Consider the following 138,098-nt stretch of genomic DNA (forward strand, 5'->3'; position numbering starts at 1 on the left):
TATACTATTTTCCCTAATGTCTGCACCAGTCTGCATTCCCACCACCAGTGTGCTAGGTTTGCCCTTTCTCCACATCCTCACCAGCTCTTGTTGTTTGTTGATTCATTGATGGTAGCCATTCTGGCAGGTGTGAGGTGATACTTTATTGTAGTTCTAATTTGCATCTCACTGATGATTAGTGACTATGAGCATTTTTCATATGTCTCTTGGCCATCTGTATGTCCTCTTTGGAGAAGTGTCTATTCAGGTCCTTTGCCCACTTTTTAACTTCCTTTTGTTGAATTGTATGAATTCTTTATACATTTTGGAAATTAACACTTATCAGATGTATCCTTGCCAAATATGCTCTCCCCTACAGTAGGTTCCCTTTTCATTTTGAGGATGGTTTCTTTTGATGTGCAGGAGCTTTTCAGTTGGATGTAGTCCCATTTGATTATATTTTCCTTTGTTTCTCTTGCCCTAGGAGATGTATTGGCAAAAATTCTGCTATATGAGATGTCTGAGATTTTACTGCCTATGTTTTCTTCTAGGGTTTTTATGGTTTCATGACTTACATTTAAGTCTTTTTGTCCATTTTGAGTTTATTCTTGTGTATGGTGTAAGTTGGTGGTCTAGTTTCAATTTATTTCATGTACCAGGATAGAGTTCCTTTTAGACTTGCTCCTTGGCCCTATTACAATTTACTTATGTCATCACTTGGATTTGCCTATCAAGGGGTCTCAGGTCAGCTCAGGCCTTACTATCCACAAACAGAAGGTCCTATTACCTCTTGTTTCCCACCACAGTGGTGCTCTCTGGCCTACTGTTAGCACAACACAAGGGGCTCCTTCCATGATTCCACCCCAAATTAAGGTAAAATGAGGTCTTATGGGTGGGCCCTCATTCATATGCCTGGTGTCCTTTTATGAAGAGGAAATTTGGATACAGACATGGGCTGTGCACAGAGGAAAGGTTATGTAAGGACTTGGCAGAGGACGGCCATCTGCAAACCAAGGAGAGAGGCCTTGGAGAAATCAACCCACTGACACCTTGATCTCAGACTTTCAGCCTCCAGAACTGTGAGAAAATAAATTCCGGTGTTTACGCCGCCCAACCTGTGGTATTTGTTATGACAGCCTGACTTCCTGAGCAGATCAACCATAGCAGATTGAGAAATAATAGTTCTTCACCACAGAGAGTTTGAGAAGCACTGCTCTGGGCAGTTTGATCGCCGCCTCTTCAGCCCTCGTTCACAGTTACGGTCACTGCATGTTTTTGCTTGCGTGGGACAGTCTTGGCTAATTCCTGTCCCGGTGTAATTGCTAATTCTCTCATAGGGGTCCAAAAAGCTGAACGATGTTAGTGCCCCCAGTAATGACTTAACTAACCGAAGAGCCCCAGTCCCCGAAGCCCCATGGGTTTTAATCTCTTGCCTCCTTGAATGGTCACATGGCCACCAGCTGGCCATGTTAGACCTTCATCTCCCAGCTCCGGCCAGCAGTGAATCCACCACCTCCTACCGTCCCTTCTGGTGACACAAGGGCCCTGGGAACAGTTACCAACCTGGTGGCCCCCTCCCTCTGGCTGTGTCTTAGAAGCGGGGACAAAGCCAGGCCTGTCAGAGCCTGTTCAGCACTTTCTTGAGGAGAGACACGTTGGGAACGCCTCACAATGAACTCCACAGCCTCCGAGAGACAAGGCGGTCCTGCTTTTAGTCCAGTTAGCCTACGAGGTCTGGGGGGGGGGCGGGCACCCATATGGGGCTGCCCGGTGCCCCCATCCCTTCTCCTCCCTGGAGGCGGCTGTCTGGAACATTTCACTGAGGAGGGCCACAGGCCTGTCCAGATTCAAAGCCACGAGCTCAGGACTGACTGGAATTGTCAGCCCCAGACAGAGGGAGAGGGTGGTGGGTGGGCAGTGGACTTGTCAACTCTGCAGCCTCTGCCCCTCCAGGGGCCAGACAAGCCCAGGCAGCCTCTGAGTTAACTTGAGGACTGAGGCCAGCCTGCTACCCAGAAGGCTTGCTCTCCCTTAGCCACACACTCAGGATGTTCTGAAATGGCCGTTCCTTGTCCCCGTGGAGTTGCTTTCAGAGCTCTGTCCTCTGCTCTCCCTCCCAACCCCCCTCACCCTTCATCCTCCCTGCCCCTCTGCCTTTGTGGGCAGGGCTGTCTCCTGGATGGGCCTCACTAGACCCTAAGGAACTCCACTTCTGTGCCCAGGTGGAGGTTTCCGAACTTTCTGATTGTCAGATAACTTCCTCTCACTGATAACTTCCCTGTGTTTATTTAGTAACGAATTCTCTGACTCTTCTTCATAATAACTCCATTCCAGAAAACAGTGAGGAGGGGGCAGTGATAGAGTAAAACAAAACCCTCAATGTTGTTTGCATTTGTGCCTAACATTTTATTTGGCAAGTCTCCCTTGCATGAGCCTGAACCACCTCAGAAATCTCAACTCCCCCATCTCCCCAAATGACCAGCTGACCAGGGCCTTCACACCACGTAGCCCTTCGCCAGGACCCACTTTCGCCCAGATGCCCCTGCCTAGGCTGTGCGTGTCTGTGTGTATACTGGTAGATGTGTATCTGTGTGTATAGATGTGTGTGTGTGTGTGTGCGCGCGCGCGCGTGTTCCCAGAGCCCACCACGTTTTCCAGCTGTAGACAGCCCAAACCACTCCACTCACCCCCAGGGGATGCCTCCCTAACTGGGTTCTCTTGGCGCCTGGGAGGGGGCAGTAGGTGTGGGTCCTGGCACTTGGGAAGTGGGGTTGGGGTAGGTGTGGAGGGGGCACTGCACCACCCTCAGCGGCTCCTCTCCCCCTTCCTCATGCATCCCACTGCTGCCAACAGTGAGTTAGAAGGAAGGAGCCTGAACCAACAGAGACTCACAGAAAGGGTATTTCAGCCTGACCTTGACTGCAATACAAACACAAGCCCCCTTTGTCTTCTCTTTCCCTGGTTCCATCCGCAGGTGGTATTTGTAGAGGATTTAGAAGACTGACAGTTCTGCTTATAAAACTCCACCCCCAGCCCCGGCTGATTGCAACAGACAAAGAGGGTTCTCTTGGTGCCTGGGAGTGGGGAGTAGGTGTGGGTCCTGGCACTTGGGAAGCGGGGTGGGGGTAGGTGTGGAGGGGGCACTGCACCACCCCCAGCAGCTCCTCTCAGTATCTGGCTGCCTGGCCCATCCTGACTGCCCAGTGGGATGTCTTTCATGGGCACCCCCAATGGCTGGCACCCCCAATGGCTGGCAGTCCATGCACCCTGGTGAGCCTCTGGCAGGCCCTTTGATCAGTGACATAACTCAGGGACAGGTTAGTGGCCAGGAGCTGCACAGTTGGGAGGTGCACGGTTCAGTGTTGCATTTAAAGAAACCATTCATGGTCGACACACAAACGTCCCTTGTAGGGTTGAGCCAGAACATGGATAAGGAAGTGATTATAATTTACTCAGATGTTCCGGGAGGCTGACAGCCTGCCTTCTACCCAAAGGCCGGACTGTTTGGCCAAGGATGAGAGCAGGAACCAAGTACAGGATGAACTGTCCCTTCCTCAGCTCGAACTGGGGGCTCAGGTCCTGCCCAGTCCTTATCTCTGAACTTTTGGTTGAGTCACTGAGAAAGAATTCACGGGGACTCAGTTCGGCCAAAGGCACTGAGTGAGCCAGGCCCCTAGTCCCCTAGTCTCCAGCAGAGGGAAGAAACCTGTAGGAAACCCCTGTGTTGTGGGGGTGCTAGAGTGACTGAGCACTTGGGGTGCAGGGACGCTCAGGAAAGAACATCTTTTCCCTGTGAGGGTGAACACTGGGCTGGTTCCTGAGCAGGGGGTGGCGGAGGGATGGTGAGATTTGAGTTTAAATTCCACAACTCACTGGGTTAATTACTTTAACTCTCTCATCCTGGTTTTCTTCTCTGTAAAAACAAAAGGGTAAGCCCCACACCACAGGCGTTCGCGAGGGCTGAGGTAACAATTGTGAAGCCACCTAGCATCAAGCCTGGCCCCAAACAGGCGCACGATGAATGCTGGAGTTCCATCCATCCATCCATCCATCCATCCATCCATCCATCCATCCACCCATCCATCCATCCATCCATCCATCCATCCATCCACCCACCCACCCACCCATCCACCCATCCACCCATCCACCCGTCCGTCCGTCCATCCATCCATCCATCCATCCATCCATCCATCCACCCATCCATCCACCCATCCGTCCACCCGTCCATCCGTCCATCCACCCATCCATCCGTCCATCCATCCGTCCATCCATCCATCCATCCATCCATCCATCCATACATCCATCCGTCCACCTGTCCACCCGTCCATCCACCCATCCATCCATCCATCCATCCATCCATCCATCCATCCATCCATCCGTCCATCCATCCGTCCCCTCATTCCAGAAAAAAGATCCAAATCCCAGAGACCTGGCAGTACACACGTCACAAAACACTTCAGCAGGAACTAGTTTTCAAAAGCAGCCCTTGGGAACCAGGCCCTCTCATCACAGAATGTTTCATTATTGTCTAAACCTGCCTGCTCCTCAGCTCTCCCAGCCCTCTCAATCCTCCGCCTCAACGGGAGCCACCTGAAAACACCAAGATCTGGATTCTCTTGTCTCTTCTTCCCTGTGCAAGTCCCCCTGGGCACCTTTTCCTTCTGGACACCTTCTCTTGTCCTCAGAGAAATTCTCTCTTCCCTAATGCCAACTTCAATGGCTAGGCATTCTATTGGTCAAACTTAAACACTTTTGTATGTCTAAATGCATTCTGAAAATACGGGAACTGTTATGGGAGAAAAGCATGGGTGGTCTTTCTCCATTGCTAATGGAAGTGCGATTCTTGGGGTACCGTTGGAATAAGCATTTCCAGAGGCCCCCACAGGAGGATGAGATATAGTAGAAGCGTTATTTCCGTGGGATTCACCCCTGGGTTTCCAAAGTTCCAATTCCCTTAGTCCAGTCATGGAAGTGTAGGAAAATACGGGGTTCCAATAAAGCTAGAGGCAGAGCCAATGTCCAGAGTTTCCTTTCCATGTTGGAGCCGGGTCCAGTTCAGTATTAGGCTAGTTGTAGTCCATTAGTCCATTGAAGGAGCAGGGGGGGGTGGGTTCACATGGCCGTGGACCATGTGGGCGAAGGCCAGGAAGTCAAGTGTGAGCCACGAGCGAAGCATGCCAACAGGAACCAAGAAAGCGAACTCCTTTGTTCAGGGGATTAAATATCCCAAATTTTGTGTCCTTGCGGTGGTAACGCCCATTCTGGCCAATGACCTTTGTTCTCAAGTGTGAAGGACAACAATATGTCACCCCAACTTTACTGGGTTTGTGTCCATTCTCCTCCCTGTCCACTCCTTTACCCAAGGGATCTGCAGGGAATAGCCCGTGGCTCCCTGGGGAATGTAAAGCTTTAGCTTCCGGGTGAAGCGCTCAATGACATGTCCATAGTATCTGGCCTTCCCTTTGCTTCTTTTCTGTGTTCAATAACTAGGTTACAGCGGTATCAGAATGAGAAACATTAAAATGTCAACAGTTGAGTACCTCTAGGTACCTCACAGGTTTGAATGTTTCTTACATTGAATGTTAACACATGCTGCAACTCCCCCCGGCCCCCCATATGTGAAATATAGTGAAGGCCTGTAAGACTGTGAGACCTTGGAAAGCTGGCCAAGGAGAAACTGCTTCCAGACGTGAGCCTGGATTGTAAAAGGCTAGTGTACCGTCTCACACAGCTTGTTCACGGCCCCTCCCCCTCCCCTATATGCCCTGTTGTCTGATGTTTCCCGTACTCTGTCAAACCTTGTGTTGGGAAAGTCTGGGTGGTGATAAGACAATAGCACCGGCCAGCATGCCCCCTGGCGGCTGGTGTGGCCGTACCCCTCATGGGCCAGCCGCCACCAGTGCACAAGTGGTCCTCTGGAATATTTCTTTGGAATCCACACACAACATGCTGAGGTTTCCTGGGACCTTCGCACTTCGCATAGCAATTGATATATTTGGGCAGATGGATTCCAGAGAAATTCCCGTAGAGTTGATGGCTGGGGAAGCGGGATGGGAGGCAGTGTGTAGGTGGTGCCGGGAACCCCACTTTGGAAAAGGAGCTCCATGTGGTAGGAGGTGGCAACCCAGGGAACCACGGTGCGAGTGCTCCAGGGACGCCTGGCAAGTGCAAGCAGGGCTTCTTTCAGTCCAGTATCAGTGGCATGGAAGTGCTGCTGGCAACATAGAAGGAAAATTTAAAAATGAGTCTTTTGAGCACCTTCTGGAGGCTCAGAGGCTGCTGTGGTCCTGAGGACAGTGGGGAATTGGTGCTGCTCCCAGCCCTGGGCAGGCTGCGGTAGCAGCATATCAGGGGTGGAAAGCCTGGCACTTTTACATTAGAATTTTTATCTTAGAATCTTACCTCTTCCAGAAAAGCAAAGTTCTATGTCAATTTTATTATAATCAAGTATATAACCATACCATTTTAAGTTTGTCATTCATAGGTAGTCACTATTTTACTCCGATGCATTTGCAAAGAGATTTCATCTTAAAGATCCATGTAAAGAACTGTGACTTATTCTAAAATAAAGTTTTCTGAGAACAAAATTTCAGATTACAACTTCAAACTGGATTTGTAGAAATATGATAGATCTGAATTTAAAAAAATCTATTCATATGGGCCTGAATAAACTGAAAATAATTATTGCTTTTATGAGTTTGCTCAAAATATTACTAACTTTTTTCACCCATTGATTTTAGGGAGAGTGGGCAAGAGAGGGAGAGACAGAGAGAAATATCGATGTGAGAGAAACATTGATTGGTTGCCTCCTGCATGAGCCCCGACCAGGACCTGGGTTGGGGGAGGAGCCTGCAACCAAGGTACATGCCCTTGATCAGAATCCAACCTGGGACCCTTCATCTTCAAGCTGATGCTCTATCCACTGAGCCAAACTGCTAGGGCTAAATATTGCTAATTTTTTTTTTAAAAAAATGTTTTGTATTCTAGATATAAGAACTTATTTTTCCCTAGGAGCAGTGTGGTACATTATACCTTTGTGAGCAATACCAAAGCATTTATATTTTTCTCCCTACCTGCTCCCTTTAGAATTTGGAAACTCTTAATGAATATTATTTAATTTTCATGGCAATATAGTTGTTTGCATGAATTCAATGAGAATCTGTTCTCTTTATAACAGGACACAATTGAAAACTGATTTTATTAACCAAGACTTTGAATGGCATGTCATGTTTGAGAGAGACATGCATAGACTCTGAATGTCACTAGAAAACTTTAAGGAATTAAAATGAACTTTGACTGAGTCCAAATCTTGACTCTTGTAAATGAAAAACTCACAAACACATTCAACAATATGATAAGTCCCAGGGAAAAAAAATAAAGAATGAGGGATGTGGAAAATATATAGGGGTAATACATAATAATAAAAGGAGACTTGACTTGGAATGGTAAACACACAATACAGACTACAGACAATTTATTATAGAATTGTGCACCTAAAACCTTTGTATGCTCTTTTGAGGAAAAGACAACAGTGGGATTGGCCAAAGAAGCACCAGCGGGCTTTTGAGGGGGCAAAAAGAACAGTTAAACAGGTACAGGTGCTCGGTATCTATGATCCAGCCCTACCTGGGGATTTGGATGTACATGTAACCTGGAGGGGATGTCGTGGGGCCTCTGGCAGCGACAGGGGAGGCTCTGCATTGCAATAGGGTTTTGGTCCCTGGTATGAAAGGGCCTGGAGAAAGATACAGCCTAACAAAGAAACAGCTCTATGCCACCTACCATGCCCCGCAAGCAACAGAGCCTATAACTGGAAGCTCTGCTGTAAGGGTGCAGATCGCGGGGTGGCTGCAGGACATGTCTCACACCCTGAAATCTGGTGCAGCAGAGACACAAACTGTAGTAAGATCGAGTGTTTACCTGCAGCAGAAACATGTTGATTCAACATCCCCTCTTAGCCAGGAATTGCGGACACTGTTGGGGCCAGTCACCTTTGTGTCAGGAGATGCTGAAAAGGCACTCAAGGAAGAACTTATTGGCCCTTCACCAGTGAAAGCAGGTACTGTTCCAGCGCCAACTGAAGCATGGTACATGGATGGCCCACGCAAAGGACAGCCCCCTAAATGGCATACTCAGGACTGGACTATCAACAGCAGACCCCTGTGGGGACAAACCATGTGGGCTGACATGTGGACTGTTGTACAGAGTACGGAGGTGACCCTAGATCAGCTGTGGGCAAACTACGGCCCGCGGACCGCCCGTTTGAAATGAATAAAACTATTGGGAAAAAAAAGACCGTACGCTTGTATGTAATGATGTTCACTTTGGATTTATATTAGTTCACACAAACACTCCATCCATGCTTTTGTTCCGGCCCTCCGGTCCAGTTTAAGATCGGGGGAGGTGTCTTGCCCAGGGCTTGCTTATCCAATCTACCATAATGGGTAGGTGGCCAACTAATATTGCGTCTGGCAGATTTGTATTCCTCCTCTCACAGCTAGTGTTCTAGGCGGAGAGGACATCACTGGTCAAAAGGTATAGCATAGAAGACCAGGGAGACCACCCAAGGAAGCCATTATCCTTACACAGGATAGAGCAATGGCCTGTATACTCCCCACTGGTGCTGATTCGCCTGTGTTGGTGCCTACTAAACATGTGTCTTATTCTCCTAAGTTCAGTGCAGGCTAGCAGCTTTGATAAATGGGTTGATGAAGTGACTCCCCGGCCCAATGTTTCAGATGTTGGGTATGTTTGGAAATGCCTCTCTCTGCTACTGCTGGGCTGCCTTGGAAAACAAATCCAGTCAATCTGACAGAATAATCCTATCTCAACATGATTTGGAAAGTTTTCTAGGGACTGTTGATCAACTTTATATACTCTGATAGAATATATACTAGAGGCCCGGTGCATGAAATGAATGCATGGAGGGGGGTGCCCCTCAGCCCAGCCTGCACCTTCTCCAATCCGGGACCCCTTGGGGGATGTCTGACTGCCGGTTCAGATCCTATCCCCAGGATTGGGCCTAAACTGGCAGTCGGACATCCCTCTCACAATCCTGGACTGCTGGCTCCTAACTGCTCGCCTGCCTGCCTGGTTGCCCCTAATTGCCCCCCACCCCCCGCTGGCCTGATAGCCCCTCACTGCCTCTGCATGCAGGCCTGGTCACTGCCAACTGCCCCCTGCTGCCGGCCTAGTCACCCCTCACTGCCCCACCTCCCAGCCTAATCACCCCCAATGGCCCCCCTGCTGGCCTGGTTACCCCCAACTGCCCCCCCCTGCTGGCCTGATTGCCCCCAACTACCCCCCCTGCCAGCCTGGTTGTCCCACGCAGCCTGCTTTTCAGTTGTTTGGTCATCCCTCACTAACCCCCCTGCCAGCCTGGTCATAGGCAGCCATCTTGAGGGTGTGGGGGTCAATTTGCATAGTATCTCTTTATTAAATAGGATTAGTATCAGAGTATATTAGTATCAGAGTATATATATATATACTGTTATTCCTTTACTGTTCATTATATTATTGCTGTAAAATATAAATGCAATATCTCACTTATCCTCCTCCCTCCCCAGAATATATATGAAAATATAACAGGCAAATTATACAGAAATGGAAAGGGAGGTACCCATGTTGGGGTGAAATATATGATAAGTAGGAACATGAGCCCCTTCCCATGCTCCGACTCCCATTCCCACACTGCCCTGGCTGGGACTATAGTGAAGGTCACCTGGAAGCGGACTTTGAGATTTTGGGATGCTGGCCAGCAAGAAAGGCCAAAGAGAAACTGCTTCTAGATGTGAGCCTGGATTGTAAACAGTTATGTTTTGATCTCACACAGCTTGGGCACAGGTTCTGTCTCCCTTGGAGTCAAAGTGGGAAGGAGTCCAGCGTTGTGTTGTCAGTGACTCACTAGATCCTCTCTTCACCTGATGCTCCAAAATAACAGCCAGAAGGAAAGAGTTCAATATAAAAAGTCAGACAGCTAGGCAGGTTGGGGGTGAGATTTCAGGAAGGGAGATATGTGAGTGGGCAGTATGCACACAGAAAGATGCTCAAATACAGGATGGCCAAATACAACAGCTTGACAATGCCAAGTGCTGACAAGGATGTGGAGCCACTGGAACGCTCATACATTGTTAGTGGGAATGCAACATGGCACTTCGGAAAGCAGTTTGGCAGTTTCTTATCAACTTAAATGGACACTTACCCTATGAGTTATCAGTTCCACCCCTAGATATTTACCAAAGAGGAATGAAAACTTATGTCTACACAAAGGTTCATGCACAAATGTTCATAGAAGCTTTATTCATAGTGGCCCAAAACAAACAACCCAAATGTTCATCAGCTGGTAAAGGGGTAGATTAAATAAAGTATAAATTAAATTAAATGCTACTTAGTAATACAAAAGGAACTGCCCTGGCTGGTTTTCTCAGTGGTTAGAGCATCCACCTGCAGACTGAAGGGTCTTGGGTTCAATTCCTGGTCAAAGGCACGTACCTTGGTTGCAGGTTCCCCAGCCCCAGTAGGTGCGCATGCAGGAGGCAACCAATCAATGTGTCTCACTATCTCTCTCTCCCCTCCTCCTTCTCTCTAGAAATCAATGGGGAAAATACCTTTGGGTGAGGATTGAAAAAAAAAGAAAGAAACACACTACTGAAATAGAAATAACATAGGTGAATCTCAAAATCATAACATTGAATTTAAAAAGCCAGACACAAAAGAGTATATATCATATAATTTCCTTAATATGAAATTTTCAAAAAGGCAAAATGAATTCATAGTAGCAAAAAGCAGATAGATGACCTGGAACTGAATTTGGGAGGGAACTGAGTACCAATGGACACCAGGGGACGTTTTTGGAGTGACAGAAACTTTCTGCATTTGTGTGTGGTGATAATTACATAGGTGTATACATTTGTCAGAACTCATTAAACTATACTGTTAACATAGATGCATTTTTCTTATATATAAATTATGCTTCAATAAAGCTGATTAAAATGCAGGAAAATCCTGAGAGAATACAGTTGAATATCAAAACTCTATAGAGGATCACATGATCTAAGTTTAGAAGAAGGAGACAAAACCATAAAGGCTGGGAGTCTGGTCTGGGTGAGTACTCCATCAGTGGGCATTGTTGAAAGTCCTTGGACACGGCAGCAGAAGAGATCTTTTAAGGAGGGAATCTAAAGAGCTTAAGCAAATTCACCCAAAGGAGGAAAGGACAAGGGGCTTGTCTCAAACATTCTCTGCAGCTGGCCTTCTACTCTGGGCAGTTGCTTCTGTGTCTCCAATCCCTTGGGGGTCATCTCAGGCAGGACCTGTCTGCTCTCTTCCTCCTCATGTTACCAGGGCTCTGCAGACATCCCTTTGCCTTGGTTGGTCAATGTGACTGTTCTCCTTAACCCTGATTGGCTCTTCCTATGTCCTATGGGCTTCATCTTTGCAGTGGGGCTTACTTTAGGGAGGGGGGGCCATGGATAGGAACATAAACTCTGAGCACCCCTCCAGGACACCCCAAATGGAATCCTGCTAAGGGCAGAGCATTTGAGGGCCCACTGGTAGTGCATGTGGCTGGGTGGTGCCTGGGCATAAATGCAATGACTGAAAGACTCTGAACAAGGAGCAGGTAGGAGAGGGCCTGGGGGCTGGAAGGGAAGGGGAGGCGAAGTTGGCCCGCCTGGAGACTGAATCGGGTAGCAGGGGTGAGCAGGGTCCTTGGGAAACAGAGTCTCTCTTCCAGGGCTGTTTGCATATTTTGGGGGGCCCTGGTGTAAAATGAAAATGTGAGGCCCTGCCGAGGTCAGGTGCACCCGGATTGCGGGTTCAATCATTTTGAAGTAGGGATGAGTGTATATTTCAAGATACCTGGACAACGGTAATTAATATGACAACGTCGCAGGCCCTGTTGATGAGGTGGACAAGGTCACATTAATAATGGAAGGAAAAACAAAATTTCCAGTAGAAGACGATGGAAACAAGGAGGTGATTTTTTCCTCACCCAAGTTCATGGGCTCTCTGCATTTCCCCCACAGACTCCAACTTAAGAACCACAAGTGGCTCTCAACCAGAACTTCAAATTAAAGTACAGAAAAACAAATACGTCAGCCGCACCTCACCCAGGAAGATGAGAATCGGTTGGGAAACCTTTGCCTTGGTCTGTGGTTCTGAGTCCAGGCTCTGCAGCCAGACCACGTCAGGTTGAACCTCCTTTTCTGCCGCGCGCGGCTGTGGGGCCGAGGCCAAGCCACCGTGCTCGCTGTGCCTTCGTTTTCTCCTTTTGTAGACGGTGATGTGGAAGTCCTGTCCTTCGAGGGCCGCCGTGAGCAGGCAGTTCAGGTGGATGGGCACTGGGCACCATGACTGTTTGGCTGTTGCAGTTTGACAGATGTGTGCGTGCTCCGTGTCACAGCATAGAATGTGCCTCTTCCTGTGGCCATGGTCCGCAATGTTTGGAAGCCTTGTCCCGGAGGATTCTGGGACTCGGGCCTTGGCGAGAGATCGTGTGGGAGTCCCGGCTTGTGAAAGGAGAGACGAAGAGTGTGCCAGGCCTGGGTCTGCCCTAGTTCTCCGTTGCCGCCATAATCACTTACCACACTTCAGGGAGCAGTGTCCTTGGCTGTCTCTGGCTCTCACCTTTGCCCGTGTTGCCCCCTCTGCCTGGAATGACCTCTTCCCCTCGACCCATCTGGCCCGTTCTCACTCGGCCTCTAGGACTTAGCTCTTCCAGGAAGGCTTCCCTGAAGCACATCCCAGCCACCGCACCTCGGGGAAGGTGCCCATGTCCGATGCCCTGCATGTGTCCCCATCAACACAGATGCCACAACCAGCCGCCACCACCTGCGTCAGTGACGGACTCTTCCCCCAGGAGGTGCCCTTCGGCGGAACATCTGGTCTCTTCTTCCTCACACCCCTGCTTCCCAGGAGAGCCTGGCATGGGTGAGGTCTTGGCAAATATGTGCTGAGTGAGTGAATGAATGAGTGGCTTCCCTGAGGCCACTGACACACTCAGAGAGGCTAGGACGGAGCGGGGGCCAGCAGAGGCCCGCCGGCTGGGCTTGGGATGGCGAGCAGGGCTGGGGGCATCGTTGGAGCCCAGAATCCTCAAAAACTGTGGAATCAGCCCAGGTCGGTCCTGCATCCTCAGCAGACTCGCCGGGGCCTGGGGTGTCAGACCCACCTCCTGTCTCATCCTGCAGCTCCGTTCCCTGAGCTCTAACCCAGAGGCCAGGTTCCCCACACGCTCAGAGGGCTTTGGTTGTACACAGACCCAAGGACCACACCCGGACACCCTGTTCCTGCAGCAGAAGCTTTATTTGGGGGGGATTCTGATTCCGCGCCCCGACTTGGCTATCCCAGGGCTACCACCAGCCCAACGGCCTCCAGCCCTGGGGACCCAGGAAGACTCATTTATTGTGGCGTTATTTCGTTCTTTTTAATTGTTTTATTAATTCATTTGAGAGAGAGAGAGGGAGAGAGAGAGAGAGATCGATTTGTTGTTCACTGATTTATGCATTCATTGGCTGATTCTTGTATGTGCCCAGACCAGGGACCAAGCCGAGACCTTGGCGTATCAGAAAGACGCTTTAGTATTCTGGGTTGTGCTTGGTGGTGCATTCTCCGGCCCTGGTAGAGGATAATCCCACTTAAAACCGATGCCTGTGATGCCGAGGAGCTGAGCCTGGCCGAACAGTCCTGTGAGAACCTTGCCGGACACGTCGGGGTAGACGATGAAGCTGCGGCCACTGTCCTGCCCGAATATGGCCTGGCGCCCCAAGTTGGTATATACAACCAGATAGCGGAGGTAGACCCTGTGTGAGCCAACCAGCCCGATAATGTATTCATCTGGCTGCAGGATGAATTCCTGGGCATGCCCACCTGAGACACCATATATTTGGCTCCAGGCAGATCCATATCTCAGCTGGATACTGGAAGAAAGGGGAGCTTTGAACACTCTGGATTCAGGCTGACGCATCACCCCCAGGTCCTCTATCCCTCACACACTCCTCCCCGCAGCCACCAGCAAGGAGAACAGCCCTGTCACTGCGGCGTAAGTCCCTGAGCACATGACTTGGGGATCCTGAGACAGACAGGCCGCTCTGTGGCTTTCGGGCTCTGTGGTCCTGGGCTTGTTTCTCAGCCTTTCGGGCCTCAGTGTCTTCATCTGCATGTGGGGGTGATTGTGGGGAGCAGGCACTGAGATCATCCGGAAGGAGAGCTCTGCTAAATGCCAGGTCACCATCCCTCAGGCGGTGCCAGCTGTCATCCTTGCTCAGAGCAGGGAGCTCTTCCCCAGCCAAGCTTGGGTTTTCTGAGCCCAAATCGCTCCAACCAGATCAGGTTGTAGGCCTGAGAAGCAAGAGACTTCTCACACTCGCCTGGGGGATCCCACTAGCTTTGCTCATCTGAGTTTATCTGTGTCCTTCTTCACACCTTGATGCCTAGCCAAGAGCCTCCTCCTCCACTGCTCCCTACCCCACACTCTGTCCCCTTTGCTACTGGCTGCTCTCCCCTGTTCTCTCTCCCAGATCCCCGGGACCCCTAAGTGTAGAGCAAAGATTTCCCCCAGGCTTCAAGCAAGACAACCTCCCTTGCATTAGGGGAATGGCCCTTGGCTTTCTGCCTCTACAGGGTCTGGCGAATTGTGCTCAAGTAGTGGTCCACTCTGACCCTCACTTCCTTCCACATTGACCCTAACCTCCCCCCAATTTTCCCAACAGGCATTATCAGATTGAAAGGCTGTTTTTGGTTGAGTAGGGTTGAAAGGAGCAAGTAGGGAGAAGCATTATTTATCCCTTTTTTAGATCAACCCAAGGAGCAATGTCTGCACTTGCAGGTGGAGACAGAGAGAAGTGGGACTCCTGTGTGGGAGAGGAGGTGGCTGAGGAAAAGGGACAAACCGAAAGGTGACGGCTGGTGGCTGCATGACTCCAAGACTGGCCTCAAGGAGTCATCAGGAGCCAGTGAAGATGTTAGAGAAGAGGCGCTAAGCCCCCCTCCCCAAGTTCCCAAGACTGACGCATGAATTGGGACAGAGATAGGACTTAGTGCCCAGCCCCTACTCACCTCCTAAATATGCCTATAGGACTTATAGACACCCGGATCCCAGATATGTCATTTTTATTGTCGATAGAGGAACTGAAATACGTGCCTCCTCCATTCCCATACATCTCTAGATGGACGAAAGCACCAGGTGAGGAAGAGAGAAAAAAATTAAACAGTAATATATCGGTTCTCTTTTTGCAGAACTGGATGAAGCCCCTCCAGGCAGATGGGACGGTCCTGAGACTAGAGTTAGTCAAGGGCCAAGCCCAGACCCAGGGGATGGGCTGGAGGGAGGGAGACCCAGCCGGACTCACGGTCTGCCCAGCAGGTGGTGCTCCACAGGATGGTAAGGGTCAGCCACAGCAGCATGGTTTCTGGCTCCCGTGTCCCAAGGCTCCTGGAAAGAAGGGACAGGCCACCAGGCTCTCAGAGAAGGGCCCTGCCTGACCTGGTCCATCCCATCCATGAGAGGGGAGCACCGCCCTACCTGGCCAGGAAAAGTCTTGTCGCCCAATCCTGGCACTGGGGAGACTTGCGCCTAGGCACCCGCCACCTGGCCTTTTATACCCCAGGCCTTGTGGGCCCCCATCCAGAAGGAAGGAGAAGGGACACCCTGAAGACAGATCGGTGGGGGCTCTTCCTGGGGGAGGCTCCCGGATGGACATGCTGTGTTTGTTGTCCTGGCCCCAGAGCTTAGGCAAACAAAACAGGACTGGGACATGGGATTTTGCTGTCAACTCTGAGCACCTGAACTAGACCTTGACTTCAGAGGTGTGGGGAGTTTGCTGACAGCCCTTTCCGGGTTGGCCAGACAGGTTTGAACCCCATTAGGGGCCATAGGTGGAATGTCCACAGACGATTCGTGGGGTCCTTTGTGCACAATTGGATTGAGGACCTCATGCAGGTCTGGGCAGAGCCCATGGTCCCTTGGGCTCTCAGGAGTCCAAGTCAAGCTCCCCTCTCTGAGAGCCGGGGAGGACAATCAAGTTCTGTGTGTCTGGTGCGAGGTGTTGGCCTCCCAGGGTCTGTCACGTGGAAGATGCCTGTGATCTTTCCTCTGTGCCAGGCCTGAGAGTAGCTGGGAATGAAACAGCCTCATTGGGGTATGGGGTGCCAGGTCTGAGAGTAGCTGGGGATGAAACAGCCTCAATGGGGTGTGGGGTGACCAACAGCAAAGGTGACATGACAGAGGCACAGAGGATTGGGAAGAGGTGAACCTCCTGGCCAGCCCTTCTGAGAGGGTCTGGGGCCAGGCCAAGGGGTCAGACTTTATCTGGAGGTAATAGGGTACTTCCCGGTGTTCAGGGGACCCTGCTGGTGCAGCAAGTCTAGGCTTTGTGTGAGGGCTGGAACTAAGGCTGTCCACAGGGCATCCCCAAACTTTTGGAAGAGCCATAGCGTCGTAGTCATTAAGATAGGGGCTGATGCCCTGGCCAGTGTAGCTCGTTGGTGATGCTTCAATAAAGCTGATTAAAATGCAGGAAAATCCTGAGAGAATACAGTTGAATATCAAAACTCTATAGAGGATCACATGATCTAAGTTTAGAAGAAGGAGACAAAACCATAAAGGCTGGGAGTCTGGTCTGGGTGAGTGCTCCATCAGTGAGTATTGTTGAAAGCCCTTGGACACGGCAGCAGAATAGATCTTTTAAGGAGGGAATCTAAGAGAGCTTAAGCAAATTCACCCAAAGGAGGAAAGGACAGGGGGCTTGTCTCAAACATTCTCTGCAGCTGGCCTTCTACTCTGGGCAGTTGCTTCTGTGTCTCCAATCCCTTTGGGGTCATCTCAGGCAGGACCTGTCTGCTCTCTTCCTCCTCACGTGCCCAGGGCTCTGCAGACATCCCTTTGCCTTGGTTGGTCAATGTGACTGTTCTCCTTAACCCTGATTGGCTCTTCCTATGTCCTATGTGCTTCATCTCTGCTGTGGGGCTCACTCTTTTGAGGCACCTGTGGATAGGAACACAAACACTGAGTCCCCCTCCAGGATACCCCAAATAGATCCTACTAAGGGCAGAGCATTTGAGGCCCCGCTGGTAGTGCATGTGGCTGGGTGGTGCCTGGGCATGAATGCAATGACTGAAAGACTAAGACCACACAGAGCAGGTAGGAGAGGGCCTGGGGGCTGGAAGGGAAGGGGAGGTGAAGTTGGCCTGCCTGCAGACTGAATCGGGGAGCAGGGTGAGCAGGATCCTTGGGAAACAGAGTCTCTCTTCCAGGGCTGGCTGCATACTTTGGGGGGCCTGGTGTAAAATGAAAATGTGAGGCCCTTCCCAGCCAGGTAATCAGTTGGTTGGAGCATCATCCAGGTGCACCCAGATTGCGGGTTCGATCTCTGGTCGGGGCACATGGAGGAGTCAATGGGTGGAACAGCAGGTTGATGTTTCTCTCTCTTTCTCTCGCTCTCTCTCTCTAAAAAGCAATCAGTAAATAAAAATTAGAAAGACAATGTGAAGCCCCTTGATCAAAACTTATTATGGGGCCTGCCTGAGCGACTGAGCAGGTGGCACAGCCGTGAGACAGCCCTGGACTCTGTCTCCTCATTAAGCCCTGAAACCTGTAGGAAAAGGTTCTCCTCAGTTCCCTTTCCTCTACCTCCAGGAGCCCAGGAGCCTTCACACCTGACCTCTCCTCCCCAGAGCCTCCCCTGAAGTGTTCTCGAAGTCTGTCACCCTGACCCCCTGGTCCAGGTCCTGGGGTGCTACCTCGGAGCCAGGCTGTTGTTCCCGGTCCTCTCACTCCGCTCAGTCCTGCCTTCAGCGCTCAGGGTAAGACCCTGCCCTCTCCGTCCTTACCCCCCAGCATGAAACCTGGCCTCCCCCTGCTGAATGCAGAGCTGAGCCAGATATTTGAAGATGGGGCCCCTGAACCCAGGACCTGCCCTGCCCCCTCACTTTCTGCCCCACTCTCTGATATACTGCTGCCTGCAGAGATGCAGGGCCAAGGGGAGCACCCAGGGGGATTGGATTTTCCTGGGGGTGATGGGCCTCATCAAGGGGCGAGTAAGACTCAGGGCCTATGCTGGCTCCCCAAATGTGTCAACTCTGTGCTGCCTCTCCGAGGAGGGTTTCAAACCACTGGAGCCCCTAGAGCAGGCCCTGCCCTCCCCGCTCAGGCTTCCTGGTGATGCCACCCAGCACACCCGCGGTCCCACCTAGGCTCTGGGTGCTAGAGAGAGGGAATGATTCGGCCTTGAGTGGGGGAGAGGCAATCCTAAATGAAGCTGGAGAAAGTGCTCAAAGCTTGGAAAGGCTCGGCACACGTGTGTCAAAATGGCAGCGTGTGAAGGATCCCTTCTCTGGGGTTTTTCTGGTGCCTCAGTGCCTTGGTCGTCAGCAGCAGAGACCCGCTTCATCACGTGCGGTTCTGTCTCCCTGATCTGCCCTTTCCTCTGGCTAGAGTGGCGGTCCTCCCTGACAGACCCAGTCCTGACCACTCCCCTCACCCCCCAGCGCCCTCTCCTCCCACTGCTCCCAAGTGTTGTGTTAGGGCTGCCAAATTCAGCAAATAAAAATACAGTGCACCCCATTACAGTTTGTTTCAGATATACACAAATAATTTTTTAGTATAACTATGCCCCATGCAGTATTTGGGATATGCTTTCACTAAAAAAAAAAAAAATTAAAAAAATCAATATTTGGGACATAGTTATACTTTTTAAAAATGCAAGGTTTGATATACATATATTTAGACTAGAAAATTATTCATTGTATACCTGAAATTCGAATTTAACTGGGTGTCCTGCATTTTTTCTGGCATTCCTCCTTGGGATGTATCTTGGAATGTACGAGCAGGAATAGCTGGCTGAGCTGGGAGGAGGGATGGAGCGGGGCCCCGCCAGGGAGCCCCATTCCTTCCAAGAATCCTGCTGAGGTTTGGGGGCGTTGTAGCCCGTGGTACCCAGGCCCAGGAACTCCTGCATTGGGCTGGGGAGTGCATCCCCAAGGCCAGCAGCTCGCGCCTGCTCCCAAACACCAGCAGGGGGCGGCAGGCCGCCTTCCGGAACTCCGAGGCCCGCCCCTGGACGCCCCCCCCACCCCCCCACCCCCCTCAGCTCCTGTCAGCCAGCGGCCAGCAGGGAGGGGCTCTTCTGCCGTCTAGGATAGGCCTCAGGTAGCGATCTCCCCAGAGAAGCTGTCCGCCCGCTCAGGACCCGATGCAGTGACCAGAGAGTCAATGGCCGGCGTGCGCGGGGAAGGGGCCCCAGGGACGTCGCTGAGGGTCCTGGGTCCCACCTGGTGCTCGCTCACCTGGCAGAGCCGGGCATCCAGGTGACTCGGGCGAGTACCAATGGGCATGGCCAGAGAGACCTTGAATGCCTGTGTTGAGTCTTAAAGGTCCTGCACATACCAGAGCTGCGTGGTCCTTGTCACCACAGGGGGAGCAGCTGGGCACCCCCAAGCTCACTCGCCCACGGGTCTGGCCCTAGACCCGGACCCTATGCGAGGGTTGCACCCTGATGACCCCGGAGTCCTGAGAACAGGTGGGGCGTCTGAACCAGCGCCTGGCTAGGAGGTGCCAGCCAGAGCTTGGCAGGGGGACGCGCTGGGCATGCTGCGGGAAGGATGGAGGATTCCTGAGAACTCCTCCACAAATAAGGATCCAAGGTGCCGCCCACTGTGCTGCACTATTTGTCTGCACAACAACCTGAGCTGGTGCCATTGTCTGTCCTCCTTCCCCTCCCCTTCCTCTCCCCTCTCTCCTCTCCCTCCTCTCATCCTACCTGATCCCTGTCACAGGCAGTGACTGTTAGTGCTCTCCCATCTCTGACCATCCTGTGGCCACACCAGGAGGCTTTGGGAAGCAGGGACCCCCTTTGCACTGGTCAGTCCCAAGAAAGGTGAGCACCCGTGAAAGGGGTCAAGAATCCCTTAATAACTGAAAACAGGTTTCCCTTTTAGCAAATCAAGGGCAAGAAACCAATTATGCAGCAGCAGGGCCCTCCAGCCTGGAGGAGCAGGAAGAAGGAGGGGGGCAAGGTGTGCCTCCCCCACGTTGGAGGACAAGGGCGTCCTGCACAGCTACCTCCGATGCACCTGTCAGAATGTCGCTGATACGTGTTCTGTGTATTTCTGTGCTGTTACTACTGACACCTAGAAAGACACGTCTAAAACACCCATCATTTTGAAGTAGGGATGAGTGTATATTTCAAGATACCTGGACAACTGTACTTAATATGACAACGTCCCAGGCCCTGTTGATGAGGTGGACAAGGTCACATTAATAATGGAAGGAGAAAAGAAATTTCCAGTAGAAGAGGATGGAAACAAGGAGGTGGTTTTTTCCTCACCCGAGTTCATGGGCTCTCTGCATTTCCCCCACAGACTCCAACTTAAGAACCACAGGTGGCTCTCAACCAGAACTTCAAATTAAAGGACAGAAAAACAAATACGTCAGCCGCACCTCACCCAGGAAGATGAGAATCGGTTGGGAAACCTTTGCCTTGGTCTGTGGTTCTGAGCCCAGACTCTGCAGCCAGACCACGTCAGGTTGAACCTCCTTTTCTGCCGCGCGCGGCTGTGGGGCCGAGGCCAAGCCACCGTGCTCGCTGTGCCTTCGTTTTCTCCTTTTGTAGACGGTGATGTGGAAGTCCTGTCCTTCGAGGGCCGCCGTGAGCAGGCAGTTCAGGTGGATGGGCACTGGGCACCATGACTGTTTGGCTGTTGCAGTTTGACAGATGTGTGCGTGCTCCGTGTCACAGCATAGAATGTGCTTCTTCCTGTGGCCACGGTCCGCAATGTTTGGAAGCCTTGTCCCGGAGGATTCTGGGACTCGGGCCTTGGCGAGAGATCGTGTGGGAGTCCCGGCTTGTGAAAGGAGAGACGAAGAGTGTGCCAGGCCTGGGTCTGCCCTAGTTCTCCGTTGCCGCCATAATCACTTACCACACTTCAGGGAGCAGTGTCCTTGGCTGTCTCTGGCTCTCACCTTTGCCCGTGTTGCCCCCTCTGCCTGGAATGACCTCTTCCCCTCGTCCCCATCTGGCCCGTTCTCACTCGGCCTCTAGGACTTAGCTCTTCCAGGAAGGCTTCCCTGAAGCACATCCCGGCCACCGCACCTCGGGGAAGGTGCCCATGTCCGATGCCCTGCATGTGTCCCCATCAACACAGATGCCACAACCAGCCGCCACCATCTGCGTCAGTGACGGACTCTTCCCCCAGGAGGTGCCCTTCAGCGGAACATCTGGTCTCTTCTTCCTCACACCCCTGCTTCCCAGGAGAGCCTGGCATGGGTGAGGTCTTGGCAAATATGTGCTGAGTGAGTGAATGAATGAGTGGCTTCCCTGAGGCCACTGACACACTCAGAGAGGCTAGGACGGAGCGGGGGCCAGCAGAGGCCGCCGGCTGGGCTTGGGATGGCGAGCAGGGCTGGGGGGCATCGTTGGAGCCCAGAATCCTCAAGAATTGTGCAGTCAGCCCCAGGTCGGTCCTGCATCCTCAGCAGACTCGCCGGGGCCTGGGGTGTCAGACCCACCTCCTGTCTCATCCTGCAGCTCCGTTCCCTGAGCTCTAACCCAGAGGCCAGGTTCCCCACACGCTCAGAGGGCTTTGGTTGTACACAGACCCAAGGACCACACCCGGACACCCTGTTCCTGCAGCAGAAGCTTTATTTGGGGGATTCTGATTCCGCGCCCCAACTTGGCTATCCCAGGGCTACCACCAGCCCAACGGCCTCCACAGGGTGACCCATGCCCCCAGCCCTGGGGACCCGGGAGTACTCATTTATTGTGGCGTTATTTAGTTGTTCTTTTTAAAATTTTTTATTAATTAATTTGAGACAGAGGGAGACATTGATTTGTTGTTCCACTGATTTGTGCATTCATTAGCTGATTTTTGTATGTGCCCTGACCAGGGACCAAGCCGAGACCTTGGCGTCTCAGGGAGTCCCTGCAATATTCTAGTTTGTGCTTTGTTGTATAGACTCCAGCTCTGCTAGAGGATAATCCCACTTAAAACCGATGCCTGTGATGCCAAGGAGCTGAGCCTGGCCGAAGAGTCCTGTGAGCACCTTTTCGGGCTCATCGGGGTAGTCGATGAAACTGCGGCCACTGTCCTGCCCGAATGTGGCCTGGCGCCCCAAGTTGGTATATACAACCAGGTAGCGGAGGTAGACCCTGTGTGAGCCGGCTACCCCTGTAATGTATTCATCTGGCTGCAGGATGAACTCCTGGGCACTCCCACCTGAGATGCCATATATTTCGCTCCAGGCGGATCCATATTTCAGCTGGATACTGGAAGAAAGGGGAGCTTTGAACACTCTGGATTCAGGCTGATTCCTCACCCCCAGGTCCTCTATCCCTCACAACCCCTCCCCGCAGCCACCAAAAGGGAGAACAGCCCTGTCACTGCTACGTAAGTCCCTGAGCACATGACTTGGGGATCCTGAGAGAGACAGGCCGCTCTGCGGCTTTCGGGCTCTGTGGTCTTGGGCTTGTGGCCCAGCCTTCCAGGCCTCAGTGTCTTCATCTGCATGTGGGGGTGATTGTGGGGAGCAGGCACTGAGATCATCCAGAAGGAGAGCTCTGCTAAATGCCAGATCACCATGGCCCTCAGGCAGCGCCAGCTGTCATCCTTGCTCAGAGCAGGAAGCTGTTCCCCAGCCAAGCTTGGGTTTTCTGAGCCCAAATAGCTCCAACCAAATCAGGTTGCAGGCCTGAGAAGCAAGTGACTTCTCACACTCGCCTGGGGAATCCCACTAGCTTTGCTCATCTGAGTTTATCTGTGTCCTTCTTCACACCTTGATGCCTAGCCAAGAGCCTCCTCCTCCACTGCTCCCTACCCCACACTCTGTCCCCTTTGCTACTGGCTGCTCTCCCCTGTTCTCTCTCCCATGTCCCCGGGAACCCCTAAGTGTAGAGCAAAGATTTCCCCCAGGCTTCTAGCAAGGACACCTCCCTAACATTAGGGGAATGGCCCTTGGCTTTCTGCCTCTACAGGGTCTGGCGAATTGTGCTCAAGCAGTGTTCCACTCTGACCCTCACTTCCTTCCTCATTGACCCTAACCTCCACCCTGAATTTCCCATCAGGCATTCTCAGACTGAAAGGCTGTTTTTTATTGAGTTGAGTTTGGGTTGAAAGGAGCAAGTAGGGAGAAACATTATTTATCCCTTTTTTAGATCAACCCAAGAAGCAATGTCTGCACTTGCAGGTGGAGACAGAAAGAAGTGGGACTGGTGTGCAGGAGAGGAGGTGGCTGAGGAAAAGGGACAAACCGAAAGGTGACGGCTGGTGGCTGCATGACTCCAAGACTGGCCTCAAGGAGTCATCAGGAGCCCAGTGAAGATGTTGCAGAAGAAGCGCTGAGCCCCCCTCCCCAAGTTCCCAAGACTGAGGCATGAATTGGGACAGAGATAGGACTTAGTGCCCAGCCCCTACTCACCTCCTAATTATGCCTATAGGACTTATAGACACCCGGATCCCAGATATGTCATTTTTATTGTCGATAGAGGAACTGAAATACGTGCCTCCTCCATTCCCATACATCTCTAGATGGACGAAAGCACCAGGTGAGGAAGAGAGAAAAAATTATACAGTAATACATCGGTTCTCTTTTTGCAGAACTGGATGAAGCCCCTCCAGGCAGATGAGTCGGTCCTGAGACTAGAGTTAGTCAAGGGCCAAGCCCAGACCCAGGGGATGGGCTGGAGGGAGGGAGACCCAGCCGGACTCACGGTCTGCCCAGCAGGTGGTCCTCCACAGGATGGTAAGGGTCAGCCACAGCAGCATGGTTTCTGGCTCCTGTGTCCCAAGGCTCCTGGAAAGAAGGGACAGGCCACCAGGCTCTCAGAGAAGGGCCCTGCCTGACCTGGTCCGTCCCATCCATGGGAGGGGAGCACCGCCCTACCTGGCCAGGAAAAGTCTTGTCGCCCAATCCTGGCACTGGGGAGACTTGCGCCTAGGCACCCGCCACCTGGCCTTTTATACCCCAGGCCTTGTGGGCCCCCATCCAGAAGGAAGGAGAAGGGACACCCTGAAGACAGATCGGTGGAGGCTCTTCCTTGGGGAGGCTCCCACATGGACATGCTGTGTTTGTTGTCCTGGCCCCAGAGCTTAGGCAAACAAAACAGGACTGGGACATGGGATTTTGCTGTCAACTCTGAGCACCTGAACTAGACCTTGACTTCAGAGGTGTGGGGAGTTTGCTGACAGCCCTTTCCGGGTTGGCCAGACAGGTTTGAACCCCATGAGGGGCCATAGGTGGAATGTCCATGGACGGTTCGTTAGGTCCAGGGCTCCTGCCTTGTGCACAATTGGATTGAGGACCTCATGCAGGTCTGGGCAGAGCCCATGGTTCCTTTGGCTTTCAGGAGTCCAGGTCAAGCACCCCTCTCTGAGAGCCCAGGAGGACAATCAAGTTCTCTGTGTCTGGTGTGAGGTGGTGGCCTCCCAGGGTCTGTCACATGGAAGATGTCTGTGATCTTTCCTCTGTGCCAGGCCTGAGAGTAGCTGGGAATGATACAGCCTTATTGGGGTGTGGGGTGACCAACAGCAAAGGTGACATGACAGAGGCACAGAGGATTGGGAAGAGGTGAACCTCCTGGCCAGCCCTTCTGAGAGGGTCTGGGGCCAGACCAAGGGGTCAGACTTTATCTGGAGGTAATAGGGTACTTCCCAGGATTCAGAGGACCCTGCTGGTGCAGCAAGTCTAGGCTTTGTGTGAGGGCTGGAACTAAGGCTGTCCACAGGGCCTCCCCAAACTTTTGGAAGAGTCATAGGGTCATAGTCATCAAGATAGGCCTGATGCCCTGGCCAGTGTAGCTCGGTTTGTTATGTTTCAGTAAAGCTGATTAAAATGCAGGAAAATCCTGAGAGAATACAGTTGAATATCAAAACTCTATAGAGGATCACATGATCTAAGTTTAGAAGAAGGAGACAAAACCATAAAGGCTGGGAGTCTGGTCTGGGTGAGTGCTCCATCAGTGGGCATTGTTGAAAGTCCTTGGACACGGCAGCAGAAGAGATCTTTTAAGGAGGGAATCTAAAGAGAGCTTAAGCAAATTCACCCAAAGGAGGAAAGGACAGGGGGCTTGTCTTGAACATTCTCTGCGGCTGGCCTTCTACTCTGGGTAGTTGCTTCTGTGTCTCCAATCCCTTGGGGGTCATCTCAGGCAGGACCTGTCTGCTCTCTTCCTCCTCAGCCCTGGACTCTGTCTCCTCATTAAGCCCTGAAACCTGTAGGAAAAGGTTCTCCTCAGTTCCCTTTCCTCTACCTCCAGGAGCCCCAGGAGCCTTCACACCTGATCTCTCCTCCCCAGATCCTCCCCTGAAGTGTTCTCGAAGTCTGTCACCCCGACCCCCTGGTCCAGGACCTGGAGTGCCACCTCGGAGCCAGGCTGTTGTTCCCGGTCCTCTCCCTCCTCTCAGTCCTGCCTTCAGCGCTCAGGGTAAGACCCTGCCCTCTCTGTCCTTACCCCCCAGCATGAAGCCTGGCCTCCCCCTGCTGAATGCAGAGCTGAGCCAGACATTTGAAGATGGGGCCCTGAACCCAGGACCTGTCTTGCCCCCTCACTTTCTGCCCCACTCTCTGATATACTGCTGCCTGCAGAGATGCAGGGCCAAGGGGAGCACCCAGGGGGATTGGATCTTCCTGGGGGTGGTGGGCCTCATGAAGGGGCGAGTAAGACTCAGGGCCTAGGGCTGGCTCCCCAAATGTGTCAACTCTGTGCTGCTTCTCCGAGGAGGGTTTCAAACCACTGGAGCCCCTAGAGCAGGCCCTGCCCTCCCCGCTCAGGCTTCCTGGTGATGCCACCCAGCACACCCTCGGTCCCACCTAGGCTCTGGGTGCTAGAGAGAGGGAACGATTCGGCCTTGAGTGGGGGAGAGGCAATCCTAAATGAAGCTGGAGAAAGTGCTCAAAGCTTGGAAAGGCTCGGCACACGTGTGTCAAAATGGGAGCGTGTGAAGGATCCCTTCTCTGGGGTTTTCCTGGTGCCTCAGTGCCTTGGTCGTCAGCAGCAGAGACCCACTTCATCACGTGCGGTTCTGTCTCCCTGATCTGCCCTTTCCTCTGGCTAGAGTGGCGGTCCTCCCTGACAGACCCAGTCCTGACCACTCCGCCCACCCCCAGCGCCCTCTCCTCCCACAGCTCCCAAGTGTCTTGGGTTAGGGCTGCCAAATTCAGCAAATAAACATACAGTGCACCCCATTACAGTTTGTTTCAGATATACACAAATAATTTTTTAGGATAACTATGCCCCATGCAGTATTTGGGATATGCTTACACACACACACACACGCACACACACACACACAAATCAATATTTGGGACATAGTTATTCTTTTTGAAAATGCAAGGTTTGATATACATATACATAGACTAAGAAAATTATTCATTGTATAACTAAATTCGAATTTAACAGGGTGTCCTGCATTTTTTCTGGCATTCCTCCTTGGGATGTATCTTGGAATGTAAGAGCAGGAATAGCTGATCTACACAGAGCCTGGCTGGAAGGCCTTTCAGACTCTCTCTCTGTCTCTCTGCTGTTCTTTGTTCATCACTTTTCAGCCCTTTGGTGGACAGGCTGCCCCAAGGCCTGTATTCACACGTGACCCCACCAGGCACACGCAGAACCCGCCCACCTGAGGCCCTGAGAACGGCTGGCTCAGCGTGGATCAAGCTCCACCTGTGGCCATGGGCTTAGGCGAAGGCGTGGGCCAACGGGCCAGTGCGGCAGCCTCAGCCTCACTCTGGGTGGACGGCAGGAGCCGCCACAGAAGGCCGACCGGACAGCTGCCCACACTCTTAGAGAGTCCTTCCCGCCAGGGCAGCAGGAGGTGACTGCCCACAACACCCGTGGCTGTGGGCCCTGCCCCGCTGGCTGGCAGCTGTCCACCGGCCCCGCAAGGCACGCAGGAATAGACTTAGGGGCAGCGGGCGACCAAGAGGACAGCTGTGGGTGTCCTGCTCACACCTGGAGACCGAGGAGGAGGCATGTGTCTAAAGAGGCCTCCTTGGAGGGAGGGCCGTGGTCATTGGTTGGAGGACGGGGGGCACAGCACCTGCCCGGTAGGGAGGCCCCAGGAGTAGCCCGGGGCGGAGGGCGGTCACAGAAGGGAAAGAACTGGCCACTTCTAGGGGTGAAGCGGACTGCAGTACAGCTCAGAGCTGGGCAGATGCAGGAAGGCCTCCTAGACGCTGGGAAATTGGGGCGGGGGTGATGGGGTTGGGGGGTGGGGGGCTGCAAGGGGGGGGCTGGCTGAGCTGGGAGGAGGTATGGAGTCCCACTCCTTCCCAGAATCCAGCTGAGGTTTGGGGGCGTTGTAGCCCCTGTACGGAGGCCCTTGGCCACGGGGCCCAGGAACTCCTGCAGTGAGCTGGGGAGCGCATCCCCGCGGGGCCCAGAGCGCGCGCCATCATCCAGAGCCTGCTCCGGAGCACCAGCAGGGGGCGACAGGCCGCCTTCAGGTGCCCTTCCTTGAGCCGCCGCCCCCAGCTCCTGTCAGCCAGCGGTCAGCAGCAGGCACTCTTCTGCCATCTAGGAGTCTAGGATCGGCTTCAGGTGGCAATCTGCCCCGAGAAGCTCTCTGCCCGCCCAGGACCCGGCGCGGGGAAGGGGTCCCAGGGAGGTCGCCTGAGGGTCCTGGATCCCACCTGGCGCTCGCTCACCTGGCAGAGCCGGCGTCCAGGTGACTCGCGCGAGTACCAATGGGCATGGCCAGAGAGACCCTGAATGCCCGTGTTGAGTTAAAGATCCTGCACATACCAGAGCCCGCGTGGTCCTTGTCACCACAGGGGGTGGGCCTGGACCCGGGCCGTATGCGAAGGTTGCACCCTGATGACCCCCAAGTCCTGAGCACAGGTGGGGCATCTGAACCAACGCCTGCCTCCGAGGTGCCAGGCAGAGCTTGGCAGGGGGGCGCGCTGGGCGTGCTGCGGGAAGGATGGAGGATTCCTGAGAACTCCTCCACAAATAAGGATCCACGGTGCCGCCCACTGTGCTGCACTGTTTGTCTATACAACAACCTGAGCAGGTGCCATTGTCTGTCCTCCTCCCCCTCCCCTTCTTCTCCCACTCTCCTCTCCCTCCTCTCATCCTGCCTGATCCCTGTCACAGGCAATGACTTTAGTGCTCTCCCATCTCTGACCATCCTGTGGCCACACCAGGAGGTTTTGGGAAGCAGGGAAAGGTGAGCACCCATGAAAGGGGTCAAGAATCCCTTAATAACTGAAAACAGGTTTCCCTTTTAGCAAATCAAGGGCAAGAAACCAATTATGCAGCAGCAGTGCCCTCCAGCCTGGAGGATCAGGAAGGAGGAGGGGGCAAGGTGGGCCTCCCCCACGTCGGAGGACAAGGGCGTCCTGCACAGCTACCTCCGATGCACCTGTCAGAATGTCGCTGATACGTGTTCTCTGTATTTCTGTGCTGTTACTACTGACACCTTGAAAGACACGTCTAAAACACCCATCATTTTGAAGTAGGGATGAGTGTATATTTCAAGATACCTGGACAACTGTACTTAATATGACAACGTCCCAGGCCCTGTTGATGAGGTGAACAAGGTCACATTAATAATGGAAGGAAGCCCTAACCGGTTTGGCTCAGTGTATAGAGCGTCGGCCTGCAGACTGAAAGGTCCCAGGTTCAATTCCGGTCAAGGGCATGTACCTTGGTTGCGGGCACATTCCCAGTGGGAGGTGCGCAGGAGGCAGGTGATCGATGTTTCTAACTCTCTATCCCTCTTCCTTCCTCTCTGCAAAAAATCAATAAAATATATTTTTTAAAAAATAGAAGGAGAAACAAAATTTCCAGTAGAAAACGATGGAAACAAGGAGGTGGTTTTTTCCTCACCCAAGGTCATGGGCTCTCTGCATTTCCCCCACAGACTCCAACTTAAGAACCACAGGTGGCTCTCAACCAGAACTTCAAATTAAAGTACAGAAAAACAAATACGTCAGCCGCACCTCACCCGGAAGATGAGAATCGGTTGGGAAACCTTTGCCTTGGTCTGTGGTTCTGAGCCCAGGCTCTGCAGCCAGACCACGTCAGGTTGAACCTCCTTTTCTGCCGCGCGCGGCTGTGGGGCCGAGGCCAAGCCACCGTGCTCGCTGTGCCTTCGTTTTCTCCTTTTGTAGACGGTGATGTGGAAGTCCTGTCCTTCGAGGGCCGCCATGAGCAGGGAGTTCAGGTGGATGGGCACTGGGCACCATGACTGCTTGGCTGTTGCAGTTTGACAGATGTGTGCGTGCTCCGTGTCACAGCATAGAATGTGCTTCTTCCTGTGGCCATGGTCCGCAATGTTTGGAAGCCTTGTCCCGGAGGATTCTGGGACTCGGGCCTTGGCGAGAGATCGTGTGGGAGTCCCGGCTTGTGAAAGGAGAGACGAAGAGTGTGCCAGGCCTGGGTCTGCCCTAGTTCTCCGTTGCCGCCATAATCACTTACCACACTTCAGGGAGCAGTGTCCTTGGCTGTCTCTGGCTCTCACCTTTGCCCGTGTTGCTCCCTCTGCCTGGAATGAGCTCTTCCCCTCGACCCCATCTGGCCGTTCTCACTCGGCCTCTAGGACTTAGCTCTTCCAGGAAGGCTTCCCTGAAGCACATCCCGGTCACCGCACCTCGGGGAAGGTGCCCATGTCCGATGCCCTGCATGTGTCCCCATCAACACAGATGCCACAACCAACCGTCACCACCTGCGTCAGTGACGGACTCTTCCCCCAGGAGGTGCCCTTCAGCGGAACATCTGGTCTCTTCTTCCTCACACCCCTGCTTCCCAGGAGAGCCTGGCATGGGTGAGGTCTTGGCAAATATGTGCTGAGTGAGTGAATGAATGAGTGGCTTCCCTGAGGCCACTGACACACTCAGAGAGGCTAGGACTGAGCCGGGGCCAGCAGAGGCCCGCAGGCTGGGCTTGGGATGGCGAGCAGGGCTGGGGGGCATCGTTGGAGCCCAGAATCCTCAAAAACTGTGGAATTAGCCCAGCGTGGGTCCTGCATCCTCAGCAGACTCGCCGGGGCCTGGGGTGTCAGACCCACCTCCTGTCTCATCCTGCAGCTCCGTTCCCTGAGCTCTAACCCAGAGGCCAGGTTCCCCACACGCTCAGAGGCTTTGGTTGTACACAGACCCAAGGACCATACCCGGACACCCTGTTCCTGCAGCAGAAGCTTTATTTGGGGGATTCTGATTCCGCGCCCCGACTTGGCTATCCCAGGGCTACCACCAGCCCAACGGCCTCCAGCCCTGGGGACCCAGGAAGACTCATTTATTGTGGCGTTATTTAGTTGTTCTTTTTAATTTTTTTATTAATTAATTTGAGAGAGAGGGAGACATCGATTTGTTGTTCCACTGATTTATGCATTTATTGGCTGATTCTTGTATGTGCCCTGACCAGGGACCAAGCCAAGACCTTGGTGTATCAGGGAGTCGCTTCAGTATTCTGGGTTGTGCTTGGTGGTGTAGTCTCCGGCTCTGCTAGAGGATAATCCCATTTAAAACCAATGCCTGTGATGCCAAGGAGCTGAGTCTGGCCGAACAGTCCTGTGAGCACCATACCGGGCTCGTCGGGGTAGACGATGAAGCTGCGGCCACTGTCCTGCCCGAATGTGGCCTGGCGCCCCAAGTTGGTATATACAACCAGGTAGCGGAGGTAGATCCTGTGTGAGCCGACCAGCCCGATAATGTATTCATCTGGCTGCAGGATGAACTCCTGGGCACTCCCACCTGACACGCCATATATTCTGCTCCAAGCGGATCCATATCTCAGCTGGATACTGGAAGAAAGGGGAGCTTTGAACACTCTGGATTCAGGCTGACGCATCACCCCCAGGTTCTCTATCCCTCACACACTCCTCCCCACAGCCACCAGCAAGAATAGCCCTGTCACTGCTACGTAAGTCCCTGAGCACATGACTTGGAGATCCTGAGACAGACAGGCCGCTCTGCAGCTTTCGGGCTCTGTGGTCCTCGGCTTGTGGCCCAGCCTTCCGGGCCTCAGTGTCTTCATCTGCATGTGGGGGTGATTGTGGGGAGCAGGCACTGAGATCATCCGGAAGGAGAGCTCTGCTAAATGCCAGGTCACCATCCCTCAGGCGGTGCCAGCTGTCATCCTTGCTCAGAGCAGGAAGCTGTTCCCCAGCCAAGCTTGGGTTTTCTGAGCCCAAATCGCTCCAACCAAATCAGGTTGCAGGCCTGAGAAGCAAGTGACTTCTCACACTCGCCTGGGGAATCCCACTAGCTTTGCTCATCTGAGTTTATCTGTGTCCTTCTTCACACCTTGATGCCTAGCCAAGAGCCTCCTCCTCCACTGCTCCCTACCCCACACTCTGTCCCCTTTGCTACTGGCTGCTCTCCCCTGTTCTCTCTCCCAGGTCCCGGGGACCCCTAAGTGTAGAGCAAAGATTCCCCCCAGGCTTCTAGCAAGGACACCACCCTAACATTAGGGGAATGGCCCTTGGCTTTCTGTCTCTACAGGGTCTGGCGAATTGTGCTCAAGCAGTGTTCCACTCTGACCCTCACTTCCTTCCTCATTGACCCTAACCTCCCCCCTGAATTTCCCATCAGGCATTCTCAGACTGAAAGGCTGTTTTTTATTGAGTTGAGCTTGGGTTGAAAGGAGCAAGTAGGGAGAAGCATTATTTATCCCTTTTTTAGATCAACCCAAGGAGCAATGTCTGCACTTGCAGGTGGAGACAGAAAGAAGTGGGACTCGTGTGCGGGAGAGGAGGTGGCTGAGGAAAAGGGACAAACCGAAAGGTGACGGCTGGTGGCTGCATGACTCCAAGACTGGCCTCAAGGAGTCATCAGGAGCCCAGTGAAGATGTTAGAGAAGAGGCGCTGAGCCCCCCTCCCCAAGTTCCTAGGACTGAGGCATGAATTGGGACAGAGATAGGACTTAGTGCCCAGCCCCTACTCACCTCCTAAATATGCCTATAGGACTTACAGACACCCGGATCCCAGATATGTCATTTTGATTGTCGATAGAGGAACTGAAATACCTGCCGCTTCCTCCATTCCCATACATCTCTAGATGGACGAAAGAACCAGGTGAGTGAGAGAGAAAAAATTACACAGTAATATATCGGTTATCTTTTTGCAGAACTGGATGAAGCCCCTCCAGGCAGATGGGACGGTCCTGAGACTAGAGTTAGTCAAGGGCCAAGCCCAGACCCAGGGGATGGGCTGGAGAGAGGGAGACCCAAGCCGGACTTACGGTCTGCCCAGCAGTTGGTGCTCCACAGGATGGTAAGGGTCAGCCACAGCAGCATGGTTTCTGGCTCCCGTGTCCCAAGGCTCCTGGAAAGAAGGGACAGGCCACCAGGCTCTCAGAGAAGGGCCTTGCCTGACCTGGTCTGTGTCCTTGGGCACATATTGTAGCCTGCAGCCAGACCTGGTCCCATCCATGGGAGGGGAGCACCGCCCTACCTGGCCAGGAAAAGTCTTGTCGCCCAATCCTGGCACTTGGGAGACTTGCACCTAGGCACCCGCCACCTGGCCTTTTATACCCCAGGCCTTGTGGGCCCCCATCCAGAAGGAAGGAGAAGGGACACCCTGAAGACAGATCGGTGGGGGCTCTTCCTGGGGGAGGCTCCCACATGGACATGCTGTGTTTGTTGTCCTGGCCTCAGAGCTTAGGCAAACAAAACAGGACTGGGACATGGTATTTTGCTGTCAACGCTGAGCACCTGAACTAGACCTTGACTTCAGAGGTGTGGGGAGTTTGCTGACAGCCCTTTCTGGGTTGGCCAGACAGGTTTGAACCCCATGAGGGGCCATAGGTGGATGTCCACGGACGGTTCGTGGGGTCCAGGGCTCCTGCCTTGTGCACAATTGGATTGAGGACCTCATGCAGGTCTGGGCAGAGCCCATGGTCCCTTGGGCTCTCAGGAGTCCAGGTCAAGCTCTCCTCTCTGAGAGCTGGGGAGGACAATCAAGTTCTGTGTGTCTGGTGCGAGGTGTTGGCCTCCCAGGGTCTGTCATGTGGAAGATGTCTGTGATCTTTCCTCTGTGCCAGGCCTGAGAGTAGCTGGGTATGAAACAGCCTCAATGGGGTGTGGGGTGACCAACAGCAAAGGTAACATGACAGGAGGCACAGAGGATTGGGAAGAGGTGAGGCTCCTGGCCAGCCCTTCTGAGAGGGCCTGGGGCCCGGCCAAGGGTCAGACTTTATCTGGAGGTAATAGGGTACTTCCCAGGGTTGACGGGACCTTGCTGGTGCAGCAAGTCTAGGCTTTGTGTGAGGGCTGGAACTAAGGCTGTCCACAGGGCCTCCCCAACCTTTTGGCAGAGTCATAAGGTCATAGTCATCAAGATAGGGGCTGATGCCCTGGCCAGTGTAGCTCAGTTGGTTGGGCATTGCCCTATGCACCCGAAGAGTTTTCCAATTTGATTCCTCGTCAGGGCACAGGCCCAGGTTGCGGGCTTAATTCCCATTCGGGGGGATACAAGAGACAGCCGATCAATGTTTCCCTCTCAAATCGATGTTTCTCTCTCTCTCTCAAAATCAATAAAAAATCTTTACAAAAAAAGATAGGGGCTAATTGTGGGCATGGGTGCTGGAGCCAGACCATGTCCAAATCCTGTCTTTTGTACTTACTAGTCATGGGATTTGGGGCATGTACATCACCTCTGTGTGCCTTGATTCATCTGATATGTACGGATAACAGTAGAACTGACTCACAGGATGTTGTGACAATTCAGCAAGATGCTTCTCCAGCTAAGAGCCTGAACACCGAAGACTTATGCCATGCAGGCAGGTGTACGAGGTTTTGCTTTGCAGCATCCTTTGCAATCACAGATTTGAAACAGCGGACTTACACGTCTAGAGGCAAACCCATTAAATAAATGATTGTGTCCTCTATGCAGGGAAATACAGTGGGGCCTTGACTTACGAGTTTAATTCGTTCCGTGACGGAGCTCGTAACTCAAATTGCTCGTATGTCAAATCTTAAAGTGAACGAGTGAGACACGTGATGCTGGGCTGATGTTCTGGTGTTCACTGTGACGTTCGCTGCGCCAACTAGGGGTGGGGTATCTGAAGCTGGCTCGTCACCCGAATTTTAGCTCGCAACTCAAAGCAAAAAATCGGCCGAGAGACGGCTTGTATCTCGAAAAACTCGTTAGTCGGGACACTCGTAAGTCAAGGCCCCACTGTAGTACACGATGTGAAGAGGAATAGAACACTTCTGCTGCACCGGCACATTGCCCAAGGACACAGGCCAGTGGAAGCTCGAGGGTTTAGGATGTCCCCATTTGGCTAAAAGAGAATGGCCTCGCGTGTGCACAGACAGACTTGCTCCGGGAGTGCTGGTTCGCCAGGAACGGAACAGTCTGGTTTCATTGAGATGGCAATGCTGTGAGGCCTGAGAGATGGAGTGGAGGCCCTGTTTAGCTGGCAACTTCATTACCTACGTTCCTAGGCCCGGGGCAGCTACTGTAGCCTGCAGCCAGACCAGGCCCTCTTCCTGTTTCTGCACAGCCCGTGAGCTAAGAACACTTTTCACATGTTTAAATGGTTAGAAAAAAATTCCAAAGAATAGCATTTTGTGCCACATGAACATTCCATGAAATCCCAGTGCCATCACCCATCAATGAAGTGTTATCCGCATTCAGCCCCACCCGCCAATTTGCATGTAGTCTGGGGCTGCTTTCCACTACGGGCAGAGCTGAATCCTCGTGACAGAGACTTTAAGACTTAGGAACCCTAGGGAGATGCAGCAGAAGGGAGTCAGAGAGACTTGAAACAGGAGAAGGACTCCATGCGCCATTCCTGGCTTTGAAGATGAGCAGGGCCAGGGGGGCAGAGGTAGGGGTTCTACAACTGCAAGAAACTGAATTCTGCTGACAACTGGCATGAACATGGAAGTGGGTTCCTCCCTACTTCACCTGAGACACCTTGACTGCAGCCATGTGAGACCTTAAGCAGAAGCCCAGTCACCGAAACTGCGAGATAATAAACGTGTATGGTTTTAAGCTGGGGAGAGAGAGAGAGAGAGAGAGAGAGAGAGAGAGAGAGAGAGAGAGAGAGAGACCTAGATGCCTGGCTGGCATGGCTCAGTGGTTGAGCTCTGACCTATGAACCAGGAGATCCCAGGTTAGATTGCCAGTCTGGGCACATGCCTGGGTTGGGGGCTCAATCCCCAGTAGGGGACATGCAGGAGGCAGCCAATCAATGATTCTCTTTCATCATTGATGTTCTCTCTCTCTCTCTCTCTCTCTCTCTCTCTCTCTCTCTCTCTCTCTCTCTCTCTCTCTCTCCCTTCCTTCCTTTCTGAAGTCAATTTAAAAAAAAAAAGACTTATAAAACCTAAACATAACCTTTCACCCATAAAGGCAGCGGAACTCGGGTGAGCCCTGTTTCCCTGCTCTGGAACAGCCACAGCCCCGTCCACGGTACTGGCCACACGGGGCCTGGGGGGCTGTAGAAGGGTTTCATTTAACAGCCACCCTTTGGGGAGACCAGAGCAGAGAGGCCCTCTAACTTGAAAACTGCACCCTTTCCTCTGGCCCTGAACTGGCCTCCCAGGCCCTCCCACCCAGGTCCCGGGAACCTCCTGCCAGAAGGAGGCAGAAGAGGCCCCGGGGCTCCGGGTGGCAGGAGCCAGGAGGCTGCACAAAGGGCCTTGTGTTCCAGCCCCAGCCCAGCCTGAGGGAATTTTGGGGCGTTTTGCGGCCAATTCAGGTGCCTTCTTCCCAGCTCCAGGCTGGCAGGGTTTGGAGCCCAGAGGAGGGTCTGTCTGGGCCCAGACTCCAGGAAGCACTACCTGGGGTGGGAGTTGGAGGAAGGGACAGTTTCTGGCCTGAACAAAGAGGGGATGGCACAAGTTGCCCGAAAGTACCCATGAGGTGTATTTTCGTAGAGCCACGGGTTATAACGGAGGCACATGCACACACATGCGCTCACACACGGATGTGCCCTAAACACACACACTCGCCCACGAACGCTATGCATAGGAGCTTACACATGCCTCCCACACACATGCCTACACTCGTGCACACCTGTGTAGGAGGCCCCCATCCTGGAGGAGACCCACCCCCTGTTCCACCTTGGCCCAGAGCTGGCCCTGCGGCTGAGGGAGACTCAACACAGGCCCTTTGTCCCTCGGGACCAGGGCTCCCCTCGAGGGGATTTACTGGGCATTTACAAGGCCATAATCCCCTCCGTGGGCGTGCCCCAGAACTCACTCTGTCAGGAGCCCAGAACAATGGGGCCTTCTCCACACAGCAGGCCCTGGCCTGGCTGCCTGGTTTGTTGAGGGATGGGTCAGGGCTGGCTGCCCTGGTTTCCCTGCCATCTAGGTGTGGAGCTTGGGCATCATGAGGCACAACAGACAAGAAGGCCTTCATCCCCTGTCCTCTCGGCTGGTCCAGGCTCCCTGCGGCCCTAGGCAGGGAGCCCCCACCTGCCCTTGGGGGCTGGAACCTGTGTCCTTGGCTTGGATCTTCAGCTTCAGGGGTGAGCCTGGCCTGGGCAAAGGTAGGGGAGCTGGACCCTCCATGTGACCTCCTCTGATCCCTGGGGACCAGGAGTCAGAGGAAAGAGCCTGCTGGCGAGGGGAAAGGGGATGACTTTTATGGTTTTTGTTTTTGTTTGTGGGTTTTTAAAAAATATATTTTTATTGATTTCAGAGAGGAAGGGAAAGGGAAAGAGAGATAGAAACATCAATGATGAGAGAGAATCATTGATCGGCTGCCTCCTGCACGCCCCCTATTGGGGATTGAGCCCGCAACCTGGGCATGTGTCCTGACAGGGAATCGAACCGTGACCTCCTGGTTCGTAGGTTGATGCTCAACCACTGAGCCACGCTGGATGGGCAACCTTTGCGGTCTTTGTAGCTTGCCCTTGAGCGGCTGCTGCCAAGCGGGAAGGCCCACCCTAAGGGGAGCAATTCAGCTTTACGTTTCTGAACCTCTCAATGCTCACCGACTTGTTTACTCACTAATGCAAATTCTTTGTTGGATGCAGAGCAATAAACTACAAATTTATCTGCACTTCCCCCAGAGAAATTAAATAATTTTCTTGGAAAACCAGGACACCCAACCACACATTATGCCTAATCGTTTATGTAATTAAAATTCCATTAGTGTAAGCGTTGGAAATAAAATGAAACTACCCAAGTATCAAGCTGAAGAGGTCCAGGTTCCGATTCCCCAAGGCCACCCTGGCACGTGGTTTTTTTAACCTTGTGTATTATTAGCTTGTGCTGCTGTAACAAATCTATAAACTGAGGGCTTAAGCCACAGGCTGTATCCTCCCTGAAGTCCCCAGAACCCCCACCGCCAGCTCCACTGAGGCCCCCACCCCAATCTGCCTCCCTCCTTTGGGAGGCTCCACACATCCCTAGGCCCAGCACGCTTAGAGAATTATTCCCTTTGTTAATATCTCCTTGTTGTTTTCTAGAGTTTGGAGGTGTCTTAGAAAAACAAGCATGTGGGTCCAAGCCTCTGTCCTGACCCCATACCCTAGCCATCCTTCCATCTGCCTGTCCTTGAATCTGTCTTTCCAAACAGATTTCTGGAACAATGTTCAAACAAAACTATGGTTATTTCCAGATAGGATTTCAGACATTTTTCTCTATTCTTTTTCTGTATTGCTTCAATCTCTATATATAAAAGGCTAATATGCAAAGTGTCCCCTTGGGAGTTCCACTGGGAGACTGGGGGTTGGATTGCTCACTATGACATGCGCTGACCACCAGGGGGCGGCGAGGAACAAAGGAAGGCCAGCATCTGGCAGCCGGGGGAAGGGAGGCCCTGATGGGCCCTGGTCGCCAGCCAGGCCTAGAGTTTCGAGCCAGGCACAAATTTCGTGCACTGGGCCTCTAGTTTTTTAATAATACTGTACCAATCTTACAAAAACAAAGTAGTCTTTTGAAAACTGAGATGCATTTTCCCACACATGCTGAGCCTGCAACCAGGTACACGCCTTTGCCGGGAAATTGAACTCAAAACCTTACAGTCCACAGGCCAACACTCTAACCACAGAGCAAACCAGCCAGGGCTCATGGAGGTGTCGTTTTTAATGACATTTGTCAACAACTCAAATGCCCAACACCAAAAGGGTTAGCAGTTTGGTTCTGGTGATTTTCAAAAGTTTTTTTCTTATGCTTCTTTCTAAACAGAATGCATTAATATTATAATCATCATACAGCTATTTTTATTTTGCAAAGAGGCCTGCTTCTGAAATGACGGAACCATTTCTCCCATTATCTTAAACAGTTGTCCAGGGCAGCACTGTGATCAGACTGTGAAAGACAGGCTGTGTGCAAATTCTTCTTCAAGCCATGATCCACTTTTCACCTGCAAAGGAGGCTTGATTAAAAGGGGAAAAAACAACTCCTTTGCAGGTAGATAATCTGGATACGTAGCTTTGCACCTGGTCATAGACGCAAACAGGGAAAGACCTGGAGGTGGAGAGAAAGGGAGAGACCATTGAAGAAAGACTCTACAGAGTGAGGCTGCTCAGCTGGAGCCTGAGAGTGGGGGTGATGGGGAACAGGGGGACAGGGGGTGGGGTCATCGCGACATAGACTGGAAATAAGCACTGATTCAGTCACCTTAAGTTACCCCCATGTTTACACACCTGCTTTATTGAGCAAATTTCAATGAGGACCGAGACCTGGGTGCCATTTCCTAACCTGGAAATGAGCTCTTGGGCAGCGATGTCTCAGCTCACCAGCGCCCCCTCCTGTTGGATGAGCCACAGGACAGGGACAGGTCCAGAAAGGAATGTCATTTTAGGGAAGAATCCACCCGAGAAGACGGAGGATGTCTGATCAGGAGAGCCTACAAGAGGGAGGGACCAACAGAATCTTGAAGATCCAGTCTGGCCCTAGAGACCATGGGGCAGCATCTCACAAGTCCCTTATGAAACTCCTCCAAAACCAGGGCTCCAAGTTTGCAGAATTCTGCCTACTGTATGTCCTCTTACAGTTTCCTGATGCATTTTAGCAGATCAAAGTCATCAAGAAGTCCTGCAACAAAGAAACTAATTTAGCTTTCCCAAAAATCTGTGACCACACAGTCCTTTCACAAAGAAAGCCCATTAGCATCTCTTGGAAATAACGTTGCATGGGAACCACGGCAGAAGATGACCCATACGTGAGGAGGAGGGCTGGGCTGCCCCAGGATCAGTCTGGAGAAGCGGGGAGTACGATGGTCCTCTTGGCTCGGTTTCCATGTTGGGGCCTCAGCAGTTTGGAGCTCTCTCCCTCTCAGAGTCCTGCTGGCTGAGCTAAGATGATGATAATGATGGCAGTAGCTTAGCGCTTACTCTCTGCCATTAGATATAAAAAACTAAGCTGTCGCCGAAACCGGTTTGGCTCAGTGGATAGAGCGTTGGCCTGCGGACTGAAAGGTCCCAGGTTTGATTCCGGTCAAGGGCATGTACCTGGGTTGCGGGCACCTCCCCAGTAGGAGATGTGCAGGAGGCAGCTGATCGATGTTTCTCTCTCATCGATGTTTCTAACTCTCTATCTCTCTGCCTTCCTCTCTGTAAAAAATCAATAAAATATATTAAAAAAAACTAAGTTGAGCCCGGCCAGCGTGGCTCAGTGGTTGAGCGTCAACCTATGAACCAGGAGGTCACAGTTCAATTCCCAGTAGGGACACATGCCTGGGTTGCGGGCTTGATCCCAATGGGGGGCGTGCGGGAGACGGCTGATCAGATTCTTTCTCATCATTGATGTTTCTGTCTCTTTCTCTCTCCCTTTCCCTTCCTCTCTGAGATCAATAAAAATATATCTATATGTTTTTTAAAAAACACAGTAAGTTGAACTCTCATTCATTGCTGGTGGAAACACAAAATTGGTACAGACACTTTGGAAGACTGCTGTACAGTTTGGGACATGTCTAAATCCAAATAATGCCCACAGGCCCACCCACCAGGTCTCCTGATAGCCTGAGGGAGCTGTTTCTTCAGATAAGAGAGGGTCTCCCTAGAGCAGTGGTTCTCAACCTTCCTCATGCCGCGACCCTTTGATACAGTTCCTCATGTTGTGGTGACCCCCCAATGTCATTGTTACAAATTGAACATAATTAAAGCATAGTGATTAATCACAAAAACAATATGTAATTATATATGTGTTTTCCGATGGTCTTAGGCGACCCCTGTGAAAGGGTCGTTCGACCCCCAAAGGGGTCGCGACCCACAGGTTGAGAACCGCTGCCCTAGAGAAAAAAGGGAAGGACTCGCTTGTTTCTGAGGTTCTCCAGAGGCAGGCGCTGATGGGGATCAGATGTGAGGGAGGGAGGGCCAGTGTGGGGTAGGGACGGAGAGATGGCTGGCTGCCCGCTGCTCCTACAAGGGGGGTGGGGGGCACAATAGAAGGGTCCAAGGAATTCCTCCTGGAGCAGGAGGCAGCCAGGTTAAGGGCAGCACCGTCCTCATTCTCTTCGCATCTGCTGGCATCTCTTATTCTGACTGTCCCCAGGAGCCCATCAGTGTCGAAGTGGGGACTCCCTCCCAGGGCCAGGAGGGAGCGCTGTCCAAAACTGTACAGCGGCCTGTCAGGGGCGGAGGCCTGTGCCCCAGGTGTGTGGGGAACCACCCCCTCCACCAGGAGCGTCAGGGAAGACGAGACCTTCAGAGGCCATCCAGGACTTTGTCCAGGGGGCACCCCAGGAATCTCTGTAGGGCCAGAACCAGCCCCCACACTGCTCAGTAGAGAGGACCCACCCACCCAGGTCATCTCCCCGTTCCCAGTCCGGCCCAGCTGTGCAGCCAGCCTCCCCCAGGAACCTGGAGGAAAGGTGAGGCATGAATATTCTTGGTTTGGTTCATTTATTTGTTGACTGGCCATCGCCCCAATGAGGAGGTGGTATTCTTGAGGGCAGGCCAACAGGCCCCGGTGTGTCCGGGGTCCAGGAAAAGGGAACTGCACTCCCCACCCCCACTTCACCCCCCACTTCACCCGCACCTCCACTGCAAGGCCAGCATTGAGCCTGGGGCCCCTAGTCTGGGTCTCATATGGGCCTTTGGGCCCTGGGTGGCCTGGTCAGCTGCCCTGTTTTCCCCCAGCCATACCTTGGGTGCCCTCACCCAATGCCGCCACTGGGCTGGGCTGGGCTTATCTGTCTTCCTGGTGTTGATGCAGATGCTCCTGGGCCCAGCCCTGCTGGCCCCACAGGCTCCCGGCCAGGCCAGGGCACAGGTCCCACTGCTGTCCTCCAGGAAGGGATCAATCAGGGCTCTCATGCCCTCCTGGGCAGCGGTGTGCCCGAGGGCTGGGCCTGAGCCAACAGGGCTGGTTACGTGACTGGGTCCTGCTGCCCACGCCCAGGACCTTCCTGTTCTCTCCTGCTCCCTCCTGCTCCCTCACCCAGGGGCTTATTCTGGCCCAGGGGGAGCTTCTTGTCTCCCCGGACACTGAGGATCCCCAACCTTAACCTCTCCAGCCACTGGGAGCGAGTGCGGTCGCCTGGAACCTCAACCTGCGTCAAAATGCCTATTCGGACCCACCAGGGGGTTGTGCGTTGTCACGTGGCTGCCACTAGGGGGCGGCCTCTCCCCGCCCTTCTTCTGTCCTCCAGGCCCCTCTGAACCGCAAGCCCTCTCCCACTTCCACCGCATGGAAGGTGCCTGGTGCCTGGTGGGTCGGATGGGAACTTGCTTTCCCAGGCCGGGCTGGGTCAGCCTGGCCGGGTCAGCCTGGCCGTTTCCTGGCTAGAAGCTGGAGGACATGCTGTTTCGTTGTGGACCTTGAGTCCTGACTCCTTCCCTCCCCGCGTTTCTGATAGTCGTGCTTCTTGCAATTTGTTTATTCTCTTTCTCTGACCCGGGCGGCTTCACAGCCCGAAGCCTGTGGCTTACTCTTCTGATTGCTTTCAGGCCCCGCCACACGGTCACCTTGAATCTCGTTTCAGGACCCACTGGACGGGTTTCGCCGTTTTTGAACCTGAATCTTCAGTTTTCTGAGTTTTCACCCTGGACTTGCAGGAGTGCAGGCTTACGTAATGTGTGGCTTTTCTATTGCTGCGGTAACTCTCTTTGTGGCCTAAAACAGCACAGGTTTATTGCCTTAAAGTTTGTAGGCTAGAATTCCGACAAGCATCTCACTAAAACCATGGCATCAGCCTGGCTGGTTTGGCTCAGTGGGTAGAGTGTCGGCCTGCGGACTGAAGGGTCCCAGGTTCGATTCCAGTCAAGGGCACGTGCCTGGGTTGTGGGCTCGATCCCCAGTGGGGGACTTGCAGGAGCCAGCTGATCCACCATGATTCTCACTCATGGTGGATGGATGTTTCTATCTCTCTCCCTCTTCCTTCCTCTCTGAAATCAATAAAAATGTATTTTTTTAAGAATTTATTTACCCCCCCCCCCAAAAAAAAACCCCCACGGCATCAGCACGGCTGCATTCCTATCTGGAGAAACCATTACCTCACCTTTTCCAGCTCCTGGGCCTGCCCTCAGTCCTTGGCTTCTGCCCCTTCTCCGTCTTCAAAGCCAGCAATAGTGGGTTGTGTCCTTTTCCTATCACATCGTTCGGCATTCCTCTTCTGACTCCTTCCGGCTTTAAGGACACTTTTACACGGGGCTCACCCGGATCATCCAGGAAAATCTCCCATCTCACGCCCTTCATTTAATCACATCCGCAGAATCCCATGGCGGCCAAGAGAGAAGTGCCCACACCCAGCATCCTTGTCTCCCAGGGGCCCAAGCTGGGCACATTCCCCGTGGCTTCTCAGAGGGCTCCAGCGGGACTATGCCTCAGCTGCTCACACAGCAACTTCTTCTTTCGGGCAAATGTCATTGGGTGCCTCTCTCTCTGCCTTGGTTCCCCCACTGCCCGCTATAGCAGTGGTTCTCAACCTTCCTCATGCCGCGACCCTTTAATACAGTTCCTCATGTTGCGGTGACCCCCAATTTCATTGTTACAAATTGAACATAATTAAAGCACAGTGATTAATCACAAAAACAATATGTAATTATATATGTGTTTTCCGATGGTCTTAGGCGACCCCTGTGAAAGGGTCGTTCTACCCCCAAAGGGGCCGCGACCCACAGGTTGAGAACCGCTTCACTCGAGCTTTTTGGTATCACCTCCCAAATAAATTACCTGTACCCCAGCCCGGATCCCAAGTCAGCATTTGGGGGGCCGCATTAAGACCAGGAGCACCTGACATCTGTGTGATGGGGCCACCAACATGAGCACTGGGGTGTTTGGGGGTGTTTCCTCCACAATACCCCACTCCAGTCTTCCTGGCGCCCAGCTACCCTGGTGCTACTAATGTCCTTCCATAAATTATCTTTCTGATTGAACTAACCTGAGCGGGTTCTGCTGTTTGCAACCCAAACCTGTAATAGCACAGGTGGGTGGAGAGAGATTTAAGAGTTAGGGAGTGGTCTTGGGGTGGACAGAACACGAGTGACCATGAGGGTGTCCAGGAAGCCACCTGGAGTCCACAGAATGTTTGGCAGCCACTAGAACATGCAAATGTTTTTATTAGAAACAGGACGGGAGCCTGGGCCTGAGGCAGCAGATGGCCCTGCCTCTCAGGGCTCCGTCGGGCTCAGGCTGGCTGCAGGAACGGGGCAGTCCGGAGAAGGAGGAGGAGCAGCAGCAGCAGCCAGGGGGATGGCTTGTGAATGCTGCTGCTGGCTATCAGCATCTGCATCCATTTGAAGTGAGTACTGACGTTGGTGTAGACACCGGGTCGGTTGGGCCGACCACAGCCCACTCCCCAGCTCACGACTCCAACCTGATACCACAGCCCTTTCTTTTCACAGGCCAAGGGTCCGCCTGAGTCACCCTGGGGAGCAGAATGCGTGAGCAGGGCCTGGGGCGGGGCAGGAGGGGTTGGCAGAGGTAGGGAGAGCAGGAGGGGCTGTAGAGCGGGGAAAACTGGGTACGAATCCTACTCCTCCCCCAGGAAGCGCCCAAGTTTCTGCATCTGCCCAAGGGGGCCATAGTCTCAACTCCTCAGGTTGCCACGAGGACCAAATGATACAGGTGCCTCTCGGGCCTGGGGCTGGGTGGGTGAGAGACTAGGACCCAGGAGGCTCTGGTTGGGGTGGGGAGGGACACTCACGAAGCAGGCGTCCCTGCCGCCTTGAGCATGGCCAGCGCAAATCATGTCTCCCCAGATATTGTAGCGGTAAGAAGGCTGTGTGTACATGAAGTCGCACATGGTGGTGTTGATGATGCCGACCTCCACTTCCTGGAGGCTGTAGGGAGCCGGCAGGTCTACAGAGGAGTTGAAAGACAGAAAGAGAGAGCATCCTGAGACTCCCCTCTGCCACCTGGTTGGGAGGGACGGTGTAGGTTACCGGGCAGGGGCAGGGTCCCTGGGGCATCCATGGTGCCTTGACGAGTCCTCTACTCAGGCCTGGCATCCAGCACCTCATGGGTGATGAGCAATATCACAGGACCCAATAACTGGACAAGCCGTTACAGCTGCTCCCGGGTTCCCTACGTGCAACATGCAGATGACAGCAGTGAAGAGCGACCTTAGCATCCACGGGGGAGGTGGGTAACGCAGCTGAAATGTTTTAGGATTAACACATGTCGGGGCCTGAGCTAAGAGCTCCCACAGCCCCCCCAGGCTGCAGCACAGGCCTGACCCACTTTCAGGAAAGATGCACCCAGAAATGGCAGAGCCTGACATGAAGCCAGGCCTATCCAATTCCTAAGTCTGGGCTGAGATTACCTTTTCCTGCAGGGGATGGTGACCACAATAACACCAAAAGCTGATGTGTCAGCAGAGCCTCCCATCTGCCGGCCAACGTGGATAGATAAAAAAGGCAGGGAGGAGACAGAGTGGGGAGGTTGGATGGATGGGGGAGGGGTGAGCACCAGGGTGGGGCCTTTTTGTCAGGCCCTCCCACCAACACCCCTGCATGCCGGGAGGATAGCCTGGGCCAAGCTGGCCTCCCTCTCACCACTACCTTCTGGCTCAGTCTCTGGGGGAAAGAGGAACCTGAGTGTGGGCACAGCAAGTCCTGCCCTTTCAGGGGGAGCAGGAGTGCACAGCGGGTGAGGAGAGAATGCTGACCAGGCCCACAGAGGGGCCCAGCTGGGGCAGCTAGAACAGGGGGTGAAGGATCATGCCCCTGCTCCCCTGCCCTAAACCCCCCCCCCCACCTGTCCCCCACCTCACCCTCATTTTCTTGGATGTCTCCCCAGCCGGTCACCCAGCAGTCACTCCGGTTCTGGAACTCATCAGAAGAGGCGAGGACACAGATGGGCTGGATGTACTTAGTGTAGGTGACAGGCGAGGCCAGCCTCAGCATGGCAATGTCAAAGGCTGACGCCCCCAAATACCTGGGGCTCATAACAATCTCCTCCACCTGGTAACGGTTGCGGTAGGCCTGCAGGTTCCAGATAGATGGCGCGGCAGACAGCTCACCGAACTGGACTGTCCACATGCCGGGGCTAGTGTTCCTGGCAGAGGGGAGAGAGCAGTCAGGAGGCCTTACCAGAGGGTCAGCCACCTGAGCACACCTGGGGCCTGCTCCCAAGAGTGGTGAGCTCAGCCGCTGTGGCTCCGGGTTACAGGCTTGATCCCCAGTGGGAGGGTGTACAGGAGGCAGCCGATCAATGATGCACTCTAATAAGTGATGTTTCTATCCCTCTCCCTTCCTCTCTCTGAAATCAATAGAAACATTAAAATAAAAACGAGTGGTGAGAGGTTGTCCAGAGAGGTTGCAACCCAAATCCCAAAAACTGGGAACTTGGGGGTGGTGATGGGGCAGGAGTGATCTGGCCAGTCACTCAACCAGCCTGTCACCTCTCACAGCCTCGAAGGAGAGCGAGCAGACGCACAGATGCCCAAGCGGGACACTCAGCAGAGTGCGGTCAGAACGGCCTCCAGGGCCCTAGCCGGTTTGGCTCAGTGGATAGAGCATTGGTCCCGGGTTCGATTCCCGTCAAGGGCCCGTACCTTGGTTGCAGGCTTCTCCCCGGCTGGGCCCTGGTCGGGGCTCGTGCAGGAGGTAACCTATCAATGTGTTTCTCTCACATCAATGTTTCTCTGTCTTTCTCTCTCTCTCTCCCTAGAAATCAATGGGAAATGTCCTCAGATGAGGATTACAACAAAACAAAACAGCCTCTGGGGCCCCTGTTGCCCCAGGCCAGGTTCTGTGCCCAGCACTCACCCACCTCGCTCATTCCTCCCCCCTGTGGCGCACCTCCACTGGGAGGTGGGAGGAGGAAGGTGAAGGCTAGCGATGCCATTTGGGGAGAAGAGAACAAGAAAGAGAACAGGCCCTGGCCAGTTTGGCTCAGTGGATAGAGCGTCGGCCCGCGGACTGAAGGGTCCCGGGTTCAATTCTGGTCAAGGGCATGTACCTTGGTTGCAGGCACATCCCCAGTGGGGGGTGTGTAGGAGGCGGCTGATCGATGTTTCTCTCTCATCGATGTTTCTAACTCTCCATCCCTCTCCCTTCCTCTCTGTAAAAAAATCAATAAAATATTTAAAATTAAAAAAAAGAAGAAGAAAGAGAACAGAACAAGACATGAATGTGCAGGGGAATGTTCTGGAAGACCCTTCTGGGAAAAACTGAAGAGTCCCCAGCAGGGCCACCTGCAGTGGGGCCTGGGGTTCAGAAGAACACGAGAGTCACATCGTATGCGAAGAGGGTGGTGCAGGCACGGGGTCGGGGTCCGGTTCTCCGAACCACAACCCCCGGGCTCACCTTTCAAAGCAGTGCGCGGCCGACAGCACCCAGCGCCGGTTGAGCAGGCTCGCCCCGCAGGAGTGGTAACCCCAGAGGCGCAGGCTGCCCTGCCAGGGCCAGCGCCCAATCGTCGCGTCCTTTCCGCCCACCACACGCGTCCCTACGGCCCGGCGGCCACAGGGCCCTGGGATGGACAGACCGAACGGGACTGAGCTGCAGGACACAGGCCCGTCGGCCCGGCCCGGCCACCCGGGAGCGCGCAGGGCAGGGCAGGGGGTTCCCGGGACACCGCGCGCAGCCTGGGGTCACGTCACGCGGCGGAGGGAGAAGAGGACGCTGGGGACCCTCCCCCCACTCGGTCTGCAGGCGCCCGCCCCTCCCCCCAGGGGCCCATCAGTTACATGTGAGGAACGACGAGTTCTCGAAACCTGGGGTGAGAGAGACGAAAAAGGTGAGGCGCCCTGTGCGCTCCGGCCCAGGTGTGCGGAGCAGGGAAGCGAGCGCCCTGGGCGCCTTACCTGCAAACAGCGTGTCATGTTCCGGCCACCCTGCGGGGAGGCGAAAAGGTGAGCTCCCCTCGGCCTCCAGGCTCCCCACCCCGCCCCACCACCCCGAGGTCGTCGGCATCTCACCCAGCTCGTCGAGTTCAACTCGCACCAACAGCTGCACCAGCAGCTGCACCGCGACCGCCACCGCCGCCGGCGCGCCCATGGCCTCCTCTCCCGCCGCTTGGCGCCCCCTCCGCTTCTGGCTGCTCCTGGGCCGGCGCAGGCGCCCCCTGGGGGAGCGGGAAGCCCGGCTGCCACCTTCTCCAAGCTTGACCTTGCTGGGTCAAAGGGCACTGGGGAACACTGACCTTTCTGACCTTACAGCGCCCAGCTTTGAGTTTCTCCTGGGCGGGGTCAACCACACCCCCTTGATGTGGCCCCGGAACCGATGCACTTAAACCAGTGGTTCTCAACCTCCCTAGTGCCGCGACCCTTTAATACAGTTCCTCATGTTGTGGTGACCCCCAATTTCATGGTTACAAATTGAACATAATAAAAGCATAGTGATTAAGCACACAAAAAATATGTAATTACATATGTGTTTTCCGATGGTCTTAGGCGACCCCTGTGAAAGGGTCGTTCGACCCCCAAAGGGGTCGCGACCCACAGGTTGAGAACCGCTGAGTCCTAAACCATCCCCTTCTTGTCTGCAAACTCTGGGATCCCGGCTGCCCTGCTGGCTGCCCACTCCTAGGAAGGAGCAAGGACCTGGCCCACATCCAGGGCGCCATGAAAGCACTAACAGTTCCACTGAGGCCTGTCGGGCTGGGCGGTTAGGCTGGTCCAGGAAGGCGAGATCCTTCACAAGACTTGCTTTGGGACATGATGGTCCAGGCAGGGGTGGGCAAACTTTTTGACTCGAGGACCACAATGGGTTCTTAAACTGGACGGGAGGGCCGGAACAAAAGCATGGATGGAGTGTTTGTGTGAACTAATATAAATTCAAAGTAAACATCATTACATAAAAGGGTACGGTCTTTTTTTTTTTTTTAGTTTTATTCATTTCAAACGGGCGGATCCGGCCCGCGGGCCGTAGTTTGCCCACGGCTGGTCCAGGGCCGAGTCTCTTCCTGAGGAGGCAGACAGGCTAGTCCCGCCTGCTCAGGCTGCCCCCTGGTGGCAGGCCTCCGCCCCTCTCCCCCTCCTCCTCCTCTTCCTCCTCTGGATTAAATCTTGAAAGGTGGAAAGGATCTTTCAAACACATTCCTGGGGTGCTGGGGTAAGGAAATCACCAACATGGGAGCGAGAGATACCCCAGGGGTTGTCCATCCCAGTGTCCCTGTGACCAGTGACTGCACGGGGGTCCCAGGAAGGCTGTGCCTGCCTGGTAGCGCTCTATGCCCAGGCACCACCAGAGACACTGTGGGATTCACAATGATGAGTGACTCAGCCCTGGCTTCTGGGAGTCCCTCCAAGCAGGCACTCCCGCCAACAGCTGCACCAGCAGCAGTGCCCCAACCCGAGTGCCCGTGGACTCCAAAGCAGGGGCCACGGAGGGTAGAGGGTAGAGTGTCCTGGGCATGCTCCCCAGAGGAAGAGCTATTGAAGGGTGCAACCACTCCAGTGGTTCTCAACCTTCGGCCCTTACAGTGCTCCTGGGCACAGGGACCCTGGCCTCTTCCACATCCTTGGCAAGTCCCTCAGGTCTTCCCTCCTCTGCCCAGGCCCTGGCATCACAGCACCAGTCTCTCCCGTCCACTATGGGGCACTTACTCTGTGCTGGCACTCTGCCAACCATGCCACATGCCTCTTGCCTGATTTCCCAGGAGCTACTGTGATCCCTTCCTACAGCAGAGGAAGTGAGACTCTGATGTTTGAAGGACTTGCTCAAAGCCCTACAGGTGGCAAAGCCAGATAAATCTACTCCGTGCTGTGTGTGGTGCCCAGCACCCCTGAGAGGGGTAAGAAGTTGGGGAGCAGAACTGCAGACTCTGGGGTACTTCCCACTTTGTACCCTCAAGCATTCATTTTCAACCCGGGGCTCTTGAGGGCCCGAGGTGGGCCCAGGATGTCTGGGTTCTGAGGAGGGACCCTTTATTCAAGGAGGTGGAGCAGCTGGAGGAGACAGGGATTCTCAAGCTGAACGACCCCCAGTGATACTCTCCTCTGAATACAAGTGCCCCCTGCCCTGGCCTGCAGCTGTGACCCTGACCCTCCGCCAGAGGCCTTGCAGAGGCTGTGTGGGCCAGAAAGGAGAGCCGACCAGCCTTGGGCGCTAAGCGGAAGGGAGGATGTGGGAGACTTTTCCTGATTCCTAAGTTTTTCCCATCCTTCCGATGGCCCCCCAATTCCCATCAACCTAACCTCCTGGCAGTCCCCCCTCTAAGAGCTTATTACCCCTGGGGCACAGTGATTCTTCACAGCCCCAAATGCTTGATTTGGGCTGAAATCATGCTCAGTGAGTGCCCGTGTTACTGCTTTTTCCCTCTACCCGATCTCTTGATTCTGAGAAAAAATGTTGATTCGCCGAAACCGGTTTGGCTCAGTGGATAGAGTGTCGGCCTGCGGACTGAAAGGTCCCAGGTTCGATTCCGGTCAAGGGCATGTACCTGGGTTGCGGGCACATCCCCAGTATGGGGTGTGCAGGAGGCAGCTGATCGATGTTTCTCTCTCATCGATGTTTCTAACTCTCTATCCCTCTCCCTTCCTCTCTGTAAAAAATCAATAAAATATATTTAAAAAAAAAATGTTGATTCGTTTGTTTCTTGAGTATTTAGAACTTTTTTTTTCTTTATGTATTTCAAGGCTCTGTTGACAGGGGCATAAAGACCCATGTCTCTTACATCTTTTCAGGGGCTTGTAACTTTTATCAAGGTAAAACACCCCTATCTCTAGTTCATTGGGTTAGCCCTGGGTTCTATTTTACCTGAAATGATCTGATATGTGATACTACACACAGCCACTTTCATATTGTTTGCCATTTCTTCACCAATGTATTTCTTTCAATCAAGACAAAATGAAAACATTTATGATTCCAGAGAGGCAAGTCCCTAGTGGGGACTCGAGCCCAGAGGGTTCTTGGCTACGGGCAGGAAAGAATTCAGGATGTGAGCCAGACAAGAGGTCGAAGTAGGAAAGCAGGTTTTATTGAACAGAGAGGACAAGCAAGAAAGGCCACTCCACACACAGAGTGGCAGACTCCCCTCACAAGAGCAGGAAGAGACCCCCCAGCCATCTCTAGAGGTTGAGCTTATACGTTTGTAGTTTCTGTGGAAAATTGCTGTATGGGGAAATAGAGAATGGGAAAGAAAAAAAACACACCATTGGGATTAACCTTCACCTCTACAAGGTGTATTTTGTGGTCTGTTTTCCCTTTATGGGACGGGTAAGCGATAAGGTATGGGTGAGTAGCTATTAATCAGTCTTTGCAGGAATTGTCTTTGTCTGGAGTCTCTTACTGGTCTGCTTCCAGCTTCAGTCAGTTAGCTGAGTTCCATGTCGGACAGCACGGAGCAGGCCCGGACTTAACTTTGACGTTAGCTGATTTGTATAGTTCCCATGCCCCTTTTCTATATTACTTTGAAATTACAAAAAAATTAAATGTCTTATCCTACTTGCCCTTATGGAAATATACTTGCTAGAATACTTGTAAAGGTAGTAAACTAATTGCATGAACAGTATTATCAATTTTTGTGACTACAAAAATGGTTTTTATGATTCATTGATACCTGATGGGGCCGAAGACACATCCTGGCTTAGTTGAGATGGTTTGAGGACTCCTAGATTATCAGAATTATGAAAGAGCCAGCTCATTTAATAAGAAACCTGTCTCAAAGACATCACAACAGCCCTTACCGTAATCATCAGTGAGTTTCTTAGAACCACACGCACTCAATAATCCTTTATTGTGCTCACAGGTATCAAGTCACCTGCAAAGTGTGATATTGAGGAGGTAAAACATTCACAGCCTAAGTACTATTTTCTGAATGTTTGTGTCTCCCTACTCCCCCAAATTCATAGCTTGAAATCCTAACTCCCAGAGTGATGGTGCTCAGAGGCGGGCCTTTGGGAGGTGATTTGGTTATGAGACCAGAGCTCTCGGGAATGGAATTAGAACCCTTATAAAAGGGACCCCAGAGAACCCCTCCCCTCTTCTCCATGTGAGGACACAGAGAGAAGGCGGTAGCTATGCCCCATGAAGTGGGCTCTCAGCAGCCACTGAATCTGCTGGCGCCGTAATCTCAGAACTCCAGCCCAGGAACTGAGAGAAACAAATGTTTGTGGCTGATAAGCTATAGCAGCCCAAATGTACTAGGACACCCAGCCAAGCACTGGACTCAGAAATGCTTTTCCCACGTGTGTACAGTACATTCCCTGTTTCTGCTGATGTTACTTTCAGAAGATACAGAATGGAGGAGATACTTCGTTATTCATACTTACATAATCTGGGATAGTTCATACGGCTGTAGACTGATACCTGGAGTATATGGAATCAACACCTGCCTTTCTAGTGATCTGCTGATGGGGATTTTACAACCCAAAGTCAAATCGCCTTCTGTCACCATATATTTGACACCCTTTACCCTTTACTACCCTCTCATCCCCCTTCCCTCTGGTAACCACCGTACTGTTATCTGTGTCTATAAAACCAATTTTAGATTCCTCCATGTCTTCACATTCTTCTCTCATGTAATCTGCCTTTTTAAACTTTTGCTCTAAGTTATGATCATACTTCTCTACCATACCTTCAAGTTTGCCAATTCTTTCTTTAGCAATGTCCATTTTATTATTCAGCCCTTTGTCTAAAACGTTGTACTTCAGCAACATTTTAAATTTTCAACACTCTTTCTTGTTCTCTGACTGCTCTTTTCCCATATATTCTTGTTTCATGAAAATCTCCAACATTTCTTAATCCTGGGTTGCTGTGCAGTAAAAGGTTAACTGACCAGATCTAGGAATATCCAAACCTGCACAGTCCAATGGAAGGACTGGCCCTTGACCGGCTCCTGGGGAGTGACCTCTGAGACCTTGGAATGTCCTGCCTGAAAAGAGGGTCTCTGTAGGCATGGCGTCCTGTGCCACTCCAGATAGTCGATGCCAACAATGTGACGTGTGGTGCGGCCTTGGGTCACATTTCCTCAGTTGGACCTCTGGCCCAGCTGGAATCTGAGCATAAAGGTCACTTACATGGGAACTCCATGCCTATGTGATGGAACCCCAAGAAAAACTTCAGACACCAAGGTTCAGGGAGCTTCCCTGGTTGGCAATACTTCACGTGTGTTGTCACAAATCGTTGCCGGGAGAATTCAGCACATCTGACTCCGCTGAGAGGGGACAGCAGGAAACCTGCCCCTGCTCTCTCCTGGATTCCGTCCTCCGCGCCGTTTGCACTTGTTGGTGTTATCTCGTTCCTTTCACTGGAATGAACCAGGAGTGTGATAGCTTTTCTGAGTTCTGTGATTCCTTCTCGTGAACCATTGACTCTGAAGGTGGTGCTGTGGGCCCGGCTTGGTTGTCCCTTCATCTCTACGATGGAAGAGCCCATTTGTTGACGTTGGTGCCCTGCAACATTGCCCACAAGAAAGGAAAGCTGCCTGGAGACTCTGTGGAGCTGGTTGGGGCCTGTTACAGAACAGCAAGCAGTGTGGGAGGCTAAGAGCTCTCCAGTGGTCAGAATCGGGCCAGCTTTTACTCGGTGGGTCCTGTACAGGACCATCACTGTTAACAGAGGTGACTCAGTGCGGGGACCCCGATGGGCACTCAGTGAGGACTTGTTAGTGTGCTTTCATGGGAGCCATGGTCCTTCCTAGAAGGAAGGATGAGTAGAAAAGGGGACAGCAAAGGAGGCAGCCAAGATCCCGGAGTTCAGACAGGAAAGGGACTTGGGGTGGGGGTGGGGGGTTGGGGGTGGGGTGGGGGGGAGAGTCTACTAGTTCCTGGGTCATATTATCAAGGGGTGTAATTGGGGACCCAGCCCCAGGGGAAACTCAAAGCTGGGGCGCTGTGAGGTCTGATGTTCCCAAAGCCCTTGGAGCCAGAGAGGTCAAGCTGGTCAACAGCGCCAGGGTTGCTGTTGCTCCTTCTCCCCCAGGGGGGCGCCCCAGCGCTGGCCCTGGAGCCCACGGAAGCAGTGGAGGCGTCAAGCCGGGGAGAGGAGGCATGGGCGCTGGAGTCGGGGTGCTGCTGCTGGCGCAGCTGTTGGTGAGGGTCAAACTCGAGATGCAGGGTGAGCTCAGGCCGGAGCTAGGGGTGTCAGGGGTAGGAGGGGAGCATGGACACCGAGGGGAGCTCACCTTCTCGCCTCACCCCAGGGTTGCAGGATCAGAACCAGCTGTTTTCAGGTAAGGCGCCCAGGATGCCCAGTTTCCCTGCCCAGGGCACCGGGGCCAGGACGCGAAGGGCGCCATCTCTTTTCATCTCTCTCCCGCCCCAGTTTCAAGAAGTCGTCGTGGCTGAAGCGTAACTGACGGGCCCTGGGGGAGGGGCGGGGCCTGCAGGCCGGTGGGAAGGGCCCCCCGCCCCCCCCCCGCCCCCCCCCCCCCGCGTCCCCTGCTCCCCAGGCTGCAGGGTCCCAGCACGGTTCCCCTGGGGCCGAGGGCGGGCAGGTGGGCCGCATGTCCGTCTGTCCCCCCCAGAGCCTTGTGGCCGCCGGAACGTCCACTCGCTCATAGTGGGCGGAATGGAGTCTGCTCGCGGGCGCTGGCCGTGGCAGGTGAGCCTGCGGCTCCGTCACAAAGGCCACAGATGCGCGGGGAGCCTGCTCAACCGGCGCTGGGTGCTCTCGGCCGCGCACTGCTTCCGGAAGTGAGTCTGCCCCGAGCACGCCTCACACACGTGACCCTCCTGTTCCCCGAGCCCCAGGCCCCGCTGCAGCGGCTCACACCCATCGGAGTTCCCATGGTGCGCCTGCAGGGGACTCTTCAGTTTTTCCCAGAAGGGTCTTCCAGAGCATTCCCCTGCACATTCGTGTCTTGTTCTGTTCTCTTTCTTGTTCTCTTCTCCCCAAATGGCATCGCTAGCCTTCACCTTCCTCCTCCCACCTCCCAGTGGAGGTGCGCCACAGCGGGGGGGGGGGGGGGGGGGGGGGGATGAGCGAGGGGGTGAGTGCTGGGCACAGAACCTGCCTGGGCAGCAGTGGCCCCTGAGGCTGTTGGGACTCCTCTCTGCTGAGCATCCCACTCAGGCGTCTGTGCATCTGCTCATTCATATTTTTAGGATGGTTCTGCGGGGTGACAGGCTGGTTGAGTGACTGGCCAGTCAGACCACAGGGTGTGGGGGTGGGGGGCACCCTTCTGTCCTACTCCCAGCCCCCAAGTCTCCAGGTTCTGGGGCTTTGGTTGCAGGCTCTCTGGGCTCCCGCCATTTCTCACTGGACACTTTGTCCTGTAAGAAGAGCAGCCCCTGGTGTCCAGGATGAGCCCTAGTAGCACCCTGGGCAGTCTCCCCTTTGAGCGGGCCCCAGGTGTGTTCAGGTGGCCCACACTTCGCTAAAGACCCCTAACTGAACCCGGCCGGCATGGCTCAGTGGCTGAACGTTGACCTATGAACCAGGAGCTCATGGTTCGATTCCCAGTCAGGGCACATGCTTGGGTTGCGGTCTCCACCCCCAGTGGAGAGCTTGCAAGAGGCAGCTGATCAATGATTCTCTCTCATCATTGATGTTTCTTTCTCTCTCTCTTCCTGTCCTTTCCTCTCTGAAATCAATAAAAATATATTAAAAAAAAAAAAAAAAGACCTCTAACTAACTGCTCTCCCCTGTCAGACACAGGGACCCGTCGAATTGGATGGCCCAGTTTGGTGAGCTGTCTTCCAGGCCGTCTCTTTGGAACTTGGGGGCCATCTCCCACCGTTTCAGCGTGCAGGACATTATTGTGTACCCTCACTTCAAGGAGTCGTCACTCAACGACATCGCCTTGCTGAGGCTGACCTCCTCTGTCACCTACAACAAGTACATCCAGCCCATCTGTGTTATGGCCTCCGCCTTCGAATTCCAGAGCCAGAGTAACTGCTGGGTGACCGGCTGGGGGGACATCCGTGAGAATAAAAGTGAGACTGGGGACAGATGGGTGGGAAAGAGGGGGGTCATTATCCTCCTTTTCCAGCTGCCACCTTGGCCGGTGTACAGCTGGGCCCCTCTGTGGGCCTGGTCAGCATTCTCTCCCCACCTGCTGTCCACTCCTCCTCCCCCTGACAGGGCAGGACTTTCTGTGCCCACTCAGTTCCTTGTCCTCCCCAGAGACTGAGCCTGAGCCAGCAATGAGGGAGGACCAGCTCCCCCAAGGCCGAATTCCTCAACCTGCTGGGATCTGGATTTTTCAGAAAGGCCTTGGGTATTGGCTTTTTTTTTTTTTTTTAATAATTGAGATTTAATTCACAAACCATGAAATCCACCATTTTAAGTATATACAGTTCAGTGGACTTTAGTATAGTCACAGTTTGCACCATCATCGCCACCTAATTGCAGAACATTTTCATCATCTCAAAATGAAATCCCATAACCACTAAACAGTCCCTCCCCATTACCCACTCCTTCCAGCCCTTAGCAACCACTAACCAGATTTTAAAAAATATCTATGTTTTTATTGATTTGAGAGAGAGAGAGAGGAAGGGTAAGGGATAGAGAGATAGAAACATCAATCAGCTAGCTGCCTTCTGCACGTCCCCTACTGGGGATCGAGCCCAAAACCTGGGTAGTGCCCTGACCAGGAATCTAACCGGTGACCTCCTGGCTTATGGGTCACCAGTGTGGCTCAATGACTGAGCCACACCAGCTGAGCCACTAACCAGCTTTTTACCTCTATGGGTTATGGATATGTTATAGAAATGGAATCATATAATATGTGACATTTTGTGTTTGGTTTCTTTTACTGAGCATAATGTTTTTAAGGTTCATGTAGCGTGAAATCAGAACTTCATTCCTTTTTATGACAGAACAATATTCCATTGTATGGATAAATCATATTTATTTCTTTATCCATTGATGAACATTTGTGTTGTTTCTTTCTTTTGGGTATTGCAAATAGAGCTGCTATGAACATTAGTATACAAATTATTGTTGGAACGTCCTTTTTCCATTCTTCTGCATATATATTTAGCAGTGCAATTTCTGGATCACATGGTAATTCCATGTTTGACTTTTGAAGAACCAACCATGTTCCACAGCAGCTGCGCCATTTTCCATTCCTGTCAACAATAAATGGGGGTAACAATTTCTCTCCATTTTCCTCAACTTGTTCTTTTCCAAATTGTTTTAATTTTTGCCATCCTAGTGGTTGTGCAGTGGAATCTCACTGTGGTTTTGATTTGCATGTCTTTAATGACAGTTATGTTGAGCATCATTACATGTGTGTGATGGCCACTTGTATATCTTTCTTAGAGAAATATTCAAGCCCTTCACCTATTTTAAAATTGAGTTGTCTTTGTTGTTTAATTGTAATCACTTTTTATATATTCTGGATGCTAGACCCTTATCAGGTATATGATGTGCACACATTTTCTCTAATTCTGTAGGTTTCTTTTCACTTTCTTGATAGTGTCTTTTGATGCACAATTTTCAATTTTTAAAAAAATATATTTTATTGATTTTTTACAGAGAGGAAGGGAGAGAGAGAGAAAGTTAGAAACATCGATGAGAGAGAAACATCGATCAGCTACCTCCTGCACACCTCCTACTGGGGATGTACCCGTAACCCAGATACATGCCCTTGACCGGAATCGAACCTGGGACCTTTCAGTCCGCAAGCCGACGCTCTATCCATTGAGCCAAACCGGTTTTGGCTTCAATTTTTTTAATGAAATCCAAATTGCATGTTTTTCTTTTGTTGTTTGTGCTTTTGAAGTTACATCTAAGAAACCATTGGAAAATACAAGGTCATGAAGATTTACCCCTATGTTTTCTTTAAAAGTTTTATTGTTTTAGTGCTTATATTTATGTCTTTGATCCATTTTGAGTTTATTTTTGCATATGGTATGAGGTAGGAGTCCCACTTCATTCTTTTTTATTGTTAATTCTTACCCGATGATATCTTTTCCATTGATTTTTTTTTTAGAGAGAGTGGAAGGGAGGGAGGAGGGGGAGGAGAGAGAAACATCAATGTGAGAGAGACATATCAATTGGTTGTCTCCCACATGTGCCTCGACAAGAGCAGGGCTCAAACCTGCAACCCAGGTACATGCCCTTGACTGGGAATTGAGCCCATGACCCTTCGGTGGGCAGGATGACACTCTAACCACTGGGAAACACTGGCCAGGGCCCAACTTCATTCTTTTGCATGTGCATATTCAGTGATGCAAGCGCTGTTTGTTGAAGAGATTGTTCTCTCCTCCATTGAATTGTCTTGGCACCTTTATCCAAAGTGGACTTACCATAGATGTATAGATTTATTTCTAGACTCACAATTTTAGTCCACTGGTCTGTATGTTTATCCTTGTGCCAGGATTTCATTGTTGATTCCTTTAGCTTTATAGTATGTTTTGAAATTGGGCAGTGTGAGTCCTCCAATTTTGTTCCACTTTTTCTTTTCTTTTTTTTTCTTTTTAGTTAGGCAGGATCTTTTTTGTTTAATCCTCACCCAAGAACATGTTCATTGATTTTGAGAGAGAAAGGGAGAGAGAGAGAAAAACACTGTGAGAGATTAGTTGCCTCCCACACGCACCCTCACAGGGGCCAGGGATCGAGCCTGCAACCCAGGCATGTGCCCTTGACTGGGAATCAATCCTGAGACCCTTTGGTGCGCGGGCCAGCGCTCTAAGCCACACTGGCCAGGGCTGTACCAGTGTTCTTTATTTCTTCCAATGGGTTTAAGTTACTGATTAGTGTCCTTTCATTTCATCCTGAAGGGCTCCCTTTCCCATTACTCATTGGGTAGATCTAACAGTGATTTATTTATCTGGAAGTGTCCTAACTTCTTCGTTTTCTGAGCGATAGTTTTGCCTGAAAAGAATTCTTGGTTAACTTTTATTCTTTCAGCACTTTAAATATGTCATTCTAGCCCAGTGATGGCAAACCTATGACATGCGTGTCAGAGGTGACACGCAAACTCATTTTTTTGGTTGATTTTTCTTTGTTAAATGGCATTTAAATATATAAAATAAATATCAAAAATATAAATCTTTGTTTTACTATGGTTGCAACTATCAAAAAATTTCTATATGTGACATGGCACCAGAGTTAAGTTAGGGTTTTCAAAATGCTGACACACCGAGCTCAAAAGGTTCGCCATCACTATCCTAGCCCTAGCCAGTTTGGCTCAATGGACAGAGCGTTGGCCTGCAGACTAAAGGGTCCCAGGTTTGATTTGGGTTAAGGGCACATGCCCAGGTTTCAGGCCCAATACCCAGAAGGGGGCATGCAGGAGGCAGCCGATCAGTGATTCTCTTTCATCATTGATGTTTATATCTCTTTTCCCCTCTCCCTTTCTCTCTGAAATCAATAAAAAATATATTTAAAATAAATAAATATTTTAAAAAGAACAATGGCCCTTGCCCTATTGGTGTGGCTCAGTGGTTGAGTGTCGATCTATGACCCAGGAGGTCACAGTTTGATTCCCAGTCAGGGCACATGCCCAGGTTGCAGGCTTGATTGCCAGCAAGGAGCATGCAGGAGACAGCGATCAATTATTCTCTCTCATCATTGATGTTTCTATCTCCCTCTCCCTTACTCTCTGAAATCAATAAATAAAAATTATTTTTAAAAAGCCAGTTTGGCTCATTGGATAGAGCATCAGCCTGCAGACCAAAGGGTCCTTGGTCTGATTCTGGTCAAGGGCACGTACCTTGTTTGCAGGCTCCTCCCCAGCCTGGGCCCTAGTCAGGGTGCCTGCAGGGGGCAACCAATTGATGTTTCTCTCACATCAGTGTTTCTCTCTGTCTTTCCCTCTCTCTTCCACTCTCTCTAAGAAAAATATCCTCAGATGAGGATTAACAACAACAACAACAATAATATATATATATATATATATATATATATATATATATATATATATATAATTTTATTTATTTATTTATTTACTTATTTGTTTATTTATTTATTTTAAAGAAAAGAACAATGGCCCAGCCCTGGCCGGTGTCACTCAGTTGGTTGAGCATCATCCCATGCACCAGAAGATTGCCAGTTCATTAGGGCACATACTTGATTAGGGCACATACCTGATTGCAGGCTCAATCCCCAATAGAGGGCGTGCAAGAGGGAGCCGATGGAAGTTTCCCACATCAATGTTTCTCTTTTTTATCTGGAAGTGTCTTAACACATAGTCACTGATGTCCCATCCTCCCTAAAAAATCAACAAAAACCTTTCTGTTTTTAAAGAACAATGGCCCAGGCATTGTGAGTGCCCCAGGGATCTCCGTTGCCATAGTGGCATAGCCCATATCATTTCTCCCAACCTGATAGCAGAGGAGAGGCTCAGGATGCTATCTTTCTGTTTCCTCAACTCCCATGCAGAGCTGCCAGCTCCCTACATCCTCCAGGAAGTACGGGTCTCCATCATAAACAACTCCCGGTGTAACGACCTGTTCCGACAGCCCAATTTCTTCTATAGACTGGCAGATGATGTGATTTGTGCAGGCTCTGAGGATGGCAAACATGACGCCTGCGAAGTGAGTGCCCTGCCCCAGTCAGAGCCTGGCTGGAAACAGGCCCCGCCCCTCTCAACCTTGGGCCTGAGAGCAACTCCCATGACCAGTCTACCCTCAGAGTTGGTTAATGAGGAAGTGATTCCGCCCTTACCCTGCCTATAAAAGCTCGTTTTGCATTAGCAGGATCTCTTTGGATCCTCATGTGGGTAGCGACTTTTGCCCCCTTTGCAGATGCGGACACTGAGGCTCGGTCACTTCGGGGGGGGGGGGGGGGAGTAGGATTTGCACCTAGTTTGCCCAGCTCCATAGCCCCTCCAGTTCTGGGGCCTCCCCACGCGCCCCTCCCGCCCCAGGCCAGGCTCACCTATGCTGCTCCCCAGGGTGACTCAGGCGGACCCTTGACCTGTGAGAAGAATGGACTGTGGACTCAGATTGGAATCGTGAGCTGGGGAATAGGCTGTGGTCGGCCCAACCGACCCGGTGTCTACACCAACATCAGTAGGTACTTCAGCTGGATCCAGAAGCACACGGCCCACAGCGCACCCAGGCCAGACCCCTTCCCACTACTGCTGCTCCTCCCTCTGCTCTGGGCTGCCCCACTCGTGTAGCTGACCTGCACAGCTGGCCCTGTAGGGGTGCAGGAGTCACCACAGCACTGGGCACATTCACCCAGGGCTGTGGACACCCCTGGACTGTCTGCTGGATCAGGCGCTGGTCCCTTCTGTCTCCTTTGCTAATAAACGTGTGCATTTTCATTGATTCCTTGCAGAGTGTTTTGTGGACTTGGGTGGCTTCCTGGACACTCTCATAGTCACTTATGTCCCGTCCTCTCCAAGGCCACTCCCTAATTCCTAATTCTTTCTCTGCTGATCTGCACTATACATATTTTGGTTGCAAACAGGAGAACCCTCACAGGTTCGTGCAATCAGAAAGAATTTGCGGAAGGACGTTAGCAGCACTAGCGGGCTAGGAAGACTGGAGCGGGGTATTGTGGAGGACATGCCCCCGGAACACCCCAGTGCTCATCACACAGATGTCAGCTGCTCCTGGTCTTAATCCGGTCGGTCCCTCAAAGGCTGACCTGGGATTCGGACTGGGGTGCGGGTAGTTTATTTAGGAGGCGATACCAAGAAGCGCCAGTGAGGAGGGGGGACACTGAAGCAGGGAAGGAAGAGCCCCATGACGTTTGCCTGAATGAGGAGGGTACTGAGGCGCAGTCCTGCTGGGCCCCTGGAGAAACCGCAGGCTCCTGGAGGACAAGGATGCTGTGTGCGGGCACTTCTCTCCTGACCCCACAGGCTGAGGGTTGTCTGGTGGCATGGGTGCTCCCAGTTACAGCAGGTCCCGGTGAGGACGCCAGTGCCTCAGGAGCTGCTGCACCACCGCAAGGAGGCCTGGTGGAGGCGGCAGCACCAGGTCTGTCTGGCTCCTCACTGGTGTCCCAGAACTCAGCCTCAGCATGACCAGGGGTCAGGCCAGTCGTAGGGCCCATGCAGGGGCACCTGGAACTGCTCAGGCAGATCTGCGTTTTCACAAGATTCCCAAGTACTGTGAGCTCAAGACGTGTGAGGAGCTATGGTTGGTCTAGATTTCTTCCCTCGGCTCCCCGCCCTACAGTTCCCTGCTGTGGATGGAGAGGCAGGTGTGGGAGTCTTCAGAGGGCAGACCTTCCTGGTTTCTGCCCCACACCGCCAGCAGTGAATTGTGTAGGCCCGTGGTCGGCAAACTGCAGCTCGAGAGCCACAGGCGGCTCTTTGGCCCCTTGAGTGTGGCTCTTCCTAAGCCTTAGGAGTACCCTAATTAAGTTAATAACAATGTACCTACCTATATAGTTTAAATTTTAAAAATTTGGCTCTCAAAAGAAATTTCAATCGTTGTACTGTTGGTATTTGGCTCTGTTGACTAATGAGTTTGCCGACCACTGGTGTAGGGCATCACACTTGGACTTCGTGCCCTGGGGCAGCCCTGGGAGGCTGGAGCGCCCCCCCCCACCCCCACCCCCACACACACCCCGGCCACAAAGAGGAAACTGATGCTCAGTGAGGGGACAGGACTGCTGGAGCCACCCAGCTCACAGGCCCGGGTCTAGAGAGCACCTGGCCAGGCCTGGGGTCTGCGCTCCACGTTGGGCCCGCCAAGCCGGAACTTGGTGCCTCCGCAGCCGGCCCTGTCAGGAGCCTGGGGCTGGTCAGGTTTGGAGGAGAGCTGCCAAGGATCCTCTGGAGCTTCCTGGCCTGACCGCAGCCCCCCTTCTCCCCCCCCCCCCCACTGCCCTTGCTTGGCTGGGCTCCTGCCCCCCTGTTTCCAGCACCTTGGCCCAAACCAGACTTCTTTTGAGAATTGCAGGTGTCCCTTTCCTGCCACCTTGAAAGTGCTGCTCAAAGCATCTTTGTTTGAGGCTGGACAGGTGAAGCCGCAGCCCCTCCCTGGTCTCCTTAATTACCCCTGGCCAGGGCCCGCCCCCGCCTGGCCTTTTAAGCCCCCACATACACCACCAGCCCAGTCAGCTGGGAGGGACCAGGCTGTAAGGGTGAGAGCAGGGTCCAGGGGCTGGCAGGGTGGGTGGGGGCAGCAGTTGGCCAATGGAAATAGAGGGTGGGGTGGGGCTTGCCTGGAGGCCGAGGGTCCCTAAGTCTCAAAGGGGTTGGGGGCAAGGGTGTTCCCCGGGGCCTGGAAGCAGACAGAGCCTGGGCCGCGGGCGTAAGCCTGAGACTAACTGGGGGCTGAGGGAAGACAGAACGGCCTCTGGGACACAAGTGCTCTGGGCTAGGACCCTCCTTCTTCTCTCTGCAGAGTCTAAGCCCTGGGCAGGGCCACCTTCACCCAGCACAGCCCTAAAGACAGAATGAGGGGGGCTTCCTGCCCCCCGGTACTGCTCCTGCTGCTGCTACGTGAGTGTGGGACAGGGGCTACGGGTGCTGACCACAGGGACCTTGGCTACCAGATGTCCCATCTCACCCCTCTCTGGCCTGGTTCCCAGAGAGCACACCAGGGCAATCTAATCTTGGCTTCAAGGGTTCCAGTTCTCTCTGTCACTGGCCTTGGGCTCTCCAAACCTGGATGTGCTGCTGTCTTCGCAATGGGTATAGGTCCCCACCTCTCCGTGCTTTGGGGAAGGTTAAATTGGGTAACCGGTTGGACATAATCCCGGCACCAGGTTAATGCAACAGATTTGTTCCACCTTCCTTATCTGTAACCTCCCTTCCCCTCGCTCCGTTATCTGATACCAAATCCATAATCCAGTGCCTTCCCTACTTCCTCTTCCAGGAGTGGCCGGGACACTGCAGTCTGCAGGTCAGGAAGCCTCAGGTCCGCCTCCTCACCCCACCCCCACCCCCACCACCCCCCACCCCCCCACCACCCCCACCCCCCCACCAGCCCCCCACCCCCACCCCCACCCCCGGGCCAACCCCTACCTAACCTTGGCTCTAAGTCTCCCCGCCCCCTTCCCAAGCCTCCAGTCCTCCGCCCACCCCCGTCCCCCTTGTCCTCTGCAGCCTGCGGGCAGCCTCGTGTGTCCAGTCGGATCGTAGGGGGCCAGGACGCCCGGGCCGGAGAGTGGCCGTGGCAGGCGAGCATCCAGCACCGCGGGGCGCACGTGTGTGGGGGCTCGCTCGTCGCCCCGCAGTGGGTCCTGACCGCGGCGCACTGCGTCCAGAGGTCAGCGGCCAGACACCAGGCCCAGGCTCATCAGGGGATGCAGGGGTGGGGCGGCGGGAGCGGGAAGCCAAGCCCGGGAAAATGCGGCGCCGCCTAGCGGAGGCGCGGGGACTGGGCCCGAGTGGAGGGGCGGCGGTAAGCGGCCCTGCTCCTGTCGCGCAGGCGGGCGCCAGTGTCTGGGTACCGCGTGCGCCTCGGGGCGCTTCGTCTGGGTCAGGCCGCGCCCCGCGCGCTCTCGGTGCCCGTGCAGAGGATGCTGCTGCACCCCGACTACGCTGAGGACGGGGCCCGCGGTGACTTGGCATTGCTCCAGCTGCGCCGCCCAGTGCACCTGAGCTCCCGAGTCCAGCCCGTGTGCCTGCCGGAACCAGGGGCCTGGCCGCCACCCGGTACTCCGTGCTGGGTCACTGGCTGGGGCAGCCTCTTCCCAGGAGGTGAGGCAGAGGGCGGGGCCGGGGGGCACGGGGGGAGGGCCAGGCATTCCCCCCCTCCTTCCTCTGTCCCACCACTGCTTCAATCTGGGAATCAGTGCGACCTGCGGGCACCCCAACCCCCCCCAGTCCTGGCCAGTTAGATTCCCAGGTGAGGCTTCTCCCACCACCCTGCTTACTGCCACACCCTCTCTCATGGCTCACGAGTCCCCCTTCGTCCCCCAGTGTCACTTCCAGAGTGGCGACCTCTTCAGGGAGTAAGAGTGCCGTTGCTGGATGCGGGCACTTGCGACCACCTCTACCATGTGGGCACCAACGTGCCCCGCGCTGAGCAGATAGTGTTACCAGGGAACCTGTGCGCTGGCTACGTCCAGGGCCACAAGGATGCCTGCCAGGTGCGTGAAGCTGCCTCGAACCTCTGAGTCCATGCTCCTTGCCCAGCAGCCTACCTCCCTTGAACCCAGGACCAAGAAGGTACCACCTCCAGGTTCGGCATCCTGGCTCCCAACCCAGATGTCCCACCTGGGGGACTGGAGCCCTAGGACTACGGTCGTAGCCTTCAGAGGACGGGGACCTAAGCTTGCCTTTCTCCTACAGGGTGATTCTGGGGGACCCCTGACCTGCTTGAAGTCTGGGCGCTGGGTCCTGGCGGGCGTGGTGAGCTGGGGCAAGGGCTGTGCTCTGCCCTACCGTCCAGGTGTCTATACCAATGTCGCCATGTACAGCCGTTGGATTCAGGCTTGCCTCGACCGCTGATGTGGTGACTCTGACTTGGGTTCCTCAGCTACTTGGTCCCTCTGGGGACCTGCACATCCCCGACCCTTCCCCGTCTCACTTGAGGCTCAGAGGCCCGATAAAGCTAAGGGGCCATCTCTCCATCCAGCTGTCCATCCCCTGCCTTCCTTGGGGCTCCCCAAACCTGGGCTGCCAGCCCCGCTCCAGGAGCCTCCCATCTGTGGGGGTCTCACACTCCTGCCTCCCCTTCCTGCTCATTTATCCTCCTCGGCTCCAGCCAGGCCTGGGCCTGGGCACCCAGCGACGGTGAGTGGCATTCCCGGTTTGGCCTGTGTGCCCCTCTCTAGGGGAAGTCAGGGAGATTCGAAGTGTAGAGGGATTCAGCCCCAAGAAGATGGTTCTCCACCACCAGCTTTGAAGGTGGTGTAGGGGTCGCATGGCAAGGAACCTGCAGCCGCCGCCAGGAGCTGAGGGCAGCCTTGGCTGACAGGCTTCGGGGAAAGGGAAAGCTCCGCACTGTGACCGAAAGGAACTGAATCTGGACACCTGACCAAGCCGGGAGGCGAATTCTTCCCCAGCCTCCAGTGAGAGTCCGCTCGGCCAGCCCCACAGAGCTGTGTTTTAGTAAATTTGTGTTGTTTAAAGCTGCTATGTTTGTAGTCACTGGTTACACAACAATAGGAAATGAATCTAGATTTTGCCCCACCGCAATGAAGTACCTGGGGGCAGGGTGGGCCTCCACCAGGCTCAGGAGTCTGGATCACCTGGCATCATGCCCTCTGCCCAAAAGGGGCCGGGGCCCCCAAGCAGGCCTGGCTGGAGTTTCTGTCATTGCCCCACCCATGCCCTCGGGAGTCTGGGGCTGGGTCCTAGCCTTGCACAGAACCCCTACACCCAGGACCCCCAACACCTGAATCTGGAGACTGGCTTAGACCTTTTACAGCTCCATGCCCACCTTCATGTGCCTGGGACCGGCCATCTCCTCATCCCCAGCCCAAGGACACCCATTCTGTAGATAGAGCTCCGTTTCTAGAGCTGCAGGAAGAACAAGAAACTGAACAAAACCTGGAAAATCCAAAGCCTAATCTTTGGAGTTGACAGCAGCAGCCGGTAAAGAGGTAACGGGAAGGCATCATCAAAGGTGCAGCCTGGCGGGGAGGCCCAAGTGCAGCTGCCCCACAGGGGCTAGGCCTCGTCTTCCTCCCTCTTCTCCCAGGAGAGGAAGTGGCTGCACCAGGTGGTCGCTGCCGGGCCGCTGTAGGCCAGGCCAGGCCAGGCAGTGTGAGTGTACGGACCGGGGCAGCAGGGACTAGGGTGCCCAGAACAGGGTGTGGCTGTGGCAGACCAGCCTGCAAAAGGCTGTGGTCACATCTGCGGTGGAACCCAGAGGACCCCTGTGGGGTGATGTTGGCCATTCTCCCAGTTCTTTCTCAGTCTGAAGCCAGCCAAGGGATGCCTCCCAAAGCATTGAGACGGGAACAAGCCTGGGCTGGAGCCAGGGTTCCTCAGCCTTGGCCCTGCTGTGATTTTAGTGATGGGTTCCCATTCAGAGCCCAGGTTCTAAAGCGCAGCCTGGGAGCGGGGTAGGGGCAGGAACTGGGCAGAGAAGGGAAGGGCCAGTGAAGGAGAAGAAATGCTACTTCCGGTCGGGCTCTTACCAGGAGGCTGGGCCACTGTGCAGGGGCTTTACTGGGCTATCTCAGTGGGTTTTTCACTGAGGCTCCGTGAGGTAGGTTTTTTTCATTTGTCAGATGAGAAAACTGAGGCCCGAAGTCATGCAGCTGGTAGATGGTAGGCTGGGATTTGAACCCATGCGGTCTGATTCCAGGGGGAGCTGGGAATGGTAGAGGGGGAATTGCTCCCTTCGCTGTCTTCACTTCTTCCTATGCTGATATTGTGGCCTCCCAGCCCCATTCTTCTTGGCCTATTCCTGGTGTGGCAGCCTTGTGGGGCTGGGCAAGTTGCAGCACTTTTCAGCCTGCAGGCTCACTGGCACAGCACCCTGTACTGCAGCATCCTGTCAGCAAGGTCAGTGGGGGGGGGGGGGGGGGGGGTTGCTGGCCGTGCGTCCTGCTCCTGGGCCCACCATGGCTGCAGAGGGGATGCTAGTCTCTTGTCCAGGGTAGGCTTCTTCGAGTTGCCCACCTACTCCTGTCTGTGCTGCTACAACCAGATGGCCATGTCTCCGCCAATACTGACTCAGCCTCATTGCCACGCCCATCATCTGAACTGGTAACAACTGCCTTATTAAGGCTGTTGGGAGAGTCACGTTGACGGCTACAGCAATCATGGTGTTGCCCACTGAGCACGTTTGCTGTCCCAGGCATGGGTGGGCTCTCCTGGGTGTTTTCATTTCCCACCCATGGGTGAAAAACAGGCCTTGAGAGGTTAAGTGATATGCCCTAAGGTGCACAGCAGGTAAGAGATGGAGCCAGAATTGAATTTGGGCAACTGACTCAAATTCCATGTCACTTCCCTCATGGAGATTAGTTAGTTGTAAAACACCACAAATGAGAGGCACACTAATAACTAGTGGTCATTTATAATTAGTATTTATTAATCAATGTTAAAAAAAAATAGACAGGAGGAGAAGGCCCACCACGGCCAAGACTCTGCAGGCTTACTTTGGAGGGTACCTGTCATGAACGTGGGTAGTTGAGGCAAGGGGGCAGAAAGGTCCAGGCCTTTCTGGGCAGAGAAGCAAGAGCAGCCAGCTAGCCAACTCACCTTAAGATTTCCATTCTGTCATGGCCTCTAGGAGGGAGGACATACATACACCAAGCGAGACCACAGAGCACAGGGGTTGGGGGTGGTCAGCCCGTTCTCCCTCAAATTGCACCCCCACCCCATTCCTACGGGTACAAAGTATCATTGCACTGAAAGACAGGATGCCGGCAATCACCTCCTGCAACCAGCTGACCAAGCGGGCAGAGACCTCCCCCTCTGAAGGGAAGGACTCACTACCGCTCCCAGGCCAGGGGTCCTGAGACAGTTTCGATCAGACACATCATTACTCAAACCCTGGCACTGTGCTCTGTGCATTAGTTCATTAATACTCCCAAATATCCTAAGGCGTCCCATCGTATAGTCTCTTCAAGGATGGAAAAACAGGTGCAGGCTCAGTGCCTTGCCCAAGATCACAGTCAGTAGGCTGGGGCTCGAACTCGGCTGCTGGAGGAGGCTGGGGACAGGCATGATCCTCAGGGGGAGGGGGTGGGGCTAAGAGCGCTGCCCACCCCCCAGGCCTCCAGGGTGACTCCTGGTGAACATCAGCTGGGGCACAAGCTGGGCGGACAGGTCAGCTGTCTACAGGACGGTCTGCAGGACAGCCCAGCTCCAGACAGATGTGCTCGGGCCGCAGGTGGCCTGGACCTCTCCTGTCCCCGCACCCCGGACTCCGTCTGCACCTGCCTCATTCTGGGAGGTCTGCTGCTGCCTTCTTCGCCCTCCCTCCCCTCCTCAGCAGCACAGGCACTTCAAAGCCTCCAACGCTCTGTTCACAAAGACGCTGATGTGAAGGAAACTTTCAGGCTGGCCAGGGACCTGCCCCACCACGTCCTGACTCCGGGATGAAGCCCAAGGGGCGGTCAGCCTGGACCTGGCGGGCTAGCGGGGAGCCGCTGCTGCCTTGGGGCCCAGGGACGGGAGAGTGGCAAGGGGAGAAGGGACTTCAGAGGGCTCCTGAGGAGCCGGGAGTAGAAGTAAAAAGTACCTCCAGTTAGAGTTCAGGAGACATCTGTTTAGTGCTAACTCCTGGAGAGGCTCTACAAACTTTACCAACGGTTCCTTTCCCATCTTGAAGAAGAGGAAAGTGGGCCTTGATGAGTGAGGTTAGCTGCCCAAAGCTGCACAGCCAGCGCTGGAACCAGGACTTGAATATCCCTTGATTTGAGCCGAGCCTGTGCAGCGAGCCCCCAGCGTGATTCAGGGCCGCGGCGGATTCCACGCACTCCCGTTGCAGCCCAACACCTGCAGAGCTCTTGCCGCCCAGCGCCGTTCACTGGCTCCTCTGGGACACACACCGGGGCTGACCCTGGGAGTGGGTTCAGGAGACCAAAAGCCTCCATCCCTTGCTCTAGTGCAGTGGTTCTCAACCTTCCTCATGCCGCGACCCTTTAACACAGTTCCTCATGTTGTGGTGACCCCCAACCATAAAATTATTTTCGTTGCTACTTCATAACTGTAATGTTGCTACTGTGATGAATCGTAATGTAAATATCTGCTATGCAGGATGTATTTTCATTGTTACAAATTGAACATAAAGCATAGTGATTAATCACAAAAACAATATGTAATTATATATGTGTTTTCCGATGGTCTTAGGTGACCCCTGTGAAAAGGTCGTTCGACCGCCAAAGGGGTCGCGACCCACAGGTTGAGAACCGCTGCTCTAGTGTGATTGCAGAGCACTGACGCAGGGCAGTGTCCAACGCGGAGGAAGGGCGGGCTGGGCTGTGGGTCAGGCTGCCCCCGTGGACAGGCAGCCAGGGAAGCAAGGCTACAGGCCCTACCGAGGCCAAGGCGACCCGGGCAGGGCGGCCGGAGGGCGCCCAGGGCCTGGGGCAGGGCCCGCCCTCCTCTGCTCCCGGCGGCTGCTCCAGGCCTGCGGCTTCCGCCCGGTCAGCCGGCCCGATCCACCCCCGGGCCCCCGCAGCAGCTTCCTAGCGCCATTACAGGCCAGAACGCCCTGAGCCGGATGAAGCGGACTCACGCCTGAGGCGGGGCAGGGCGGTGCGGACAGTCCTCCTATACGGCGGCTGGAGGGCCAGCATTGAAAAGCTCCTCCAATGGCCGCCGAGAGCCGTTGGAATCGTGCGTCAGGCCCCTGCACGCGGCAGACCGGGGCTCACTGAGATGCTCATGCTGCCTCCCCAGCGACCCAGAAGCGTATCATCCATTCACTCTTCCTGGATGCGGGAGTAGCCACGCTCATAAGCTGGTCTCCCATAGCAACGAGAGAAGGCTGGCCCTGCGTCCGGGCCTCCCGCTGCCAGATCCAGACCCGGACCTCGCTTTGCCACTCTCAAGATGGCGCCGTCCCAGCGACGTCCCTCCCGCGTACGACCCCTGCCCGACTCCCACCACCTCCGCCACCCCGGCCGGAGACGTCCCGCGCCACGGCGCCAAGATGGCGGCCGGCCGTACAGTCTGAGGGACCCGCTTTTTCCGATCACTTAAAATGGCGGCCGCGGGGCGGGGCCGCCGGGCGCGGGGCACGCTGGGGGCCAGCGCGAGGGACGCCGGGAACGGGGGCGGAGCGCGGCCGCGCCGGCGCGTCGAGTGGGAGAGGCAGCTGCTACGATGGTGAGCGGGCGTGGGGGAGGGGCGCTGGGCTGGGGCCGGGGGCGACGGGGGCCGCGGGCCGCGCGGGGGTCGGGGGGGTCGGGCTCCCTGTGATGCCGATCCGCTGCCCCCAGGACGTGTTCCTTATGATCCGGCGCCACAAGACCACCATCTTCACGGACGCCAAGGAGTCGAGCACCGTGTTCGAGCTGAAACGCATCGTTGAGGGCATTCTCAAGAGGCCGCCCGATGAGCAGCGGCTGTACAAGGTGCGGCCCCGCCGGTTCCGGGAGGGTGGGGGCCTGGCGATGGCTGGGGCCCGGGCGGACGCTGCCCGGAACCGCCTCCCTGAGCCTGGTCGTAGGCGCCCGGAGGCAGCGTCGTTGATGTAAACAGTAGTGGACGCCGCGGGCTGAACCTCCCCCACGTGGGGCGGTGTTCGAACTCGGGGAGAGGAAGCAGCGAGAGCGCTCGCCACACCTGAGGTCGCGATGGAGGAGGGTGTGGAAGGCGCGCGCCAGGCTCCGTGCTGATCGCAGCTGATCCCCGCAAACGGTCCCACCCGCGCCGCGCCGGCCCCGGACGTCCCTGCTCTGTTGTTAAGGAAACAGGCTCGGCAAGGTGGCCACTTAAGAGCCCAAGGTCGTTGGCCGAGCCAGGATTTGATTCCGGGTACCCTAACCCCTCTGCAGGCCCGTCAGAACCACACTGACCCCCCCCCCCCCACACACACACACACACACACACACTCCGCACAAAGACATGGTGCGCGGAGGAGTCCGGTTGAATCCGGTCCCGCCAGCGCTTCACAAAACTGATTCCTCCCCAACCTTGCTGATGTTATAAAAGCTCCCGCACCCCCACCCCTTCCTTCTTACAGCCAGCGAGTTACTTAGCAAGGATGGCTTGTGGTTTGGGGTTTTCACTGGGGAATCGGGTGTGTCAGCCCCTGATGGAAGTCTCTGGAAGCATGAGGTCCCTCACGTGAGTGGCTGGTACCTACTGGGGCTTCCCTGCCAGGTGCACGCCTTCACTCTGAAACCTCCTGCTGGGAATTCCAGTAATTCCCATTTTACAGATAAGGAAACGTCACATCAAAAAGTTTACTTGGTCCGGGGTGGCAGAGCTGGGATTCGAACCATGTCTGCCTGTGGCCAGGTTGAGTTAATGGGCTCTTAAAATTAGGTTCACCTGGAGTTTGGGAACCAACATTCCAGAGCCCTACCTTGGGAGGCTCCAGCTTGGAAGGACTTGACTGGCCCCGGGAACTTGGGTAAACTCTGTGGTGGGCCTGGGCCCTACTGTGGGCTGTCTCTCTACCCTTTCTGACGCCCTCTGTAGTTCTTGACCAGAGCAGCCTTTGGGACTTGACCCTCCCGGGGCCCCTCCTGCAACCCTGCCTGCCTCTCTCCTCAGGACGACCAACTTCTGGATGACAGCAAGACACTGGGCGAGTGTGGCTTCACCAGTCAAACAGCGAGGCCCCAGGCCCCAGCCACTGTGGGGCTGGCCTTCCGGGCAGGTGAGAGGGGCCGCCAGGCCAGCCAGGGCCCGACAGCCAAAGTTAAGGGGGTCATCGGGGAGCCTGCAATTACTCTTCCAGGACAGTGTTTTCCCAGCCCACAAACGTCAGGCAATATCCTGTGACTGTATTTGTTACCTCGCAAACAAGATGCTTGTAGAAATTGGAGCCTATTTCATGAAGGATTCAAAGGTCCCTATTCATGATACCAGTTTATATTTACAGGGAACTTTTTTTTTTAATTCCCATCCCCCTTCCTCTTCTTCCCCCTTTGGCAACCATCAGCTTATTTATGCGTCTGTTTTGTTTCATTTATTCATTTGTTTTGGGTTTCTTTTTAGATTCCACGCATGAGTGAAATTATAAGGTATTTGTTTTTCTCTGTCTGACTTACTCCATTTAGTGTTATACCCTCTAGGGCAGTGATGGCGAACCTTTTGAGCTCGGCGTGTCAGCATTTTGAAAAACCCTAACTTAACTCTGGTGCCGTGTCACATATAGAAATTTTTTGATATTTGCAACCATAGTAAAACAAAGATGTATATTTTTGATATTTATTTTATATATTTCAATGCCATTTAACAGAAATCAACCAAAAAAATGAGTTTGTGTGTCACCTCTGACACGCGTGTCATAGGTTCGCCATCACTGCTCTAGTTCCATCCATGTTATGGCAAATGGCCAAATTTCATTCTTTTTTATTGCTGAATAATATTCCATCGTGTGTGCGTATGTCCACATCTTTTGTATCCATCTATTGATGGACATCTAGGTTATTTCTGTATCTTGGTTATTACTAGTAATGCTGCAATGAACAAAGGGCTGCATGTATTTTTTCAAATTAGTGTTTTTGTTTTCTTTACATAAATACGCAGAAGTGGAATTACTTGGTCATATGGTAGCTCTATTTTTAATTTTTTCAGGAATCTCCATACTGTTTTCCATAGTGGCTACACTAAGTTTACAGTCCCACCAACAGTGTATGAGAGTTCTTTTTTCTCTACTTACTCACCAGCACTTCTTGTTGATTTATTGATGATAGCATTCTGACAGATGTGAGGTGATAGTTCATTGTGACTTAATTTGCATCATTAGTGATGTTGAGTGTCATGTTTGTTGGCCATCTGTGCATCCGCTTGGGAGAAATGTCTGTTCAGGTCCTCTGACCATTTTTTTTAAAAAATATATTTTATTGATTTTTTACAGAGGAAGGGAGAGGGATAGAGAGCCAGAAACATCGATGAGAGAGAAACATCGATCAGCTGCCTCCTGCACTCCCCCCACTGGGGATGTGCCTGCAACCAAGGTACATGCCCTTGACCGGAATCGAACCCAATCGAACCCAGGACCCTGAGTCCGCAGGCCGACGCTTTATCCACTGAGCCAAACCGGTTCTGGCTCCTCTGACCATTTTATGTAATTGGATTGTTTTTTTGGTGTTAAGTTGTTTCCTTATATATTTTGGATATTAACTCCTTACAGATGTGTCATTGGCAAATATCTTCTCTCAGTCGGTTGTCTTCATTTTGCTGATATCTTTTGCAGTGCAAAAATTATTTAGTGACGTAGTTCTATTTCTTAATATGTATATATTTATTAATTTCAGAGAAGACGGGAAAGGGAGAGATAGAAACATCAATGATGAGAGTCACTGATTGGCTGCCTCCTGCGTGGCACCCTAACTGGGGATCGAGCCTGCAACCCAGGCATGTGCCCTGACCTGGAGCCAAACCATGACCTTCTGGTTCAGCGGTCGACGCTCAACCACTGAGGTCGCTGTCTGGGTGTAGCTTTGTGTGTGTGTGTGTGTGTGTGTGTGTGTGTGTGTGTTTTAATGTTTTTGATTGATTTCAGAGAGGGTGGGAGGGACGGATGGAGGGAGGAAGGAAGGGAGGAAGGAGAAGTAAAGAAGAGACGGTCAATGAAGAGAATCATTGATTGGCTGCCTCCTGCATGCCCCCTCCTACTGGGGATCGAACCCACAATCAGGAATTCAATGTGATCTCCTGGTTCATAAGTCGATGCTCAACCACTGAGCCATGCCAGAATCGAACCTGGGACCCTTCAGTCCGCAGGCTGACACCCTATCCACTGAGCCAAACCAGCCAGGGCTAGCAATATTAATTCTAAACAGTATTTGTGATTTTTAGTCCAATAGTCTTCAGTCCAGTAGTTAAAATAACTGCTTTCTTGTTTTAATTTTAAGCATTTCTGTAGGACACAGTGTTGCTTTGGGCTCAGTCCAAAGGTTATTTTGCCTTAACATTCCAAAGATTTGAGGCATAAAACATGCAAGGCCGTTCCTTCTGCATGTCAGCTCTGGCTCCATTTAGTTTTGAAAAGCTTTCACCATTGAGTATGAAATTACCTGTGGGTTTGTAATATACAGCGTATAGTATGTTGAAATATGTTCTTTCTATACTCACTTCGTTGTTTTTGTCATAAAAGGATGTTTAATTTGTCATACTTTTTCTGCATCTATTGAGATGATCAAATGGTTTTTATGTTTTGTTAATATGATGTATCACATTGATTTATGGTTGTCCAACCATCGTTGCATCCCTGGGATGACCCACTTGGTCATGGTGTTTAATCCTGGTTTGCTAATATTTTGTTGAGAATTTTACATCTATGTCCATCAAAGATATTGACCTATAATTTTTTTTGGGGGGGGGGGGTAATGTCTTCATCTGGTTTTGGTATCAGGGTAATGCTGAATGAGTTTGGAAGTGTTTCTTCCTCTTTTGAAATAGTTTAAGGATACGTTTAATTCTTTGAATGCTTGGCAGAATTTACCGGTTAAGTCGCCTCCCACTGCAGGCGATAGGCGTGGGGTGCGATCGCTTGGCTGGCCTGAGGCTCCCTCTGCGGGCGATGGATTGTGGGGCTCCGCAGAGGGAAGCCACTGGCCGGGTAGCCTGGGCTTCCCTCTAATGTATTTTTCATTTCAGTTATGTATTCTAAAGGTGTGCTTAATTATTATACTTGCTAACTTTGTTGAAGTTCTAAGTTCCTCTTTTCTACTCCCAAGTTTGGAGAGCATCCTTAGGATTATTTGAATTCTTTGTCAGGAAAATTACTTGTTTCTATTTCCTTCAGGTATTTTTCTGGGGATTTTTCATGTTCATTCATTTAAGAGATACTCTTCTGTCTTTTCATTTCGTTTGACTTTGTTTATATGAATTAAACAAAATAGCATTCTCCCAGTCATGAAAAAGTTGCCTGAGGTAGAAGTGGCCTGTATAGGCTGTGTGCGCTGGGTGGTTTTGGCAGGCTAGTAAGAGGCGTCCAGAGGCCTTGCCCACTGAGCCAGAATGGCTCCAGGGGGTTTAGGCAGCCAGGTGCATGTAGTAATGACCTGTTGATTTTCCTTGCTTCTTTTGTTGGGGGCTGAAATGGGCTGAGGCAATGTTTCTGGGAACATGCTACAGGGACCTTGCAGGTAGGCTAGAGCACCTGGATAGAGCCCATGACTACCCTGGTGGAGGCGGAGGGGGACATAAACAACTCTGGGGAAACAATGCCAACCTTGTAGAATTCCTGGAGTCCCGGGCTCCCCACCTTTCTCTGTATATGCTCTTTTTTGTTTATTGTACAGAAGGTGGTCTGGTGAAGAAGTTACCTTTATGTAGTCTTAGTTGGAGCACTAGCCTATAGGGCAGTGATGGCGAACCTTTTGAGCTCGGCGTGTCAGCACTTTGAAAAACACTAACTTAACTCTGGTGCCGTGTCACATATAGAAATTTTTTGATATTTGCAACCATAGTAAAACAAAGATTTATATTTTGGATATTTTATATATTTAAATGCCATTTAACAAAGAAAAATCAACCAAAAAAATGAGTTTGCATGTCACCTCTTGACACGTGTGTCATACGTTCGCCATCACTGCTATAGGGGCTAGAGTGGCTCCCAGCAGGGAGGCCAGGTATTTGTGGTGATGCCTTATTCCTGGCTTGTTCCTTCTGTTGAGAGGCTAAAGACTGCAATGTAGCCAGGAACACCCAGTGGTGATCTTGCAGGTAGGCCAAAGCACCTGGATAGAGCTCCCCAGCCCTATCAAGTGTAGGGGAATGTAAACAATGGTGCTCACTGGCTCCTTTGTCCAGTTTCCATAGCTGCTAGATGGCTTTGTGACTTCCCAACCTTCCCTATTCTGTCTCTTCCTCATTTGTTGTTCAGAAATTGTTCATTCAACTTTCAGTTGTCTTGCATGAAGAATTGCTCTATTATTTGGAGTTTGCTCATGGGAGGGGGCGAGTTTAACCTTCTATGCCGCCACCATCTTGGACCTGAGAGAGGACCTACTGAGTACCTGGCCCTGTGCTGTTTTATTTTCATTTTACTGTCTTTTCTGTTTTGTTAATCCTCACCCAAGGATTTCCCCTCCCCCCATTGACTTTTAGAGTGGAAGGGAGGATTGGGAGTTGGGGGGAGAGAGAGACCCTTTGGTGCTTGGGCTGACGCTCTAACCACTAAGAACACTGGCTAGGGCCTATCTCATCCTCTTGGTAGCCCTGAGAGGTAAGCATTGCCATCCATATTTTGGAGATGTGGACACAGACTTGCCAGCAGTTATGTAGGGGAGACATGGTTCAGGTGCAAGCTGCCAGGACCTTGCCTGAGCTAGACACCCTGGCAGGCATTCTCTCAGCAGCGCATCACTTAATCTCCCAGCATCTCTGCAGACCAAAAACTTGTGCCATATTAAGGATAAGTTAACTGTACATGGGGAGTTCAGGTCATTTGCTAATGTGGGTAGTTGTTTCCTTGTGCAGCTTGCAGAAGGACAAGACATTGGTCTATCTTCTCACCCACAAACTGGCTTCAGTTAGGGAGGTGACAGTGTTCAACTCAAGTGTTAAATGGCATCATCCAGACTTAATCCAAGGAATGGAAAAGGTCTGCAGACCTCCACCTCCCAAGTTATGATAATTCAAAGTTTTGCCAGATATGGCCAACTTTCCCTGGGGATACCTAATAGATTGAGAACCCTGAGCCAGATAAAGGGAAGTCTCTGGGTGGAAGAAAGTGAAGAAGAAAAGTGAAATGGGGCCCGAGCCGGTTTGGCTCAGCGAATAGAGCGTCGGCCTGTGGACCAAAGGGTCCCAGGGTCCGTTCTGGTCAAGGGCACGTACCTCGGTTGCAGGCTCTTCCCTGGCCCAGGCCCTGGTCAGGGCTTGTGCAAGAGGCAACCAACCAATGTGTTTCTCTCACATCGATGTTACCCTCTCTCTTTTTATTTTTTTTAAAATATATTTTATTGATTTTTTACAGAGAAGAAGGGAGAGGGATAGTTAGAAACATCCATGAGAGAGAAACATCGATCAGCTGCCTCCTGCACGCCCCCCTACTGGGGATGTGCCCGCAACCAAGGTACATGCCCTTGACCGGAATCGAACCCAGGACCCCTCAGTCCGCAGGCCCGATGCTCTATCCACTGAGCAAAACCGGTTTGGCTACCCTCTCTCTTTCGCTCTCCCAAAAATCAATGGAAAAATAGAGTGAGGATTAACAATAAATAAAGGAGAAAGAAAAAGTGAAATGGGTGGGGTTCATTTTGCTCTGTGCTGACAGGGAAGCCAGTGTTTCTGAAGAACAGAGAGTCATTTTGGCCAGTTTAGTCTTCCAAGGCAATGCACAGGGCATTGGGATGCAGAGTGGTGGTTCATGTGGGATGGCTGGGGAAGGCTTCTCTGAGGTGGTTTGGTTTGAATGTCATGGAATGGCAGGCTTGGACCAGTAAGTGCAAAGGCTCTGAGGCAGAAAGAGTTCGATATGGGAACTTGGAATAACACAGTAGAGTGATTGGAGAAACATGATAGCAAGAGCTTGACATTTTATTCAGAGTATGTTACAAGCTATTGGAAGATTTTGAGGAGGAGTAAAATAGTCTGGTTTGATTTTTTTTTTTTCCTCTCCAGAGGATATTTTTTCATTGATTTTTAGAGACAATGGAAGAGAGGGGGAGACACATCGATTGGTTGCCTTCCGCACATACCCTGACCAGGGCTGGGTATTGAGCCTGCAACCAAGGTATATGCCCTTGAACCAATTTGAGCCTGGGACCCTTCAGTCCATGGGCTGACGCTCTCTTCACTGAGCCAAACCAGCTAGGGCTGGTTAGATTTTTTAAATCACTGCTTGGTAGAGAAGGGATGTGAAGGAAACAAGGAGATGGGCTCAGAAGGTAAGGAAATGGGCCCCAGGATGGCCAGGCTCAGGGAGAACAGGGTCAGTTAGTCCTGTAGAGGTGGGAGACATTCCAATAGGGCAGTTGGATGTAGGTAGGTCAGGGCTGTGGAGGAGACTCACTTTGGGGGGTTTGCTTGGAGGTCCCAGAAGTTAGAGGTATTTCCTCCAGCCCCCCCCCCCCCCCCATTTTCTTCTCCAGATGATGCATTTGAAGCTCTGCGCATTGAGCCCTTCTCCAGCCCTCCAGAGCTGCCTGACGTGATGAAGCCACAGGACTCAGGAAGCAGTGCCAATGAACAAGCTGTGCAGTGATTGGGCCTGGGGCCCGCTCCTCCCCAGTGCCCCATCCCCCCAATAAAAGAGATTTGGGTGTCTGCCTGGTTGCTGCCTCTTTTTGCACACCCTCTCCTGATTCCAGGCATCATCCTCACCAGGGTGGGGCTCACTCCTTGTGAGACTCCTCTCCAGCCTCTCCTCTTGCTTGCCAGGCTGGCCTGCTGGACCACAGGTTCTCTGTGCTCATCAATCCACCCCCAGCCCAGCCTGTCCCTGAAAGGCCATGGGGAGAGAGCTGGGAGAAACCCAGGGCCCCAGGCTAGTTTTTTTCAGCCTGCTCCTGCCTAGGGGCAAAAGGTTTGAGGCTTTGTTCATTCCCAATCAATAGTCCCCTTTGCTGCTTCCCCCTCCACCTCTGCACACTGGCTTCCAGGCAGGTACCTCTTTCCTGCTCAGAGACCAGAAGCAAAAGTGTAAGCCAGAACCAGTGTGTGGCTTCAGAGGGGTCTGTGTGTGTGGAACCCTGTAGTCAGTCACTAGAAGGGGCAGCACTCCTCCCTGCCCTTCTCCACCCTCTAATAAACAGTCTGTAGACCCAATTCCTGCATTTCTCATTTTTATTTGACAGAAAAAGTTGCTCTTGCTGTACAGATTTTAAAAAACCAAAATGCCTTTAAGAAATGTGAAGAAAAGTTGGGGGGAAGGGGCCACAATCTCACTGGGGGGCAGTAAGGGCCAACTAATTTTAACTCCTGCCCCTTTCCATCACATACAAGTTCCCAAGTCCCAAATCATCACCTCCCCCTCTTCCCTGAACTCAGGAGTAAAGGGGGGACAGTGCCACCCAGGCCCCTTTTGACTCAAGACTGCAGGAATCCTGAACTCTGTTTCCTCCTCCAGCAACTCCCATTCTTACTCCCACCCACCCCCAACCCCCCAAAACATGTGAACCAGAAAAACTCACAGATTAACATTTCACAGGAACAAAGAAAAAAAAGGGGGGTAGAGAAAGAAGGGAACCCCCTCAAAATGCTGCCAGGGTTCGGAGGGGACAAGCACCCCCACACACACACAGCTGTTGGGGAGAAAGGGGGCACTCCCTGTGGCTCCAGAACTTGGGGTGTGGTGGGATTCCCCCAAGAAAACACTCATGGAGACCTGCAACAGAGAAGAATGCCATCAATGCAGAGGTCTCAGGCAGTCAGAGCTCTCAGGGAAAAGGCTCAGTCCTGGAGCACGATGAAACACACCTGGAGGAGCGGTGCCGCACTGGGCGGGGGCTAGGTGTCTCCCTCCTGCGCTTGTGGCCTGGGGAGCGGCTGTCCCCACGCTGACCTCTCCGGGAACCATGCTCACTGCTGCTGCTCCTGAAACACACGACATCAGGTCACATACACACCCCAATCTCTTGCATCTTTTAAGCCTGAAAACTGTTTCTTTGCAGATGTTGACCAAATCGGGCTGGCTACTGGCAAGAACACACTAGTGGCCCTACCTCTGTTGGTCCTGTGGTGAGGGCTGGGGCGAGGGGTGTTGGCGCTCGGCAGGCGAATAGCTAAGGGACCGGGAGTCCCGGAGGGAGTCTATTGGCTTCCGGGGGCTGCGGGACCTAAAGAGCAGAGAAGGTCCACATAGTGCCACGTTCTTCCAAACCCACCAGCCAGCACTCAGGACCACCCCCCAGGTCTTGACCACCAAACCTCATACCACACAGGGCCAGCCTCAGACCCACCTTTGTCTGCTCACTCACCCATCCGCCCGCATACCATCCACCGAGTGCCCCAGTGGGCAGGGCATGGGGATGGGACGGTGGGGGACACAAAGGTAAAGACAGTCCCTGCCCTTGGAGGGGCTCAGTCTGGTGGTGAAGGAAGGCCAAGAGGCACGCTCAGCCTCATGTGTGGGAAGCAGCCCCACAGGGACTGACATGGGTAGATCTGGGGACTCAGGGGAGGGAGATGAAGGGAAGGGGCAGGGTAGTCTTCTCGAAGGTGCTGTTTGAGCGGAGTCTTGCAGAACGAGGAGTTCACCAGGCGGACAAGGGAATTCCAGGCAGAAGGAACAGCATGTCCAAAGGCATGGGGTTCTCCTTAGACTGCAAGGCGCTGGGAGTGGCTGGAGCAGAGGGCATGTGTGGGGGCGGGCAGGAGAGGAGAACACAGGGCAGGCAAGGCCAGTTGGTGGAGAGCCTCACACGCCATTCCCGCAGAGATGGGGCTTTATCCTGCAGGCCACAGGGCGTCCCAGAAGGATTTGTGGAGTGGAGGGAAGTAACCAGATGTGCGTTTTAGAAAGATCCCTCTGGCTACAAGTGGAAGAGAATGGCGTGGAGGCAGGGAGACAGGGAAGAGGCTGTGGACAGAGTCAGGAGAAGATGACGGTGGCCAGACCAGAGCCCTGGCAATAGCAATGGGGAGACTTAAAAAGCTAGAATCCCTGGGACCAGGGACCAGGCTGCATGTCAGGGGCAAAGAGAAGGAACCTAGGACTCCCCAATTTTGGCTGGGGCACCCACTTGGATGGCGCAGCCCTTGTCAGAACAAGGCACAAGAGTTATGTGGGGAGAAGAGATTTTTACTCCTCCCATACCACCAGACACCAGAGTCCATATGAGACACCCAGCAGGGGTCTCACACTTACAGGGTCACATCCCTCCCCTACCATCTCAAGCAAGGTAGCACTCACCTCCGCTCGCCAGGGGGTGGCTTCTTGGGACTTGCAGGTTTGGGCAAGGCCTGAGGGTCAGGCTTAGCAGGGGAAGGAGAGGATGTAGAAGAGGAAGAGGAGGAGGAGGAGGAGGAAGAAGAGGAGGAGGAAGAAGAGGAGGAAGAGGAAGAGGAGGAAGATGAGGAAGAGGAGGAGGAAGAGCTGGAACTGGAGCTGCTATCACGCCTCTTCCTCTTGGCTGGGGTTGGTTCCTGAGGTCGTCCCTCTCGTTCAGTCTCTTTTGGGGCTGGGGGAGGAGTAGGGACCCTGTAGGAAGAGTACAATGTCACAAGGAGAGACCAGCTGCCCCAACCCCAACCCTACCTTCCAAGACCGGGAGGAAGGGCAGTGGGGGAGGGGGGCTTGAGAAAGGTCCTGGGAACTCTCCCAGCCAAAGCCAGAGAGCCAGTGACCCAGTGAGCATATTCTCTGGAGAGCAGTGGCCCCAAGCTGACCCAACCTCTGCTAACATAAGCAATAGGCTGGGGGTCTGCAGCACAAGGGATCAAGGTTAAACGTCAAGAATGTCCCTGATGAAGGAATACAGCCCCTGGGCTCAGGTGTGGGTGCAAAGCTGGGTGGTCTCCTTCCTTGGAGAGCCAGCTTGGGTAGGCTCCTGTGTGTGTGTGCGCTGGCTGGGGGAGGAGCCGTCCTGCCTGGAGGCAGGAAGAGGGATGGGATGACCTCTGAAGATCCTTCCAGCCCAGGGAGTTCCTCTTGAGGTCTAACTGCCATCCCTCCTGCTGTAAAATTAAGTCCATTTCCTCTAGTTCTGTCCTCTGTAGAGATGGAAAACTTATCATTATCCTCTAGAGAATTAACCTTTGGAGATTTTTCTGTCCCATTCCACCCTCCAACACCCCCACCCCACATTCTCTCTATTCCCAGCTTACACCTAAACAAGCCAGGAACCCTCTGGATAGGGCGTTCCCTTCCCCATCCCGACCCATCCTTTACAAAACCTTCCCCTTGGAAAAGTTCTAAAAGCCAAGTCCCCTTACCTCTTCAGTGCCACCTCGGGTTGAAGGGGAAGGCTAGAGCCCTCCGAGTCACTAGAACTGGAGCCAGAGGAGGAGGAGGAGGAGGAGGATGACGACGATGACGAGGAGGAACTAGATGAGGAGGAGGAGGAGGAACTCCGCCGCTCCTTTGCTGGCTGCAGGGCCCCCGTAGAGGCAGGTGGTTCCCCCCCCTCAGGGTGGGCCCCCCCAGGGTCAGGGACAGAGAGCATGCCATTGTGGTCACCAGCAGAGGATGTGGTCTTTGCCACCGACCCAGAAGAGAGGGACTGAGATCCTGCTACAGGGGTCGTTGAGGCAAGCAAAGATCGGGATTGGTCAGAAAGAGCAGATGGCACAGGGGACCTAGGCCGATCCTGAGCTGGAGGGAGAACAGACTGTGAGGGAGGAGCCTGAACCATTCTAGAAACTGGAGAGGGAACCCGCTCAGAGGTCATTCTAGACTGGCTTGGGGCAGCTGGTGGGGTTCTGGAGCCTGGGCCTCCCGGTGGGGTTCTAGACCTGGCTCGGTCAAGGAGCGGTGGTGAGGTTCTGCCACTAATGCGCTCATAGGCAGAGAGGGGCACCCTGGGGCTGGTGAGGTTTGCACCAGACAAAGCTGGAGCCATTCTAGCACTGGTGAGGCTTGCAGGGGCCAAGGATGGCGGGGTTCTTGAGCTGGCAATATTCACAGGAGCTGTGGCATGTGTAGATCTAGGACCCACCAGGTTTGCAGGGGTTGGTGCCTGGGGTGTTCTGGAGCTGGATGGATAGTTTGCAGCGTTTGGGGGTGTGCCAGAGCCTGAGAGACTCAATGCTGCCAATGCCGCTGGGGTTCTGGCTCCTGGTAGGTTCACAGCTGGAGCTGCAGGGGTACGCGGGTCAGCAAGGTTCACAGCAGATGGTGTGACTGCTGTTCTGGGGCTGGTCAAGTTCATGGCTGCTGCTGCAGCTGGTGTTCTCGAGTCAGCCAGGTTCACTGCTGTTGGTATGGCAGGTGTCCTGGCACTGGCCAGGTTCATGGCTGCTGCAGAGGCTGCAGGAATCCTACTGGCAAGGCTGGCAGCTGGGGCTGTTCTGAGACTCATGAGAGGCACTGGAGCAGGAACCTGGGACATTCTTGCAGCAAGGCCTGCAGCAGACATGGATGGAGGCGGCCGAGCAGTGCCAAGACTGATGGCTGTCAGGGCAAGTGCAATTCTAGACTGAGCATGATTTTCTGGCACAGATGTTCTAGGGTGATCAGGAATTCGGGGACCTGGACCATCCATCATGGAGCCACCAGCTTGCTGCAGGACAGACATGGGTGTTCTAGAGCTGCCAAGGGGTTCAAGCATTCCAGGAGATCTACAGCGGTCAAGAGGAGTTGGTGACATGCTAGGACGACTGAAGCAACTCATTCTGGAGCTATTGAGTGCCACTGGAGGTGTCCGAGAACCAGAATGATTCCTTGTTGCAGGAGGAGTAGCAGAACGTGAACGATCGGAACTACTTCCAGATACAGATCGTCTACGGATGGCTGGAGGAGATCTTGTTAAGGACCGTTTGCCCCGAGTCATTCGTGGAGTACGAGATCTAGAACGACGGCGGACAAGTGATGAACGACTTCGAGAGCGTTTGCGTGGCAAAAGTGGGGTTCGAGACCTAGAGCGACGCCGAATAGCTGGAGGTGTTCGAGACCTAGATCTGCGGCGTGTCACTGGAGAGGTTCGAGAGCGGGACCTCCTTCGAGTTATTGGACTGGTGCGAGAGCGAGATCTCCTGCGGGTGACTGGTGATGTTCTGGATCTGGATCTTCTGCGAGTGATAGGAGAGGTTCTGCTTCGAGATCGCCTCCTCATTACTGGTGGAGTCCTAGATCTAGATCTTCTGCGAGTCACTGGTGGTGTTCTAGAACGGGAACGCCGGCGAGCTGGTGTTCTGGATCTTGAACGCCGGCGGGTTACTGGTGGTGTTCTGGACCTGGATCGCCTTCGACTCACTGGGGATGCTCTTGAGCGAGATCTTCTTCGTGTCACTGATGTCCTAGATCTTGATCTTCTCCGACTGACTGGTGAAGTACGTGACCTGGACCTACGTCGGCTGACCAGGGGTGTTCTGGACCTGGATCGCCGATGAGCGGGAGACCTGGAACGCTTCCATGGGGCTGGTGATGTGCGTGAGCGGGAACGCTTCCGACTGGTTGGGGGTGTCCGAGAGCGACCTCTTCGACGTCGAGAGGTTCGTGAACTCTCTTGCCGGGCAGGAGACCTTGAGTGGTAACCAGAGCCTCCTCTGCGCCTACGAGTAACCCGAGACCTTGAACGGCTCCGCTGTCTTCTTCGAGAGGTTGATTGAGAAGATCCAGACCTATCTCGACGTCGGGTTGTTCTGGTTTTCTCCCTCCTTGACCGGGAACGGGACCTCTGGAGCCCACGAGGCTTTGGTGAAGGAGAACGACCTCTCCTTGAAGTTGTCTTAGTGCGGGGGGATGAAGCTGAACGCCGCCGGCGTGAAGATCTTGACTTTTCAGCTGGCTCTGGGGAGGACACTGAAGGACTTCGTCGGCGTCGTGGGGGAGTTCTAGAACGTGTCTCTGGTGAGGAAGATGCAGAACGACTTCTACGGGAGAGTCTGGTCTTCCTAGCCCTCTCCGATGATCGAGAGCTGTGACGACGAGGTGGGGTGCGAGACTTAGTCTTGGGCTGTGGTGATGACCTAGAGCTTCTTCTAGCCATTCTGGATTTGGGAGGGTGTTCTGGAGAAGACTCAGAACTGCTGCTTCCTTCAGAAGGACCTCTACCTTTGCTTGATGAACCTGATCTGCTTCGTCTGGGAAGGGCCCGAGGGGCAGGAGCCTTGGGTTCAGGAGAGGAATCAGAACCACTCTGTGCCCTAGATGCTGCTCTTGGCTTATCTTTAACTTCAGGGGATGAGCCAGACCTACTAAGCTGAGGAGAAGGTCGGGATTTGCTATCAACCTCTGGAGATGATCCAGAACGACTCCTTTGTCTAAGTGACATTCGTGTTTTAACTTTAGCATCTGGAGAAGAGTCTGAATCACTTCTTTCCTGAGTGGATGCACTGGGTTTCTCATCAAGTTCTTGAGAAGATCCAGATCGACTTCTCTGCCCAAGAGGAGACCTACCCAAAGTCTTTTGTTCAACTGATGATTCTGACCCACTTCTTTCTCTCTGGGGGGTAATACACTTGAGTTCTGGGGATGATGGAGAACGACTCCTTGGCCCAGGAGTCTGAGGCAAAGCTTTTGTTTCTGGAGAAGAATCACATTCACTTCTCCCCCTGGATGGTGTTCTGGGTATGTCTTTCATTCCAGGAGAGGATCCAGACAAGCTGTGCCTTGAGGGAGTCCCAGACCCATCTCTAAGTCCTGGGGAAGACCCAGACCTGCTTCTCCTTGAGGGGGTTCTGGGTAAATCATCTTTCAGTTCAGGAGAAGATGCAGAACTACTTCTTTCCCTTGAGGGTGTTCTAGGTATAGCATCAAGTACTGGCGAAGAGAGAGTCTGATTTGAGGACATTCCTGCTTTTCCCACTGCATCTGGGGATAACTCAGAACTGCTGCGTCTGGAGGACCTCAATTGTTCTTTCATGTCTAGAGATGGATCTGTCTCCAACTGACTAGGAAAAGGTTCATTCAAACCTTTAACCTCAGCAGAAAACTCAGTATTTATTTCTGCAACAGGGCCTGAGTTTCTAAATTCTAAAGGTGACTCATAGTTATTCTCCCTGGGAGAGGTGTTAGACAGTTCTTTATGTTCTGGAGAATAATGTGGCCCACTCCAAGTTGATGCCACTGCAGGGTGTTCTGCTTCCAAAGAAGCCTGCAACAACTGGCCTTGGTCAAGAGTCAAAGACACAGCAGTCCTTTCTTCTTTTTCAGAAGATGATTCACAGTTACTTCCAGCCATTTCTTTGAGTTCTGGAGAAACATGGGACAAGACCTGGTTTGAGGACACTTCAGATTTGTCAGCTACCTCCATTAACTCCTCAACTTGGCTTGGTTTAGCTGATGGACTACTTTGGTCTTTTGTATCTGGAGATGACCCAACACCACCTCTTTCCTTTGAAGAGGTTCTAGGTGTATCTTTGAGTACTGGTGAGGGCTCAGGTCTATTCTGTAATGGAGGAGGACTCAATTTGTCACTTAGTATAGATGATGCAGTAATATCCTCCTGAAGGAGTAAGTCTGTTTGCTTTTTTGATTCAGGAGAAGGCTCCAATCTACTCTGCCCCAGAAGAGATTTACAGTCCACTGGAGGATATGGGGAAGAGTCAGATTGGGATCTGTTCTGTTCAGGAGACAGTCCAGATTTCAGCCTAGGGCTCATTGACAATTTGCTTCTATCTTGTGTTGTTGGAGATCTGGGTGCAGGCTCAGTGACAGGAGAAGAGGGCCTGGATTGACCACCCTTAGGTGGTGTTTGAGATTTGCTCTTCAGAGATAGTGTGTCATAGTGATTCTGTCTCCTTTCTGGACTTGAAGTGTCAGATCTAGAATCTAGTGAAGTGAGAGATTGTCCTTCTTGCTGCAGAGATGAAGTGCCAAAATAGCTCTCTCCTGGTGGTGTGCTAGACTTTAGTCCTGAACAGAGTGAGAAAGACCCAGAACAACTTTGTGCTGATGAATCTTTAGACATCTCTTGGGAACCTGGTGACTTTGATCCAGAAAGATTGTAGCCTGGTGAAGTTTGAGGCTGTACTTTGGGGCTTGGTGAAGTAGACCCTGAGTGACTCTGTCTTGGTGGTGTTCCAGGTTTCACTTTGGTATCTGGTGAGGAGGACCTAGAATGGCTGTGTCTTTGTAACAATACAGATTCCACCTTGGAGCGAGGAGACTCTGATCTGTCTTGCCTTGGTGGTGTATTAGCTGTCACCCTACCAGGACTTGGAGAAGATGAACCAGAACGGCTCTGGATTGGTGATTTTACTGCCTTTACTTTGGGTTGTGGAGATGACGACCCAGACCGGCTCCGTCTTGGAGATGTGCTCGATTTCACTGCAGAAGGCGAGGACACAGAGCAGCTTTGTCTCAAAGGGGTCCTAGACTTCACCTCAGGGTCAGGTGATGTTTCAGAACAGCTCTGTCTTTGTGGTGTTGCAGACTGTTCATTTGCCTGAGGACTTGTTACAGATCCTTGCCTTGGTGGTGTTCCAGATTTCCCTTCAGGTTGAGATGAACCAGAATGACTTCGTCTTGGTGGTGGTGTTTGAGATTTAGCTTTAGATTGGGAGGATCCAGAGCGGCTACGCCTAGGTGGTGTCTGAGACTTTTGTTTAGGACACGGAGAGGATCCAGAAAGGCTTCGTCTCAAAGACAAGCGAGATTTTGCTTTGGATCGTGGAGAGGAGAGAGACCTGCTCCGCCTTGAAGAAAGATGGAATTTTTTCATTTCTGGGCTTGAGTTGGACCTGCTCCTTCTCTGTGATGTTCTGGATTTATTCTTCCGCTCTGATGATGAGCCAGACCTGCCTCTCCTTTGTGGTGTTCTAGAATGAGATCTTCCCCGTCTAACTAGACTTCTACTACGGGATCTTCGTCTTGCTGGAGTCCTAGACCTAGATCTCCCTCGTCTTGCTGGTGTCCTAGACCGAGATTTTCCTCGCCTGGCTGAGGTTCTAGAGCGAGACCTGGCACGCCTGGCTGGGGTCCTAGAGGAAGACCTGCCACGCCTGGCTGGGGTTCTAGAGCGAGACCTGCCGCTTCTCCTGGCTGGCGACCTGCTACGAGACCTCCGTCGTACTGAATGGGTCCTAGATCTGCGCCTAGCCGGTGTTCTAGACCGAGATCTGCCCCTCCTGGCTGGTGTTCTAGACCGAGATCTACGCCTATTTGGTGTTCTGGATCGTGATCTACGCCTCGTGGGTGTTCTAGAGCGAGATCTGCCCCGTCTGGCTGGTGTTCTAGAGCGAGATCTGCCCCTAGCAGCTGGGGATCTGGAGTGTGACCTTCCTCGCCTTGCTGATCTAGATCTGCCTCTTCTCTGGGTATTTCTGCTCCTGGACCAGCCTGGTCGCTGAGGAGACCTAGATCGGCCACGTCGCTGGGGACTTCTAGATCGCCCCCATCTCTGTACAGACCGGGACCTATGCCACTGAGGGGACCGGGATCGAGAATGACCTCGCTTAGTAGGGGTTCGAGACCGCGATCGCCCCCTCTTCGTGGTGGTAGGGCTAGGGGACCTCCCCATCCTACGAGGAGTAGGAGAATGTGACTTATCCCGCTTTCCTCTGCCATGTGAGCGACTCTTCGATGCGGGAGAAGAAGAAATCTCTCGGTGGGACCCTGGAGCTGGTGTGGGTTTAGGGCTTTCAGGGGAAGAGCTGGCATGCCGAGAAACTTTGGTAGGTTGAGGGGATGGTGGGGAGCTCTCTGAAGATGATTGGGGAGGTTTCTCAGGAGACTTAGGTGGTAATCGACCCCGGGTTGGGGAAGCCTCAGATGGGGGGTTCATTGGCTCCTGACTTATGGGGGTTTTTGCAATGGGTTGTGGGGAGCTGCCATGTTGCTCAGCAAGGAGCAGAGTGGGAACAGATGGTTCTGGGCCTGTGCTGCTCCTTTCCGGAGAGGGGCTAGGTCGAACTGTAGATTTCTAAGGGTGGGGGGGGGAAAAAAAGCAGGAATAGGGATATGTAAGCACTAAAACTTCTTATCACCCGTAAGATTCCAACACCCTTTCCAAAGGAATTTTTCTGCATGCCCCATTATACCAAACTGGTCCTTTTTCCCATGACAAGCCATCACATTTATTCAATAACAAGAGGCTATTTAACATAAAAAACATTGGGGGAAAACATGAAGATATGGACAATCTGTGACCTCAAGGGTCATATAATATAGAGACAGGATGCAAACACAGTACATTTTACAGAAAAGAGCCATTATAAAATGTTGTGAACATAGAAAAAAGTATTTTTAAGTGGAAAAATAAAGCAGTTCACTAAAGTGGTGGAATCTGACTTTATCCTTAAAAAATAACTATTAAGTAAAAGAAAAAAGGCAAAGATTTGAGGACTTATATAAATAAAAAACACTGGGATGGAGCACAGGAAAAGACAGAGAACATGGAAAATGGATAGGAGAGCTAAGAATTTAGCAAAACAGCAATTAAAATATAATAGTTGAAGCAAGAAAACATTAGGGCTTGCATTAGAATAGCAAGTATAAAAGCACAGGTGCTGAAAAATAAACACTCCAGAAGAGTGTTTTCAGATTGCAGGTAGCAACCCAGTAGTGGGTTCAAACATTTTAGTTAGCCACAACCAGCATTTAATGAGAGAAAATATTAGAGGAATCTAAGTAGTAATACCAAGTATGAGGAAACTTTAGAGTTCTATATACATATATAAACAGGATGATAATGCAAAAACTACATTAAGTGAAGTTTGAAAACCACAATTCTAAAGGATTTGCAAATATAAAAGAAAACCTGATAACAAGACAGAAATACAGGGGAAAAAGAAAAACCAACTGAATTCACCCAGCCAGTGTGGCTTAATGGTTGAGCTTATACCTATGAACCAAGAGGTCCTGGTCAGGGCACATGCCCGGGTTACAGGCTCAATCCCCAAAAGAGGGCATGCAGGAGAAGCAGCCAATTGATGTCTCTCTTTCATTATATTTCTTTCTCTCTCTCCCTTCCTTTCTCTAAATTCAAAAACATATTTAAAAAAACAACCCCAAATTCATTTATCTCAATAAGCTCTTACTTTTCTTCATGCAAACACCTATCCTAAGTCCATATCCTTATAACCCCACAAACATCCATTAACTCATGCACATACCTCCTCCTTGTCTTTGTCTTCATAAGGGCTACTAGGCTGTTTTGTAGAGGGTTCTGGGCTGCTTGGATGCCCTGTGTTGTTGGTACCTGGTTCTCTGGAAGGTGCATCTCCCTCCCCTCTACGCCCTGAAGCAGGGGAAAGACTTTGCCCTGTCAAGGCAGTTGTATGGGTTTTTGTTGCAGCACTTCGAGACCTGAGGGAGGTAATTGAGGATTGGGGAGAGAAAGAAAATCAGTTCAGGGGAGTACAGAAAACCCCCTCCCCAGCTCCCATCCACCTTTCCTGACTGTACACAACCCTCTTCCAAGTAAACCTTCTCTTAATCATAAGATTCAAATCACTCACTGAAGTTCAAGTCCAATTCACTTTGTTGGTCCTCCTCTTCCCAACACGATCCCAAAAATGTTCTCCCTCTACCCCTTTGTTCACCTCCCACAAACCTCCCAAAACCCTCCACCCAGCCATTCCCTACCCACTTCATTCACAACTCACCTCTGAGCCCACCTCCTTCAGGAAGCCTTCCCCGATTAAGGAAGCCAGGGCAAGGATTCCTTCCTCCCCCAGACACCACGAACAAACCACCACCCCCCCTATTCTGGCAGTCCATATACATCAGAACAAAACAAAAAAATAACAAAATAAACAAAACAAATATAAACCAAAAAAAAAAAGAAAAAAAAAAAAGAGAAGGGGAAATGTATATGTCTGTCCATCCTGTTGCTTTAGCCTGTCAGCTCCTAGAGGGCAGGGACCGTGTCTTCCGAATGGTCTGTGCAGCGCCTAGCACACCGTGGGCGCTCAATAAATATTAAATTAATTAACCCACAAGTCCCTCTCCCTCCCTTCCTCCTGGACCACCCCTTACCGACTGCGGGAAGTATCAGAAGAGGAGGCAGAGTCAGCAGAAGTTGAATGGTGGGCCCGGCGGCTCTTGGGGGCTGGTGTTGTACTTCGAGACCTGAAGGAAGACCACCACCCATAACTCAGGTACTGTCACACCTGTATTGGTTTCCCCTCATTCCTCCCTCAACCCTTTTCTTTTTTTAAATATATTTCTTTATTGGTTTCAGAGAGGAAGGGAGAAGGAGAGAGATAGAAACATCAATGATGAGAGAGAATCATTGATTGCCTGCCTCCTGCACGCACCCCACTGGAGATTGAGCCCACAACCCAGGCATGTGCCCTTGGCCGGAATCGAACCTGGGACCCCTCAGTCTGCAGGCCGACTCTCTATCCACTGAGCCAAGGCGGCTAGGGCCATCCCTCAACCCTTTATCAGTCAGGTACATGACATATTCTACCCTAACCCCTTAGGCGGCATTCATCTACTTGCTAAGCAAATTCTCCTCCAATTCACTCACCGCTTCCGCTTCTTGTCCTTAGATTTACGTTTGCTCTTTGGAGTGGGAGACCTAGAAATTAAATTAAAATTATTAAAAGTAATAATCACATTTAAAAAATGAAATGGAAAGAATTAGGGAGTTATTGAAAAATCAAGGAATCGAGCTTTATTTCAAGAAAAAAGCCCCATAGAAAGCAAGCAAGGCCATCAAGCAATGGCTCACTGCTCTGTGTGCCACTATGTCCCCTGTGCCCCAAAGAGCTCTTACCTGTGCTTCCGTTTCTTGGATTCAGACTCTGACCTGATGGGGGGGGGGGGGGGAATAAAACATAAACCAATAACTATAACTGGACTCATTAAGCCTCTCAAATCATTCCATGTACTCCCACCTCATACCTGTGCTTCTTCTTCTTAGAGCTCTTCTTCCTCTCTCGTCGAGGAGAGCTACTCTCTGACCTGCTAAAGATGAGTTCAGAAACAAGGTCATTCTGCTTGGCTCCTTCCCTAGCTCTCCCACTTATAACACCCCCCACCCTCCCCGCCACTAAAGGCTTCTAAAGCACCGAACAACCCCAACAGCATTAACGTCCCAGACCTAAGCCCAGGACTTATTAAAATAAAAAGCCTAAGTACCTCCTCCTTATATCAACAAACATCAAAGTGAAAATCTCAGAAATCCAAAATGCTGTTGGCCAGTTCTTAATTGATAAAGCTACAGAATCAACCCTTTCCACTAAAGAAGCATATACATTCCTTCTCCCAGCTGAAATCTGAATGGTAACTCCCTCTTCCCTGAGATAACTCTCTCCTGCTTTCTAAAAGCAAGAATTCTCTATAGACAGAGGTACACATATACAGGTTGATTGGGGAGAAAAAAAATGCAAGCATGACAGAACTAATCCTCTTGCTTACTACAGTAACTTTCCAACTAACTTACCGTCCTCTATCTTTCTTCTTTTTCTTCTTCTTTTGCTTTGGGGTTGGTGAACGAGAACTACTGGACTCCCGAACAAGGCTGGGGAGAAACGAAAAGGAAGGATGGGTGTTAAGACAAATTTTCTCAAGATATTTCAACTTCAAAAGAACAAAATCCAAAGAGTTTGGGAAGAAACAGTCTATATACATACATACATACATAAATAAATAAAGCAGAGTACATAGAATTAGGGAGAGAAGCTGACCACTGGTTTCTTGGACTTATGTACCTGTAAGGTTTAGGAGGCTCGGGAACTGGTTGTTTGGCTTCTCGAGCACGACGCTGAGGATCAAAAGAGCTCCCATCCACATAGGAATCACTGATGCCAAAGGCAGCACGGAGTCGCTCATTCTTTTTCTCATTCAATTCTGCCAACTGGTGAGTCTCAGTTACCCTATAGGGAAAAAATAGCAAAGGTGTGAAGGACACAATCATTTTTACAGAATTATAGGCAGGAGCCAAACAGGATTAGGAAAAGGAAGACAAAACAGAAAGTACAACGTAAGAAGAGAGGACAGAAGGAGCAGTATATAGTCCAGAGGAAATCAAAGGAGAATTAAACACTCACGCTGGTCTTTGCCCTGGGGTCTCCTCCTTGCCCCCAGGGTTCACATCCTTCTCCAGCAACATGAGTCGAAAGGTCGCCACTTTTTCCTGAATTTGCTGTTCCTCGTACCTGGAGAACAAATCCCTTCAGGGTTAAAGCTTGATTAGACACTTTCCCCAGTCCCAGGTTTACAGTTTCCTCATTCCCAACAGGGTCCCTTCCCTCTCCATGCACACATAGAACTTTTCACTCACTGTCACCCAAAGCACCCTTTTCTAAAGTCCTTCTGATCTTCTCCCTGTCATCTTCCTTCCACTTACTATACCCTCTAGAACAGTGGATTTTAAACATGCTACACTCAGGCCAAGAGAATAAAGTTAAACAGGCAGAGTTTCAGGTGCTCCTCCCCAACTTCAACAAGAACAGGTCTTTCATTTCCTAGGATTACAAAATAAGGTGCATTGTATAAAAGGGGCGCCACTGCTGACGTTTGAAAACCACTGCTCTAAAAGGTTTTCTCCCTGAATGTGCTCCTTTCCCAAAATTTCACTTCTTATCCAACCCATGATCCTCTCTTATCCAGCCAGGTATTCCAGTTCCTGTTTTCCTGTCTTTGCTACTTTCCAAGGCCTAAATCCTTAAATACATTTATCTTCCTCTTCTCTATCAATAACAACACTGGTCAACTTATCTAGATCTTCTCTTGCCTGTTTTCTGCATTCCCACCTCTCCCTTAAAGCACATTTTCCCCCCTCAATGGCCCCCTTTCCCCATGTGCCTCTGTCTAAATCGGGCTCCCTTAGATGTCCTAGACAGTTTCCTCATCTCCCACTCTGAACTGTCCCTTAACTCCTTTCAAGGTGCTACCTCCACCCCTCCTACAACTCCCCTCCAGGCCTCTTTCAACAACTCCTAAGCTACCTACACCCCACCTAAATCCCCCAGCTCTGTACTCATTCAGTGCTTGGCTCTCCCCAGCCCTCCCCTCACCCCTGCTCTTCCATCATCTCCTCCAGCTCGAGGCATCGCAGCTCCACTCGCCGCTTGCGCTCGTGGTCCAGGATGTCAGGATTAGGCCGCTTCACCAGGGCAGCCTCCAGGCGCCGCAGTTCCTCCTCTCCCTTGTAGTCAGGCCGCTCACCCCGACGGCCCCGAACCAGGGACAGGTTGCGCTGGACGTAGCCGTTGGTGCCGCTGCCCCGGGGCGTCGGCAGCCCGATCCCGTTGTACATGGCCCCGTGCCCGGGGGAGTGGGGCACCACCGCTCCTGAGGGGGAGCGGGGAAACACGGGTCAGGCCCCTGGCCCCAAGCTAACCACTTACCACCACCCAAATCCCTGCTCTCCTTCATCCCTATTACAACATGTACATACACGCTAAACAACCTTTAGCTGCATAATCTTCCTAGTCTCCTAACAAAACCTTCCTTCCCACAATGCTTTCTTTCCACCAACTCACAGCCCAGCTCTTACAGCATTTTCCTTCAATGTGCAAGAGCCGTTCCTACTTGCACCTAGATTTTCTTCTTTTTTCTACCCTAAGCAAACAAAGATCCTTTCAAATATCTCCATACTGTCCCTTTATTCTCTTTTGGCCCCAATACACACAAATGGTGTCTCCACCAACTACTCTAACTCCTAACCTCTGGTTACTGACGGAGGCCTCCAAACTGGCACAACAAACACTCAAGGGCCTACAGCTCAAGTTCAAAGACTTCCGAGAACTGACCTAAGGATTTCAGACTAGCTTGTTATGAACACAAAATGGACGAAACAGCCCCTAGATATCTAAACAGGTAGACCAACTGATTAAGAGAAATCAAAAGTATCCTGTGCAGCCTCAAACCCAGACTAAAGGCCATCACGCATGTCAGAAACTCATAAACCTTGGAAACAATCTTCGTACTTTACTTCCCGGGGCCATTTCCTCGGTCCCAAATATTTATACCTCCACTTAAATACCCCGATACCTTATTCCCTCAATTTCCTTGCTATAGGATTTCTCACGATTTGCAGCTCATCCAAGTCTCCCTAACACCTGTTAATATTACCTGTTTCCAGTTCAATGCTCTAAATACATCAAACCAGCCTCCTCTGTTTCAACTGTTCCCATACCTTCTCTCTTGTCTTATAATTCACTATCACTATGTCAAACCGCCGGCTTTCCCTACCAGTCTCCTGTATCTCACTTCCTAGTTTTTCTCTTCCAGCCCTGCCTTATCCCTCTCACATTGCTATCCCATGCCTCCCACCAGGTCCTATCCTCTCAACTAGTCCCAACCTCAACATGACTCTAACGAGCCCTCAAGCCCCAGTTTTTCTTGTTAGATTTCTTGGCTACACATAGTCTATTCCTTTCTCATATTATATATACTCTATTTCTTTCTCCAACTTATCCTGGCCAAGATAATTTCACAAAACATAAATGTGTTAGGAAAGCTACCCAAGGAAGAAAGTGGATAGATTAGTGAAAGAGGGAAAAGAGACTGAATTAAATAAAAGGGAAGGCTATGTTTTTTAAAATCCCAGAATAAAGAAGTATCATACAAATGCTTGGGAAAATGTATTAAAGCAATTAAAAAAAAAAGAGAGGTATGGCGAGATGTTGAATGGAAGGGAGATAGCCCAAACTCTAGAACAGCTTGGGAACCCCCTTCTCCCTTTCCCCCCCGCCTCCCAATTCTAAGGCTGGGTCCCTGCCCATCTCAGTAGCAGACTCAAGAAGAAATTGAAAACAAAAAAGGTAACCATACCAGGTAAAGGGAATGACAGATGAGGCTAAGTCTAGGAAAGGCAAGTGATAATGACAAAGAAATGAAAAACTATAGCACAAGAAATCAGTTTCTCTACCTTCCAAACCTCACTTTCACTTTTTCCAATACCAATCCCCCCCACTCTAAACCTAGGTCCTTCTTTGCCTCTCTACACCCCACCTAATTTTTCCCTTGCAGAAAGCTTCTGACCTGCAATTAATTCTTCAGTTTAACCATTCACCCACACTTCCATACCACCTCACACAATAATCCTCCCACTCCCTAGGGAGATTAAACCAGTAGCTGCTAAGCAAAGGGTATTAAGTCACAACGAACTGGAGAACTTGTAGAGAATGAGCCAAAAAAAGGAAAAGGAAAAAAAACAAACCACAGCATCCAAAACATTAAAAGGAAGGACCGACCAGGGGCACATTAACACACACATCACCAAAACCGGATGACTTTATAAAATAGGGATTCTTAAACTGGGGTCCATGGACTTTTGAAGGATTATAAATGCAAAAGTTACCCAAGCTAAAGGCAGAAAATAAAAGCTGCAAAGGAATGCAAAAGAGAATTTTTTCTATTTGGAAATTATCACGATGCTGAACTAATAAGATAAAAGGCAATCCTGAAATCCAATATTAAGGTATCCAATAAACGAAAGGCGCAAACAGGATGGAGGGGGGAACGTTACGGAATATGGACGTATGTACGCAAAGCAAGCACAGCACTAGGGCACTGTATAGCCGAGTTGTCACTATGAAACCCAGAAAGCCTAAAATATTAGCTCCGAGACCTAAGCCTACACACTGAAGATGGAAGGCGAAACAGACTCTCTTCGAATTTTTGATCCAAAAGATATCTTAAGATAAGCGTGACTGGAGACCAAGGCTCAGAAGCGTTATGTGCCAAATAATGCCTGGAAGAGTCCAGCGTTTTCTTCCTCCAACAGCCAGCCTCCTCCCTAACTTTAACACAACTTTTGGGGAGACGATGAAAAAAACCCTAAATTTTGTAAAAGCACATCGTCTGCCTTTACATACCCAGGTTGAGTATTTTTTTTAAAGGTTTGGGCCTTTTCTCTTCCTAATACTTTCAGGGCGAACAGTAACGAGTCCGAACGATCTAAACCTCCGCGGCTTGTAGTTCAAGGCTTTCTCTGCACTGACTGAGAAGCCAAGGCTTATTTTCGGACTCGAGAGACGGGGGAGGGGAGGAGGGGGGAGGGGGATGCGTGGCGCCCCAAAGTCTGGGAGGCTCCTAGCCGACCACAGGCCCAGGAAGGATGGGGAAGCCCGAGTGGAGCGGGGAAATGATCCCGGGGCAGGCCCTGGTCGCCGCCACCTCCTCCCAGGCAAGAAAGGGCAGCTACACAAGGAACCTCCTCGGCCGCACGCGTGGGGGAGACGATCAGCCGATCAGCCGAGCCGCGCGCTCGCGCGCTCCCCCCTTCTCGCCGAGAGCGCGCCCGCGCTTGAATGCAATCGGCGGCGCGCGCCGTTGCCATGGGGGAGGGGGAATAGGGTGAAAACCCGCGCGCGACAGAAACCGCGGGAAGGGGGAGGGGAGGCAGGCGAGCGAGGGCGTCCGCGCGAGCTAGGGGAGGCGAGCGCGCGTGCGCGCGGCGGCCTAGACCGTTCTCCGCGCGCTTTGGCCTCGAGCCGGGTCCGCCGCCCCTCCCCCACCCGGCTCGCGCGCTCCCTCACCCTCTCACCCGCCGCCGCCGCCGCCGCCGCCGCCCGCCGCTTCCTAGGGGAAGAGGTGCTACTGCTGCTCGAGTTCCTTAGTCTCTAGGAGCTTGAAGCCGCCGCCTCGCCGGTTCACCCGCCTCACTCGACACTGACGCCTCCTCGCTTCCTCAAGGGCCGCAGCGGGCTCCGACTGCGCCACTCGCACCCCGCCTGGGCCGCGCTGCACGTCAGCACGACTAAGTGCGTCAGCACGCAGCCGCGGGCGTCGCAGTACCCGCCGGGTGCCGTAGTACGCACCGCGGCCTTGTGCGCAGGCGCCGAAACCCACCCGGAAGTGTAGTTTCTTAGGCCCGAGGGCTGTTCAATTATGTAGCCGAAGAACTACGAGTCCCGTTGGCCAGTGCGATGACGGGCTAGGGAGGGCCAACGTATTACGAAGGGGAGAAGAACACAGGGGCTAGTGCCCACATCGAGCGACGCTGAACGTTCCACGGACTCCGAGTTCGACCGAGAGCATTCTGGGAGTTGTGGTTCTACCGTAGCCCGGAACCCGTTTGTAGTTTCGGCCCTGGGCATGGCCGCCATTTTGTCTCCCCAAGTTGGAAGGCGATGGCCCCGAGGTCCAGAGACCCTGCTGCTTCTCTGTGACCGCGGGCTTCCTGTGTCGCTGGCACTGGCGCTGCCGCACTCGGCCTTGCGACCGCACCTGGGGAAAATCCCCTCAGCCCTCAGCCAGCGGGCTCCCACGGGACCCCAGGGCCCAGCCCCAGCCCCAGGGCCTGAGGCGAAAGCCCATCCAGCGCGCGGCTTTCACGGTTGCAGAAAAGCAGAATCGGGTTCTCTATCCCGGGAAATAATTTTCTTTTAGCTCCAGGTGAAGCGGCCAGGCAACAATGTGATATACAAACAAAGCAGGGCAAAAAACGTTACAGACACCCCTAAATTTTTCCCGCCTTTACAGAATGTCTCCTGTTAATTCAAGCACATTTTCCTTTTGAGCCTGAGATCCTGCCAGTCTCGGAGCAGAGTTGAAAGAAGCCGAACTGCTCGGCCAGGCCAACGTGTGTCACCAGATGCCACTCACTTGCCCGTCAACCTTGGGCTCACACTCGGGGATCTTGATCCTTGGGGTGAGAGGCTGCCTGGCACCTTCAACAATACCCAGCACGTGGTAGTTATTTCATGACAGCCGTTTTGAATTGGAGGAGTTGTAGCTGATACTGCTACGCATTCCTGTTAACCTGCCTTCGGAAGGATAGACTCACCTCAGGCACTAGAACTGGGGGACCCACCGTTTTCTGCAGGAGCTGACAGGGCCCAAGAGCTGGTGTACGCTGCCTCCTTGAATCCGGGCACCTCACATACTGCTTCCATGAGCTGGACCCACCAATGGAATACCTTGTGGCAAAGTTCACTACCCCCAAGCTAATAATGACAAAAGCCCCAAATTGGGAGTATGGAAAAAGGAAAAACTATTCAAGAGAATAGTTTGCAAACTCAGGAAATGAAGCCTCGGGGGGAAACCTAAAGTACACCCCTAGAGACGAAGTGGGGTGTACTTTGGGTTTCTACAAGAGGCATTTATATATATATATATATATACCAGTAGCCCAGTGCACAAAATTCGTGCACATTAAAAGGAAATTAATTAGGGAAAATATGTTAATATTGCTATTTGCCCTTTCTCTATAATAGAAGTGTGAGAGATGAAAGGAAATTAGTAAAATGTATATGAAAATAATATATAAATGCATTAATAAATAAACAGTAACAAAAGGATATAACAACAACAGAGGCATGATATAAAAATGACAAAAACATGCTATGAAAACAACAAAAACATGATATAAAAACAACAGTGGCCCTAACCAGTTTGGCTCAGTGGATAGAGCGTCGGCCTGCAGACTGAAAGGTCCCAGGTTCAATTCCAGTCAAGGGCATGTACCTTGGTTGCAAGCACATCCCCAGTGGGAGGTGTGCAGGAGGCAGCTGATTGATGTTTATCTCTCATCAATGCTTCTCTCTATCCCTCTCCCTTCCTCTCTGTAAAAAAATCAATAAAATATATTTTTTAAAAAACAACAGTGATGCAAACAATGACTGATAAAGTGATTAAACTTATTCTAATATCTCCCTGTACACCACATTAAGAGTGAAAACACTTTCAGAGTGCTTGACTAATTTCCCTTGTGCTGAAGTATTTAGAACTTTAACTTTAATGTCACATGCTCTTCGAACTCGAGAGAAAGCAACATAAAACTGAACATGTGTGAAAAAGGGTTCAGGTAGGAACATGCCTACTCTGTCTAGAGTTTGTCCTTGTGATTTATTAATAGTCATCACAAATGCTGGCATCACGGGGAACTGTCATTGAATCAATTTAAATGGAAGGCCAGTGCCAGATGGGGACAAATCAATTCTTGAAATCAGAACAATCTCTCCCTCTGCAGATCCTGTTAATACTTCAGCTTCGATAATGTTAGGTCACAATCTTTTGATAATAAATCTGGTACCATTACAAAGACCCCATTTACTATTAAGATTTCTCAATAGCATGATGATTGCACCCACGTTCAATTTTAATTTATGACACGGCATTCCCAAAGGAGTAATACTATTAAGAAATTCAATGGGAAATTTTTCCTTTTCAGCATCATCTGTGGAATCAATGGAATCATCTCTCAAATATGTGTGAACATCTCCATCGAGTATATCCAAAATTTCTTCATTTACTTTTTGAACGTGCTCATTTTTTGGACAAAGAATTGCACGTTCAGATATAGTTTTAATATTATCTATAGATATAGTATTTCCAAAGGTAGCTTCAATAATAGATCCATTACAAATCATTTCACAGGGGATTTCAATAATATCCATTCCTAAATGAAAACTGCTATCAAATTTGCCATCTCCAAGTTTTACTAACCATCCACTATAAGCAGAATCCTCTGATCTTGTATTTGTTGTAAGAGACAACTTTCTGAAACATCCCCAAACACTGCAGTGCTTTAAACTTGTACTATGGCCGATCGCATAGCATGTGGTACAATATTGAGACTTTGTTGAAAATCCCCTCCAAGAAGGAGAACTTTCCCACCAAATATAACATTTAAATTTCTCTTAGTAATCTGTCTATGGCGTTTATAGCATGACTGGATGCCATGGTGCATTCATTAATAATGAGAAGTTGGGCCTTTTTAATAGTTTTAGCAACTTCACTGTTTATATCGAGTCTAGAAATTGAAGTTTCATTTAGTGGAATGGGTAATTTATATTGGGAATGAAAGGCCCTTCCACTGAAAAGTAAATGTGCAGCAATTCCTGTAGACTCTGTGGGTAAAACAGTACCACCACGACCTCTAATATAATGTACTAAAACTTTATAAAGATATGCCTCCACGCTCCGAGGGCCGGTTCCTGCCTCAAACCTCGCCCTCCTGGGAAACAGCTCAGGGAAGGTGCAGCCGTTTCCAAGACAACCTCTGCAGGACTGACTTCCTTCCAGTTGGTCAAGCCTCTGGTTGTGATGTTACACCCAGGGTTTTTATATAAATAGAAGAGGTGTATAGCCTATATAATAAAATGATAATATGCAAATTGACCCCCAATCATGCCATCACAAGATGGCTGCGCCCACAGAGGAGGCAGGGTTCCCATAACAGAAGATGGCTGTGCCCACAGCTGAGCCGGGGTCCTTATAACGAGCCATAACAAGTGATCAGCAGGAACCTGAGGCTGTGTGGCGCCGGGCTGGGGTGTGGGACCTGAGGCCACGCTCCTGGCACAGCAGGGTTTGACGTGGGACCTGAGGCCACGCCTCCCACCTGTTGGGGCTTGAACGGGAACCTCAGGCCATGCCCCCCGCCCCGGTGCTGGGTTGGGGGACCTGAGGCTGCACCAGGGCTTGACATGGGCGGTGCCAGCTGGGTCTGGATCTCACCCAATGGGGGTGGGGCCGGCTGGGTCTGGGTCTCACATGATTTCGAGATGCATGCGGGTGGGCGGGGACTTGAGTCTGGGTCCCGCGGCGTGCCCCAGACTCTGACAGGAGGTAGATTTTCATATACATTTTATTAATTTTCTTTCATCTCTGACACTTCTATTATAGAGAAAGGGCAAATAGCAATATTAAAATGTTTCCTCTAATTAATTCCCTTTTAATGTGCACAAATTTCATGCACCAGGCCACTAGTGTGTGTGTGTGTGTGTGTGTGTGTGTGTGTGTGTGTGTATAATATTTTTAATTGATTTTAGAGAGAGAAAGGGAGGAGAAAGAGATGAGAAAATCAATGAGAAAGAAATGTGAATCTGGCATGCCCCCTACTGGTGATACAGTCTGTAACCCAGCTTGTGCCCTGACCTGGAATGGAACCTGCGATGGTGCTCAACCAACTGAGCCCACCCCCTGTGTGGAGAGGCTGCTTTTTATACATTTTATTTAATTTATTGATTTTTAGAGAGAGGAAGGGGGGAGAGAAAAACATCCATTATTGTTCCACTTATTTATGCATTCATTGGTTGATACTTATATGTTCCCTGACTAGAGATCAAATCACACCTTGACATGTTGGGTCATGCTCTAACCAACTGAGCTCCATAGTCCACTTTTAAAAAATATATGTATTTTATTGATTTATTTATTTATTTTTTTTACAGAGAGGAAGGGAGAGGGATAGAGAGTTAGAAACATCAATGAGAGAGAAACATCAATCAGCCGCCTCCTGCACACCCCTTACTGAGGATGTGCCCACAACCAAGGTACATGCTCTTGACCGGAATCGAACCTGGGACCCTTCAGTCTGCAGGCCTACATGCCAAACCGATTAGGACCATAGTCCACTTTTTATAGAGAAAGCTCCTGCCCTGTTCCCTGATTGGCCATTTTATGAAAATGAGGAGTTCAAATTTGCATAGTCTGACTGGTCCAAATAGCACTCTCTGGATTGGTTAGAATCACATGTTCTGATTGGTCATAATGGAGTTGCTCTGATTGGTCCATAAAGATGCAAATGAAGAAATAGCAGTGCAGCTCTTAGCTCATTGGTTAAAAGACAATACCAGAAACTCCTATAAGGGTTGGTGTTAGGAGCACAGTACAGAAATCTAAAGGTTCAGTCTGTAGCTTTTCCCTAAAATGCAGTGTGCATGACAGGCCTCTGTCAACGATGGCAACTAGACTTTAGTTATCAGACTGTGCCCAGTTAACTACGATTCCTTCTTGGCAGATATATTGTGGGGTTTTTGTGTGTGTGTGTGTTTTTTTTAATATATCCTAGTGGCAGAGCCTTTGTCTTTCTGCACCTAAGCTGGTATTTCTGAAGTTGAAGGTATAGGATGGTGGTTTTTTTTACCATACCACCTCCAATGAGACCCTTTCTTGTAACCAAATTCCCAGTGGTATTCTTCTCTATATTTACTAAATATTTTATGCTAAATTCTGTATGTGAATCAGTGCATTTAATGCTCTTGACAACCCCATGGGGTAGGTATTATTCTCCTTTTCCTACGGGAACAACAATAAATTCCCTTATATAGCCACAGAACAGTGTTCAAAATCAGGAAAGTAACCCTGAAATGATACTATTATCTACAGACCTTATCAAGGTGTTATCAATTGTCCTGATAATATTCGTTATAGCAAAAGAAAATTCAAAATCATACAAGGTTTGCATTTATTTTTTAAACTCCTTTAATCTGAAATAGTTCCTAGCTATTATAATCATTGTCATTTTGTTTTCATTTTTTTCTTTGTTGTTGTTTTGACATTGTCATTTTGAAGAGTACGGCCATTTATTTTATAGAGTATCCCTCAGTTTCAGTTTCATCGTACTTAGATTTAGGCTCTTCACTTTTTAGGCAGGGAGACTACGGAAGTGATGCTGAATTCTCGGTGTATAATGTGAAGAGGTATACACTGCCCAATAGTTTCATTACTGCCAAGGCTGACTTTGATTGATCAACCAGGTTTCCTCTGCTATAAAACTTCTAGTTGACACTTTGTAGTTGTTTTTTAAATGTTTAGTGGAGCCCTAGCCAGTTTGGATAGCGTGTCGGCCTACAGACTGAAGGGTCCCAGGTTCAATTCCAGTCAAGGACACATGCCCAGGTTGCAGGCTCAATCCCCAGGAAGGGGCATGCAGGAGGCAGCCAATCAATGATTCTCTCTCATCATTGCTGTTTCTATCTCTCTCTCCCTCTCCCTTCCTCTCTGAAATCAATAAAAATTAAAAGTAAATAAATAAATAAACACCACTCAAAGAGGATCACTATTAACATTTAAAAAAAAGTGTTTAGTGGAAAATGTATTTAGAAACCAAGATCTGGGTACTAAGTGTACTTATAGTTATTGTGGTGCCCTCTTGGAGGATAGAGCTGGGAAATGGATGAAATGTATACATCCGTGAGTTTATACTGATATCTCCAATTCCAGTGTAATGCTATAGGGTTCTTTCTATCTCCCCTCTCCATATATCTTTCTTTTTTTATCCTCACCTGAGATATTTTTCCATTGATTGACTTTTAGAGAGACGGAAAGACAGAAATATCAATGTGAGAGAAATACATCAATTGATTGCCTCCTGCACACACCCTGACCAGGGCCTGGGCTGGGGAGGAGCCTGCAACCGTGGTATGTGCTCTTGACTGGAATCGAACCCGGGACCCTTTGGTCCACAGGCCGATGCTCTATCCACTGAGCCAAGCAGGCTAGGGTTCCATATTTTTTAAAAAATATTTTAAAATTGAGTTTTATTTTTTTAGCAGTTCATATTTCTTTTATTATCTGTATTATTGCTGGCGTGTCCTATGCCCTGTACATCTTGAGGGTATGTCTCCCCCTTGAGGGCTGCAGCTATCGCTACACCCTGTATAAATGCTGGACTTACATCAGCACACTGTTTTATAAAATCATTTATAGTTCCCGTTCTGCGAATCGGCCTTCATGAAGCCTGACAGGTATTATTAGCATTTTCAAAAGCCAGTTGTTTGATAAGGATATCGGCTGCCTCTTCATTAGTGATTACTTTCTTGACTGCCTGTATGAGGCGAGAAAGGAAACCCTGATACGGTCCCTCGACCTTCTGTTTAACCTCTGTAAGGGAGGTTGTTTTTCCTGCTGTACAAGGTAGGGCTTTCCAAAACCAGTTGCTGCCTAAGAGTAATGGTCACTGACGACAGCTTGAAATAACCTGTATTCACAGGGGGGTGTTCGCATTGCTGCATGTCATAATTGGGACCGCTTGCAACAATTCAACAAGGAACAAGGCAGCCCGCAAATGCAGAAAATGTGATTCATGCACCATAACTAGCAGGCTGTTCTCCGTATCGTCGCATTATCTGATCATGCGTAAACTTCACAAATGCAATCGTATTGTTCTGCAAGTTTTGTGTTCAGTATTTCTTCATGCTCTTCTTGAACTTTCTCTTCCCGTTCTTTCCACAAGCGTTCACGGATCACGCCAACCTGCCTTAGGGCGAGTAAGGGCTGTTCTTGCTTTAAAGGTGAGGATGTTGCAGGTGAAGTCCCTGGCGAAGCGGGTCCGCGGAGGAGAAAGGCATGTGGCTGTGCATCCAAAGTACAACACGCAACCGTCTGTTGAAGACAAGTTTTTTTTTTTAATTTTATTTTTATTGATTTTTTACAGAGAGGAAGGGAGAAGGAGAGAGAGAAACATCGATCAGCTGCCTCCTGCATACCCCCTACTGGGGAGGTGCCCACAACCCAGGTACATGCCCTTGACCGGAATCGAACCTGGGACCCTTCAGTCCGCAGGCCGACGCTCTATCCACTGAGCCAAACCGGTTAGGCTGAAGACAGGTTTCTAAATGTCTTCTCTTCTGCAGGCGTTTATACTCTTGTTTTATGTACAGAATTTGTTCTGCGGTGAGGCGGGCCGAGACGTCGCCGAAGGGGGCCGGCTCCATTCGGAGGTGCTTCTGCGGAGGCGGCGGCCGAGGTGGGCGCAGACAATGGCGCACATCGCCGCCGCTTCCGGGACGCCGGGCTCAGCAGCGGGTCAAAACCCAGAGTCCTTTTCAGAGTGGCCCCGCACGCCACGGCCGGGGGCTCCGGCGGGGTGGAGAGGGGGGAGCAGACAGGGGGGTGGGGAGGCCGCCGCCTCCGCGGCAGGGGGAGGGGGAGGGGGAGGGGCAGGGGCCGGGGCGAAAGCGGGCGGGGCGGTGTCCCCAGCCCACACCCGCCGGGGCAGGGGGCTCTCCCGCCTCCAAAGGCGCGGATCCCGGGGAGAGGCTGCGGGCGCCCCCGCCGGCCGCTGGAGCTCTGCGCCGAAACGGGCTCCCTGCGGCAGTCAGTGGATGCCAGCCTCGTGGGGTGTGAGGCTGGAACGCGGCCGGTTGGCTCAGTCTGTAGAGCACGAGACTCCTAATCTCAGGGTCGTGGGTTCGTGCCCCACGCTGGGCGCCAGATGTTGGGGTCCAGCCCCAGCAAGTCCAGGGGTTCCCAAAGGTATGGACGGAGTGTGCGAAGAAGGAATGACACGGAGGCAGCGTTCAGTCGATCAGCGTAGCGAGGTTCTCCAGCCAGGTTCCTAAAATTGAGTTTTAGAGGGTAAAGGAGGGGAAGAGAAAGATCAATGTGAGCAAAACATTGATCAGCTGCCTCCTGCATGCCCCCTACTGGGGATTGAGCCCAAAATCTGGGCATGTGCCTTGAACAGGACTTGAACTGGCAACCTTTTGGTGCACGGGACAAAACCAACCAACTGAGCCACACCGGCCAGGCATCCCCTCTCCATATTTGTAACTCCATTCTCCAACCGTGCGGAACTTGGCTTTCATTTCCACAATACTGTATATTTACATATTTGCTCAATTCTAGAATTCCAAAAAGTAACCTCAAATTGTTCATTCATGCCTGTGGGGGAAAATGCCTACCTAGTAGCGTTTAATATTTGTTTAGAGTTCTTTTTGTCTTTAACCTGAAGGCATGTGCTCTAAATACTATCTTCAAAAGTTACCTAAGTTCATTGGTTTTATTTTTTTCTCACCCTTAAGTATGTGTCTCTTTTTTTACTGCAGCACTTTATATTTTTCTCACAGCGACTTGTTCTTGGAGCCTAATGTTCTCACATGACAGTAGAAAACCAAAACTTGTTATCTCTTAAAGAATTGAGAATTGTGTACACAAATTTTACATAAATTAAAAGGATGAATTGCCCAGCTGATGTAATTCAGTGGATTGAACGTAGTCCCATGAACCAAGAGGTCCCAGATTTGATTCCCAGTCAGGACACATGCCCAGGTTGTGGGCTTGATCCCCAGTAGGGGGCGTGTGGGAGGCAGCATATGGGTGTATCTCTCTCATCGATGTTTCTATGTATTTCCTCTTCTCCTCTCTGAAATCAATAAAAATGTATTTTTTAAAAAGCATCAGATTAAAAAAAAAAGATGAATAAATTTAGAGGTGAAAATGCAAATTGTTTTCCAACTTAAGGCAAGAAACAAGCATCCTAGGTATTCTGGCAGGAAAACATCAGCTAAGAAAGGAAAATAGATCTAGGTTCTCTAGATCCCTTCTTCCAGAGCAGCGGTTCTCAACCTGTGGGTCGCGACCCCTTTGGGGGTCGAACAACCCTTTCACAGGGGTCGCCTAAGACTATCGGAAAACACATATATAATTACATATTGTTTTTGTGATTAATCACTGTGCTTTAATTATGTTCAATTTGTAACAATGAAATTGGGGGTCACCACAACATGAGGAACTGTAATAAAGGGTCTTGGCATGAGGAAGGTTGAGAACCACTGCTCTAGAGCATGAGCAGATTTATACCTGAGCCCATGCACTACCCACACTCCTTGCTTTCCAACCCTAAGCCCTCTTAGCCTGGTGTCACAACCTAATGAAAATGGTCTTGCTCCTTTTTTTTTTTTCTTGTCTTGCTCCTTTTATAAAGTACTATCATTTGTTTTTGAACCATTAACTTATTTGTGATTATATTACAACATAAAATTCTCAAAACAGGAATCTGCCTTTCAAGCCAGTAAAATAAAAAGCAGATAAGAGTTTTTAGAAACTAAATTTCCTATTTAGTGAAGTAACACAGTAATAAAGTGTGAAATACTATTTTTGAGGTCATCATAAGATGTGAATGACCCATGTCCTGCGTGGTTCAGCGTTCCGGCTCTGGAGAAGGGCCGCGAGCAAATGACAGAGGTGAGACAAGAAATAATAATTTGGAAATTGGGGGGCCAGGCGGGAGCTGAACACAAGAGGGAGGACTTGGCCTGTGCTCAGGCCTAGCCATCCTTTTATTCAGTTTGGGATACACCTATAGCCCTTAGGCAGGCAATTTCCAGGAACAGATAGACTTTCTTATCAGTAAGGATTTCCATGACTATCTGGTGGGAAGTTGCTTCAGCTACCATTGTCTCGACTAAACAGTGGGTGCATAGCTCTGACCTTTGCCAGGGCTCAAGGGTAACCAGCATTCCGGCTCCTTGTCCACACCTCTCTGCTAGTGAAGATAATAAGCTGCTTTCCACAATAAGATTAGTCATTCTCGCCCTAACCGGTTTGGCTCAGTGGATAGAGCGTCGGCCTGCAGACTGAAAGGTCCCAGGTTCGGTTCCGTTCAAGGGCATGTACCTTGGTTGCAGGCACATCCCCAGTAGGGGGTGTGCAGGAGGTAGCTGATTGATGTTTCTCTCTCATCTATGTTTCTAACAATCAATCCCTCTCCCTTCCTCTCTGTAAAAAATCAATAAAATATATTAAAAAAAAAAAAAAAGAAATCCTGGAATAGGCAGCTTCTGCAGGTTAGTACCCTGAACAAATCAGGAATGCGTGGTCTCCCCACTTCTCACCAAGACACTGGATTTCTCTTGCACAATCATGTTTTCGTTTCGGCCACCAAGTGACCAACCACATGTGCAGGGGTTTAAATCATAAATATGGCCATAACCGGTTTGGCTCAGTGGATAGAGTGTTGGCCTATGGACTGAAGGGTCCCAGGTTCGATTCCAGTCAAGGGCACATGCCTGGGTTGTGAGCTCGATCCCCAGTAGCGGGTGTACAGGAGGCAGCCGATCAATGATTCTCTCTCATCAGTGATGTTTCTATCTCTCTCTCTCTCCCTTCCTTTCTGAAATCAATAAAAATATTTTTTTTAAAAAAATCATAGATATGTACAGGGTATTAAAACATGTACAAAGGGAATAGTTGACTTGAATTCAAGATCAGATACAAGCTTCAAGGACAATTTCTTTTCAAAGTCTCATTCCAGTTCCATGAGGCCAGCATGAGGTGTATACATTTGCTAGGGCAAACTCAGACTTGATCAACTCATGTAGCAAATGCTACTCATCTGCCTGCGGTATGTTTAGAAGCATTTACAGTGGACAACGGACGGGCCCAACTTGTCGTACTCTTGCTGATCCACATCTGCTGAAAGGTGTACAGTGAGGCCAGAATGGAGTCATCGATCCACATCGAATACTTGTTCTTCGGCAAGGCAATGATCTTGATCTTGATCACAGCCAGGGCTGTGATCTCCTTTTGCATCCTATCGGCAATGCTGGGGTACATGGTGTTCCTACAGACAACATTGTGTTGGCATACATGTCCTTCCGGATGTCAACATTACACTTCGTGATAGAGTTGAATGTGGTCTCTTGGATACCACGGGATGCCATACCCAGGAAGGAGGGCTGAAAGAGTGCCTCCGGACACTGGAACCGCTCGCTGATGATGATCACCTGCCCCTCAGGCTCGTAGCTCTTCTCCAGGATGCAGGCGGACACTGCAGTGGCCATCTCCTGCTCGAAGTCCGGGGCTACATAGCAGAGCTTCTCCTTGATGTTACACATGATTTCCCATTCACTGCGGTGGTAAAGGTGTAGCCACACCCCGTGAAGATCTTCAGTGAGATAGTTGGCCAGGTCCCAGCCAGCTAGGTCCAGACACAGGATAGAGAATGGGGGGGAGTAGACCTCATTGTTGGGCATAGTGTGGGTGACCCCCACCCCCAGAGCCCATAACAGTATCAGTGGTGCAGCCAGAGGCATACAGGGACAGCACCGCCTGGATGGCCATGTACATGGCCTGGGTGCTAAAGGTCTCGAACATGAGCTGAGTCATCTTCTCATGGTTGGCCTTGGGGTTCAGGGGAACCTCGGTCAGCAGCACAGGATGTTCCTCGGGGGCCACAGCAGCTCGTTGTAGAAGGTGTGGTGCCAAATCTTCTCCATCTTCATGTCATCCAAGACGGTGAGGATACTGCGCTTACTCTGGGCCTTGTTGCCCATAGAGCTGTCTTCTGCCCCATGCCCACCATGATGCTGGTGTTGGGGGCATCTGGCAATGAAGGAAACACAGCTGGGGGAGGGATGGAATCATCCCCAGCAAAGCCAGCTCAGCACAGGCCATAGCCATGGTTGATGACATCTCTTCTTCCATGGCGACTGGAGGAGGAGACAACAGTCGTCTCGGAGAATGGAATAGCACAGAGCAAAGCTGTGAGCGGAGCGTGGGCCCGCTGCAGCGAGTGAGAACAAGTGTGTTTGTTATTCATTGGAAATGTGCTTTGGTTCTGTTTGTATTAAATTTTAGGACTTTTCCCTCCCATTTTGGAGATTTTACTTACTTTTTCAAATACATAGAAGAATGGCATGGTTCCAAAAGGCAGGTCTGTACAAAAAGGTATATTCAGAGAAGTATCTTCTCCCCTGTCCCCTCCATCCTGTCCTCGCAATTCCTGCCCACTGCCTTCTGGTAACCAATCTCAGTTCTCTCTGCTTTTTCCTTCCTAGGTTTCTGTATGCTCAAGTGAGGAGGCAAATGTATATTTTCTTAAGTCCCCTTGTTTCTTATACAAAAGTAGAACACTATAGATCAGGCGTCCTCAAACTTTTTAAACAGGGGGCCAGTTCACTGTCCCTCAGACTGTTGGAGGGCTGGACTATAGTTTTGAAAAAAACTATGAACAAATTCCTATGCACAGTGCACATATCTTATTTTGAAGTAAAAAAACAAAACGGGAACAAATACAATATTTATATTTGCATGTGGCCCGCAGGCAGTAGTTTGAGGACCCCTGCTATAGATATTCTTTCCCGTGTTGCCTTTTTCACTTAGCATTATATCCTGGAAATCACACCACCTCAATTCACAGAGGTGTGTGGAAGAGCTTTTATTCAACCACTTTTTTATGTATGAGCATCTAAATAGCTCCCCTGCTGCAATGAGCAACCAAGTACGTATGTATTTTCATATTGTTGGGGGTATATCTCCAAGGTAAAGTTCTAGAAGTGGGGTTTCTGGGGCAAAAGGCAAGGACATATGTAGTTTTGTTACTAATGACAGACTCCTCTCAGTAAGGGTTGCATTCCCACTAGCAAAATATAAGAGGGCCTGCTTTCCCACAGCCTCGCCAACAGGGTAGGTTGCTATGCTTTTCAATTTTGCTAACCTGATGGGTGAGAAATGGAATTTCAGTGTTGGTTTTTGTGGTAAAATTTCTATAACATAAAATTTACCAATTCAACTATTTGTAAGTGTACAATTCAGGGCATTAAGTATATTTACAATGTTGTGCAACAATCACCACTGTCCATTTCCAGAACTTCTTTTATCCCCCAAACTGAAACTCTAGCCATTAAACAATAACTCCTCATTCTACCCTCTCCCCAGCCCCTAGTAACCTCTATTCCATTTCTTTCTGTACCTAAGAATTTGACTACTCTAGGTATCGCATATGAGTGGAAATCATATAATAGTTGTCCTTTGTGTCTGGCTTATTGCATTTAGCATAATATTTTCTTTTCTTAGCATAATATTTTCAAGGTTTATCCATGTTGTAGCATGTATCAGAATTTAATTCTTTTTATGGTTGACTAATATTCCATGTGCCCCGACCCGCGGGGCATGCAACGTGGGTGCCGTGAAGGTGCCTGTAAGGGAATGAGAGGATAGGAGACGCAAAGAAATGGAGGCAAGACCGGAGTCTGATCAAGCCTCAAAATTTTTATTTTTACAGCGGCAGAATATATATTGTTCCAGGGGCGGGGGTGGGTAGCAGGGGTGGGTAGCAAAGCTTATGGTAATAGCCTATCAGCAAGTGGAAGCTGTTTGCTTGTGGTGTGTGACAAGTGGTGTGTGTCGGATTCTTAATTGCTGACCAAACCGCAGGACGTACGTGGTTTCTGGTAACTAGGAGTTACTACCAGAAACTTATTGTTCTTTTTTTTTTTTTCTTTTTTAAAATATATTTTATTGATTTTTTACAGAGAGGAAGGGAGAGAGATAGAGAGTTAGAAACATCGATGAGAGAGAAACATCAATCAGCTGCCTCCTGCACATCTCCTACTGGGGATGTGCCCGCAACCAAGGTACATGCCCTTGACCGGAATTGAACCTGGGACCTTTCAGTCCGCTGGCCGACGCTCTATCCACTGAGCCAAACCGGTTTCAGCGAAACTTATTGTTCTTAAGATGGCTTTGACTAGGCCAGTTTCTCTGATAGCTCCCAACACCATGGACTATATAAACTGTGTTTTATCCATTCATTCGTTAACAGACATTTGAGTTGTTACCATTTTTTTTTTAGCTATTGTGAATAATGCTGCTATACATGAACATTGGTATACAAGTTTTTGTGTGGGTATATTTTCATTTCTCTTGGATATATATCTAGGAGTAGAATTGCTGGCTCATGTGATAATTTCATGTTTAACTTTTTTGAGAAACTGCCAGACATTTTTCCACAAGGCTTTCACCATTTTATATTCCTATCAGCAATGCACAGGGTTCCAATTCTTCACATCCCTAGCAACACTTGTTATTATGTCTTTTTGTCTTTTTTATTCTAGCCATCCTACTGGGTATGAAGTGGTATCTCATTGTGGTTTTGATTTGTATTTCTCTGATGATTAGTGATTTTGAGCCTCTTTTCATGTGTTTATTGTTAATTTGTATATCTCCTTTGGAGAAATGTCTATTTAAGTCCTTTGCCCATTTTTTTAACTGGGTTGTGTGTGATTTTGTTGTTGAGTTGTAAGAGTTCTTTATATATTCTGGAGATTAGCTCCTTATCAGATTTGTGACTGTTCTCTCCCATTCTGTGAGTTGTTTTTCAATTTTTTGTTGTTGTTTGTTAATCCTCTCCCAAGGATATTTTTCCATTGATTTTAAGGAGAGTGGAAGAGAGAGAGGGAAAGACAGAGAGAAACATCCATGTGAGAGAAACACATCAATTGGTTGCCTCCCGCACGAGCCCCAACCAGGGCCTGGGCCAGGGAGGAGCCTGCAACCAAGGTATGTGCCCTTGACTGGAATCGAACCTGGAACCCTTCAGTCCACAGGTTGATGCTCTATCCACTGAACAAACTATCACTTTTTTATAGTATCCTTTTATGCACAAAAGTTTTTAACTTTAATGAGATCCAGTGTATCTCAGTGTAGTTTGAATTTGCATTTCAATAATCACAAGTGAGGTTGAACATGAGATATATTTTTCCGTTATAGAAGTTTACAGTCTGATTAAAGTAGGCAAAACAGATAAAGCCGTATATTCTGAATGGTATTCGCTAGTTTTCAGTTTCCCCACCTGCAAAATGGAGCCGTTAGACAAATATGACCACTAGACAAGTATGCTTGCCATTAGTAGGAAACCATGAACACCTTTCTCACTGGATTCTTTAGTCTTAGGACTCTTCCTTCAGAGACTATATCTTGGTCACTCGGAGTCTGTTCCACTGGCTTGTGGAGAGTTTTCTCCTGGTTCTGGCAGATGCCTTTCTCCCCAACGTGCTCTGCTCCTCATTCCCATCTGGATACGTAGATTGTTTTCCAAGCCAGAAAGCCAGCCGTTGGCCCCACTTGACTTCCATCTCCAGTTAACCCTGTGACATGGCCTCCACAGCCTCTCCCTCAGCCTGCCCTCGGTATCGCCCTGGCCTCCACAGCCTCTCCCTCAGCCTGCCCTCGGTATCGCCCTGGCCTCCACAGCCTCTCCCTCAGCCTGCCCTCGGTATCGCCCTGGCCTCCACAGCCTCTCCCTCAGCCTGCCCTCGGTATCGCCCTGGCCTCCACAGCCTCTCCCTCAGCCTGCCCTCGGTATCGCCCTGGCCTCCACAGCCTCTCCCTCAGCCTGCCCTCGGCATCCCCAGCTGCTGCTGCCCAAACCCGGGCCTCCAGCACCAGCCTCCTCTCCAGGCCCCTGGCTGCTAGGCTTTGCTTCCAGTCTCATGGGGCCTCCGGAATGATTTTTTAATTTTCCTTTGATGCTTTATTTGTATCCTGCATTGTGGTGGGTTGAATAGCAGCCCTTCAAAACTTGATGTTCACTCGGAACCTCAGGACGTGACCTTATTTGGGACAAAGAAAGGGCGTTGCAGATGCAATTAGTTAAGGATCTCTGGATGAGATCATTATGAATTTAAGGGGGACCCTAAACCCAGTGACTGGTGTCCTTATAAGAAGAGGAGACACAGAGGCACACAGGGGAGAAGGCCATGTGAAGGTGGGGGCGGAGACCGGAGTGATGCAGCCACCAGCCAAGAAACCGAAGAGGCAGGAAGGATCCTTCCCTGGGCGCTCCTCTCCTGGAAGCACGCCCCTGCCTTTCCCTTTCCTTCCCCTTTTTACTTGCCCGCCCCCTCCCACCCCTCCCACCCCTCCCACCCCTCCCACCCCTCCGTGGTGTCCCAGGCACATCACAGTAGCTTCCTCACTCCCAAGCTCCAAAGGCCCCTCCTTACCTCTATAACTTGTTTCCTGAGCCCATTTCTTTTAGGAATTACTTTTTCTACCTCTCTGATTTACCAAATAAATGTTCTCTTATAATTTGGGTTTGGGCTCTGAATTATTTCCTAGCCAGAACCCAAGTAAAAAAAAAAAGAGGAAAAGAGAGACAGGATCCTTCCCATGTAAAAACAAGAAAAGAAAAAAAAAGAGAGAGAAAGGACCCTTCTCGGAGCCTTGGGAGGGAGCATGGCCCTGTGCCACCTTGATGTTGGGCGTCCGAGGGTCTCCCAATCTGGGAGATAATAGATTCCTGTTGTTTTCAGTGACCCAGTTTGTGGTCCTTTATGATGGCAGCCCCTGGACACTGATACACACAGGTAGGCCATGTTCATTGTGGAAAACATGATAAAATACAGATAAGTGAACAGAGAAGAAAAAAAGTAAAGAAAAAACGTACACAAACAATTCCATCCCCCAGAGACAATCACTGTTAACATTTTAGCATCTATATTGTTAGAGTAATATTTCTAAAATGCAAACTTCTAAAATCTCTCCTAAATGCCTTTGGAATAAAATCTAAAACTCCTTAATCGGGCCTCCTAGAACACAGCCTGCTTGTCACCATAGTGTGTTGAAAAATCAGACGGAGGCCTAAAACCAGGACTACAGGCTTTATTAGAGGAGAAGCACCTGCCGGGCTGCCTCACAAGGGGAGGACAGCAGCACGTGCAGGGTGGGCACGCCTTTTGAGGGGCAGAATGGGAAGGGGCGGGGGGCTTAGTGTACTCGGCGCACACTGATTGGCGGCTTACTGCATTGTCCATATAGGACAAGGGCTTAGGGTATTTGGCAGGTGTGGACTGGTGGTCCAATGTATAGTCCATATAAGGTACCTGGTTAGCCACTCAGGTATTTCTGGGCTGCAGGTTACGTCACACTCCGCCCACCAGTTGGGGGGAGGGAGGATCTATCATGTGTGGGTTCTTGACTTTGTGTAGAAAAGATTTCACAACACGAGTCCAGGTGGCTTTTGAGAGTGTGTTTGTTTGTTAAAGCTGGGGACAGTGAAACAAGGGAGGGCTTAGGTAGGAGAAGCAACAGGAGAGGAAAAGAGGAAAGGGGGCCACGGAGACAGGTCCGGGGGGTTAGCTCAGCTTGAGCCGTCATTGCCCACCGCTCTCCCGGTTACAAGTCTCATGGGGTGCCCTAGAGTTTAGGAGAAAACCAGCAAAGACACAAGACATGGACATGCTCTTTGGAGGGCGCACTGTGGCTCTTTTGTCTTGAGGCTTTTTATCTCTCTTTGACCTGCCAGAATCCTAGGGGAGGTCTCAGGGGAGGGTCTTCACAGAATATTCATTAGCTTTGTTTTCTTTTTATTATTTTATTAATTTTTAACAGAGAGGAATGGAGAGGGATAGAGAGTTAGAAACATCAATGAGAGAGAAACATCAATCAGCGGCCTCCTGTACACTCCCCACTGCGGATGTGCCCGCAACCAAGGTACATGCCCTTGACCGGAATCAAACCTGGGACCCTTCAGTCTGCAGGCTGACGCTTTATCCACTGAGCCAAACCGGTTAGGGCTGTTTTCTTTTTTAAAAAATATTTTTTAATTGACTTTAGAAAGAGAGGACAGGAAAAAGAGAGAGAGAGAGAGAGAGACATCAATGTGAGGGAGAAATATCAATCGGCTGCCTCCTGCCCGCCCCCTACTGGGGACTGAGCCTGCAACCAAGGCTGGTGCCCTGACTGGGAATTGAACCAGCGATCTTTTGGCACATGGGACAATGCTCAACCAACTGAGCCACACCTGCCAGGGCTCATTAGCATTTCAGGTGTGTTCTTCAATGTGTTCATTCATCCAAATGTGAGTATAGAGGGGGCAGGGGTTCTTTTCTGGTTAGTTTCTTTTAAAAGAACGTCATTAAGAATGGTATTGAAAAAGGACCCAGGACCAAGTCCATTCTGTCCTGAGAGGATCTGAAATTTGCTCCTTAGTGTCCTTGGCTACGGAAGGTAAAACCTTGTGACTCACTCGCTCGCTGTAAGTTGCTCAGATTGATTGGCCTCTTTCGTTGTATTGTCTCAGCTTCCCTGTTCCACTTGTCAGGGAATCTGCCCAGCCTCTTACCGTCCTGCCTCAGTGACGCCTGGGGCAAGGGTGAGTGCAGCCTCTCCCATTGCCACTTCTGATTCCTGGATCCAGGAATCCTGGAGCTGACATTGCTCTGAGGCAAGACAGACCATAAACACACACACAGAAAACCAATGCCCAGTCCTGGGAGCAGCTAGGGGGCGCTGAAAGGCAGGGTTTGTGTCAGGAAAGCATCCTATTTCCTCCCTCTCCCCAGAGGGAGGCCAGACCCGGGTGGAAGGGCAGCTCCCAGAGGTGGTGCTATAGCGCTCTCTGCTGCTGTCAGGTTCCTATGTCACCTCTTTATCTGAGGTCCCAGCTCCAGCCTGCCCGCTCCCACAGGCCTGAAACCATGGTCCCGGCCAGGCCTGGCAGCTTCCAGGCGCTGTGTGGGTTAACGGCGTGGCCAGGACCACGCAGCCTCAGCACAGGCGAAGCAGGGCACCTGGCAAGCAGAGCGTTTGCCCTCAAAGAAGTCTTGGGTTCAGCTCCTGGAAGATGCCCCTGTTCCCGTGGCCAAGAGAGACCCTGTGAGGGAAGGCCTTCCCCTGGGCAACAGGGTGGTCCCTAGTCTGAGCCTTTTCAGGCACTGCCTCCTTCACCACACACCGTGGCCTTTGTGCAGCCCTCGCTCAGGTTGGCACTGTTCCCTTTCTTCTCAGGGTGGATTCTCTCTGTAATTTGGGGGTTTCTAGAGGTTATTTTTTTGTGTGTATTTTTGTTAATCCTCACCAAGGATATTTTTCCCATTGCTTTTCAGAGAGAGAGAGAGAGAGAGAGCGAGAGAGGAAGGGAGGAAAGAGGGAGAGAGAGAGAGAGGAAGGGAGGAAAGAGGGAGAGAGAGAGAGAGAGAGAGACAGAGAAACATCAACGTGAGAGAGACACATTGGGTGGGTGGGAAGGGAACCTGCAACCTGCAACCGAAGTGCATGCCTTTGACTGGGAATCAAACCGGCTACCATTCTGTTCACAGGCGGACGCTCCAACCACTGATCCACACCAGCCAGGGGGCATTCTAGAGCTCTTAAAGCACTAACTTTTATTTTCTTAGTGTTGGCAGTGAAAAATAGCACCAGGTATTTGACCCGTGGAGTCAGACCAAACCTTGGTTCAGCAACCTTGGTACTTGAATTCTGGCTAAGAAAGACTCAAGACTCAAACTATAAAAGAAAGTTTATTTATGAAGTTACAGAGGTAGATGAAGTGAGCTGTAGAAGAAATGGGCTCAGGAAACAAGTTACAGAGGCAAAAGAAGGGCCTTGGAGCTTAGGAGAGAGAGGCAAGAAAACCATGCCTGGGGGAAGGGAGAGGGGAAGGGAGAGGGTGTGATCCGTGGAGAGAGCCCAAGCCGCACTCCAGCTGACATCTTAGGGGAGGATCCCAATAGAATATTTATCAGCTTTCCCAGTGTGTCCTTTCAGGGCTGGCGCCAGGGCAGGGGTCATTAGTCAACACAGCTGGTCCTGATGTCAGCCATAGTGTCGCTTGTCGGGTTTGGCTGCTTGTCTGGGCCTGGAGCTGAAACACAACTGAGGTCTAGGTGGATTTGATGCTGGTCAGAGCCTCATTGTCCTGGGGGCCTTAATGCTGAAGGGCTATTCTCCGGCCCCCTTGTTTGTTCCCCGGCTAAGGAGGTCTAACCTGTATGGCTAGCAACATGCCAGGGGACCAAAGGTCAGGGGAGTGTCCAAACCGAATGACCAGTGATAAGCTAGGGAAGCACAGGTCACCCTGGGGGCAAGGTTCTTGTTTTACCAGTTTCTCCCATTGCTCTGCACCTGGGGCTCTCCACCCTGGTGGCTGTCTGTACCTGCCCATCATCCTTGCTCTGCTCATGCCTAGCTGCCTACAGCATTAGGATTATTTACTCAGTCTCTTTAGAGAGGTTAGCAGTTGAAGTTTTTTTAAAAAATATATTTTTATTGATTTCAGAGAGGGAAGCAGAGGGAGAGAGAAATAGAAACATTCAATGATGAGAGAGAATCGTTGATTGGCTGCCTCCTACGTGCCCCAACTGTGGTTTGAGCCCACAACCCGGGCATGTGCCCTGACCGGGACCTATGAACGGTGACTTCCTGTTTCATAGGTTGATGCTCAACCACTGAGCCATGCTGGCTGGGCTTAAAGTTTTATTTCAGATGAATTATAGCTGCCAGACTTGATCTTTTTTATTTTAAAATACTCAGGGGCAGGGAGCGTGCTGCAAAGTAAAAGACCAATCAGTCAAACTCCCATCAGTTAAAAATGATAAAATATGAAGTGGCATTCCCCTCAACTGGCCGGACCCTTCAGCCCTGCACTGCAGAGCCCCCCAGAGGCACAGTGGGAGCTGCTCACTGGAATGGCCACAGAGCACCATGCAGGCTGCAGGTGAAAGCAGTTTTTACGGGTAAAATAGGCAGGTTTAGGAAGTTTTAGGAATTAGGGATTCCATGGGGAGAACCACAAGGCTGCAAAGATGGGAGCTGCCCAAAGGTGTACATTCACAGAATAAGAGAGCAGCCAGGAGGTGTGCATTTACAGAGAAAGGGAAGGAAGCCACTCACTCAGAGAAGGAAGAGGAGGCCAAAGGGAATAGAAAAACACAAGGGAGAGAAGAGGGGAACCCCACGTGGGGTTTGAGCTCTGAAGCTGCTATTAGTGACCAATCAGGGGGGATATCAGGACACAAGGAACTGCAGCCTTTATAAACCTTAGAGAAAGGGACTTAGTGGGACTCTCTCCCCCTCCCCACGTGGGAGTCTGTGCTTGTTTCTCAATAAATTTCCACCTTTTCCTGTACCACCTTTTGTCTGTAGCTTCATTCTTTGAATCCACCTGGACAAGAACCGGGGAAGCTACCTTTGTATCCTGCCCAGTTCGATATTCAAGTTTCAAAGGTGCAACAGAAACATTTGTGGATGAAAGGAGCCTCATGCTAACCTGACAAGCTCAAGGAAGGCCTGCTAGGCCAGTGGTTGGCAAACTCATTAGTCAACAGAGCCAAATATCAACAGTACAACGACTGAAATTTCTTTTGAGAGCCAAATTTTTTAAACTAAAACTATATAGGTAGGTACATTGGTATTAACTTAATTAGGGGACTCCTAAGCTGGCCTTTGCTAAAAATGTCCTCAATCTGATTGAGGTATGTTCGCTGAGGTCGACCCCTTCCAACTCTCCCATCCACACTGGTCTTGTATACTTGTTTCGTTTATCTCCTTTGTTTTATTGACTTTTTACAGAGAGGAAGAGAGAGGGATAGAAAGTTAGAAACATCGATGAGAGAGAAACATCCATCAGCTGCCTCCTGCACACCCCCTACTGGGGATGTGCCCACAACCGAGGTACATGCCCTTGACCGCAATCTTCTATCTCCTTTCGTTCATCTATATGTCCAAAATATCTCAACATACCTTTCTCAATCCTCTACACTACATCTTCTTTCACTCCACAACATTCCCTGTATGTACGCGCCCGCACGTGGTATTTTGTGGAAGAGCCACACTCAAGGGGCCAAAGAGCTGCATGTGGCTCGGAAGCCGAGGTTTGCTGACCACTGTGCTAGGCGGTCTGGCAAACTCAGAGACCTAAAGTAACCACAAAGGATGGTCTGAAATTAAACTTTAACTAAAAGCAGTTATGGTGGGTAGCTATATCCTAGGCCGGTACCTTCATTGACAAGGTCAACCTTTACCTTAACTGAGCCCATCTGTCTCTTTGCATCTGTAATAACACATCTTGAAATGTCTGGGTAACTTGTAACTTCCCTTTTTCTGGAGCCCTTGGGGCACAACCTAATGTGCCAGGACGGACACCACAAACTCCTTCATTGTTATCATGTTAATTGATCCTGCACCCACCTAAGTACCTGTCTATCATTTTACTTTTTATCCAATCACAGGGGTTCCCCCACACACATATTTTGCTTTCTCCCACCTCTCTAGTCTATCACCAATGGATTTCATGTAACTCACCTACGTCTCATCCTTGGATTGCAATGTATAAATATAGATGTAACCTGCCATTCTCCGGAGCATTATCTCAATCTCTTGAGGTTCTGCTTCCCGGCAATTTTAGAGTTTGGCTCAAATAAACTCGCAAAAATTCTTTACAGGTTTGAATGTTTTTATGTTAACACATTCATGTACATATACTCTGGCACAACTTCATAATATAAAAAAAGTAGAAAAAAATGCCCATCTATAGGATATTAGTTCAATTAACTGAAATAATCATGCATTAAAACAGGAACTCTGGGAGACAACCAAGATGGCGGCATAGGTAAACACCTGAACTTACTGTCACGCACACCACATTAAAACTACAACTGAAAGCCAAAACGAATATCATCCAGAACTACGGGAAGGCTGGCTGAGAGGAAATTCTACAACTAGAAAGAGAAAAGCACATTGAGTCCGGTAGGAGGTGCAGAGGTGTGGAAGTGCGGAGGTACAGAGGAGGCCCACAGGAAAGGGGCTGGCAGCTGGGTACGCTGTTGTCTTTTTCAATCTGGAGGGAGATACAAGCTCCCGACTGCTCTGAACTCCAGGTCCGGGTGAGAATTTGGGGACCCAGACTCATACGGAGAGAAACTGGACTGTCTGGCATGGGGCCGGAATGTGAGGGCGGCTTTCTCACAGAGGTGCTTGCAGTGGTCATTGTTCCTGCACGGGGCAGTGGGACAAAGACCCCGGGATGTTTCCGAGGCAGAGCAGACTGGCAGCCATTGAGGTTTGCCCCACCTGGTGATTCCCTGAGACCCCGCCCCACCCAATTGACAACCCCACCCAAGCTGTGCCCAGAGGTGTTTGCATATGAATGGCCTGGCCTGTCTCCACCTAAAAACCTGGGCAGACTCAGTGAGCGCCAAAGCCCCACTGAAGCAAGTCCTGCCCCAGAAGGGTGTCTCCAGCACAGAAGTTCTCCCATTGTAGACACAACTGGTCCTCACAGCCAATTGGCCTGGAGGTCAATTCCTCCCAGTGATACCAACAGCAATCAAGGCTTAACTACAACAAGATTGTGCACACAGCCCATAAAGGGGTGTACCAAGAGTGTCCATCTCAGGTCATTGGGGAGGCTGAGCCACTGGGCCCTATAGGACACCTAGCACACAAAGCCACTCTACCAACACAGGGAAGCAGCCAAAATGTGGAGACAAAGAAACAGGTCACAAATGACAGAAATGGAGGAAAGCAAACTACTGGATATAGAGTTCAAAACCACGGTTATAAGGTTACTCAAGAATCTTCTAGAAACCTCCGAACAATATAATGAGACCCTCAAGGATATGAAAAAGGACCAATTAGAAATTAAGCATACACTGGCTGAAATAAAGAATACTATACAGCCCTAACCAGTTTGGCTCAGGGATAGAGCGTCAGCCTGGGGACTCAAGGGTCCCAGGTTCAATTCTGGTCAAGGGCATGTACCTTGGTTGTGGGCACATCCCCAGTAGGGAGTGTGCAGGAGGCAGCTGATGGATGTTTCTAACTCTCTATCCCTCTCCCTTCCTCTCTGTAAAAAAAATCAATAAAATATTAAAAAAAACAACAAAAACAAAACAAAACAGGAACTCTGTATTCTCATGGTTCTCAAGGCACATGTCAGGCAGGCTGCATGCTCAGCACGGTCAGCTGGGTAGGCAGATGCAGACACAGGGATGGTGGGTGCTGGGTGGGGGTGGGGGTGGGATGGGTAGGTGGCAGGCGGTGAGCTTGATGGTTATTTTGTCTGTGTCAGGGGCCCTCCCTGAGGGTCCTCCCTGCAGGACTTTCCCCAGGAGCCTCAGGCCCCTCCTGCTGGCCTTGCCCAGGACGCCCCTTGGCTGTTGCCCTCCCAGGCCCAAGTGTTACCTCCTCCAGAAAGTCTCCCAGGACTGAAGGCTTCTGGCTGTTGTGAGAATAAACAAGTAAGCTTTTCTGTCAAAGAACCGTTTAGGCAGCCAACATTTAGGCCCACAGGACTTACAGCTCCCCTGGGGGCCACCATCTTGGGCTCTGTCTTACCCCTCCCATCCTCTGAATTAGCCAATCACACAATAATGGGAAGCCGGGCCCTGAGCCCTGATCAATCAAGTCAGAGTTCAGAGTGAGGGGCAGGGCAGACCCCGGGTCAGGAAAAACAATGCCAACAGACTTCCCTTTCTGTGCTTTGCCCTTGATTTCCAGCTGGGAGAACACCCTTCTTTGCAGGGGTAGATGGCTTTGCTGATCCAGTTTCCAGTGTTTGCCTCATTCCTGCGACATCCTTGAGAGCATTTCTAACACTGTGAGCTTCCAAGGCAGTGGTTCTCAACCTTCTGGCCCTTTAAATACAGTCCCTCATGTTGTGACCCAACCATAAAATTATTTTCGTTGCTACTTCAAAACTGTAATGTTGCTACTGTTATGAATCGTAATGTAAATATCTGATATGCAGGGTGGTCTTAGGTGACCCCTGTGAAAGGGTCGTTCCACTGCCAAAGGTGCCGAGACCCACAGGTTGAGAACCGCTGGTCCAGGGGAAGGGCCTTTGCTAAAAAGGTTGGCTCCGGGGATTCTGAGTGCGGGATGGGGGCTGCAGACTGTGGGGCAGGGACTGGACCTGAAGCTCTGTTTGCACAACAGGCTCAGGGTCCTCTTCAAATGACTCCGAATTATGGAATCTTTGGCCTCAGTCCCCACCACCCCCTGGCACTGCCCCTACTGTGTGGGGCTTCAACTATATTTCTCCTCTACCAGCCACGAGGCAAGCCTGCCCAGGCATTGATTTTCTCCTCTGTCCCTCACCCTCAGTTGTCCTTAGTTGACTCACAAAAAGCTATGTGTTAACTGCTTTTTCTTCAGAGCAAGTGAAAGGAAAACTAAATGACTGAATCATAATCACCTCAGAAAAAAAGTCACATGATTTCAGGGAAACCACTGGGTACACACCGGGGAAGAGCAGGAAGCAAAGTCCCAAGTCTGTTTCTGGGTCAGACCAGCCAGAGCAGGAGGAGGGAGGTTGGTCTGCTTCTCAAGGTAAGAGCCGGGGACAGGCAGGGGTCCAGGTTAGGAGAGCTGCCTCACCAAGATGTGGGAGTCCAGCAGGGGGTTCGTTATCTGGAACAGGGCGGCAGGCTCAGCCTCAGGGAATGGGGGCCTCAGCCAAGGGGGGCCTAGATACAGCAGGGACATGATTTGCAGGCAGGAATCAGATTTGCCTTCTAGAAGGGGCAACTGAGGACAAAGGGTGAGAGCCAGGTTACCCGGCACCCTGGCCTTGGAATGTGTGGGGGGAGCTGGGCAGGGAGTATCAGTGGGTCAAGGACCCCAACTGTTCCTTTCTCTGTACCCAGTGGGGCCACCCCTCATCCCACTACCACCTGTCAGATGGCCACCCCCTCAGGTCCTCCCCAGATGTGTCCCATGGCAGGTTCTTATCCATGGGTCCATCTGGGAGCAGTGAGATGGGGGAGGAGGGGTGTCAGGAATTCTGAGCAGCCAAAGGAAATAGCCTGGTGGACAGGGAAGGGGGAGGGGGCTGCTGGTGAGTATCCCCATATGACCCGGGGAGCAGAGGAGAGGGGCCCAGGGCCCAGGAGCCAAGCCTGGGTTTTCTAGGTATGGGGGTACAGCTGGAGGGGCTGAAGAGGATGGGCAGGAGGTGGGGCAAAGCCTGGGCTGGTGGCCTCAGGAGTTCCCTCACAAAACAGTTTCCCAAGGTGGGTGAGGAGACAGTGTGGGAAGGCTCACCTGTCTGAAATCAAATAACGGACTCAGAGACAGAGTCTGGCGAAAGGAGACTTTTAAAACTTTCTCGAGAGCGGGTGTCCGTTGGTGCAGACTCACCTGAATTCGCTAGCACAGGCAATATTTATCCTCTTGTGTGAAAGTCCCTCCTCCAGTTCTTTGGTTGAGTGTATGGAGTTTACATTCTATCCCATAGGTTGCCTAGGTCTTATTGTCTCCTATTGTTTTTTTGTTTTGTTTTGCTTTGTTTTAATTGGCTGAGGCCTTTTCTAGTTGTCTCCAGCTCTGTTTGTGTAGGGCAGTGGTCGGTAAACTGCGGCTCGCAAGCCACATGCGGCTCTTGGCCCCTTGAGTGTGGCTCTTCCAAAAATACCACGTGCGGGCAACATACAAACCTGACTTACCCAAACTTTCCAAGGAGATGCAAGGCCATTGTTCACATTAGTGTTTGTCAGTCATTGTCATGATTTAGTTTTGTGGCTATTGTAAGGTAAATTGTAAGGAATTTAATTTTATCAATAAACTAGGGGCTTGGTGCACAAAATTTGTGCACTGGGGGGCGGTGTCCCTCAGCCCAGCCTGCCCCCCTCTTACATACTGGGAGTCCTCGGGAGATTTCTTAGTGATGTTTTAGGCCCGCTCCCTGCTCCCGTTGGGGAGTGGGCCTATGCCGCTGTCTAGCCTCCCTTTGTGGGAGGCGACTGGGCTGATCAGGGGAAGGCACCAGCCCCATCACCCCACTGCTGCAGGCACTGCCAGTCACCGCAGTCAGCAAGGTTTTTTCATCAACATGGACTCCAGTCCCTTCACCATGAAAAAATGACAACTTTCTTTAGGCATTTTCAAGATGTGTCTTTCATATAATAATAATTTCTTTATTATATTTTTTATCGTCACCTGAGGATATGTTTCCATTGATTTTTAGAGAATGTGGAAGAGAAAGGGAAAGACAGAGTGAAACATCAAAGTGAGAGGAACACTTTGATTGGTTGCCTCCTGCATGAGCCCTGACCTGGGCCCTGGCCAGGGAGGAGCCTGCAACCTAGGTACATGCCCTTGGTCAGAACTGAACCCAGACCCTGCCATCGGCAGGCCAAGGCATTATCTATTGAGCCAAACTGGCTAGGGCAGGATATGACATTTCTTAGCCCTCCAGCAGCAGACCTTCGTTTTTTTCACCAGGAGTGTGGTGAAAAACCCTAGATCACCTTTTTGGATTCTTATCACCCAAGTTTCTAAGAATATTACCAGTGGCATACAGGGAGCTTAGCCAATGATTGGTCAGAAAAGGTGTTTCCTCTGTAGTTCACACCAATCACCGGCTTGGCCCCCCTGGCCCAGGCCTGATGCCTCTGGCCCAAGCTTCAGGCCTGGGCAGGGGACCCCCATCTCCCCCCAGTCACCGGCTCTGCCCTCGCCCAGGCCTGACGCCTCGACCCCCATCACCCTCCTATCACCGATCAGCCCCTTGCCCAGGCCTGACGCCTCCGCCAGAGGTGTCAGGCCTGCACAGGGGACTCCCATCTCCCTCCCATTGCTGGCTCCACCCTCACCCAGGCCTGATGCCTCAGCCAGAGGCGTCGACCCCCATCACCCTTCAATCACCAGATCGGCCCCCCACCCAGGCCTGACGCCTCTGGCCCAGGCTTTAGGCCTGGGCAGGGGACCTCCATCTCCCTCTGATCGCTGGCTTGGCCCCCCGCCCAGGCCTGATGCCTCTTGCCAAAGTGTCAGGCCTGCGCAGGGGACCCCCATCTCCCCCCAATCACTGGCTCTGCCCCCACCCAGGCATGACGCCTTGGCCAGAGGCATCGACTTCCATCACCCTCCGATCATGGGATTGGCCCCTTGCCCAGGCCTGACGCCTCCACCAGAGGTGTCAGGCCTGGGCAGGGGACCCCCATCTTCCCCCCCGCCCCCCGATCACCGGCTTCTGGGTGGCTTCTGGAGCTTCTGGGGCTGGCCTGTGGCCAGATCGGATCCAATCACAGGCAGCAGGCAGGCGGCTTCTGGGGTCGCACATGGGGGCCTGGATGGCAGCTCTCGTGCTGGCAGCTGCGCTGTCCCACCCTGCCTGCAGTATGCAAATTATCCGCCATCTTTGTTGGCGGTTAATTTTCATATTGTGCTCATTAGTGAATGGGAGGAGTAGCGAAGGTATGGTCAATTTCCATGTTTGTCTAGTATTAGATAGGATAATATCGTTATTAAGTATGATATCAAGTTTTATTCAACATACCTATAGTTTAACTAAGACTTAAAACTTTAAAGTTTATTAAGTTAATTTTAGGAAACGTTGTGGAGTGAAAGAAGATGTAGTGTTGAGAGTTGAGAAAGGTATGTTGAGATGGTTTGGACATATAGAGAGGATGAACGAAAGGAGATAGATGAAACAAGTATACAAGACGAGTGTGGATGGGAGAGTTGGAAGGGGTCGACCTCGGCGAACATACCTCAATCAGATTGAGGATTTTTTTTTTAAATTTTATTTATTTTTATTTTTAGTAAATCTTTATTGTTCAGATTATTACATTTGGCTTGGGGGGGGGGTGGGTCGCACGGGATCAACAGAGCGGGTGGAGGGAGCAGTTATGGCTGCTCTCAGTCCTGTCCCCAGAGGCTCTGCCTCTCAGAGTCCCAGCAACTGCTGCAAACCTCGGAGAGAAAGCTGCCCTCACCTTCCGACTGATGCCAGACAGTCCCGCTTCTCCCGTTTGAGTCTGGGTCCCTAGAGACTCGCCCAGAACTGGAGCTCAGAATCTGAGATTCCCTCCCGATTAAAACGACAACCACGCCCTCAGCTACCAGCCCACTCCGTGCGTACCTCCGCACCTTTGTATTTTCCACGCTGCGCCTCCTCTAAGTCTCGTATGCTGTTCTCTTTCCTTCTAGTTGAAGAATTTCCCCTCAGCCAGTCTTCCTGTGGTTCTGGGCGATGTCTGTTCCATCTTTTAGTTGTATTTGTGAAGTGGTTGTTTGAGGCAGCTAACTCCGGTGTTTACCTATGCCGCCATCTTGGTTTTTTCTAGATTGAGGACATTTTTAGCAAAGGCCAGCTTAGTAGTACCCTAATTAAGTTAATAACAATGTACCTACCTATTTAGTTTAAGTTTAAAAAATTTGGCTCTCAAAAGAAATTTCAATCGTTGTACTGTTGATATTTGGCTCTGTTGACTAATGAGTTTGCTGACGACTGGTCTAGGGAATCTTCATGGAAAATGTGCTACCAGCCATGTGCACAGCTCTCATAATCTCTCCCCTGCCACATCCTGCTTGCTCAGGGAAAACTCAGTAACTGACTGGCTACAGGCTGTTTCTTTTCTATGAAGATGAATCATAGAGGCACATCTCCTACAACAGGAAGCCCCAGGCTGGCTAGGGAGCTCAGAGGCAATGGGGGATGGCGTGGGGAGGGGGTAGGTGAGCTCTTCCCTTAGGCCTACAGAGGAGACTCCTGAGCCCAAGGCAAAGCCAGGCCCTGGGACTCCACAGAGTAGGTCCCCATCCTTCTACCCTCAGAGAATGGGCCTGGCTCCAGGGCCACTAACCCTCAGGTCTCTTGTTGTCCAGGTGATCCCCTCAGGGCAGGATCCCTGTGAGGTTGGGACCTGGCTTCCGCCATGGAGGAGCAGATCCCAGAGGCCCTAGGGGGATTGGAGTGTGTGGGAAGGTGACTTGGGTGTTCTTCCCACAGGTGTGAGCTCTGATTTTTTGAGACGGTGATGGAAAGAAAAAGTGCTGAATTAGCCCTCTTTCTGGTAAGATTCAGCCAGGCCTGGCCATGCCCAGCTAGCAGTTACTGGGACAAAAACAGGACTCTGGTCATTTCCCCCAGGACAACTCGGGGCCTATAAGAGGGCCCACTGCTTCTCCCTGGGCTAAGACCCCAAGGCACATGGGGTGGGAGATCTCAAGCAACAGGCCAGGAGTTTTCAGAGGACCCAGGTAATAGGGGCAGAAACAGAATACTGGGGGCCAACTAAAATTGTAATAAGTATTAATCATGCTCTGTTAACTGTGATTGTTTTGTTCTGATTAAAGAAGGCACATTCTGACCTGGCTGGGAGCTCACCTGGAAATGCAGCCCATCATCCCCACCAGGGAGCTGCTTGTTATCATGGAAAGATTAACAGCCTAGTTGTAGAAACCAGAGCCTGGAGCCCTTTCCATATTGCCAGCCCTTTGAAGACCCCCAGCCTTTGCATATGCTCAGGCCTTTGGAAATGTCCAGCCTGTATGACCTGTAAACTGCCCACTTGGCATATTCTTGCCTACTTCCCCATGTAATCTTTGTCCTTCTACCCAATATAAGCAGCTGGCTTACGGTGGGGTGCAGAGCAGATGTTTGTGGATGACCTGCTGCTCACCAACGCTGCCAGCAGTATTGGAATAAATGCTCTGCTGAATTGGCTCAGGGAGTGACAGCAGCACAGACCCCCTGATTGTCTGGTTACACAGGGACCCCTCAGCCTCCATCCCCTGCTGGGCAGTCAGAAAGGCCACATCCCCCAGAGCCTGAAGTACCCTCTACCGTGTGCCCAGCTCACCCTGTGAGCAGCTCCACTGGCCACTTGCTTTCTCCCTCCAGCCCAGGGGGTGGAGAGTGCCATCCCCATGACCTATGAGGTGGCAGCGCCCAGAGGGCCAAGGGCCATCCTGAGGCCACCAGTTGCTCACTACAGAGGGTGGAGCAGAGCCAGCATCTGCCTTGAAGCCCATTCTTCCCACTCAGCTCAGTGGATGGGGCCATTTTAAGTGTTCCTCTTGCCTCTGGTTCCACCCATTCTGTCACCCGGAACCCTGCGCCCCTTAGTCCCCTCATTGTCTCTATCCTGCGGGGTGAGCCTGGGGTCACAGGTCACCCTTCACCTTTCTTCCTCCACATAGGGAACAAGTGGTCTGAAAATATTGGCAAATGGGCCCTCTGCGCTTGTGCTAGCCATGGGCGTCGTGGCAGTAGGAATCGTAGGAATCAGTGTCTTCTGCTGGAATAAGGTCAGAGCAAGACTGGGATTAGCATCTGGGGAGGTCTGGGGCTGGCTGGGGGTGGGGGTGGGGGCTGTGTATGAGTAAGAGGGAGGGCTGGGGATGGTTTTAAGGAGGCACAGTTCAGATCTGAGAAGGTAGTGGGGCCCTCCATTGGCCTGGAGGTCTGGCAGCCCCTCCAAACTGACTGCCCATACCCTCCTCCCATTGCCAGCTCCGGGCCCTGTCTGACACGCCCACCTTCTCTTTCAGGCCAGCAAAAACAAGACCTATAAAATGCATTGACAGGAATCCTTTCCAATCTCCTGGCCAGAAGGAGAAGGCTCCACCTTCCTGGGGAATGTGTGAAGCAACATGCTATACACAGCTTATATTTTGATTATGAACAAAGTCAACTTTTGAGCAAAATAAAAATTAATTAAATACACATTGATTGAGTGCATACTGTGTGCCTGACTCTTCCAGAACCAGACTCTTTACCCCAGGATTCTGGGTCCTTTGAGACCCAGCCCTGGGGCCTCCCCACACCCAATCAGCCCCACCTGGCCCTTCCCCAGGGCTGCCTGACCTGATTCATCCTTCAGACCCAGGGCGGCTGGCTCTTCTGGGGCCTCCTCGGGGCCCGAAAAGGGAAAGTCACCTCTGTTTCTCCTCTACAACACTCACAGTCCAGACCAGCTGTGGGATTTCCCCACCAAGCTGTTTCCAGTCTCTGTGGACACCGACTTTGTTTCCTCTGATTTAACTCAATTCTGACGCCAACAGGAGTTATTGAAGGCCCTATATATAGGTTAAGGGTTCAGTCCCACCAATCTGCCCCAACCTCAGATGCCAATCCCAGATAATGGGTCCCAGGCTACCCACACATTTCTTTCCAGGGATTCCCACGACTTCTCCTTGGGTAGAATAATTTGCTAGAAGTGCTCACAGAACCCAGGAAAACAATTCACTTATTAGATCATTGGTTTATTATAAATGACTAGATGCCTGTTGCACCAAGAGGTTCGTGCAATAGACCTTCCCTTCCCTTGGCTGCTGGCACCAGTTTTCCTCTGGCACCTGGGACCCAGGCCTTCGCTCTGGCTGGGCTCCTGCCAGAGCCTCCCAGGCCCCATCTGTCAGGCCTCTCGGCTCCGCCCATCCTGGGGCTGTGAACCCCATGGCTCCACCAATCCTGGGGGCTCCGCCGATCCCGGGTCCGTGAGGCCTCGCGGTTCCACCTATCCTCGGGCTGTGAGGCCTCCGCCAATCCCAGGTTGGTGGAGGCCTTGTGGTTCCGCCCATCCCAGGGCTGTGAGGCCTCCCGGCTCCGCCAATCCCGGGCAGGGAGGCCTCGCTGCTTAGCCGCTTCAGGGTGTTTGGCTTCGCTCCACCGCTTGGAGCCTACAATGCAAATTAACCACCATCTTTGTTGGCATTTAATTTGCATATCGCCCTGAATAGCCAATGGGAAGCGTGTCGGAGGTACGGTTAATTACCCTATTTTTCTTTTTTTAGATTAGATATGACCCAGGACCTGGTTGGGTGGCTCAGTTGGTTGGAGCTTCACTCCATGCATGAAAAGGCTGAGGGTTCAAATCCCAGTCAGGGCACATACGTAGGTTGTGAGTTCCACCCCTGGTTGGGGTGCATATGGGAATTAACCAATCAATGTAAGTGATTCTCACATTGATGTTTCTCTCTCTCTCTTCTTCTCTCTCTAAAATCAATAAAAACATATCCTTGGGTGAGGATTACAAAAAACAAAATGGTGAGAGAAATGTACAGGGCAAGGTATGGGGGAAGGGACAAGGAGCTTCCATGCCTGCCGGGGTCCAACCCCAGCAGGTCCAGGGGTCCCCAAAGGTGTGGACGGAGTCGACGAAGAAGGAATGACACGGAGACAGTGTTCAGTTGATCAGCAGCCTAGCCAGGATCTCTAGCCAGGATCTCCAGCCAAGTTCTGGTCTGGCTCTCCAGAGAGGTTCTGCTTCGGATCTCCAGCCAGGTTCTGTGGCCATGTTCCCTCGCTAGGTTCTCCAGCCAGGTTCTGTCCAGGTTCTCCAGCCAGATTCTGTAGCCATGTTCCCTCACTAGGTTCTCCAGCCAGGTTCGGTCACCAGATTCTAGTCAGGTTCTCTTGCCATATTTCTGTAGTCAGGTTCTCTCCAGGATCTTTTGCCATGTTCTCTCCAGCGAAGTTCTTCTGTCTGTAGGTTCTGTGTAGGTTCTGTCTTCTTGGCTCTCTTCTAAGTTCTGTCTCCTAAGTTCTGTGTTCTGAATTCTGTCTCTTGCTGTCTTGTTACATCTGTATTTATACCAGTTGATTCAATCCTATCAATCTCTATTACAAAGGTTAGGGCGTTTCTTATCTCCATTCCAGGGAGTAAAGATTACGTAGCTTAAGCATGATTGTTTGTAGTTAAAGTGATTAACTACCCGCCTGGCACTTAGTTAAGGAGTTTCATCCCCTCCCTTACTTCAGGGAAAAATCCCTATCTGGGAAACAACCTTTCTCAGAGACCTTGGTTAAAACACATAGTGCCAAGAAGGTGAGCAAACATATTAAGAACAGTATGCCATATATGCCAGGACCCTTGAAACAGCAAGGATGGACCGGCTCCCGGCACATGCCCCCTATAGACACGCCACCCTTCCAGCACCTCCACATGTTCACCAACCTGGATGCTCTCCAGATCCTGTAGTTCAAGGATGTTAATGGCAGCTTCAACACATAGTCACTATCAACCCTGAAGAATGGGGTTGAAAGTTCCATATATATATATATACTAATAAAAGAGAAACATGCAAATTTGTGTCACTCCGCTACCCTTCCCATTGGCTAATCAGGACGATATGCAAATTAACTGCCAGCCAAGATGGCGGCCGGCAGCCAGGCAGCTGATGCGAACAGGGAGACTTGCTTGCTTCAGTGACGGAGGACTCCAACGTTCCCCGCCTGACTTGCCGGCCTCTCAGCTGCAACTCTAAGAAACTATGTTGCAAATATAGAAGCTAAACAAAACCCCAGAAACCTGCTTTACTCAGCCGGGCTTCAGCCAGCCAGACCGCAACATTGTATCAAATACAGAAGGTAAACAAAGGGCAGAAACCTGCTTTCAGCAGCTAAGGCCTCAGAGCTAGAGCTGGCCCAGAATAAAAAAAGAAAAAAGAAAAAAAGGAGCAGTTGGGAGCTTCAGTCATCTGCCAGCCTGAAAATGGCCCTCAGCCACTCAGCCAGACTGGCCAGGCACCCCAGTGGGGACCCCCACCTTGATCCAGGACACCCTTCAGGGCAAACCAGCCAGCCCCCACCCGTGCACCAGGCCTCTATTCTATATAGTAAAAGGGTAATATGCCTCCTGGCACCGGGATCAGCGTGACAGGGGGCAGCGCCCAAACCCGCTGATCAGCCCTGCTCTGTGCCTGATAGGGGGGAGCTCCCCAACCCCCTGATCGCCCTGCGGCTCTGTGTGTGACAGGGTGCAGCGCCCCAACCCCCTGATCAGCCCTGCTCTGTGGGTGATAGAGGGCGGCGCCCCAACCCCCACCACAGGCCCTGCTCTGTGTGTGACGGGGTAGAGCCATAACCTCCCCATCGGTCCTGCCCTGAGTGTGACAGTGGCGGCGCCCCAACCCCCTGATTGGCCCTGCTCTGTGGATGACAGGGTGCGGCTCCCCAACTCCCCCCCACCAACGGGCCCTGCTCTGTGTGTGACGGGGTAGAGCCATAACCTCCCCATCGGCCCTGCCCTGAGTGTGACAGTGGCGGTGCCCCAACCCCCTGATTGGCCCTGCTCTGTGGATGACAGGGTGCGGCTCCCCAACTCCCCCCCACCAATGGGCCCTGCTCTGTGTGTGACGGAGTAGAGCCATAACCTCCCCATCGGCCCTGCCCTGAGTGTGACAGTGGCGGTGCCCCAACCCCCTGATCGGCCCTGCTCTGTGGGTGATAGAGGGCAGCGCCCCAACCCCCTGATCCTCTCTGCTCTGTGTGTGACAGGGGGTGGTGCCCCAACCCCCTGATGGTCCCTGCTCTGTGAGTGACAGGGGGGAGCTCCCCAACCCCCTGATCGACCCTGCTCTGTGTGTGACAGGGTATAGAGCCCCAACCCCCCTGATGGGCCCTACTCTGTGCGTGACAGGGGGCAGCGCCCCAACCCCCTGTGCGCTGCAACTTCGCTATCGACCCTGCCTTGAGTGTGACAGGGGGCAGTGCCCCAACCCCCCAATCAGCCGTACCCTGAGTGTGACTAGGGGTGGCATCGCAACCTCCTGATCAGCCCTGCTCTGTGCATGACAGGGGGCGGTGCCCCAACTCCCCAATCGGCCCTGCTCTGAGCCCGACCAGGGGCTGCACCTAGGGATTGGGCCTGCCCTCTGCCACCTGGGAGCAGGCCTAAGCCAGCAGGTCATTATCTCCTGAGGGGTCCCAGACTGCGAGAAGGCACAGGCCGGGCTGAGGGACCCACTCTCCCCCCTGAGTGCACAAATTTTTGTGCACCAGGCCTCTAGTATATATATTTTTTATTTTATTTTATTTAATACTTTTTTTAATTTCAGAGAAGAAGAGAGATAGGAACATCCATGATGAGCATGAATCCTCGATCAGCTGCCTCCTGCACACCTCCTACAGAGAATCGAGTTGTGACCTCCTGGTTCATGGGTTCAACCACTGAGCCATACAGGCTGGGCAAAAGTTCCAAGAACTAATCAAGCCTTGGTCTGTCTGGTGACCAGCCCCACCCAGTGTTATCACATTAGAACAAAAGACATTCCTGTCACCCAAGAAATTACAAGGGATTTAGAAACTGTGTCAGGATCTGAACCCAAAGAGCAAGAATTAGAACAAAAAATTATCCTAGTGCCCCTATCACTCAGGAAATTACAGGGGCTTTAGGAGCCCTGTGTCAGGAGCCACAGGCACACACCAAATGGACATTTCTCATTAGGCCACGGGGTCTCACACCTCCTGGCCCCTCAGCCTGGAAAGCCAGCCACTAGCATGTTCATCAGATGGTGTTCCTAAGGTTTCCCCTTCCTGGGGCCCTTGAGCTGAAAGAGAGCGTGGGGCCTCCATCATGGACAAGGCCACCATCACCTTCACCTGGTGTCCTCTTCTCTGGCCATCACTGCCTCTGTCATTTTCAGTTCATAAGACAGTTCAGTGGTATACACACACACACCTGCTTACACACTGGCCTCAGGATAAAACCAACATTCCACATGAAGACACAGCTGACTCAGGGGTCTGTAGCTCTACACCTGCCAGGCAGGGCAGCCTCCAGCCCCAGGTAGACAAGCACTGGTCACCGGCAGAGTTCTGACTGACAGGGCCAATTGCTGTGAGACTGGCCTGGCTTCCTGGGACAGCGGTTGCAGGGATTGGAGTCAGTTCTCTTCTCATATGGTCTGGCCACTTCCCCTTCCCATGTTCTGCCTCTCTTAACCAAGGTGCCCCTTCCTGCCTGTCCCAGTCATAACAGCCAACACTGAACCAGCGTCCAGATGCCCGGAATCCCTCCCCCGGCCCGCGGCTGTCCTCCCAGTGCCCAGGTCAGGCCTGAGCACACAGCAGGGGCTCACAGAGCCTGGGGGGTACTCAAGGTCAAAATGCAGGACACAGGGCTGCCAAGTCGCCTCCAGGCTGGGCCCCAACAGCTGTGCTATGGGGTTTTATAGAACACTCGATTATTGCACTCAAAGTTCAAGGCAAAAACATAAAAACCATCTCAGGTTGGGCCGCGGTCAGTCAAGGAAAGAGACACAGGGTGGAGTCTGTACCCCAAAGGGAACACAGGGAGGAGACAGGGGGTGGAGGTAGAGGCTGGACTGAGGGCAGGAAGCGACCCAGGCCTGAGAGGACAAGGCTGTGCGTGCCTGGGGGACAGACGGAGCATCCAGCTGACTCTGTGGCTGTGTCTCCTTGAACTTCTCTTTCCATCATTAATTGTTGCATCGTTGATGCTACATCACAGCCCACAGCCGTCTGGGACTCTGAGGAAGCTGAGGGGTCTGTGCTGCCAAAGCAAAGACTGACCCTGGGCCTGGGGGATATCACTCCAAGATGAGCACACGGCTCAGGCACCTGTGAGGGCGGCCCACCTGCCTGGGTCTTCTACCTCTCATCGTCCACCCCACGGCCTCTTGGGCACCGCCTTGCCAACTCCCCCAATGGCCCTCTTTGCTTCACCCCCCAAAGGCAAATCCACAACAAATTACCAGCGATGGCAACTCAGGGCTGCTGGCACCCAAGGACCATCGAGGAGTGTGCAGAAGCATAGCTATGGGGCCACAGCCAAGAGAGCCCCGTGGCGCAACCTGGCCGTTCATTAACCAGGCTGGGCAGAAACAAGCAGGAAGGTGCCTGGCAGCTGTAAGGGAAGCATTATGGTGCCAGTGCAAATCCCAGTTCTGCAACTTATTGTGTGACCTGGGGCAAACTATTTAACCTCGTTGGAACTGTCTATATGATGGGAGTCACAGCATAGCTACCTCCTGGGCTGTTGGGAAGATGTAATGAGATCCTGGATCTGCCTTTGCATAAAATAAAGAGATCGAGCACAGCCTGGCCCCTTCCCTGTCTTCCCTCAGGACTTGGTCTCTCCCCCCAATCACCATGGCATTACAGAGGCACCATCTCCCTCTCCAGGAGGGCAGGGATTTGTGTCAGTTTGGTTTCCAAGGCAGGTGCTCCATAAATGAATGGATGGATGGATGAATGAGTTTAGATTAATTACCTATTGCTGCCATAACAAATTAGCACACACTTAGTGGCTTAAGATGAGAACACAGATTTATTATCTGGTAGTTCTGTGGCTGGGGGGCGGAGAATGGAGAATGATTATGTATTGAATAGAGTTTCTGTTTGGGGTGGTGGAAACGTTGTGGAAATAGATAGTGGTGATGGTTGAACAACACTGAATGTGTGGGAACCACCCAGAGATGCCTCAGAGTCAAGGCCGATTAAAGTACAGAGGCCTGTTGTCAGTACACCTAATGTCCAAGGCCACCCTGCGCCTAGGCCAAGATGCCATAAACTGCTGCAAGGACATGGTACGCTGTGTCCTTCTGTAGCCAAAAAATGATTAATGTCACTGTTGGCAACTAGCCTTCTTTGTCTCTGGAGTAAAATACAGGTTACTGACCAGCTACATGGAGAAAGAGTCGGCTCGGAAGGGAAAAGGCTAGGGAGATCAGAGGGAGCTGAGAGCTGGTGCTGCCACATTGTAAAACCAGCGGTTCTCAACCTGTGGGTCGCAACGCCTTTGGGGGTGGGACGACCCTTTCACAGGGGTCGCCTAAGACTATCAGAAAACACATATATAATTACATATTGTTTTTGTGATTAGTCACTATGCTTTAATTATGTTCAATTTGTAACAATGAAAATACATCCTGCATATCAGATATTTACATTACGATTCATAACAGTAGCAAAATTACAGTTATGAAGTAGCAACGAAAATAATTTTATGGTTGGGGGTCACCACAACATGAGGACCTGTATTAACGGGTCGCGGCATTAGGAAGGTTGAGAACCACTGTTGTAAAGCTAAGAGCTCATAGAGAGCTCAGATATGGCTACCATGTTAGCCAGCCAGTTCTGGGAGAGAAGCTCGGAGGCAGTTACCATGTGAGGCTACAGAGGCAGCCAGTGTGCTGGGCAGGGCGGACAGGAGAAGCTGCTACCGCTAAGATGTGAGGCAGTGAGTGTAGCAGGCAGCGTGCGGCTGCTCGGATAGTAGCTGTGAGGACAGAGACTCATGCTGCTTTGCGGGAAAGATGTACGTGTTAACCAGCCGGTGTCCGGCTGCCTGCCTGTATGAACTTTGCTGTGAAGAACTGTTTTGTCTGACGGCTACATGGCCACTGGCTTCTGCAGTTTGCTCATAACCTCTCATGGCTTCTCCGTCTAAGACCCGGCGGCCAAGAAGGTCCAGTCCCCAGGGCCTAGGCAGAGGGGCTCGGACCCACCACCTGTAACTAATGCGCAGAGGATAAAGGAGGAACTTGGACTAAGTTCCCAACAGTTCTGGAACCGGCCCTGGTGTAGTGGGAAGAATTTAGAAGAATATATGGACTCAGAACCACACAGAGCTCCAGAGTCCTGGCTGGGCTCTTGGTGGATCTGGCAGAATGTAACCAGTGCCACTGAATCATACACCATACACTTACATATAGGTAAAGTGGCAAAAAGAACTCTCCTTCTCTCCTTAATTTGGCATGTGTAGGTCTTAGCAGTTTAACAAACAGATGACAAGTAAGCATTTCACAAAGGAGAGAAATACAAAAAGTAAACTGTAATTTAACAGCAGCCTTTTTATCACAGCCCCCCGCCCTCCCCCCCAACACACACGCAATTACAGTCCTCATTTCTAAAGGACTGGACCTTGTCCCTCCAGATATTTTTGTGCAAAGACAAACCAAATAGGTGTATTAGTCCCCTGTGGCTGCTGTAACAGGCCAGCACAACTGTATGGCTTACAGCCGTGGGCAAACTACGGCCCGCGGGCCGGATCCGGCCAGTTTGAAATGAATAAAACTAAAAAAAAAAAAAAGACCGTACCCTTTTATGTAATGATGTTTACTTTGAATTTATATTAGTTCACATAAACGCTCCATCCATGCTTTTGTTCCGGCCCTCCGGTCCAGTTTAAGAACCCATTGTGGCCCTCGAGTCAAAAAGTTTGCCCACCCCTGGCTTAAAACAATAGAATTTTATTCTCTTGAATTTTATTCCCCTCTATCAGCTTCGGGGACTCCTGGAATTCCTTAGTTTATAGATGACCCCAGTCTCTGCTTCCTTTATCACATGACCTCTTCCGGGTCTCTCAGTGTGTCTCCATCTCCATCTCCCTTCCTTTCCTCTTATGAAGACACCAGTCATTGGATTTGGGCCCACCCTCAATCCAGGATGATTTCATCTTAAGATCCTTAACTAATCACATCTGCAAAGACCCTATTTCCAAATAAGATCATATTCAGAGCTACTGGGGGAAGTAAGACTTGAATGTATCTTCTTGGGGGACACATTTGTACATTTAAAAAAATATTTTTATTGATTTCAGAGAGGAAGGGAGAGGGAGATAGAGATAGAAACATCAATGATGAGAATCATTGATCAGCTGCCTCCTGCACACCCCGTACTGGGGATCGAGCCTGAAACCTGAGCATGTGCCCTTGACTAGAATTGAACTCGGGACCCTGCAGTTCACAGGCAGACACTCTATCCACTGAACCAAACCAGTGAGGGTCTTACATTTTTTAAAAATATTTTTATTGATTGGTAGAGAGGAAGAGAGGGGAGAGAGAGAAACATCGATGTGAGTGTGGGAGCAAAACATCAATCAGCTGTCTCCTACACGCCCCCTATCAGGGATTGAGCTCGAAACCTCACATGTACCATGACCCAGAATTGAAAAGGCAACCTTTCTGTGCACAGAACAAACCCAACTAACTGAGCCACACCAGCCAGGGCACCATTTGTACATTTTTTACACACAAGGGAGATCATCCTATAAATGTATACATTGCTATGACAAACTGTAGAAATACATGTTGTTCTTTCTAACCACAAACTAGAATTTTTAAAGCTTTTTATTTTGAAATACTTTTAGATTTATAGAAAAAGTTTCCTTAAAAAGTATATAGATTTCCCATGCATTCTTCACCCAAATTACCCTAATGTTACCATCTTCCATACCATGGCAATTAACCATAGAAATGAACATGAGCCCTAGCTGGTTTGGCTCAGTGGATAGAGCATTGGCCTGTGGACTGAAAGGTCCCGGGTTTGATTCCTGTCAAGGGCATATGTCTGGGTTGTGGGCTCGACCCCCAGTAGGGCGTGTGCAGGAGGCAGCCAATCAATGGTTCTTTCTCATCATTGATGTTTCTCTCTTTCCCTCTCCCTTCCTCTCTGAAATAAATAAAAATAAAAATATTAAAAAAAGAAATGAACATGATACAATTCCATTAACTGAACTCCTAAAATCCCAAACTTAATCAAATTTCACCGGATTGTCCTCTAAAGTCTTCCTCTAGTGCAGGATCTAATCTAAAATCTCAAATGCATTTA

The 138,098-nt window shown here is 51.3% G+C and overlaps 8 protein-coding genes, 2 long non-coding RNA genes and 2 pseudogenes across 23 annotated transcripts; 4 read left to right on the top strand and 8 right to left on the bottom strand.

The window, feature by feature from the left end:
- Positions 1-13,494: 13,494 nt before the first annotated feature.
- On the bottom strand, positions 13,495-15,616 carry LOC132232988 (zymogen granule protein 16 homolog B-like). The gene is made up of 4 exons (XM_059692870.1): positions 15,503-15,616; positions 15,330-15,412; positions 15,037-15,142; positions 13,495-13,898 (listed from the first exon to the last, which is right to left on the bottom strand). Exons 2-4 carry the CDS (start codon positions 15,382-15,384, stop codon positions 13,544-13,546), a joined length of 516 nt encoding a protein of 171 aa, XP_059548853.1. The 5' UTR covers positions 15,385-15,412; positions 15,503-15,616; the 3' UTR covers positions 13,495-13,543.
- A 6,188-nt stretch (positions 15,617-21,804) lies between these two features.
- Positions 21,805-29,121, bottom strand: LOC132232572 (zymogen granule protein 16 homolog B-like). The gene is made up of 5 exons (XM_059691947.1): positions 28,913-29,121; positions 23,855-23,905; positions 23,682-23,764; positions 23,390-23,495; positions 21,805-22,241 (listed from the first exon to the last, which is right to left on the bottom strand). The coding sequence occupies exons 1-5, from the start codon at positions 29,119-29,121 to the stop codon at positions 21,908-21,910; spliced, it is 783 nt and encodes a 260-aa protein (XP_059547930.1). The 3' UTR covers positions 21,805-21,907.
- Positions 29,122-30,237: 1,116 nt separating this feature from the next.
- Positions 30,238-32,396, bottom strand: LOC132232987 (zymogen granule protein 16 homolog B-like). Its single transcript, XM_059692869.1, has 4 exons — positions 32,366-32,396; positions 32,154-32,236; positions 31,858-31,966; positions 30,238-30,714 (listed from the first exon to the last, which is right to left on the bottom strand). The coding sequence occupies exons 2-4, from the start codon at positions 32,206-32,208 to the stop codon at positions 30,360-30,362; spliced, it is 519 nt and encodes a 172-aa protein (XP_059548852.1). The 5' UTR covers positions 32,209-32,236; positions 32,366-32,396; the 3' UTR covers positions 30,238-30,359.
- An 11,051-nt stretch (positions 32,397-43,447) lies between these two features.
- On the bottom strand, positions 43,448-47,264 carry LOC132232573 (testisin-like). The gene is made up of 6 exons (XM_059691948.1): positions 47,211-47,264; positions 47,072-47,101; positions 46,572-46,852; positions 45,035-45,318; positions 43,967-44,121; positions 43,448-43,714 (listed from the first exon to the last, which is right to left on the bottom strand). The coding sequence occupies exons 1-6, from the start codon at positions 47,262-47,264 to the stop codon at positions 43,448-43,450; spliced, it is 1,071 nt and encodes a 356-aa protein (XP_059547931.1).
- A 5,936-nt stretch (positions 47,265-53,200) lies between these two features.
- Positions 53,201-60,225, top strand: LOC132232981 (serine protease 41-like). Its single transcript, XM_059692858.1, has 7 exons — positions 53,201-53,267; positions 53,353-53,389; positions 53,475-53,500; positions 53,677-53,845; positions 54,804-55,087; positions 59,484-59,638; positions 59,998-60,225. The coding sequence occupies exons 1-7, from the start codon at positions 53,201-53,203 to the stop codon at positions 60,223-60,225; spliced, it is 966 nt and encodes a 321-aa protein (XP_059548841.1).
- Positions 60,226-62,696: 2,471 nt separating this feature from the next.
- On the top strand, positions 62,697-64,464 carry PRSS33 (serine protease 33). The gene is made up of 5 exons (XM_059691949.1): positions 62,697-62,700; positions 63,079-63,277; positions 63,440-63,711; positions 63,934-64,103; positions 64,306-64,464. The coding sequence occupies exons 1-5, from the start codon at positions 62,697-62,699 to the stop codon at positions 64,462-64,464; spliced, it is 804 nt and encodes a 267-aa protein (XP_059547932.1).
- Positions 64,465-66,979: 2,515 nt separating this feature from the next.
- LOC132233000 (uncharacterized) lies at positions 66,980-69,474 on the bottom strand. The gene is made up of 2 exons (XR_009452531.1): positions 69,346-69,474; positions 66,980-68,476 (listed from the first exon to the last, which is right to left on the bottom strand). It is a non-coding gene; the product is annotated as an uncharacterized LOC132233000 (long non-coding RNA).
- Positions 69,475-69,607: 133 nt separating this feature from the next.
- Positions 69,608-77,817, top strand: ELOB (elongin B). The gene is made up of 4 exons (XM_059692881.1): positions 69,608-69,747; positions 69,861-69,995; positions 71,143-71,248; positions 77,643-77,817. The coding sequence occupies exons 1-4, from the start codon at positions 69,745-69,747 to the stop codon at positions 77,753-77,755; spliced, it is 357 nt and encodes a 118-aa protein (XP_059548864.1). The 5' UTR covers positions 69,608-69,744; the 3' UTR covers positions 77,756-77,817.
- A 501-nt stretch (positions 77,818-78,318) lies between these two features.
- Positions 78,319-96,757, bottom strand: SRRM2 (serine/arginine repetitive matrix 2). Of its 13 annotated transcripts, none has more exons than XM_059692813.1 (15): positions 96,543-96,754; positions 93,064-93,340; positions 92,095-92,202; positions 91,756-91,920; positions 91,488-91,565; positions 90,947-91,006; positions 90,819-90,851; positions 90,570-90,620; positions 90,074-90,166; positions 89,209-89,401; positions 81,427-88,016; positions 80,405-80,692; positions 79,215-79,328; positions 78,970-79,086; positions 78,319-78,877 (listed from the first exon to the last, which is right to left on the bottom strand). In XM_059692813.1, exons 2-15 carry the CDS (start codon positions 93,303-93,305, stop codon positions 78,868-78,870), a joined length of 8,142 nt encoding a protein of 2,713 aa, XP_059548796.1. In that variant the 5' UTR covers positions 93,306-93,340; positions 96,543-96,754; the 3' UTR covers positions 78,319-78,867. The 13 variants fall into 13 exon arrangements, with proteins under 13 accessions (XP_059548796.1, XP_059548793.1, XP_059548794.1 ...); XM_059692810.1 differs by having other exon boundaries at positions 90,947-91,009; XM_059692811.1 differs by having other exon boundaries at positions 90,947-91,009; positions 96,535-96,754.
- Positions 96,758-103,517: 6,760 nt separating this feature from the next.
- LOC132232575 (akirin-2-like) lies at positions 103,518-107,373 on the bottom strand (annotated as a pseudogene).
- A 485-nt stretch (positions 107,374-107,858) lies between these two features.
- On the bottom strand, positions 107,859-108,827 carry LOC132232989 (actin, cytoplasmic 2-like; annotated as a pseudogene).
- Positions 108,828-121,480: 12,653 nt separating this feature from the next.
- Positions 121,481-128,480, top strand: LOC132232996 (uncharacterized). 2 transcript variants are annotated; one of them, XR_009452527.1, is made up of 5 exons: positions 121,481-121,610; positions 122,168-122,341; positions 126,747-126,810; positions 127,940-128,047; positions 128,291-128,480. It is a non-coding gene; the product is annotated as an uncharacterized LOC132232996 (long non-coding RNA). The 2 variants fall into 2 exon arrangements; XR_009452526.1 differs by having other exon boundaries at positions 122,235-122,341.
- Positions 128,481-138,098: the final 9,618 nt, after the last annotated feature.

Source organism: Myotis daubentonii, chromosome 4 (genome assembly GCF_963259705.1).
Source record: "Myotis daubentonii chromosome 4, mMyoDau2.1, whole genome shotgun sequence".
NCBI classification, from domain to species: Eukaryota; Metazoa; Chordata; class Mammalia; order Chiroptera; family Vespertilionidae; genus Myotis; species Myotis daubentonii.

Bases quoted from the DNA above. Each gene is read 5' to 3' on its own strand.
- LOC132232988 (XM_059692870.1), bottom strand. From the start codon at position 15,384: ATGCTGCTGTGGCTGACCCTTACCATCCTGTGGAGCACCACCTGCTGG. The intron at 15,143-15,329 runs GTGAGTCCGGCT...TCGTCCATCTAG, and splicing joins CACCACCTGCTGGGCAGACC to AGATGTATGGGAATGGAGGA. The intron at 13,899-15,036 runs GTGAGTAGGGGC...CCTTTCTTCCAG, and splicing joins CCTATAGGCATATTTAGGAG to TATCCAGCTGAGATATGGAT.
- LOC132232572 (XM_059691947.1), bottom strand. From the start codon at position 29,121: ATGGCGGCCCTCGAAGGACAGGACTTCCACATCACCGTCTACAAAAGG. The intron at 23,906-28,912 runs GTGCGGCTGACG...GCGGGTGCCTAG, and splicing joins ATTCTCATCTTCCGGGTGAG to GCGCAAGTCTCCCCAGTGCC. The intron at 22,242-23,389 runs GTGAGTAGGGGC...CCTTTCTTCCAG, and splicing joins CCTATAGGCATAATTAGGAG to TATCCAGCTGAAATATGGAT.
- LOC132232987 (XM_059692869.1), bottom strand. From the start codon at position 32,208: ATGCTGCTGTGGCTGACCCTTACCATCCTGTGGAGCACCAACTGCTGG. The intron at 31,967-32,153 runs GTAAGTCCGGCT...TCGTCCATCTAG, and splicing joins CACCAACTGCTGGGCAGACC to AGATGTATGGGAATGGAGGA. The intron at 30,715-31,857 runs GTGAGTAGGGGC...CCTTTCTTCCAG, and splicing joins CCTATAGGCATATTTAGGAG to TATCCAGCTGAGATATGGAT.
- LOC132232573 (XM_059691948.1), bottom strand. From the start codon at position 47,264: ATGGGCGCGCCGGCGGCGGTGGCGGTCGCGGTGCAGCTGCTGGTGCAG. The intron at 47,102-47,210 runs GTGCGAGTTGAA...GCCTCCCCGCAG, and splicing joins AGCTGCTGGTGCAGCTGTTG to GGTGGCCGGAACATGACACG. The intron at 44,122-45,034 runs GTGAGGTGGGGG...ACTCCTCTGTAG, and splicing joins AGACATCCAAGAAAATGAGG to ACCTGCCGGCTCCCTACAGC.
- LOC132232981 (XM_059692858.1), top strand. From the start codon at position 53,201: ATGGGCGCTGGAGTCGGGGTGCTGCTGCTGGCGCAGCTGTTGGTGAGG. The intron at 53,268-53,352 runs GTGAGCTCAGGC...GCCTCACCCCAG, and splicing joins GGTCAAACTCGAGATGCAGG to GGTTGCAGGATCAGAACCAG. The intron at 53,390-53,474 runs GCCCAGGATGCC...CTCCCGCCCCAG, and splicing joins CAGCTGTTTTCAGGTAAGGC to TTTCAAGAAGTCGTCGTGGC.
- PRSS33 (XM_059691949.1), top strand. The intron at 63,278-63,439 runs GTCAGCGGCCAG...CCTGTCGCGCAG, and splicing joins GCGGCGCACTGCGTCCAGAG to GCGGGCGCCAGTGTCTGGGT. The intron at 63,712-63,933 runs GTGAGGCAGAGG...TTCGTCCCCCAG, and splicing joins GGGCAGCCTCTTCCCAGGAG to TGTCACTTCCAGAGTGGCGA.
- ELOB (XM_059692881.1), top strand. The intron at 69,996-71,142 runs GTGCGGCCCCGC...CTCTCTCCTCAG, and splicing joins ATGAGCAGCGGCTGTACAAG to GACGACCAACTTCTGGATGA. The intron at 71,249-77,642 runs GTGAGAGGGGCC...TTTCTTCTCCAG, and splicing joins GGGGCTGGCCTTCCGGGCAG to ATGATGCATTTGAAGCTCTG.
- SRRM2 (XM_059692810.1), bottom strand. From the start codon at position 93,305: ATGTACAACGGGATCGGGCTGCCGACGCCCCGGGGCAGCGGCACCAAC. The intron at 90,852-90,946 runs GTATGAGGTGGG...CCCCCCCATCAG, and splicing joins TCTAAGAAGAAGAAGCACAG to GTCAGAGTCTGAATCCAAGA. The intron at 80,693-81,426 runs GTAAGGGGACTT...CTCTTCCTACAG, and splicing joins CCCGAGGTGGCACTGAAGAG to GGTCCCTACTCCTCCCCCAG.